At 33.3% G+C, this 144,179-nt stretch overlaps 1 protein-coding gene and 1 non-coding gene across 2 annotated transcripts; both read right to left on the bottom strand.

Annotated features, from left to right (window-relative positions):
* Nucleotides 1-28,821: 28,821 nt before the first annotated feature.
* On the bottom strand, nt 28,822-28,893 carry Trnad-guc (transfer RNA aspartic acid (anticodon GUC)). The gene has a single exon. It is a non-coding gene; the product is annotated as a tRNA-Asp (tRNA).
* A 15,848-nt stretch (nt 28,894-44,741) lies between these two features.
* On the bottom strand, nt 44,742-104,504 carry LOC130663993 (GATA-binding factor 2-like). Its single transcript, XM_057463607.1, has 8 exons — nt 103,953-104,504; nt 97,947-98,507; nt 88,035-89,105; nt 83,725-83,870; nt 60,052-60,186; nt 49,322-49,511; nt 48,877-49,079; nt 44,742-47,653 (listed from the first exon to the last, which is right to left on the bottom strand). The coding sequence occupies exons 2-8, from the start codon at nt 98,122-98,124 to the stop codon at nt 47,627-47,629; spliced, it is 1,950 nt and encodes a 649-aa protein (XP_057319590.1). The 5' UTR covers nt 98,125-98,507; nt 103,953-104,504; the 3' UTR covers nt 44,742-47,626.
* Nucleotides 104,505-144,179: the final 39,675 nt, after the last annotated feature.

Below are 144,179 nucleotides of genomic sequence, written 5' to 3'. Positions count from 1 at the left end.
CACCCTCCGGCTCGGCTGGTATTCTGCTCGTCCCTTGCAGCTCATCCTCATACTCATATATGAGGCTCCAGATTTTTATTACTCATTTTATACACCGAGCATCACCTTTGAGGCTGCTGCTTATCATAAAATATGCTCGCTATGCCACACTTGGCTCAGACAACCTGGGCCCTTATAAACATTAGCTCGATCCACATACTAACAAATTTCACGAGGACTTACACCCCCCGCGGGTGCCACATAACATTATATGCTTCCTGCTCTGTGTCGTAAGCTTCGATACACTGTGCAGAGGAACAAGAAGAGCGATATATAGAACGACCTCCTTCTGCCTTGGATTTTTTAGCTCAACTTCTTAACTCTTGTTTCCTCTTTGTCCGACACCTTTTCTGTCTTACTTCGCCCGGCATTGCGATGAGACGGTTCGGTGCCTAAGGCCAATTGGAAATTGTCCTTAATAACAGGGAAGATCTCTTAAGAAAAAGAAGGAGAGAGAGAGGGAGAAAGAGAGTAAGTCCACTCCTATCCTCAATTGCAGTTCACTCCCGGGGCATTTTACTGGACGCATTCCCGCCACGGATTTCTCATATCGCCTCTATCCCGTCTCTGCGTATTATGACGACGAGCTTAACAAAATTACGTCTATGATATGCAAGCATGCAAACATCCACGGGATCTCCATCACTATCTATCCTGAGGATCGATCAGTCCACATCGTTCACCAATCGCCTCCATCATCAACAAATAACATTTTTTTTGCTCATTAATATTATTAAATTTTATATTTTTAATTTTATTATTTAAATTACTTTCATAACCTGACGCGAAGCACTTGGGACTCTTGTGAAAAGACGTGACAAAAAAATAACTACCCTGTTAATGTATTCACGGAAGTAGACCGAGGGGTGGTGACCACTGGCCACTACGACCACGCCAACAGTTTCTCTGTATTTGTATATGTAGAACACATTTATATACACATGTTGTGTGTTGTACAAATATATATATATATATGCATACATAAGTACGTTACTAATTAATGTACACGAGAGAACGACGCACTCACGGAATACCGTTATAATCGTAAACTCAGTAGTTTATGTCCATACATTGACTTTGAAAGTGAGTAAGAAAGAAAAAAAATAATGATAATTATCGAGGGTAATCACAGGCATTAAATTTTATCTCTTCACTTACATTTTTTCCTCAATTGATTAATCATTACACACCATCTAAGTGTAATAATTATAACACTTTAGCATAAAATAAAATAATATTTACATTAAATATCCAATGTAATAAATACTTGCTGAATAATTTAATTAATTATAATAGTAATTATTATTATTAATCATTATATTTTTTTATTATTTTACTGAGGGAGGGAAGTGAGTGGATGTAAATTTGAAATAAACGGAAATGTATTCAATAGAGAGGAGAAGTCCGGGTCTGGAGTGCATGAGGGTGCCACTTATGACTTTTACTGAATAGTAGATTTCACGTAATAATAAAATATGTGGTATATATATAAGAATAGAAACAGAAAGAGAAAAATGAAACACTTCTTCGTCGGCTCCCCACTGGCTTTAGTTGGTCGTGCGGCCAGTCTAACGTCCACGGGACACAGCCACGCGTGCACGAGTGCGTGATATCGCGACGCATCTCAGATCCCAGTCGCGATATCGGGCACGCATATTACGCGCAAGAGACAGAGACAAAGAATTAAATAAAATAATGGGCGAGAGAGAGAGTTTGTAAGAGAGACGCCGAAAGAGCAGATGCTAACGTTCGGTTGAAGCCGCGGGCTCAAGTCTCGCTCCGTCGCTCTCTCAAGAGTTCGTCTACACTCCAGCTATTATAAATATACATATATTTTATATTCATCTAGAAATTTTGTTTGACTTGACAATAGCTTGCACATTTTTATAGTCATATTTTTGGCGCGAAGTTTTGAAAAAACGGTAACTGCGCACCTCAATTGCGAAGCATTGGAATATTTTTTACTGCAATTGTTTTTGTCTCAAGTTTTCATAGTTTACAAAGTATGAGGAATTAATATACAAGTCTGAGGAAATATTTGAGTCAATTTCAAGAGAGCTCGGGGTAAAATGAGACAAATATTGTCAAATTATCCCGAGTCGAAATTTAGAGCCCATTTAGAGCCTTCTAAAGTCGGGCTTGGAGGCTCTAAATAGAGTCTGTTTCCATGTAAAATTAGATCCGATTTTGGTCCCCGAGGTGCTACAAATTTCCGTTTTCGGCACTTGCGGGCTCAATCTAGGACCTGATGAAAATTAAAATTAGGTCCGATTTAGGGCCTATTATTATTACGGGACTAATATTGTCGGACTTGAAGGCTCAAAATCGGACCTCTCAGTGAATGTTAGGTCTTCCGGGTTCAAAATCGGAGCTACAGGACTACAGGGCTCTAAATCGGATCTATTTAGGGCTAGAGGGACCTATATAGGCTCTAAATTTCGACTCGGGATTTTTTTTTTGTTAAAAAATGCATAATTAAAGTACGTAGAAAATAATGGAGTAATTAGTATGCAAAGACATTTTTTGTCTGCAATCGGACTCATTTATCCGGTCATTTTTTTCTAGTCCTCAATAAAATTCAGAGAACGAATTATTAAAAAAAATTTTTTTTACTAAAAATTTGAAATTGGACCCACTGGCTGATCAACTTACCCCTGCCTCTACTAAACTGAAATTAAGAGAAAAAAAAACTATCTTAAAAACGGTGTCTCATTTTAACTCAGGTTCCAAAATCTATTTTTATAATAAAAGTCTCAATATACTTTTGAGGTGGGATCCAAATTACCCTGTAATAATAAATTATTTTTCAGTCACAAAATTTTTCGTGTCAATTGCGTGACAAGAATTACAGTTAGTATCCACCTGCTCTGTGTCTAACGTATTTCATCAAACCCGCGTTGAAAAAAAATAAATTAAAAAAAAAATCTCATTACGCTTTTGAAATCCAAAGAATTTACTTTCTTAAATTTTAAAAGTTGGCAATAAAATGTCTTAGTATTTTTTAAAAGCACATAACATTTACCGTTTTTATATTGACTGAATTCCAGCGAGCCAAATGTCTGGCTCATATACTACATCACTGAATTTTTGTGCTCAAAAAATTAACCACCGAATATATAAAGACATTTTGGAATTGTTCTTCCTAAACTGCCAAATAAATAAATAAATAAATAAATAAGTAAGCAAACAAACAAGCGAGTAAATAAGTAAGTAAGTAACTCAAAGTGTTTATGGATAGCGAGAGTTCGGAATAAAAAAAAATTGTGATGACCATATAAGAGACTATACTTTAGTTATTCAGATATTTTTGCTAACCTTTATCTCATTCTGTGGCTTGTAACCAGTGTGTCTTGGTATTTGCGGAATGAAGGCGTCTACAGACTTAAATCCCTTTCACGTGGGGATAAAAAGTGGTCGAAACAGTGGTAACTCACCAGAGATATACTAAAAGACCCGTACCAGAGAAGGTGTACAGAAGTGAGACAGTATCCCTGAGTAGTAAACTCGAGTGTTTACTTCTTCTTCGTCTTTAGTGTGGCATCGCGTTCTGTCAGCCCGAGTGCGAAAATAATCGTTAGCTTTGTTCCTAACCGCTTTGCCGGAACGTCAACCACCTCCTTCTCCTTCTCCTCCTCTTCCTTTTCTACCAGGACCTCCACCTCCACCTCCACCTTCACCGTCTCCTCCTACTACTTCTCTTATTATTCTTCTTCTTCTTCATCGCGGCCTTACCCATTCTTTAGTTGATTCTTCATTGTCTTTTTTTATCCACGACCGAACGATTTGTCGGTGCCAATGAGGAATTTCGTCGACACTATACTTTTGCCTCCGTACCTCGTAACTCTTTTCGTCCTTTTACGACATTTTATATCCACATCCTTTTGTTAATTCAATAGACCATGACCTGTTAATCAACAATGTAAATAAACACCTTGCTAACAATAAACGACAATAAATTATTCCTGTGACCCGATCAACAATTAATTGAATGCGTAATTAATTTTTTTTCGCTCTGCTGAGATGATGATTATTTTAAAAATTTTTTTATTGTTTCAATGCTAAATTTACCAGCATGCAATGCTGAAAAATTTAATGCCGTCAGGACAATAGGCCGTCACAGGAAGACAACCGAGTAAAAATAAACAAAGAATGAACCGTCTTATTGCTGAAAAAAAAATTACTGGAGGCGAGTAGAAGGAAAAAGACTATTATAGGTTGGCACAAAGACGTTCTAGGCTACGCCTAGAATTGATTACAAGGCTAATTACAGAACATGATTAACATTAATTAGCATTTGGCGCAAGTCAAACTCTGAAGAACAAAGAAACGGCGAAAAATAACGGGGCTAACATTTAAATATTTTAAATAGAAAAGAAACAAAGCTTTGAATTTTTTATCTGTTGTAAGGTTGGAACACGGAAAAAAATTAATCGTGAATGCAACATGATGCAGTCTTGGTAAATAAACATGATGAAATCATGTTGCATTTACATGATTTGTCATGTTTCGGTTACATGAGAAAATCATGTTGCATTCACATGATTTGTCATGTTTCGGCTACATGAAAATCATGTTGCTGCCACATATTGTCATGTAGCCGAAACATAACAAATCATGTTGCTGCCACATGATTTTTCTCATGTTACCGCAACATGATTATCATGTAGCCGAAACATGAAAAATCCTGTGAATGCAACATGATTTTCTCATGTTACCGCAACATGATTATCATGTAGCCGAAACATGACAAATCATGTGAATGCAACATGATTTCATCATGTTTATTTACCAAGACTGCATCATGTTGCATTCACGATTAATTTTTTTCCGTGAAATTTAAAGTTGGCGGTTAAATATATGAGATACTTTGAGATATTAATTTATGAGTGTTTTTCTTGGGCACACAGTTGGAGTATTTGCTGGACGCTCGGGTGCTGGACACGCGGGAATAGCATGAAATTATCAGTCGCGTGTGATCACGCGTTGAGAGATCCCAGGAGAGGTAGTATATAGGCAAGAGAGTAGTTTAGTATACAGTAATGCTGAATAAGGATGCGCGGGTGTGCAGTGTGTGCCGCGGCGACCGACAAAGAGGCCGGGCATCCATAATTCAAGCAATCCAGTCGCTGTGTGTCCTGTAAAACGAGGCGCCGATTGGCGGTGCATATCGCGTCGGGGCGCCTCCAGGCTTTTATTTAGCGCCCCCGCTATATATACATAACACACGACACTTTACACAAAACAAGTATTACCGAGGTTTGTTTCTTGTTCGTCTGTTTGCTTACTTTTACTCACACACAGATACACACATGTCCGCTGATCTATGTACTATACTCCTTACAACTTAATTCATTTGATTTACACTCAGTGTCTGATTTGCTGCTGGTGATGCTGCAATCCGGGACTTATATTTATCACATTGGCCTCTATCACCCCAACACGATCAGTATTTTATTTTATGTCTGCACAAAAAGTTGTTTGTTCACTTTTAAATTTAATTGATAACCAAATTTACAACAAACTTTAAAGAAGTCAATTTATATTTAGCCAGAGGAATGGGTGATATATATGTATATGAGTATATATTTATACAAAATTCCGGAGCAATTTGCCTCGGGATCTTGATTAAGATTGAGCAATTATCTTCGAATGGATTAGCGTTTCCGAGAATTGCAACTGGCGAATGCATTGCGCACGATAGGCGCGACTGCACGCACATTACAAACCTCGTCCGTTTCCTCGGTTTCGCTTGAGTGTAGGCATGCAATAAACCCCTGGCGAACTATCACATACTACTCCTATATTTCTTTTTCATTCTTACTATTTGTTACTTGTCTATGTACGTACGTTACATATATATGTAGATACAAATATATGTGTGTAGCAATAATTCAACTCATGTTCATCATGCAATTCCACCCTGGAAATAAGTCCAAGGCTCATCCTCTTTCTTAATGTACATTATATTTAAACTCCTTATCCATTTTCATTTGATCTTAACTTTAAAGTTTATTTCATTTACGTCACTTCAAAGACTATTACATACATTTTGTTTTGTAAAAATATATTTTGAAATGAGGGAGGTCAGCACAAGAAAGCCTGCATAAAAAAAATTTTTTCTGTTACAGAGTAATTTTTTTCTAGTTCCTATGGAACAAAAAAAATTTTCTATATGACATATATTATTTTGTGTCATATAGAAAAATAGGATTTCTTGGCACAAGACATATTTTGCATTCAGTGGTGGATTTACACTAGGGGCAATCGGGGCAAGTGCCCAGGGCGGCAAAATTTTGAAAAATTAAATATATGAACTATAAGTTTAAGTAAAATTCCAGTATTGGGGCGGATTTTTTTCCGGTGCTCAGGGGCGGCATTCAGTGTAAATCCTAGGCGCGTAATTCAAAAAATTTAAAATTATGTTTACATTACATACATATATATGTTTTATATTTGCGTCTAATCCCGATAGAATCAGAAGATAGAAGAACATAAATTTTTGATGCTACATAAAAAAAACAAAATTTCTACTCGCCCCAAGAAAATTTTGACGTCCCAAGAAATTTTTTGCATTATTAATTGAAAACAAAATTTTTTCTAAGACTAGAAAAAATTTCTTGGCGCAAGAAAATTATTTTTCACCCTAAGAAAATTTTTGTTTTTAATTTATAGTGCAAAAAATTTCTTAGGACGTCAAAATTTTCTTGGGGCGAGTAGAAATTTTGTTTTTTTTATGTAGCATCAAAAATTTATGTTCTTCTATCTTCTGATTCTGTCGGGATTAGACGCAAATATAAAACATATATATGTATGCAATTTAAACATAATTTAAAATTTTTTGAATTACGCGCCTAGGAATTTTGAAAGAATATTTATAATTTCAAAAAAAATACTCAAGTATATCTGTATTCAAAGTGGATATATTTTGTATATTTAAAATTTCTAAAAATTAAAATTCAACTAATTTGAATAAAAACCTCGAATACTTTTTAGACTCATTTCCAAACCATATAATTTTTTGGATTATTATATTTTAGTAAAATGTATCCATTTAAAATAATTTGATTTCTATTACCAGTGTACATAACACAGCCCAGGCTTTAAATCACCAAAATATCTAAAACCGCACTACTGTTGACTCGTCTCACCACAGCACACATCTGTGGTTTTGTTATATTGCGCGATTTCTCACCGCAATTTGCTGCTCAACGGTCCAATCACAAATGCAAATTACAATCTAACACATGCATACATACTTACATCCATATATAAGCAATAACCATAAATATATTATTTACATTTCATAATCCAATTTTGCCTTATAAATTTTTTTTACACTCGAGCGATTTTAAAAGTTGTGATTAAATGCTCATCAACAAGCTTCTTAATAACCACTTGTCATATATATCTTACTCAGCAGGTGTAACGATCATTCTTCTCAACAATACAAAGCCTCAGTAATTAAAAAATACATACCAATAAATAACAATCATTAACTTTATCATTAATTTGCGTTAAAAAAAAAATTACCACATAAATATATATATTTTTAAAACATAAACGTAACATTTAAAAATCTAATATTCAAATCTGGGTATCCATATCATGTTATATATTTATCCTTGAGTACATGGTCTTTGTTGCTCTGAAATTAACGTAGTAATTAATCAAAAGCACATACATATACATATATATATATCTAAATATACTTAAATCAGATCAGGAGGTAGGAAGTAACGTCAAGGCGTTTTCCAGCGTCATGGCGAGTTTGAAAAATGCCCGTGAGCTAAGGAAAGCTAATCGGGTAGCGCACATGTACACGAATATATATATATATATATATATATATATATATATACATATATATAGAGTAAGGTATAAGGACTACATGAAGGGTAGTTTGCTCAGGTTACATAGTCTGATGTAAAGTGCACAGGCAGAGATGATGAATACGATTTAGCAAATGTGCAAGAGAGAAAGTATTAAACGCTTGTAAATAATAAGTAGATGAGGGTGATGGAGGAGCACAGAGAGGAAGCACTGAAACACCAGGTTTGTGGCCTACATAGTCGTTGGATGTGTTACCGTGTGCGCTGTGCGCTGGAGGGTGTGCGGGGGTACAGTAGAAGTCTACGGTAGAACTAAAGAACACGCGATCTGATAAAACCAGAGCTAGGCAAGCCGTCTCGTGCCAAAATAAACCGTCGCACTTTACATAATGCGCGAGCCGAGCCAACCGTTTTTGCGAGCTGAGGGCTAAACGCGTTAACAACATACTGAGATATACCGACGTACACTAAAATATTTTTTTACGTGTATATTAAGACAACATAACTTTTTCACTGGATAACTATACTCAGATAAAAACATAACAATGATAATAAAAATATTTACAAAAAAGAACAAGTAATAAAGCTCGTACTTTTTTTATTTTTATTTTGTTTATAAACTCGTATACGATAAGCTGCTGCTGGTACTTGAAAGTAAAAAAAGTTTCCGAAGCTCACACGTTCGTTTAATTTCCTCGTTAAAAAGGATCTATAACACGACAACCTGATTATTCATTTGCTTCGGTTTTTATTATTCTTTGGTATAAAAATAAATAAAATTTAGTCAGTAATAATTATTTAAATGTAATGAGACTTTGACGTTTTAATTTAAGCGGATAAATAAATAAATTTGAAAATTTGACGTAAATGAATTTGTTGGAATTTTTTTTTTTAAAAGATGAGTGATTGCTAATTGGAATAATAGCGGCGATAAAAGTGTAAAATGAGAAAGTTTAATGGGATTCATTGAATTAAATTTAATAACTGGATATTCCTCGAATTCCCAAAGCCATAACAGATAGAGAGAATAATTTAGCAATAAGTTATTTTGAGTTATCGCCTTTGTTGCAAAGGAAACGTGCGTTCATACGATGTATTTCCACGGAGTTACAGGCACCGAGACGTGAAAACGGAAGATCCGAGGGAAGGTATATAGATAGATATAAACCAGGCGGAGTATATATATATATTACATATATATACACATATATATACAGAAGTAGGAGTAGGAGTTGAGGCCGAAGAGTCAGGATGGCGCGATGGAACTAGCCAGCCGAGACCGTCGGTCACGCGAACTCTACGTATTCCTGTGCTTGCACACCTCCTGCCTCTGACCCTTTATCATTCTCCAACATACGTTTACATACATCCACCAGTGTACTTTCGTACACATGAGCAACTATTGTTGGTGTGTCAAGCAATGGAGGCCACTAAAACTCAGATATAATATGCCGGAGCGCAATAATCGAGGACTGCGAACACGAAAAATTAGCGTAATTTTTTCATTTATTCAAAAATATCTCCGTCTTAATTCATGATATATATGTATATATATTTGCAAACGAGCGAAGAGGACCTCGAAACAAATTTAATGTCGATGGACACGCCAAACGCCATTTGTGAAAACACTCAAACAACAATAAATTTAATCTTTATTGTACATATTTTTTATCTTTTTTCATTCACATATTTTTAACTCGCATCTCTCTCAAGTTTATTGTTATTATTAATAACAGGATATGACTCGTGTGTTTATTACATCGGCAGTACAGTGTAAAATGCAAAACTCTTAACAATAAAGTATATTAATTAACACTTTTACTACTCTCAAGTTATACTTTATAAATATTCAATTACTAAAGTGGCTTTTGATAAATCATAATTCATAACTCAACTTTGTTTTATCCTTTCAAAACATCTTAAGATTAAATGTATATATATTATTAATACATATTCATAATTCCCGTTAAAATAATTTTTATTATCGTCTATGCTAATTATCAAAATTGTTTTACATTTAAATAAAATTATTTAATCAACTAATATACTTATATATACATCCATAAATATAATAGTATTCCTGATGCACAGAAAAAAATTTTTACTCGCCTCAAAAAAATTTTTTCCTGCCCTAAGAAATTTTTTCTAGTCCTAGAAAAATTTTCGTCTTCATTTCATAATAAAAAATTCTTCTTGCACCAAGAAATATTTTTTTTTTCTGTATGCAGTTTATTCGAAACAACAATTTAAATAAACTAACCCTCAGCAATTTGTGATATTTACAGCTATCGTGTGAGTCAACGCTTATTTCAAGATTACTTTATACAAAAGATGTAATTTAGCGGTCGCGTGGTTGCCCGGGGCTGTGGATTCATTACCAAAAAACCGCTGGTTTTTTCTTTAGCACCAAACCATCAGCAGCCTAAACACAACCATTTCCAATTAAGTATATGGTGCAGTCATATATAAGTTGCAGCAGCTGATGACCGGAAGACTTACCACCACATATCTTAACTTGTAACAAGCATGCTAATAAACTCTACTTTTCTTACCCCCCTTTTGGCCAACGCACACTCGAATTAGCTGATTGACGTCTGTGAATTACATTCACGATCAATTTGCCAAATTTAGCGAAACCTTTTTTTCTCATAAACTAAAAAAAAATGTTTTAGGACCTGCGTGCTGCCTCGCGTAGATTATCACCTGCGCACGCTTATATATGTATACATTTTTATTATTATCTTTTTGATCCCCAAGTTATTTTTCCCACTTGGATTAAACAAGTCTCCTATAGGCACAACTCACTTCCTACTGGCTGATTAAGTAGTAATCGAGAGTTAAATTTTTTTTACAACCCGACATTAATGGAAGCTCTATATTACGTTTGTTAAATTTTTTCTTTATTCAAACTGTATACGTATGTAACGGAGTTGACACACCTGCTTTTATTTTTTATAATAACGTTATAATTTATATATAGAGCTAGAGTACATGGATCTAGATAAAATCTCACGGCTAATTGTTTGGTTCCCTGACAGCTCGGTTCCCTTTTTTACCCGAGTCAAAAAACAAATTCGGATTTGAGTCTCAAAGTTCTCAATGAGGTTTTTCAGGATAAATTTAGAATTTGGAGACTGACAACAGTATAGAAAGTTATCCTTGTTTAGTCCTCAAAGTAGTAGTTACGACCTATTTTACCACTTTGAGGACTAAACTGGATTAACATTATCTGGATTAGAGCCTCAAAATACTCAAAACATACAGGAATAATTTCATCCACATTTGAACCTCAAAAGTCTCATTCGACATATTTTCTCTCCTTCCTTTTCTATCGAAAATTTCTCAAAGTCCAAATTATAATTTTTCATTCGTTGAGGATTTTGAGGTCTTACTTATAATTTAAAATCGATAAATTATTCGCATTTAGACCTCATAGTTCTCATTGAGGATTTTGAGTACTAAAGTAGAGCTACTTTCTGTACGGCATATAAAACATCAAAAAAATGGAGGCTTTTGAGGACTAAAATAGAATTTGTTCTTTGACTCGGGAGTATAGAAAGTTATCCTAGTTTAGTCCTCAAAGTAGTAGTTAAGTCCAATTTTACCACTTTGAGGACTAAACTGGAATAATATAATCTGGATTAGAGACTCAAAATACTCAAAACATACAGGAATAATTTTATCCGCATTTGAACCTCAAAAGTCTCATTCGACGTTTCCTATCTAAAATTTTTCAAAGTCCGAACTATAATTTAAGCCTGAACTTTTCATTCGTTGAGGTTTTTGAGGTCTGACTTATATTTTAAAATTGATAAATTATTCGCATTTAGACCTCATAGTTCTCATTGAAGATTTTGAGTACTAAAGTAGAGTTACTTTCTGTACGGCAAATAAAAGATCAAAAAGATTTAGGCTTCTGAGAACTAAAATAGAATTTGTTCGTTGACTAGGGTAAAGATATTTACATACAAATTATCGCAATTATTATTTTTTCTGTGTATATATTTCCCCATCTATTGAAATTCAAATGCTAATAAAAATCAATGAACCGAATCAATGGATGCATTAACTCCTTATTAGTATCGCGTCTTGTTAGTTGTTAAAAAAATCCATAAATAGACAAAACATTAATAGGATTGCGAATAAAATGACGTTATCATTTATTTATTGTTTTAAAAAAATGATAAATCTGAAAAGGTTTTGCATATATGCAGTGAAAGCTATCTTGCATATAAAAAATCCGAGTTTACATTAATAGGCAGGATAAAAAATGAACGTGTGCGTGTTGCATAAATGCTTTTAAATTCCGAGTGTAAATCCACATGAAGATGCAAAGTTTATAACGAGAGGCATGCGTTGTATGGATATGAATGTGCATAATACAGCAGAGCTTTTCATGGAGATATTATATGAAGTGATGGATTTTAGCTCTGCAGATGAACAAGGGATGTTTGTTAATAATTATGTCAAAGTGTTTGAATTATCAACAGCAACTCATGTTTTTGCTTGATGCTCAATGCCATTGAATCATTATTATTTTTATCCAACAGTCGACTGATCGGCTGTCTATAATATACACATACATTTGTGAATAACATCCTCTGTCCTTGTTCAATGATTGTGTGACGTGTTGATAATTTTAAAACAAAAGACCCGCGGGTAACTATTGTGCAAAAATCACAAAATAGTCAAACGTCGTATCCGGGTACGCTGTATCATTATATACTTTATATATATGTGTATATGTGTATATATGGAACAACTGGTTTAAGGTAATACAGAGACAATGAGATATGTCATATGTGTAGATAAATGTAAATATATATGTATATGTATATGTATAAAATAAATGAAAAGGGGATGAACATGTTATCGAAAATAATTTTTGTCATGAATGCGATATTTATTTGAAAGTTATGGCAAAAAAAAAGTGTTCCTTTGAAATATGATGAAAAGTCGGTGCATATGAGCGGACATCCTGCGGGGCAAATAATAGCTGATATCCCTGACAATGTATGTATATATTTATATACATATAGAGAGAGACGCATGTACATGTGTGTGTGTGTGTGTTGTACAGTAGGTTTTATAGAGTAGTGCGACAATAAACGGGAGTTTTGATATTGGATAGTGTGTAGGTGAGTAAAAGGTACATACGTGCGTCCGCTTTTTGTGTCAGACATCGTCAGAGAGAGTAGTGTACCTCTGTAGAGAGTGTGTGGGACACTGAGAGTGCGTTCTGCAACGAACGAAAGAGCGCAAATCACAGTGCAGGTATATACACCGATGCATGTCATAATGAACGTCGGGCAACTTTTTGTTTTAATTCCTTCGAGCGGAAATATCGGCCATTTTGAATTTTCAATTTTCAACGCTCTAGTAAGCCCTCCGCGCCCACCCGCCGCTCCTGATGGTACCCTTCCTCACCCTATAACTGGTATATGTATATATATACTGACACCGTAATATACACTTCTGTCCCTCTCATTGTTCGGCCTGTTTTTACTATAACCCTCTGATAAAAAAATAAAACTGCGCGGGTAATTAAAAGAAAATATTTTTACATTTTTTAGCGATTGACTATGAGTGAAATAAATGAAATTATTTGTTGCCTTTTAATGCATGAAAGTGAGATCTAAGATGGGGTAAAGGTGTGAAAAAATAATAATAATAAATGTGTGCTGTATAAATGAATTAATTAGTGTGAGTTGAGTATTAACGATCCTAGACGATTTAATAGCCGGTGAGTTGATTTCATGTCAAGATGGATAACTTGTTATGTTATGCATCTTGATTGAAAGATCACTCGATATGCAGCTATTTTTATCTAGACGCCACTTATTTTATTCTTACCCGCATTCCTTTTATGTATTATTTTAATACTTTATCTTGATCTTTTAACACCGTGATTACATACGAATTATTATTCAGAATTTCATTCAACATTTTTTTAATTTGATTTGAAAATAAACAAATTTGAGATTTAAATCAAAAGGTGAAAAATAATGCAGTCAGTCCCTTTTCGACTGTAAAGCAGAACCACGAGTTCCTGTTGAATTAATGGAATTTCATCAGAGCTTTTCTATTCAACCGAGTACACGAGAGAGATTTAAGATACTTTTGAACGCGTTTCGAGTCTGTACTATTTTCTCAGTGTTGTTACGCTGCGAGCTACACAAAAACGTACTGAGAAAAAGGGGTTGCAGTTAAAGTTGAAGTAGAAGTTGAATAACCAACAGCATGAGGATGTTTGAAAAGAGCCGACGACAGTGCCACCGACATCCATGTCAATTAACAGAGACACCAACTGGTAATCTTTCCAGTATCCATTACCGATGTACCAACGTGAGCCCATGCGAAATCAAGTGCTATCGAGATGCTTCCATCCCATACACGTTCATCTGTACCAGTATAATATATAGTACGTAGAATATACAGAACTCCATGGATATTTTTCTATACTCCCTTTTCACTGATCTCCCTATCTCTTGTCACTGCTTTTACATTTTAAAACTTTTAAAGTAACTCTCTCTCTCTCTTTTTTCCCTCTCGCCCTCTATTACAGACTCCAGGATTTGTCCATTGGTCCGAATAAAATTGCACGTCACTGAACGTTACGAACAATAGTCTAGTTTTACAGATAATTCAGTGGGCTCAGTAACAATGGCCATCATGACTCGTTGAAAAAAAAAATATATAAAAAATTCGCTCAGCATCCCAACCAGCTATCGTTCTCCGATTTATACATCCAGCTCTGATGAAATCTCCAAAGCGCTTTTTGTCTCCCTCACTCTTTACAGTGTTCCCTGTTGTTGACATTATCGTTTTATTTTTTTTGTCCCCCATTTACTCCGGTCTATATTCGATTACAGATTGTCGCGTTTGCATTTACAGCACCAGCGAAATAAAAAAATATCCTGTATTTTGCTATCTGCGGCCTTTGATGTTCCACTTAACTTAATATTTCGTTTGACCTCGTCTAAAAATACAAATCAAATACAACTGCACGCACCACGATGATTATCACCACATTATAAATTTTAATAATTTATTTAAATATGAAAATAATTAAAATTAATTTTTTTTTTTCATTCGTCACAAAATCAATTGATTTTGGGACTTGAAATTAAAGATCACACCTCCTCTATAAATATATATCTATGTACCCACACACATATATATATTTATATGGATATGGCCTCGAGATAGCCAGCAGATAAATGTATTACAGCTAGACGAAGGATCGCGTGAGGGTTTCGCGCCGTACGGTTAGTTATCTAGATTATTATCTCACCGGTTTATCGGTAATATATCGAGGGCAAGCATTAGTTTTTGCTTGGCGGATGGCACACGCCATTCTACTCTGCGGCCTCGCGCTTGGCTTTAAATTATTCATTATACACTACTACTGATCGAGCAATTCTCCTGGTAATATATATATACACATATATATAGAGCGAGAAGTAATTTAAGGATAATATGAGGGATCAATTCGGGACATTGTGTCCAGTCATTTTAATTCAATGTTACACACAATACACATTATTAATTATTATTATGATAATTATTATTATTAATAAGCCAAGATGATTGAACGACTAAGTATTCTATTAAGGCTGATTTTAAAAAGGAATTACTTTTTTATGTTGATTAAAATATATGATAACAAAATGTGTAATCGTCGCGTGATGACGAGGCGTGGGCAAGTTTTATCCCCCAGTCTACCCCTTTGCGCTTTATATACATTATACATTTTACATTAAACATTGAACATTGTATGTTGTGTGTCCAGTATATGCACTGCCTTAATATTAAAACTCACTCATTTATTATTATGATTAGAAGCCTGTGGCCATACCGCGCATGAATACTCGCGTGGTAACGCAGAAGTTGAAATAGAAAAAAATATTAATGAAAGAGAAGGAAAAAATTGAATACTGTTCTATTAAATAATTATCGCTTGATGTATAGTATTTAAAAATGTACATCACGCTATTAAATAATTTATTTTTAAATGCAGGGAAAGGTTACGCAAAACTGGAGGCGAGAGAAAGTAGTGGGCGAGCTCTCAAAGGGGCTAAATTACTTTATTTAAATTTATTTTACGAATGTAGAGGAAAATTGGACATGTACTGAGGTACAATAGGTCGGTTGTAATATTCCACGGTAGCTATTGACTTCTGTTAATGATTTATAAATTAGATCTGCACTAAAAGTATCAGACATTTTTAAATTTAGAAGCTTCTCTAAATTTTTTGACACTTTTTATCTTTGACGGAGCTGAAGAAAATTAAGAAAAGTCTATATAGGTGTCGTTTAAGAATAAAAAAAACTAAAGAAAAAGATCTGAGGAAAAAAGGCCGTCGATTAGTCTCATTGTCTGGTGGAATCGGCGCCGGTGTCCTGCAAAGTGGTACTCACTTTTTTGCCACGTATCGTAGACGAGAAAAACCTTGCGTTTAAAAAAAACTAACGACCGAGCAGGTTCTTATGTAACAGCACGAGACTGGAGACGACCGAGTCTAGTGTACTATTATATAGAAAGATATAGATACATGTAGAAAAACACAGGCGGGGGAGGGGGGCCTTGATTTAAGGCCTAACCCTAAAAGTATCCCTTCTAGATTTCCTTTTTCTTGTTTCGTGTCTTTTAAGTTAGAGCCGGTTTTTTGTTTATTGCGCCCTTAAACATTATCCGGAACAATGCTCCGTTATCTGTATCTAGTCTAGAGGTGTCATTGTCTTCTGAGGTTGTAAAGTTACGGATACTTTATGACCTTACGGTATAACGTTAAAAAAAAAAATTACTCGTGTAATTTTAAAAAATTTTGGCAGGAGGAAAATAATTTTAATAGTATCGGTCTCTATTTTATTTTTTACATCAACCAAATTCTCGCATGAAACAAATTAGGCTACGAAATTCATAATCGTCGCAGTAAAAATAACCATTCGTATTTGAAATTTTGATTTACCAGTAGACAGTAAAAATTTTTAGCTGACTGATATTGATAATGAAAATTTAACAATTACTGAGAATTACAATGCGAATTAATTAAAATAATTATGAGAGTAAGGTACTGCCTACACTCAGAAAATAAAATGATAGGAATTATCATCTAGTGATGGTAAAATTTTTACTATCAATCCGATAGTAGTGAATATTATCTAGATGATTGTATAAATCATCTAGATCGTAATAATATTAATTACAATCTCTGAAAGTAACTGATATCATTCTGATGGTAATTTTTACCATCCTGATATTATTATCTCTATTAAAAAAAATTATAACTCTAACTATCTTTGCATTTAAAAACTTTCGAATTATTCTAGATGATTGAAATTCAAAATTTAGGATAATAAACGCAATTACTCAATTTTCTGAGTCTACAGTTCGGTAATTTTTACTATTCATATAAACTAAAGCAGTAAATATGTTCAAAAAAAATTTTTCTGTAGATAATAAAAAAGTAGCCAAGAGTACGAATGTAAAATAAAGCAAAAAGAAAAATAAAAGTCAATGATTTAAACCGCGAGTAACTATATTCGCGGTGAGCTTTAACGCGCACCGACAATAACACAACCGACATACAACTTACCCAGTATAGTCTACAACGTACAGCGATCACGCCAACCCCTCGTTAAGTCATAACTTACCCCCCGGACGCGCGTAAGCTAAATTCCCGCCCCGGATGGTTGAACTTTCTCTCTAACCTCCACTCTCTCCCGCTGTCTCTCCTCTCCCTCTTTATCCTTCAAAACCCCTTCTACCTTAATTTACCCAGTGTCCAGTGAGTCCTCCTCCACAAATTACGAAATATGCTCGTTAAAAAACTACCCTTCATTGTCTTGATTCACTGGGACCCCGTTACCTTCAATTGCGAACCATAAATTCCTCAGATTTATAATCTCATTAAAATTATCTTTTCATATTTAATGTCGAATGATATAAATAAAATAATTTACCACATTTTAATTGAGATATGGTAATTTTTAAAAAGAGAAATCTTTATTATTTATTTTTTTAAAGTCCGTTATATTCACGGTACTAAATACGAGTTGCCCGTCCGCGCGTTATATATTTCCGGCGTAATTATAGAGGCATGTCTGCAGTATAATATTATGGGATTGTGTTAAAAGACGATCAGGTATTCACAAGAATATTTTTAAGTTAAGTAGTCGAGTCAATGCTTTGTAGAATAAATATATGAGTTAATAAAAAATTCAAGAAAGACGATTTAGTAGCCTTTTAATAACTTATTTTTTTTATCTTACTTTTTTTAGCATTTAAATGTGAATTACATAATTATCCAAGCATTGTGCGGTTTTCATCATGGCTTATATACATATATATATATTTGTATTATGTATACACATAAATATCAAGGCATATATCTATTTCACGCATTGCAAACGTTCAGCTGTGCTTATGTAAATGAATCGTATGTACTAAAGTATTCATTAGTACATATAAATATATATATTTTTTTTAAATTTACGACTTCTAGAGCAAATTATGTGCTGGAAGTTGGGACGAGCCAACCGAGAAGACGGATTTATTTGTCATCATTTTCAATGTCTCTGTACACATATGTACATATGGAGGGGTGGGGGGTAAATGGAGGACTTAAGAAAGTACTCAGTTTTTGGGGACTCAAATACGTTAAATATTTTTTTTTGATATTCAAAGTATATAGAAAATATTTTCTGTTGCTGTTAAAAAACAAAATCATTTTTTGTGGACAAAATGGGAACCCCCTTAAAGGTCCCGAGTCAAAAAATAAATTCGGATTTAAGTCTCAAAGTTCTCAATGAGGTTTTTGGGGGTCAATTTAGAATTTGAAGACTGACGACAGTATAAAAAGTTATCCTTTCGCTCTTGAGGCGAGCAATAATTTTATCCGCATTTGTTCATCAAAAGTCTCATTCGAAGTATTCTCTCCCTCCCTTTTCTATCTAAAATTTTTAAAAGTCCGAAATATAACTTTCCATTCGTTGAGGATTTTGAGGTCTTAATTATAATTTCAAATCGATAAATTATTCGCATTTAGACCTCATAGTTCTCATTGAGGATTTTGAGTGCTAAAGTAGAGTTACTTTTTGGGCGGCAAATAAAACATCAAAGGAATTGAGGTTTTTGAGAATTAAACTAGAACTTTTTTTTTTACTCGGGGTGACAAAAAAAATTTTGGAAATTGAATAAATTTGATTAAATTAAATTTTCTTATAAGTAATTTACATAAACATTTTTTGACTGGCACTTTTGAATTTTAAAAATGTTTAACAAAAAAAATTCAAACAATGCTCATTTATATCTACAAAAGTAATTTTGGAATGTTTCAAAAGTATTTAAAAAACAAACTTTTTTATAAAATTTTGCGAGTACCCCATTTTGCTCCCATCTCTATATATATGTACTAAGTAAAAATATTAACAATTGTATATAAATTTCATGTTACTTTTAATAGCTTTTAACGTTATCTCATTACAAACAATAGCCTTTTTTTTACGGACTATATATTTTTTATTATCATTATCTTGTACTTTAGTACCAACTGAGAATTCTTGGCAAACGTTTGAATATAATAGATAAGGATGGGAAAAAAAATTGCTTAAATTTAGCATATCTGCATACTATCGAACGTCGTAATCATATCACTGAACGTGAGAGCCCTTTTTATTATTTAATTCACTTCTGTAATCTCCATATAAATATATATATATATATATATATATATACCCACGTTACAAATTTCAAACCTTATCGAAGCCATTAATAGTAACAAATAAAAGTGAAACTTTATTTTAAAAAAATTTCCAAGCCAGTAAACATGTAAATAGAAAACGTGCATGTGAGTTTTAAAAAATGTGCAAACAGTCGAGCAGTGTTGCAACAAGATTGATCGTAAAAATTATTAGGTTAAGAATAAAAAATAAAATATATGTATTGAACTCGTGTTATAATTATTGAGTGCTCGCAATGCAACCCCTTGAATATCTCCCGGCATAATAAGACTGCAGTTGGAGTTCTCGCGCCCTCCCACCATTAATCTGATTAGATGGAAATTTTTTTTAAACAGAATGCAGCAGACAGACGGAGATGGAGATCGAGTGAGAGGGGGAGGGAGAAGGAATAAAAATACTTAAGTAAAGAGGAAAGAAGGAGAGAGAGGGAGAGACGTTAAAGGGGATTAGAGTGAGCATAAACATTATGATCGGGTCCAACATAAATATATCTGAAGCAGCTTTGAGGCAGGGAAAGAATGAAACAAAAGTGGGAGATGGATTTTAGTTGTTGTTAAGGCCCCGGTAGGCCGCGATGCCGATGGGAGTCGGGCTCTTGTAGTGGCGTTTTAATATAATATTATTGGCTATTGATAAATTGTCGATAATGATGGGTTAGGGAGTTACTGTGGGAGAGGGAGAACCGGGTCTCTCCCGCGGGACTCTCTCGCACTCTTTCCATCTTCTCCGACGCCGAATATAATGCATCAACATAACACACACCCCAGCTCCCTGCTCATATATATCGATTCACTTTTGCTCCATGCTTATTCACTTCTTCATCCTCAAGGGCTACAGCTAAATTCTTTTTAAATTCTCCCATATCGTGCCCCATCCAGTTTATAAAACAGGACTTTTGCATCCATCTCTTGCCGAGCCGGTGATTCTGTAACAAAAGACCGGTCGATCACCTTTTATTTATATTAATTTTTTTTAAGCGGATTGATATCAGAAGTCGAAGCCGATGCACAAACGGAACAGTGATGTTGTTTATTGAGAAATGATCATCTAACTCAGGATTGGATTTAATGAGAGTCGAGAGCTGAACAGGAATAATAAGAGAGGGAGAGCATAAAAGTATGAGTTAAATAACGTGTATAAACAGAGAGTAAAGAAGCTTTATATCTCGTTGGCTTAATTTACAAGAGCGATCGCGATCTCGGAGATAAAAGGACGTTGGGATATAATTTAGTGGTAGTCCCCAGTCTACGATCTCCAATCAACCACTTAGCCGACGATGTATTTACGAGGTGTTCTGTAATTTTCTCTAATTCGACGCGCGACTCACGCTTCGTCTTTCTCTGTAGCTATACACTAGTTGCAGAGACCGTTTATCCAACGATATGTGTAATATATCATAATATATAATAATCCAGGTGTGCGTGTGTGTGTGAGCCAGTCGTACGCCACCAAAAGATCCAGGCACACTTATGCTAATGTCCTCGTGCCTACGTTTTAATCCTCATTTATCATAAACATAAATATTATAACCGATGTCAATTACATAACTATTTGATAAATAGATTTTTTCAACGGGCCGACGTGCAAGTGAATGAATGCAACTCGTTTAACGTTTATTTTTTAACAAGACGATAAAACAAAACCGCGATATTGTGGATGCCCTTAGTCAGCCCGATCCTGTTTTCGTTTAATACTCATCGTCTCATATCCTCGCGCCTGAGTTTAGTCCAAGAGATTAAAAAGTTAATGGGAGGCGTGCTGTGGGGGCGTGCAAGTGTACGTGGTGCTGGGATTTATGTCTGCACCACTGGAGATATTAGTTTCGGGCGAATGCCAATACTTGATTATTGCACTCTTTTCTTTTTTATTTTTTCTTTTTCTTTTGCATCGAATGCGTTCTCATATAAACTACATATAAATATATTACATTATATCGTGTATAATTATTATTAAATAGATACCCTCATGCCCTTGAAATTTAAAAACAGTTTGGTTATGATGGAATTCAAGTTTTTTTCAGCACAAAACCATGCAGACACTTCCGATCCCTAGACGAGCTGAGCAAAGTCTCATCATCTGGGTAATAAAAATAAGATTGTGTGTGATGGTCCATCATCCACTATATCATCCACGTCTTTTTCTCAAGTGTATATATATATATATATATATACATATAGAAACCTATTAATTCTATGGCATGTCGATTATTCCAGTTTTCTCGTCGATTTTGTTGATTCTTTTTTCTTAATATTTTTTTTTCATAATTTAATTGCCGATAATTTATATGAGAAATATTAGATTCGTGCGAAAGTGTATTAATACGAGAGTAGAGAGAGAGCCGGTCGTCATTCTGGTCCCGTCCCCGACGTAGTCATGTGTAGAGTAAATTTTATGTATAAAAGAGAGAGAGACGGGTATCTCGAGCGATGAGAAGAGTGAAACGTACGGGGGAGGATCGCTCGTAGCTCGATGATCTTGCGGGATGGATCACGGATCGAGGAACCGAGGGCTGTAATTATAGCCAAATATGAAAAGCAAGCGGTAAGATTAATTTTTTTCGCGAGATTGATGCCGGGATCGAAGGGTATCGAGGAATAACGTATGTAGGGATAAACGAACGGAGAAGAAGACGACCGAGAGCATGAAAACCCAATACAAGTATAAGCATAAGCATAAGCAAGACTTTTGTGAGAGAAGATCCGAGTTTGCTGATGGAGAAGAATCGAGGGACGCGGCGGGTACGCGATATCGATTCCGCCTACCTTAACGAGATTCCATCCTTCCGTCACTCAAATTAACAATAATAATATGCCAATAATGCCAAATTACGGTGCAACGCAGACCGCCTTTGGGCATTTCTACCACCACAGCCACCCTTCGCTAAAGCAAAGCAAAAAAAAGTCCCTATTCGCACTTGAAATTTTTGTTTTCAACTTGTTCTCACAATCATAAATATCCGCAAAGTCTTTTTTAATTAGATTTTTTTTTTCCCTAGTGTAAAAAGGTACAAAAACACAGACAAAAAAAAATAAAAATTACTTTGATAATTAAATTCGAGAATCGCTTGCGAAGATCACGATACGATAATGCACATGTTCGTGTTACTTTGTTACAGGTATTATACACATCCAATCCCAATCCAATCGGTGTGTCACAATTCCAAGAAATAAAAGTTCTAACCAATTAAATCGCTTGGACAAAAAAAATAAACTTTGTTGTGTATATATATAAATATTGTGTGTGAGAAGCTGTAGGAGAGTTTGTTCGTCTTTTGGTGTGCAGTCGAGAGAAAAAGAGAGAGCGAGAGAGAAAAGTCTCAGGTGCAAGCACGGATAAATTTCTTTGGATTTTCGAAGAGTGAGTTTGTGGGACTATATCCATACTATTATCAAGAATCTCCGAGCAAGTTCGACGCCGATTTATTTGGCAAAAAGTTCGTGTTCTCTCTCATTCTCTTTTACTCTTCATCTTCTTTGTTGTTATATTCATTCTCGCGATTTTACAGCGTACGGGATTAAATAAAATGGGATAAATGACGAAAATAAAACTAAATAAGCTACAAATAAAGGAAAATAAAAAAAAGAATGATAGGAGGCGCAGCAACTCACCTCTGCGCGCCAATGAGCCAGAGAAACGGACGATCCGCGTGCCGATTTGCCGGGCGATTGCCCGTGTCTTGCCTTTTCTTAATTATTCCTTTTCACTTTTATTTTGTTTTTTTATTTTACCTCATTCCCTCTTACTCCTCAATGTGCTCTCCAGTGTCTTTTTTGTCTCTACTCCGGTAAGTTCTTTTTATTTTCTCGGTACGCTAAAATACTTATTCACTGGCGATGAGACTCCGAGGGCTTATTAGGCGCAGTAATTAACCGCGAGTTCTCCCTATTCTCTCAACGAGTATAATTCCGTACGCGCAACAATTGAAAGACAGAGAAACCAACAGTCAAGATTTGTCGATAGGATTTATTCGACGAATTTGATTTTTAAAATCTGTTAATTAATTACTGAAGACTACAATTTACTCCTCGCTAATTTATTTTATTCCATTCTATTCTATTATTTTTTATTGAGACATTATTTATTCACATTTAATATTTTTATTCCCCTTGAAAAAAAGGTCCCGATAAAAAACTAAGACTCGAGTCAAGTGCCCGAGTGGTTCCACCGGGTATTAAAATTTAAAGGACAAAAAACACTATGGGATATATCACCCGAGGTCAAGTCAGCATATAAAAATCCAGTGTTGGCTTGCTTTCAGTCGTTGAGTTTAAAGGCATGCACGCGCCAAGGGCTATAAATATCGGCTTATTTACGGACACAGCAGACTCCCGAGAGCCACAAGGATAAATTCACCAAAATGCCCATTTAATTAACACCTTATTTATTGAGACGTCGGACTCACCTTTTGCGTTCTCGTTCTCGTTCTCTATCTCTTTCTCCAGAGAGCTGTCGCCCGGTTACAGTTTCTCTACTTTACACTCTAAGCTAAACAACTCGTCTGAAAAACAGCACAGATATACACCAGCATATCATCACATGTGGGTGGGATATCCTGCCAACTAGAGCACCCGTCCTCTCTTTACCTACAAATCAATTAAATCTCCCGTAGCATCAACGTTATTTATAAGTAACGACCATCGACTTTATCATTTTTTACGCTCCCTTCTCAGACAGTTATTTAGTTCCCGGTCATTTCAGTAAATTCCACAAAAATTTTTTCCATCCCAAAATCCAAAGCCTCGGTAATAATTTAAAATTTCTACCTGCCTGTAAAAAAAAAAATGTGTTTTTATTTTTTCCTTCGATTCACCTTGTGGTCGGTGATGATAGACGATCAATAATTCACATGTATAACATTGTTGATCGTGCAAAACTCAGGTGCCACTTTCGTCCCACAAGGAAAGAGGATTCAGCTGCCGTTCACCGTCTTCGTTCACCGGCGTCCTATATCAATCCGCGTAAACCAGCAACCAACAACCAACGAAAACGAAAGAACGAACGAACGGACGGACGGATGAACGGTTGTCGTCCAAGACACGAATAACAGATACAACCAAAGCTGTATAAGAAGGACTAACGGGTGGTGGTATTATACGCCAGACAAGACCACAAGTCTCTGATCTTTCTACATATCCTTTTGTCTCATTCCAACTGATGTATATGTACACATTAAATGAGAGCGATCCCTTACACCTGCTTTACCAGCTACCTTACACGCGTCCAAACACTCCCTCAACTCTATCTCTCTTTGCCTTTTGTTTATAATATCCATCTACTCTTTCCCTAAACGTCCGTACAATGATTCCAAGCCCAAGCCCAAGTCTGAGTCCAGGAATAAATATATGAGTGTATGTAAGAATATGTTACCGATTCTTCTATACTTGTTGAATATGTATCGCGTTTAGTACCACTCAGCCCAGTTTGTTCAGGAAATTGCATTTTCAGTCTGTACGAGTAATAAAAAATAACTACCGACGATTCGTTTTATTGTTGTGTTAATTTTCATATATATATTATTACCAGATGTGTTGTGCGATAATTTTATTCAATTTAAATTACATATTTATGACATTTTATTTTACCTCACTCTTGTTTTAACATCAATTTAATTTAATTTTACCAACACAAGTGAGCCGGGGTTTTAAATTTTAACAATCAGGATTTTTGTTGTTTGTTTTCTTTGGACTCAAGCAAGCCGGGATAAAAGGAGCTTGAGGTGTTCAAGAGCCCTTGAGCACACAAAAGGTATAGTGGTCATCGAGAAATAGCACAATGGAGTCACAATATTTATTTAATAAGTAAAATTGTGTGCTTACGATGACTTTAAATATTTATTTACACATTGTCTAGACATATTTTTAGGCTGAAGGGGTTTTTAATGACAGTGTGTATACATCAGGAGCTATCGGTTGATCCGAGAGTGAGTAAGAAGAAGTAGTGGAAGAAATTGTAGAAGAAGAGTAAGAAGAAGAAGAAGAAAAGAGATCGTCCAGCGCACGTACAAACGTCGACAAAACCTCGTGAATTACACCTGCACAGCTGCCCGAAACGCCCGGCAGGTGAATCTTGATTCGCTCACCTGAACCACTCGTGTCTTTCTCTCTCGTTTTCATCATCAGCAGCCGTGTCTTTTTCTCACCAGGGAAAAGTGTCTTCCCCCAAGCAGGTGATATCAATCGTGAATATTAACCCCTAGAACTTTATACTCTAGTCACTTTTTTAAAATACATTCCTGTTTAATATTTATAAACAATAATGATATTAATAAATATACTAGGTCAAAAAAATAATTGGTTAATTTTAATCAATGAACAAATTGGTTTATAAGTTATAAATAAAATAACAAGTACAAGATCGTGTTAGCATCTCGATCGGTAAATAAAAAATGTAATCGATCCAATCAGGAAACCGGATAGTAGTTAATCGGGGATATCGGTTCCCGTCTTTGTCTCTCTTACGAAGAAACCTTTAACGCGGATAGCGGGCCAATCTTTGTAATTATAGACTCGGCGCGCGTCCCATTAGGTTCTTCACTCTGTGAAACCCATGAGAACGAGCTATTTACGTCCACAAGAGATATGACTTGATGGATAAACCGACACAACATTTAACCGGGCTTCAGAGCACTACTGCTCTTATATATCCTCGCGTATGCTACCAACCATTCTCTCGATCGCTCTGATGACCACCAGCGAGACTACTCGATGATCACCTTCTTTTCATCACTTCATTATCGAACAAAACTTAACCCCGATAGCATCCGGCCACCATTAAATTTTATCCATCTTACGGCAAACTTACATTTTTTTATTGATTCATAAATATATATGTCGATAACGTAGCGGTATTTTATATAGAGGAGGGGGGACGGGTTTATTTTGTAATTATTAATTTTTTTTTTAAATATCCCGCGCTTTTGTATTAGATGTCGCTCTTTGTTTGAATCCAACCGTTACGCTAGTGCTGCTGATAGAAGTTGGTGGAGAAAAAAGAAAATAAGTGCATATGCATAAATAACACCAGTAAGAAAAATGGCAGCTAAAGTTTCCGTGAATGACAAGTTTTTAAGTTCTAATTAATTACAATTAAATCAAGAAGAGTTGGATAGTGATTAACGAAATTGTTCTTGTAGTTAGCAAAGTAACGCAAACAAAAAATTAGGCCCGTAAGTCGTTTTATTCGGGAGTTATCGTGATCACAAGAAATTATTAAATTAATTGGCAACAGGGCTCCCCTCAACTAAATTATTTATCTCAAAAATAACGATAAGATATCGATACTGCCACTCTAATATGTCGTATCCCACATTTGGGAAATTTTTCAGGAGACGATAAAGACGTTTCACGGTCGCAAAACATTATGTTTGCATTGGTATAACCTACAAATTTATTTTCATGTTTTTCATAAAATCCCTGGTTAAAAATACTGATTGAAAAGAATTGAGAAGCGGCCACTCCATGCAAACTGTATATCTATATAAACAAACAAAAAAATTGAAATTATTGAAAAGAATTCAGATTTCATCATTTTTAAATCTTTTAAATCAATATTTTGAACCAGGGATATAGGCATTTGTAGTAAATAAATAATTTTGAATTATATGCTATAAGAAAAGTAAAAAATGATGCAGAATTACTTTCTTACTCATATCGATAATTGCTTCCTTAAAATTAAAAATATTAAGCGTGACCTATACGAATGTGGGATACGACGTATTATAATGGTAGTGTCGATATGGAGGAATCAACCTTACATTGTATGTATTATAATTATTCTTTAATAAATTCTCTATATGATGATATAAGTATCAAAACCTCTTCTAATATATTTTAAGAAGTGTAGAGATGATTGAAACTGAGTGAGGTACTCGATTTTTGAAAAAGTTTAACAAAAAGAATTTTTGTTTATAAAATTTAAGGGGTAGCCCGTTTTACCCCCCGTCCCCTATATTTATAAGTGATTAATATTTAATTCGTAAGGAGGACAAAAATGAACGTTGGCGTTGTATATTTATATTTATTTGTTAATCGTTTTTTTCTGCTAACAAGGACAACGTTCTCATGCACATGATGCTCGTTACTTTTGATCTACTTTGTGAAGAAGCTCGAGAGAACAGGAAGTCACTTGTAAATTGTCGAGTCGCGACGGCGTTTTATCGCGCGAACAAGTGTGTGGGCAGAACGAAACGGAAGGTGAATACTGTGGCGTTGCATGAAACGAGACGATCCTTTTTCCATGTGCAGGAAGAGCTGTCATGTACTTACCTGCTTGCTTACATATATATAGATTTTTACATGTGCGTATATATACATATCATCAGACGCGTGAATGAAAAACTTTAAAGGCTCATATGCATGCTACGGGATATGCCCAACACACGTCTCTGCTAATCTAATTTACTTCAAACGAGATAAAGGACTCGTTCACCGTGACCGTTCAGTGTATCTGCATGTTAATGCTATTTTTAATTTTCAGGGTGTGGGAAGGGAAAAAAATCTATAATGTTACTTAAAAAAACAAGTTATGTTTATTAACGGCTCTTAGAGGTACTTAACTTGTTGGCACAAATATAACAGGAATTAAAAAGCGAAAAAAAATTAATTTATATGAAACTATTTGGCAAAGTATTATTACGTTTGATTAATGATTAAATATTAAAGTTAATTTTTTCGACGTTACAAATGAAACTTTAAAAAAAATAATGATCATCGGCTGAGGTTCTAAATGACGTACAGAAAACGAGTGAGGAAATTAATAGCTTTTTTTCTTTAATGTGTTGATATAATAAATGAGCATGCAAAGAATATATCAATCAAAATAATCGAGTGCCGCCTATTCACAATTATCAGGTAGTTGCGTGGCTCATATATGTAATCAAATGACGTCATCCAGATAGAAAGTATCTTGAACTTGTCCGAATACTTATTATTTGTATATGTATATATAGAGTTGTAAGACAACTATTATATATTTGGATAATATTGCCGTACGTTAATGATTAGACATACTTTAAAGTTTTAATTTTTTTGAGCTTTGAACATCGATTTCATCAAGTGGAAAATCTGGAAAACGGTTAATACTGCGGGCTGACACCATATTTACCGTTATTTTCAATTTCAAGGAGCTCGAATACAGTCTTGTAACATCTATAAATTGAATTTCTTAATTATTGATATTTCTTGTTTGAAAAAAGAGAAAAAAATGAAATCTCCCCGGCGGGGAATCGAACCCCGGTCTCCCGCGTGACAGGCGGGGATAATGTCCATTATACGACCGAGGACTGCATTTGCCGAAAATGGCATTGTTTATAAAATTAGGAAAAACTAAACAAATAGGCGAATCTCATAAACGAAAACCAAAAAAAAAATAGCTTTGCCGAAACTAGCACTTCTAGTGTTTGGTAGCATGTATTGGAATAGCTGTTCAAACGATTGTATAATACAATGTGAACTCTATTAATAGAGATTATCATTGTTTTTAGCTTTTCGCTATGAAAACTGAAATTTAAAACACTACTAAGTTATTGATTTCTGTGGGATTTTAGGAAGTTGATTTTACAGTAGGTTTCAATGCTTTAAGATACTACACTGAAAAAAATAATCGCTAGCTGTTAGTGATTTTTTTCTTTAGCAGCTAGCGATTTTTTCGCTAGCTGCTAACGATTTTTTCGCTAGTAGCTCGGACAGTGTACTTTTAACTCGGTGTGAGTGTTACCTTACACACCGTTCGGTGTTATTAGCTATATATATGGAGAGTGGGGCAAAATGGGTCACTTAAGAAAACAAGGCTTATATGTAATGTGAATGCTTATATATATATATAGCGAAAAAATCGTTAGCAGCTAGCGAAAAAATTGCTTCCAGCAAGCGATTTTTAATCGCTGCCTGTTAGCGAAAAAAACGCTAGCGGCTAGCGAAAAAAATCGTTTGCAGCTAACGATTAAAAATCGCTAGCTGCTAAAGAAAAAATCACTAGCAGCCAGCGATTATTTTTGTCAGTGTACTCTATAAATTTGAAACAGTGATTCTTCACCGTTTTATAAGTATACTAAGCGGTATACTTACAGCTGTGAATTTTTCAGAGGTTTTCACTGTTTCAGATTTTAGAAGCTATTCTGACTGTATTTTCAGAATAATACCTCTTTTCAATGTCGTAATTCACACGGACAAAAAAACTACAAGAAATATTAAAGTTTCGTATAGTAACGCGGCGGTTTACATTGAAAACTGGAAATATTTGACACAATTCTGTAAGAATTACACTTTCAATATTACAGTTTTATTAAATATAACTTTCAGGACAAAACAATATAAAAACCCCGGGCAAACCTATCTAATTAACTTTAACGAGGAGCAAGTAGGTCACATTTCTTGCTAGAAAATGATATCCTGATTTCCTCCATGACAAGCTAATCAGTACTGAAAACCTTTAATTTAATCATTACAAAAACTATCGAGGGTAAGAATAATTTCTGTGAAAAGGCAGGTGACAAGATATTTTGTCCCTGTGGCTTGGCTTGATTAGGATGTATATAAATGCGGATGTAAAAAAAAAAGAAAAAAAATAGTTTAGTAGCAGGTGAGTTAAGTGAATTGTCCGTTAAACGACTCATTGATAAATTTTGAATTTTTTACTATCCTCATTCTTTCTTAATATATTCTGATACTTAACAAGGTAACAGCGAGCGGTTGAAGGTTTTAAAAAGTATCCGAAGCTTTTCCTCAATTCGGAAAATTACATTTATAAAGACAAGACTAACGAGTGGCGGAAGCAGATGTTATTTTTTTTTTTACCTCATAACTTGTTTTGTTGGATGTTTTAATTTTTTTTCAATCGCTGAAAAATCATGATTAACAAAATTTATTAATAAAAGATGATAAACTTGCAGTTCTTAACTCACTTTTCTCAATAAAATATAGTATTTTGTCGGAATTGCACAAAGAGTTGATGAAAAAAAGGTCTTGGATGTACTCGAGTGAAGTGTGTATGTACTTTTAAAGCCTTTTATTGACTCCCGTGTCATTATAATAAATTCACCCTTGAGTAAAATATATAAGAGGATCAACTTGAATTGGAGAATAAGAACCAAGTACACGCATTATCGGCGTATTTGTACCAAGTCTGACGAGTGACGACGTGCACCTTAAGTATATTACTTATACCATTATAAAGTTTGCTGTTGAGTTCCGAGGGACTCTCGAGCGATTGGTAGCCCGAGAGGCAAGAGAGGTAAATGCAGGTGCTATGGCACGCGTCTTTATACTTTTGCTGACTCGCGTTCGTCTTTGCTGCACCTGAACTAATTACCAAACATGTAATGCAACGTATTCTATGCTTGTTTTTTTCCACCCTCTCACACTCAAGACCACCAAAAATTATTCTTCTTGCATGTAATGCGTGCTAAATTTTTTCCAATTTACAATTATCCACAACGAGAACGCAACCAACCGGACCGAGTACTCGACCATTGAATATTTTAATCAAAAATTTTATAATTTACAATTTATACTAATGAATATCATTTACATTTGAATCAAAATAGTATTGCTGCCCGCCTGCAATGTCTTGAATTAAAAGGCGAAAAAAAATCAGCACACATCTGCCTTCGAAAATCTGTAGCTGCAACCAATGGTCAAAATTATTATCCTTTCATCATAATTTCGACGGTGGTTCACCCAATTTTTTGTTTCGTCCATTTAAAAAGCGCCTATATATACACATATACTTTGTTAGCCTGTTGATCGCGTGTTGCACATATATATATCTCGGTTTTTCGGCAGGTGCTGCCGAATGCCGATATATAAGTGTACAGCAGCACATATCTAAAAAGAGAAAAAGCCTAAAAAATAAAGACCAAGAAAGAGAGTTAACTTGTCTTGATGTGGCACCATGTACCGTGTTGAACCACCAAATTCCAGCTCGTGCTACAACGTCAGCGCATCACCACCTTGCCTCCTTCCATATCCTCAATTCACGAAACAACTCGACGTTTGTACCACTAAATGTTTTGTTTAATTTTGCTTTCACGCAAAACGTTTTATTCACAACTGCGTCTTCTACACTCTTATTATTATTATATGAATAATAATTTTGTAATATTTCCTAAAACGCGGGCTTATTATTTATATTTTTTTTTCATACAGACAATAGAGGAAGTCTGGCATCATCGATGACACCGATAAACTTGGCAATAAAACTTTTTTTTCCTCATGCATGCATTTAGTAGAGTATATATTGGGTATAAACAAAGTCTCGACTCGTGTCTTAGGTTTAACGATTATTGTGCAGTAAATATCCATGATCCACCTGTGCCTCCTCTCTATACAATCTACTCTCTTCTTTTATCCTCTCCCAAAGAGAAACATATTCGAAGCAACTCTTCTGTTTACATATATATACATACATATACACATATATATATACTAAAGAGATACATCGTGGCATCGTTTTCCTCTTGCACGCGAGCGTAACTGTTTCGGTTAAACTTACAGAACGCCCCATTGTCTTACAACGACCATAAATGTTGTCGAATAAAATTTATTACGAGATGCTCAAGTATACTGAATTTTTTTTCAGCCTTATTTTTTTATACTTCCAAATTGTCTGACCTGTGTATGGATATATAGATATATATTTTATAAGTACTGTGGCTTTAACACGAATCGAACTTTTTATTTTAGGATACACAGCTTGCGATACATAATCAAAATAATGATAACAGTAAATTCACCCATTACATTAAAACTTATTAAAAATTATTAATGTAGAAAAAAAAAGTAAGGGTATCAATATATTTTAGCTGCGGATGGATGGATAAAAAAATAAAAAACTTTTATTGGAGATTTAGAATCAATGCGATAGATAGGATAAATCCTGTAAAACGGATGAGTGGATTCTCTGCTTAACTTATTTTTTATTATTTGAAAGTTTCCATCGGGTATATTGGCTGGGATACACAGTAGACACTTTCCATGACAATTTTCCAGCCGTTGCTCTCGTAGTGTCAGCATCGCAGCGTCGGGATCAATGAATCGGACAGCACTTGACCCTTGATCCGGGCGACGTAATTCCTTTTTTTCCCTTTCACCTTCTCCGACAAAACCATCACCGCCTCTGTCTACTTTTTCTTTTCCTTAAATCTATAATAATAGTGGCAGTAGATTGGACATGAGGGACTTTGCCGCGAATGCTTTACAAACACTGATGTATATTACTGATCATAATCGACGAAATTAGGTCACTTATTTATTTTTTCCCTCTATGTCCCCCTTTAAAAGACACACTCACACACTAAAGCCCAGATCATCTATTTTCAATTGGACAATTTAATGTATTACCAGCAGTCTATTGTTTTTAACGGCAGTCAACTGTAAACGTGAGTCGCACCAATTTCTCAAGACGCGAGGGAAATTTGTAGAAAGGAGGAAGTGCTCGTACTAGATTGGATCTCGTAATCGACGACAATCGATCTGCACAGCGAGGGAAATCACGAAATCCCTGCAGTTCTGGATCCCGTCGGGTACTAAATCCACCAGCACCAATACTACTACTACTACTATTACTACGAAGACTACGGACATAGGGGTAGTGAAAAAGATCGAAGACAGCATGTGTATTCCACCCTTGTGCATGTGGTTGTCTAAGCTCTTGGTCACCAGTTCCTGGACGTGTCGTGCTGGACAAATGCCCGGATACTAGAGGTGGAAGTAATGCGTCTTAGCTAAGATTCACAGGCGCAGTCTTATATATTTATCAGCCGGCTTTAATCTTTATCAGGGGGTCGCTTTTAATGTTCTATTAAACTGCCTACCCTACAATAACACCAACAATTATTACTGTTATTTCACAACAGAGACAATAAATTATAAAATTATGAAAGATTTTATTGAGCAAAGTTGATTTAGTTTTATCAGGACGCGGTTATGAAACGAGTTTCTAAAAACTGTATTGGAGGCTTGTTTGGACAGGATCAATGAGGTCACGAAAAATTACAGAGGCTAATAATAATAAGTGAGTGTGCAATTAAGCAAACTACTTATTAAAAACGTGTGATTGGACGGTTAAAGTAAAGAGAAGATTTAAGAAATGAACGCCATGGGTGGCACGGTTAGCAGCCCATCCATTTTTCTGACTGCTCGTTGTTTCGCGCCAGGGGTCTACGCTTCAAGAGAACAGCTCTCTAAAGATTTGCTCTCCTCTCTTTAATTTCATCGCTAAAATATTCCCATTCAAAAATTAATTTTTAAAAAACTCTTCAATAATGATGATAATATTTTCAAAAAAATACTTTGAACGATTGACTAGATTGTTTGAACTGACGTATTTGGCTCATTAGCCAGACGAGAAAGTCAAAATTAAGTTGACTGGTCATTTGAGTACCAGTTTCAAAAATTTTACTAATCATTACTACAAGTAAGTTGCCAAGGATTTATAATTATCCATAAAACATCCGATGTTACGCTCATCCGTTTCGGCTCCTAGGGTTTTTTTGGTTTAATAATCAAAGTCAACATTATTATATTGATTCTCTGTATTAAATATATGACAATACACATTCAGTCTATACATATATATTGTGAGTTTAAATTAAAGTACTTTCTCATCAATATCGATACACATACGCAGATACGTATACATATAAGTCATAGGTTTTGTTGTATAAAATAAAAAAAACAAGAAATTATATATAATACGATTCCTTCTGGCGTTGGACTGTGAGTGTGTGCCAGTCACGCTGTCCTCATCAATCTTATTCGATTATTCCATGATGGGCGAAAAAAAGGCCTGGCAAAACAAAAAAAAAAAAAAAACAAAAGCTCGATACAGAAGAGTGGAAAAAAAACATATTAATATTTCTTAAAAAATCAAACAATTTAAAGTACAATAGAAAATTATAAATTAATTATTTAGACATTCCTGCATCGAAAAACTTCACTACTCATTTATTATCAGACTGAATGGTTTCCCATTGGAAGCTATTTCCCGTAATTTCTGGGTGAGCATGTGAGAATAGTTTTTTTAAAATGAATAAGGAACTGAATACTGTGTATATAAAAAATAATTTATTTAGGAGAGATGGTTACGGTAATAAGTTTCATTTGACGTCTCAATAAACAATATTTGCCGAGTGAGCGAATACCCTTTGGAAGATGACATGAGGAGTGACGCCCTCCGTCGTAAATGTTTTGTTACGTGTGCTGTGTGCAGTTAATAATGAAGCAAGAGATAAAATAAAGCGGTAAGCATCGGAGCATAGATGGGAGCATAGAAAAAGGTGTGTGAGGGCAGAGGAAGAAAGAAAGTATTCTAGTGAGAGAGATTATGCTGAGGGCGTTGACGGGAGGTGGACCATTGCAAACACTCCCAGGTAAACCAGACATGAACAACTTGACTGAGGAATAACCCTTTGGATAATTTACGCCGAGGCATTTACGAGACTCTAACTAGCGGGTAGTCCAGCGAATCGGTACCAATATCCATGCTCAGAACATCCTTATCAACGCCTACATATGCACGCATGTCTTCTTTTAAAACAACGTCTTTATATTTTGTATATTCTATTCCAGCTTTTGAATTATTTTCTGTAAGAAATTTACGGAGTGATTCTGAAGCGGATAGTCATCTATCTGTTTATTTATTTAATTTGCTCGGAGTTAAGAAAATTCCGATCACTCCGAAATCACTCCGCTGCCCATACGAAAAAAATATATATCCGGGCAAATCTGCATATATGTGACATATTCCAGATTTGCCCGGATATATCCGGATATATATTTTTTTCGTATGGGTAAAAAACAAACTTCGAATTTACTCCGTACGCGGGATGACATTTTTCAAATCTCTGGAACTCTCAATTCTTTACAGTGTATTGAAAATTTCAAATTTCAACCGAAATCAAATTTTTCATATTACCCGCAAAAATACGAGTTTCAATGCCTACACTGTAAAAAGAGCGGTGTTAAAAATGGACTCGTTTTAACTCCGCCTGGTGTAAAAATTAAATTACACCGGTGTTAAAAATACACACCGCTTTCGGAGGTAAATTTAACACCGATAATTTTAATACCTACACCGCTTGAACTTACCCCGGTGATTTTTTACAGTGTATTTAGTACTAAATAACGCTTCTTTAACAGTCGATATACGGTTATTTGTCGGTACCGTGAATTTACGGTCATTCGACCGTCGTTTTACGATGATTTTACAGTGATCACGAATCCGCCAGGGGTCCAATCCAATGTGAATTTGCGGATTGAAACTGATGAGTTTCTATCCTAGGTCGAAAATTGACCTTTGACTCCCATTTCAGTCTTGAGAGAATCACTTTCGTTAACTATAAACTTCAAAATACCCATAAGTTATTTGAACCAATCAAGTTAACGGTTAAATAGATACATGCCCCATTAATTTCAAATTTGACTGCAGCAAAATATTCAAACTCATTTTCAATCCCGATAATGAAAAATAAAATAACATGAATTGAAACTTAGTTTGAAACGTCATAACCTCATCCTCTTCTGAAATCGTCTTGCGTCACCCCTTGTCACACAAAACACTCTACCAAAGCATTAAATTATTTTCTAAACCAGCCCACAAATTTTTATTTGCAACTACATGAGTACCTAAAAAAAATAATGTTACATAAAAAGCAAATAGATTCCACTATTCAATAGGTCAAACCGTCGATGACAATGTATTCGAAAACGGTTTGTTAAAAAGCGATTTCCTGCATGGATTGACTCGATCCGAGACTCAAGAGCTTCCTGTTTGCCTACAGATTTTCAGCACCTATAATTTCCTCAATCTCTTTCATCATTCTCGATCCTGTTATAAAAGTGAATGCCACCCCGAGATTGCTCTCCACCGCTACGTAATCTTTCCATTGTCAATTGTCAATTTTGGGACAGTTTTTTTTCCATTCAACAGCAGTCTTTTTATACATCTGTCTTCTTGTCCTCAAACATTCTGTGCTTGAACTTGTTAGCCTCTGGAGTCTCTTATTTGGGCTTCTGTGCCGAATTAGCTCAGAATGTTCTCATTTCTCAAGTGTGTTTAGGCACGAGTTCCTATCCAAATATCTGACAATTCCATTCCCATGATACGATCATGGTAATGATTATTATTATTGGCTACCAGGACTAGCTAATAGATGTCTAGGTTTACAATGGGGTCCATTATCGGCTAATCAATGAAAATGTTAAACATCCCGAACAATAGTAATACGAAAACAACTGGCATGAGCATATCGATGGACGATTAGCTAATTTGTTATAAGTTATAACTTATACTTATGAGCATCAAAGCCCCCGTAGACGAAGACGGTACCTAAAAAGATGAGATCAAACGAGGAATAAACTGTCTAGTCATGCTGGCTCTCTAAAATCTAAAGTGCCAGTCGATTTGCTGGTGTCTTATATTGATATACAAAAATAAAATTATTCAGACGCACGTCAGTATACACCGGCAATCATTCGCGGTCTAACTTGTAGCAGGTTAAAAGGCATTAAGAGAATCCATAAAAATTTTTTTTATCTGAAACTCTTACCGGTGGATAATGAAAAAATATAAGTTATAAAATATCTGAAGATTGTTGCCAGCTGGATGATACTGAAGCTCCTCAATCTACTGTTAGCTCATATCTACGATAGAAAATGAGCAACAAAAATCGGAGATGAAAAAGGTTAAGCTAAAGCTAAAGGTAAGGAAGAATATGAACAAGTAGAAGAAATAGAATAAGAATCCCTTCTCACCAAGGCTCGATCATATCCAATGTATTAACGCTTTAGCACCCGAGGCGGGCGCCCTGCCGAGCCCTTTCTCTTCTTCCTTCTCTTATTAATCTCGAAGCTCAATATCTCACACTCGCTCGCTCTCTTGTACACTACAGTCAATATATGAGAGCTGGAATTGGATTAGTCTCAGACGATCCGATCAACCGGTGATGTGATTAATCCCATCGGTCGATTGCATCGACCAAACTGTAGATACTTAAATCTAATATCTATACCGCATATAGACTTTTTTTCATCATATCTACTCTGCCTCATACCATCTTATTATACAGTATATATACTTGATATATAACGGAACATACATTCACTGTAAAAAGAGCGGTGTTAAAAATCAACTCTATTTAACACCACGTGGTATTAAAAATAAATACCACAAGTGTACATTTTAAAAAGAGCGGTATTAAAAATGGACTCATTTTAATTCCGCCCGGTGTTAAAATGAAATTACACCGGTGTAGGAGGCGTAATTAGTATACACTGTAAAAAATCACCGGGGTAAGTCCAAGCGGTGTAGGTGTTAAAATTGGCGGTGTTAAATTTGAACACCGAAAGCGGTGTAAAAATAACGCCGCCGCCGGTGTAAATATTCTGGACTGGTGTTAAAAAAAATTCTCCGGTGTTAAAATAACACCGCTGCCGGTGTAAATATTTTACTTTGTGAATATTTTTACTTACTTGTTAATTAATGATATTCTTGATTAATTTTCATAAAAAACTGACATTTTTTGTGTTTTATAATCTTTAAAGTTAATACTCCACGCGGACGCAGTTTATCCTGCCTTTACACCAGTATTACTCCGCTTTTACACCGGTTACCACGCTTTTACACCGATTTTACTCCGCTTTTACTCCGGTTACCCTGATTTAACACCGGTGAATTACTCCTCCTACACCGGTGTAATTTTATTTTAACATCGGGCGGAGTTAAAATGAGTCCATTTTTAACACCGATCTTTTTACAGTGTAGTGATCGAGTAAGTAAAAATATTCACAAAGTAAAATATTTTAACACCGGTCTAGAACATTTACACCGGCGATGGCGTTATTTTAACACCGGGGAATTTTTTTCAACACTGGTACAGAATATTAACACCAGTGGCGGCGTTATTTTCACACCGCTTCCGGTGTTGAAATTTAACACCGCCGATTTTAACACCTACACCGCTTGGACTTACCCCGGTGATTTTTTACAGGGTAGGAGGTGTCAAAAGCGATGTTAAATCGGTGTAAAAAAAATTCCACGTACAGAAATTAGAAAAAAAAGTGTATTACATATAAAAAAATATATAAATTTAATGAAACTGAAAATATAATAAATTTTAAAGAATACTTTTAATTTAATGTCAGTCGTTGGTAAAAAATATTGCCAACACGCCCATGGGGGCATGAAAAAATCCTCGTCTCCGAGTACTTGAGACATCATCGTCCGTACACCAGTCAATTGTTCAAGTCACGATTGCTGCGCTCAAGTTATGTACTTCTTTTTAAACTTCTTCATAGAACTTTTTTTATTTTTATGAAACTTACTGACAGTGCAATTGTATCTTCAGCAATTGACAAGCATGTCTGAGGTTATTTGTCAGATAACTCATCTCTGAACACTAACATATGTTATTGCTTAATATAAACATTTAATTATTTTTTCATTAGCCATCGGCCATCAGTTTCGCAAATCTGCTGGCGAGTAGGCCATGGCTAATTACATGTTTTAAATATGTGGAATTGACCAAGAGGTGAATAATTTTAAAAATCTTCATTGTTTCTGTGGGAGGATTTCGTGTGATGTTTTGTGTGGACGATGCAGGTGTGAAAAATATATTTGGTATGGATATTTATAGATTATATCATGAATATATTTAACACGGGAGAGTGAGAGAGAAGAAAGACAGTGGAAATATAATATAGAAAGAAGACCTGTTAAACATTTAAAAGTTTTGCCAAGTAATCGTGGCCATTAATAATGTAGATGATCTGTTCTATGAGACCAGACACTTAAACTTATTTTTCCATTCTTTTTTCTTTATATATATACATTTATACATAAATGCATATATGTGTGAGCGAAAGGCGGGCAAAATGGAACCCCTAAAGAAATAATGGATTTTTGTGCATTTGAATACGCCGTTTTCTCTTTTTGACTTTTATTTGAAGCAATTAAACCAAATTTACAGTCACAGTATAGAAATTTTTATTTTACCGGGCATGCAAAACGGACTATCCCCAAAAAAAAGTAACAAAATTTTGGAGGCTTCGGGGATATCAGGCAAGTCTTCTGGAAGAACGTTCTTTTTACACAACACCGAGCCCTGGGTCTAGATTTTCAATGTATTTTCACCCGCCCTTTCCCTTCATATTTTTTAGTTGCCTATTTCTTGAAGTCAAAGATTTCAAATATTTAAAATAGTTGAATAAACAACGGAAAATAAATTATTATCGATAGATAAATTTGAATTCAACGTTGAGATGGAAAGCTAGCCATCGATCAATTTCATTATTCTTTTGGCGCCTTTCGCATATCACGTTTACGCAGATATTTGTATCGATAGAACTGCTACAGATTACAGCGATGGCCAATAGCCAAGAGAAAGTTGATATATACATTTTCACACGTCATATAAGTGCTGTTATCATATATATCATCTTCGGAGTGAATCATCCGATCAATTTCAAAATTTGATCAGCTCTAGAATTCAAGGGAACGCGCCGATTGTCACCTCAAACGTCAAAATCGGTTGATTAGTTCAAGATATCGGCGCTGAAAAGTTAAAAAAAATAACATAAAATGTTATTCTTTCCGGATAAATCAAAATATAATGTGCTAGAATGTGTCTGGAATAATTTCTTTCTCTTTATAGTCTCTTTTGATCATCATAAAATGTCATCGAACTTTTTCGTGAGTTTCAATCATATATTGTCTGCAAAAAATTGAAAAAACCCAGTTTGTAATATTTTTCTCAGATACTTCATATATTATTGCTCTGACCTTGGTCAGAACTCATTCAAATCGTGATTCTGATCACTGACATTGATTTCTGCGTCAATACACTTATTTCATAGAACATAATCGAGAATAAAAATTCCAAAGCCGCTTCTTCATTAAAGATTTTCGACTCTTAATTTTTCGAACTCTAGCATAAAACGTGTTAGAGCTTAAAAAGCTCATAAAAATATAACTGCATGTAATAGCATTTTATATCGAGTATTCACAGTGATATATTCAAGCTCCTTGAGCTCGAAAACAGCGGAAAGTTTTGGGGCTGTCCTGCAGGGCCAACCGATGCCCAGATTTTTTTTTCCATTTTGCCTTCTGATTATCATCCGACATCATTTCTGAGGCCCTTTCGATGTAAAATAATAGAAATTACTGGAGGAAATAAATTATTAGAGTCCTAAAAATGTCTCAGACCCATGTGTATGGGCATCTGTATGAGTTCGAAAACAGCGGGAAGTTCTAGGGCTGGCCCGCAGGGTCAACCGATAGACAGATTTTTTATTTAAATTATGATCTTAGATTGAAGAATCTCGCTCGCTGATTAAAGTGACCTGAATCACGAGTAATAAGCAATAATTAAAATTATTGGCGTAATTAGTAAGTAAATAAAATACAGCGACAGTATACAAGAGGCATGAGATCGTGAGCCGTAAAAGTCAGACAAATATGAGAAATAATGCCGAGAATAGATCGTAAGTTGTCGGCTGAATCTTGAGATTATATAAACAAACAGTTAAATTTGCAGTGCGTGTCACTCTCAATAAAATTGCGTGTTGCATTTAATAATACAGTGAATATAAGAATCAGTACACTTGTTAATTGTTACTTGTTCACTAATAGATTTAATAGAACTCAATAGAATCCGAGCTATGATTTTTTATTTAAACTCTTGTAGTGATTGATCCTCGTCACTAAATTTATCCGAGTCATTTTCAGCGGAAAATCTTTGGAATGTTAATCCGCGTGGAATGATGACGCTATTGGATATTTTATATACGTCCATATATATAATAGTTTCTCAATACAGTTTCTATCTCTTGCTTTCTTTCCTGATCTCCTTTATCTAAAAGTCATTGGACTCGGTTTTTAAATCCAACCATCAATTGTTGATTTATTCCCTGGGGCCACAACAAACCATAGGCTACAGACCCATAGAAAAATAATAAAAATTCAATGCTATCACATCCAAAGCCCCGTTTTCACACTCGACATGACACTGACCCTACGAAGGATGACCCCAGCGATGTCTCGTGAGTCTTGGGTGGGTCACCTCCATGATTCATGTCAAAAAAATCTTATCAATGATAGGATTAAGCTACGGACTTAATAAAATTTTCTAGTCTGTACATAACACTATCAAGTTTATTTATTTTTTAACTAAAACTGCCAGTATACTGTCCGTAGTTTGTCAGGAGCTTTAACATACTGATTTTTTTCGGGATCCCTAAACAGGATTTGCGTAATCCCGGTCAATTTTATAGGAAGCTGAAGAGATGTACCAGTTTCTTTTTTACGTTTTTTGTGTATGGCTCCAAAGAGTCTAAGCAGTCCCATCTCCAGCGAAACTTGGCCTGATATTATATATATACTTTTTTTTATTATTATTTTCGTAGTCTACATGAGCTAGATCGCGCAAAGGGTCACCCCCGACTTACGACAGCTGCCCGGGACTTAACTTGGCATCGGAATTAAATTCACCGTGAAATGAAACCGACTTGTGCTACAAATGACAAAAGTCTCGCGGAGATTTTTGTGGACGGATTTCGGGGGATTTTCTGTTGAGTTAATGTGAGATGCCGGTGAATTTAACCTCAAGTAGTGGTCCTGGAAGGATATATATTCTATACATACTGAGAAAGATCATATGATTTTTTATGTGAAGAAAATCTGTCTTTTAATTCAACTGATAAAATCGAGGTCCGTTACACCGGCAATGATTTTAAAATTCGCTATAAAATAAATTAATGATTCAATTGGTCGATTAAATTAATGAGATTACTATTTTTATGTCGTACATGTTTTTTTACGCGTTCATCAAATAGGCAAATTAATTGTAAGCAATATATTTTTATTTGTAAATTAATTAATTAATTAATTAATTAACTGATTAGTTTGTTTTGATAGTGATATTATTGGCTGATAATCTTATTTGTTAAATTACTTTATCATTTGAATGAACATAAATTTTAATAATTATGAGATTTAGTCGAGACGATCAGCTACTTGAAATTATTTAATTACTGCTATTTAATGAGTCATATATTTAATGACAGTTTAAGATCCCGTACGGCAAAAGTATATATCCGTATATATTCAGCAAATCTGAATATATGCCGTATGTATGAGACACATTAAATTTTGCCCGTGTATATCCCAGATATATATATTTTTTTTTCGTACGGGACGTCTGATTTATTAAAATCAGTAACGAAAAATATATGACTTAAATATAACTAACGAATTTAACAAAATTTGAGTAAAAAAAAATGGATAAATTTTTCAAATTAAAATTTCAAACTCAAACTAAAAAATCGTAATAAATTGGATTGAAATAATTCAAAAATAAAATAAGTATTCACCGAAAAAAATAATTTCTTAACGCAAAATATTTTAACTCTCCTCAAAAAAATTTTTCGTTGCCTCAAGAAATTTTTAAAATTATTAATTGAAAAAAATATAAAATTTCTTGCGGCGAGAAAAAATTTCTCGCGCCAAGAAATTTTTTTTTTCTGCGTAAATATTTTAAAATATGTAAATTAAAATGAAATATAAAATTACTGGGTAAGTTAATAAAATAACAAACATATTTAGCGATCGGATGCAATATATATATATATATATATAGATATTTAGTGTAGAAGCATATAGGATGATTATCATATCAGTTATTTTATTTGTAACGGCACATCATAACTACACAGTGTAACCGTTATCGCGTACCGGGCGCTTTTGATTTGCATGTAAACACTTTCGTATATCGAGTAGTCCGATAAGGCTTTAATTAAGTTACTACGGCTAATTAATATACTGCACAACGATCGATACGATCGCTGCCCACTTTGTTTTCGCACATCGTCCATCAACGGGTCCAACTACTCCTATATATACATATATATATACATTTATACATACATATATTTAAAGAAGAGCACTAAAATCAGAGATACAGATAAAGATACACATATATATACATATATGCACATATACTTATATATTTATACATAAAATTTAAATTCTACAGAAAAAAAAAGTGAAAAATATATAAATAAATCAAGGTGTCATAAAAAGAGTGAAAAAAAAGAAAAATGTAAAGGGAAAGTCCGTTTGATTTATGATCGTGTAGAGTTGAAAAGCTGGATCTGTCTCAGGTTTGATAATTTATGATTAATTTATAAAATAAATAACTAACAGTGAGACGGAATCAATTTAAAGATAATTAAAATGACTCTATAATCTTTTAATGTCTTAATGATCACAACACGACAGATGTCACTTGATGATATGATTTAATGATACATAAATATTTTTATAAAAAATATATTAATGAAGTGTGTAAATAAAATATTTGAATTATTATTTATCATTTAATTTATTTTAAGTTAAAACTTTTTTTACAATAATATCTTACATTCATTTTTACACATTTATCAGTAGTACGTAAGAATATCGTACTTCTGGTCTTAGATTTTTTTTTTAATAATTAATATTAATTATTTATTTATTTATTTAATTAATTATAGTTTTGTTTTCCCATTCGGCGAGAAAAATTATTAATTATTATAATCAATTAATTATTTATTTAAAAATTATATTTTACAGGCTACATCTACGTCCCTAATAATACTCTATAATTTATATATATATGTATATATATATACATATATAAATATATATATGTATATATATATAGATGAATTTATTTAAACTATGTATAGTCATCATTTATATTTATATGTACGTGTAATTAAAAAAAGGAACAAAAAAAATTCATTACTGGTAATAAATTTAATTTGCTAAATCACAAAACTAATTAATTATTCGCTCGCAATTTAGTCAATTAAAAGGATAATAAATTTTTTAGCAATTATTGCTGAGAGATGACTCCTCTGGCCCAAATTGCCGAACTTCAAATATATTAATTAATCAATTAATATTAATAATCAGTTAATAAGCTGATTAATAATAAAATAATGTCTATAATCAAAAATCACAATGTGGTCTCGTAATTCTCTCTCTCCCTCTCTTCATTAATTAACTATAGATAATAATTAATAATTTTAGACATTTAAGTTCGTAGAAACGAGTAATTAAACGTTTGTTTAGTTTATTTTATTTATTTATTTATTTATTTATTATTAAAACTTATCGATTATCTCTCATTCTTTTATTTTAATACTTTGACTATCTAACTTTATATATCTGATTACTAGTAATTATACACAATCACTTACTCTCAGTGGTTTATTAACCATATACTATAGTTTACAATATATATTTATGTCTCCATATATTTATTTGTAATTATAATTATATTAATAATAGTAATTAAATTAATAATCTTTCCAACTTCCGCTAAGAAAATTGAAAATTCAAAAAAATAAAAATTATTTTTTTTTTTCTAATTAACGGCATTAATTAAAAATTTCAAATTAAAATTTTCATCTATTGTGTGCTTTATTTTTTTCCGTCTGAAGTTTATTTAAGTTTTGAAAAAATAAAATAATTAAATTTCTTAGTGATCGCGGATTTAATCGGAGTAAATGCGGATCAGGTGACTATTTTTATTTGATGCTCTCGAAGTTAGAATGAATGCGGATTTAAATGAAATCTGTAATCACTTCGAACTCACTCCCGTTTTTTTTTACACGGAAAAAAAATTAGTAAATATTACTGAGATTCTCGTCAACAGCGCGCCTAGACCGAATCTCAGTAAATATTATGGAGTAAAACGTAAGAAATTAATAACAGATGCATTTTTTTGACAAGTGTCTTGTAGTTTTTTAAGGTTTAACTAGTAATTTTAAATAGTCAAGCAGTATATTTCAACGATTAACTGTTAATTATAGCAGTTTAAACATTAAAATCATAATTTTACTAACTGAAACGACATTAGTTATTGAACATAACATAAATAATTAGAAGTTGAACTACAATTATTGTCAATCATTTTTTTCCGTGTAGTGTTAGATTTGACACCCATTTATATTTATCAGTAATTCAATCCGTCAAGACATATATATACCGTAAAAAATTAACGGAGTGAACGCAGAGTAAATCCGGAGTAAATGGAGAATAGATGACTGTCTATTTTTTTTAATTCCCGCGGAGTGAAATTCACTCCGAAGGCGGGTTTATTTAAATATTTAAATTCCGGTTCTGAGTGAAATTCACTCCTACACTGTAAAAAATCACCGGGGTAAGTCCAAAGGGTGTAGGTGTTAAAATTATCGGTGTTAAATTTACCCCTGAAAGCGGTGTTAAAATAACGCCGCCACCGGTGTAAATATTCTAGACCGGTGTTAAAATATTTTACTTTGTGAATTACTCGATCACTATACTTGTTAATAAATGATTTTTTTTATTAATTTTCATAAAGAACTGACATTTTTTGTGTTTTATAATCTTTAAAGTTAATAATCCAAGCGGACGCAGTTTACCCGGCTTTTACACCGGTTACCCCGATTTAACACCGGTGTAATTTTATTTTAACACCGGGCGGAGTTAAAATGAGTCCATTTTTAACACCGCTCTTTTTACAGTGTAGAAGAAAAAACTCCGAATCGGAGTGAATGCAAATTTAAATAAACTCCATATTACTCCATTAAAAAAAAAAAACTCCTTATTTACTCCATATGCGGAGTAATTTTTTTTTAAACCCCGAGACTCCGAGTGAAGTTGGGTTCAAACAAATTCCGTAATCACTTCAAATTCACTCCTAATTTTTTACAGTATATATATATATATGACTTATGGGCCCACGATCACTAAGAAAAATAAATCGACGCATTAAATAACAAATTAAATTAATTAAAAAAAAAAGAAATCGAAACAGAAAATAAAAATCACGTACGACTGTCCCATGTATTAATTATTTTATTTTTATCACACACATTTAAATTTAATCAATCAATAATAAATATAAATCACACAAATTACTTTATCTATTGAAAATTCATTAATTTCTTTATAATAATAATAATAATAATATATTTAATGTTAACTGTCAGCGCAGTAAATATTAATGATGACAAATATAATATTATAATAAATGAGAAAAAGGTCAGCTGAGGGAAGCAGTCGTCGTGTTTTGCCGATAAAAATCTTCACTCGTTACCTTAAATTGCACGATAATGACCGATAGAGATAATTCATTTTTATACAATTTATATATATTTCCCAGGGTGTAGTGTCGGCTGTGTATCGTATCACGTTAGCTCGTAATCTAACGCCCACACACGGGTAGTATCAGTGTGTAGATACAATTAAAATGATCTTTAATATATAATATTTATAATAATAGAAATAATATTTATATTTATAATTTTAGTCGATATATCTAAGGTGTGACTGAGGTGAAAATAAAAACCGATTAGTTGATTAACGTTGATTGCGATGGCTTCATACCGTCGTGATTTAAGATAAATACGAACGTGTAATCAAATGAATAGTACACCATTATTACTATTTATATAAATTCAAATACTCATAATTAATTTATGAGTTCATTAATAAGTATATTATTATAATAATTATGTTTTTTTTTATTTACATTTAAATTTATTATATAACGACTCGATTAAACGACAGCTGACTTTGTACTTGGGACCGGGGGGTTAATAAACCCTACGGTATACTTTACATATTTACAAAAAAATAATTCCAACGCGTGAGCATTGATTCCATTATTTGCTGCTGATAAATTTATATTTATATAACAAGTTGAAGATTTTTAAACCTTCGATTTAAAAATAATAAAAGTAAAAAAATAAAATAAAAAAGAAATAATAATTTTTAAAATAAAAAGACGATGGGTATCATCTTTTAACATACGTGTTAACGCTTACGAGGTTTTTCCATATATGTATAAATATATGTGAGCACACGGATACCAATAGCGCGAGAGTTTATCGAAAAAAGCTTATGACAGAATGGTGGGTTGCGTCCTGAGCTGCTGGTGTTGGTACTGATGCTGCTGCTGCTGATGCTGTTTACTGGTCATAAGTACTCATTCATGTGTACTCGGACCTCCAACCGGTCTGCAACAGAGAAAAAAAATTATTGCAGTTACTGGCAATGAGATTCTTCGGGATCAAATAAATTTCTTATTGACTCGGTGTCCAGTTAAGACTCTGATGGTTTTAAATGGACATATTGCGTCAATCGAGAGAAGTCTTATTTTATTTATTTACTCGCGTTTTTTTTTATAAATTGGTTTTGATGTGAGAGGAAATTGGTTTAGAAAAAAATGAAAAATTTCTAGGACTAAAATTCATAGATTTATTTTAATGAGATGATTATTTTGTGATTTTATTTTTAAGAAAGACTCAAAATTTATCTAATTAGATCTACTCAGATTTTTTTTAATTTTTTGTATGGATCGAAATCTTTTTTGAATTCGGTTTTATAATTTTGTTGCAGCTTTGATCTGTATAGATCTCTACAGATTTATATAGATCTTAATAGTAGAAAAATAAAATCTACGTAAATTCAAATAGAACACAAGATTAAGATCGTAGATCTAAAAATAACTTTTTATCAAACAATTATCCTATGACTTGAAATTACATGTAGCTGAAGATTGGAACGTTTTTCGCAGACCGAAAATAAAAAAACGAAATAAAAAGTAAAACATCTACTGGACCGAGATTTCCAAAATGTTTCGCATAGATGCTTGTATATCAACCGAAAATTGCAGGCACCCCTAATTATCCATGTACCTGAAGATCGGAACGTTTTACGCAAAACAAAAATGAAAAAATTTTTGTAATTTGGCTGCTTAAAAGTGACTTGAGGGGTAATTGGGGTCGGCTGCAATTTTTGGCTGACACACTAACACTTATGCGAAAGATTTTCAAAATCTAGATCTAGTAGATTTTTTACTTTTCATTTTGTTTTTTTATTTTCGTTCCACGAAAAACGTTCCGATTTTTAGGCACATAATTATCCCTTAAATCACCTCAAGCAGTCGAATTACATGAATTTTTTTTATTTTTGTTGCGCGAAAAACGTTCCGATCTTCAGGTACATGAAATTACAGGATAATTTTTACTAAAAAAATTTTTTTATTTACATAAATAATTCTGGATAAACGTAAACGATTTTTTAAAAAGTATTTTTTCAATTTTTGAAATAAAAATAAAAATATCCGGAATTCGGGACTAGATTCAAAAATTTGAATTTTTTTTCTCTACAGGATAATTTAAAAAAAAAATTTGACGGTAAATTTAATAGTAAATTACAGAAAAATGATAATTCTTACCATAGCATTCGTCGTAGCTGCCAACTGAAGACCCTGCAAACTCGTCATGTGATGGGAGTGGGAGTGTGGATGAGAGTGCGGGTGAATTGGCGGTGGCGCGGGTGGCGCGAATCCCTGATGAAGACCTCCGGCCATTCCGACTCCCGAGTGATACATGTAATGTTGCACTGCTGGATGCATCGAGTGATGATGTTGGGCCGTTCCTATTAACACAAAATAAATAAAACGATAATTAATTAGCTATTTATATTGCCTTCATTGTGAAAACACACTTGAATAATTAATTTATTACAAATTATTTTAAACACTGATTATAATTACAAATTCATCATTTGAATATTTAAACAAGAATTAATCACTTGCTAATGTAAGTAAGAGACATTCAATAAATATAATGTATTATTGTGTTCAATCAATAAATAAGACATTTAATAAAAAAATTTACCCATAGGTGAACCAAATCCAGTGTGGAATGACTTGTTATCAAGATCCAAGTGTCCGCTTGCCTTGATCATGTCACCCATGACGCCGCTCAAACCGAGACAGTTTCCCTGTTTCTTCTTTTTACTTTTTGAGGATAATTTTCTATTCCTCGTCTGTATACCCTCCTTTTTCATCGTCAACGGTCGGTTAACCTGTAACATTTGGAGATAAAAATTCGTTGAGTTAACTTACACGATAACAATTTTTTTAAAATAATAAAATAAAATTCAAAAAAGGCCATTTGGCAGTCAAAATGAAGTAGATTTCATAATATATATACAAATATATATGTAACAATTGTATAGTCACAATCAAAGGCATTGGGAAAGCATCAAAAAATTTTTTTTTGAATATCAGAAACGAATGCAGGCAAAATTTCATTTAATGAGTGATAAGATAAGGAATTTTTTTGGACTAGGCATGAAAATTAAAGTTTATTCAAAGAGCTTTCAGACGCATTTCATAAAAATTCGATCGTTGCATTCAAAAGTTATTGAAGAAAGAATCAGTAAAAATATGAATTTTTGACATTTTGAAATGCTGTAACTTCTTAACTAATTGATCGATTTCGCTCATCTTTAAACTCGATCTCGAAAATCACCTACAGAAAATTTATGTTGAGTTTCATTGAGATCCGTAAAGAATTTTGGACAATATAGTTATGACAAATCGCGTTCTATCGTAGGAATATATACTTTTGAACCATATGTATTTCCTGACTCAGCTCGTCGAGCGAGATAGCGAAATTTTTCGAAAATTCCGCCATGAGGACAAATGCAAGTTAGATTTCTGTGAAATCTACTGATAATTTTTTTTTTCAAATGAATAAATGAGTAATAAAAAATAGCCGAGTTGGATTAACCATCATGAAACAATGAGCAAGAGCTGAGCTAAAGATTCTGATGTAACAAACATGCACCCGCGCCCGTCACGGACATTATTTACCGGGAGGGCAAACATGCGGACTCAGCACCACGTCCATGGTTAAATATATGCACTCGTACATATTATATAGCATCAGGCTATAAATCGATCCTACAGTACCAATCGATTTAACTTTTATTTTATACATACATACAAATATATTTATATATATACGACTGTCCCGATACAACGACTCCGACTCTGTATTAATCGGTTGTTTTTTTTTCGATTAGCATGTCGTGATTAAACACGTGACAACGAATCAACGCCGAGTAATTTTTAATCCATTCTAATATAAGTATACAAGTAAATATGGATGATTATATATATATATATATATATTGAGTACATCTATATAAATTCAAGGATAAAGCACTGGCGGAATAAAATAAATGTTTGAGAAATAAAACTACAGAGACAATTAATAAATAAAAATCCGTCAGATTCTTGGTAATGCTGCGTGTAGTTGACGTATGTATATGTATATGTATATTGCAATTAATGTATGTATATATATATATATAGACATGGGTTTAAATCGACAGCCCTCGCGCAATATTCGCCGTCGTCGAGATTATACCGGCGACAAAGTCACTAATGCAATGTAACTACGCGCATTCTTACACGCCTCTTAGTTCGCTGCAAGTTTCTTATTCAGCAAAAAAAAAACGAGCCCTTTTCGTCGGCGCCGCCGGCACTTTCCTCTTGTGTGTGCACCACCAGCCAGTCTTGTATTATTATATATCACCAAGAGGAAGTGCAATTTGTACAATTAATTCAGGGACTTTAAATTGCCTAAAATTTTTATGGCGGTGACCCATCGACCATCAAATATTCTTTTTTTAAATAAGACTACATACTAATAGTAGTGCATTTATGGAGTATTTATTTACTCTGCAACTATTATTATAATTTTTTATGGAAAATTTTTGGGTCAAAGTTCTCTGACTGCGAAATTTTTCATATTTCTGTGATTATTTGACACCTTCGTAATTTTTTTCGTTCACGCAGAAAAATTTTTAGTAAAAATTACCAAAAAAGTTTGATACTGTGAGGACATGGAATAAATATATAAATCTCTCCCATGCACATTGTAAAATATATATAAAATATACATAAGCTACTCGATGGCATGTACATGAAGTGCAATTTCTACACGGAGAAAAATGTCAAGTAAATATTCCTATGCAGCATAGTAATGGTTACATTACTCTATAGCTTGTGTCATGTGACTGCATGTACAGAGTAATTTAATCATTACTATGCTGCATAGGAATATTTACGTGACATTTTTCTCCATGCATTAACAACACACACAGTAAAAAACGAATCGTCAAAGTGTAAAAAAACGTGTGTTAAAATTCTGAGTATTGAATTTTGTGGGTCAATTTAACACACAGTATTTATCTAGTTTGAACTGTCGCAATCGATTGATTTTTTAACACATAAAAATGTCATTTTATTCGAAATTAACACTTTTTATATTACTGTCAAATCGACATACAAAATATGTTAAAAATAATGTCGACCATCACACAATAATTCTTAGAAAATTTTTACTTTTAACATATACGTGTGTAACTTTTTTTAACACTCACAACATGTTAAAATAACATATAAATAAGTGTAAAACGTTCGTTTTACACACGATATGGGTTGAGTTTGACGAATCCTTTTTTACTGTGCAGTAAAAATTTAGTTACTGGCTAGATGTCCTTACAGTACCAAACTTTGTGGGTAATTTTTACTCAAAAATTATCTACGTGTGTTAAAATAATTTTATGAACTTGGGTAATTTAGAAAAAAAAAAAAATGAAATTTAATAGTAAGTGATTTCATTTTTTGATTTAATTGTGTGAACTAGTTTAGAACAATTCAAGTCAACGAAATAGATATGCAAGTAAATTTATAGTACTTATTGTATAGAGTGAAAAGAAGGGAGAGAAAAAGAGAGAGAGAGAGAGAGAAAAGTATGTAAAGGGATAGTTGGTGTATCGTCCCGGCGGGACTTTGTAGTCGCCGCGACGTGACGCAACTGCCAAGATGGGGAAAAGGTTCCCGGTATTATAAAGAGACAAGGACCGACCGACAACGAGGACATAACAAGTAATAAGAGGATATACGTATGTTTGTCTCTTTACACACAAAACTTAAACTTCATCTCTTAATATCTTTCTCTTTTTGCTAAATTCCATTTTTTTACTTTTTGTTTCATTATTATCCTTATTCTTATTCTCCTTGAGTTCTTACATATTTTATATATATATGTATACACCACTACTGAAACTCTGTCGCCTAAAATTTATATTTTCTTCATATTACAAGTTTGCGACTGTCAGTTTCTCGCACTTGCGATTCGCATTTTATTCTCTCCTCTTATTCACCGGAATTTTTATTTTTTCTCGCTTCAATCCTTTAGCTACTGCAGTTTATATCATAAATTATTCCAGTCGCGGTCAACGACTCTTTTTAGAATTATGCAATTGTCCAAATTTGTCGAATTAGGCGGCACATATTAGACCCATAAAATAAAATATGTGCATTTATATTTTATAAACTTGTGCATTATAATTAACTACATCCTACACATATCTTTCTTTAAACTCAATTAAGTATGTCTTAAAATATACATTCAACTACTACATACATATACATATACTTCACTGGTATACTTTGGCATCTATATGACACATTCATCATACATGTTCTCAAATTTGACGTATATTTTCCCTGAATTTTGAGCTCACCGATTTTTCCGATCGATTGTAAATTTTTTATTTGATAAATTAATCACTTCTTATATTTTTTTGAAATTGTGTTAAAATTATTTATTATTTTTTGTTCAATTCAAATATATATTATCAGGTAAGAGACCCAGTATCCAATCGCTCATATATTTGTATATCTATATTTATTGAATTTTACTAAATATAGATATAAAAATATATGAAGTGGGAGTACTAGTTCCCTGATCGGGCACTGAGTCTTTTACTTTATATGTAATGTGATAATTTTTGATTGGACCCGGGTCAAAAATAACTTAATTTTGACTTTTTGCTCCACTTATTTTTTTTAACTTCAATATGACTTTTTAACTTAAAAATTTGAGTCAAGTTTGACTTTAGTTAGAGACCAAGTGTGGTTTCATATCTTAAAATATGTTTTTCATTTATCAAAATATAATTTAAACTTGACTTGCTTTCGTCCTGCCGGACTTGCGTTATTTTAAATTTTAAAAATTCCGCCAAAATCAAATTATTTTTTTGAATTTGACCCGGGATGTTTGATTGAAGCCTTTCCCACGACTAAAAAAATAAGAGTACTAAGTTTGAATTATTTGTGATTGTGAATGACAAAGATACACGAGGATAATTGTTATTCGTTAGTTCTCTTTTATTTTAAATAAATATATATATATATATATATAGGATAATACATCAGTGATACTTGATGACGATGGGCGTCTCTTTGGGAACTTTTGTCTGGCATAGTGGAGGATTTAACTAATTTGAATACAATGCGATATTTTAATGGGAACGGGGGCGCATACGATCAAATCCGCGGGTGTCCAAAATCTCCGAGGTGCAAACGAAAGAGACAGCAAGTGGACGAGTAAGTTGGATGCACACTTAAATATATGTATATATATATAACGCGATACAGAAAACGGACAAGTGAAATAAAAGACAGTGAGGGCTTTAAGAAAAAGAGAAAGAGACAGAGACAGAAAATAAAAATCAGGAGATAAAATATTCAAGAGCCAGCGATTGATGTGGTCACACACGATGCAACCGCACGCCGTTCGAATACTATTATTATATATGCTACACTACTGGGATTCTCGATGCCGTAAGTCCTTTGATATTGACGATGCACATCTGTGCACTCTCTTGCATCGATAATAGTAAACTTCAATGATAATCGATGGCTCGAAAAATGCATTATTTCTATCTTGTTTGCTAAGCAATTTTTTTTTTTTTACTTCGCGGAAACACTTTTACGACACCTTCACTTTTATAACCTGACTTAGCAATTGAATAAAATATATTATTTATAAAAATTCTTCAGCTTCTGATGTTCGACGCGCGAGGAATCCCGATACTGCAGTATTGAATTGACAACCGGGTATGAGGAATACAAATTAAACTTTTAACGTTTCTTCGGCGTATTGCCGGCTATCGCTTCCTCTAATTGATCCATTCACCTCTCAACGCACACATGTATGTCTACACATGTAACTGTAGATGCTTATTAATTTAATAAAATAATTTAATTTACTCACATGTGCAATTAATTTTCGACTTAAAAATATATGGATTATTTTATTTAAATATTTAATTGCCGAGTTTTATTTATTTTGAACTCGTAGGTCATGCAAAGTGACTCGGATCATGAAGTTGAACGGTAGCAGAGCCGGCTGGTTGTCTGATCTACACGTCGAGATCTCCAAAGTGCAGAAAGTCCTAAAATTATGCGTCTTATCGGACAATCAGAGTGCAATATATACCGTAAACTATATATGTATATAGATATATGTATGTATACATGAGTTTCTCAGTAGCAGCTATATTTATCGTCTCATACGCGCGAGCTAAAGATCAAGACAGGAAGCATCGCGATTGAGATGATATCGAAGGACAAGATGGTTCTCTGTTCCATCGTAATGTTCCGTACGAAACCTACTGATTTTTTTTTCTATATCATATTTTGCACTCGTACTTTCACTTATCTGATATTTATATATTTATTGTGTATTATAGATATACACTGTAAAAAATTCGCGGAGTGAATGCGGATTAGATCCGGAGTGAATGCGGAGTGAATGAATTTTTAATTATTCACTCCCCTCGGAGTGAAATTCACTCCGCAGGGGAGTTTTCGCGGAGTAGATAATTTTTTATTAATTTAATCCCTCCGGAGTGAAATTCACTTCGGAGCGGAGTTTTGAAAATATTATTAATAAAATATAACTCCACATAATAAAATCGAAGTAAAAATTCGCGCACACATACATACATGCATATTTAGGCACACACGCGCACTCGCACACACGCACGCACACATTTTCACACACGCACACATTCGAACACATGTACACATTTGTACACACGCACAAATTTTCACACATGCACACATTTGCACACACGCACCCAAACACCTGCACACACCCAAACACAGACATGCACGCAAACACACACTCGCACACACACACACACACACACACACACATTGTTTAGCAGTTTCATATAAATTTATTTAAGTATTAAAACTCCGGACCGGAGTGAAATAAAATCCGCGTCACTCCGCTAAAAAAATCTCCCAATTCACTCCGGATGCGGAGTGATTTTTTTAAAACTCCGGAACTCCGAGTGGCGGAGTGAATTCGGATTTTATTTCACTCCCAATTCACTCCGGATTTTTTACAGTGTATTTATACCCATCGAGGAGAAATCAAAAGTAGTTTTTTATATAAAATGATCGGCTATGGGCCACAAGTGACCTTGATTCGGCACAAGAGTAGATCGGAAGAAGAGACAGCGGTCGTTTTTTAATTTCCAAGAAATCTATGGGTCACACGATCACGGTCGAGGGAACAAGAGTTACAGTATAGAGCATAGGTAACACTAGACCAGACCGAAAACCCTTTGGAGTTAGTTTTTGGTTTGTGTTAGTTTTTTAAAATAAAAATATAAAATATAATAAAGTTTTATTCAGCCACGAAAATCAGAGACCAGGACAAGACACTTCTTAGAATAACTTGAATAATTATTTAAACCTTTCTACATTTCTCTCCATATTTATTACTTGTTTGTGATACTTAATTTGTCACGTATCTTTTAATTATTTATAACTCCACCATATATATTTTTTTACATATTTTTTAAATAAACAAATAAAGGAGTGATCCTGAAGTTAGCTGACAGTTAACAATTTCTAGATTTTTTTTTCAACGAATCAATTACAGAAAAAAAAAAAAAAAATATGCACGTGTAGGAAATTAAAAAAACTATGGGTGCAATTTGGTAAAAAATTTTTTTTTATAATTTATCGGTTTCAAAATAAATTATAAAATTATTAGACGTCTGCTAACTTCAGTATCATATAAAGGAACGCAGCCAATTTTTAATTTTCAGTAAAACTTTTTTTTTGTATCCTTTGTTAGAATTGTTTTATTGAAAACTGGTAAAAAAACTGTCTGGGAGGTAAAATGGGCCGTGATTGTAAAAAAAAAAAAATTTTAATTGGCTGCACAGTCTTGGCTACTAGACTTTTACTCCATTTTTTTTTTAACCCTAAAGAAGAATTAAAAAAATTTTTTTCCAGAAAAAGCGGCGTCTCATTTTACCCCGAGTTCACATATATATTTATATTGTTTAAATAAAAGAACATAATATACATCTGTAGTGTAATCGGTGTCTAGACTTGGATTTCGATGTGTGTAACTTTTGGTTTGGCCTCACTCTCTGTTATCGGGCTTTTCTATCTTAACGATCCCAGATCCGTCCTTAAGTTTCTTTCCCCTCACTCTCTTTTATTTCTGATCCTCCTTATTATTTTATTTTTATCTTTTCGTTTATTCTCACTCGCATTCTATCTTTTGCCCAGCGTTCAAACCATCCTCGCAACTTCGCCATCTTCACCAGGAGCACAAACGAGGTATCTAAGATCTCGCGAGTCGTCGCAGTCTCGGTCTCGTCTTCGTCGAAGTAAAGGTCGACATCGCGGGCACAGGGAAGACAACTCAAAAAAAAAAATAAGATGAAAGAAGTTTGTACAACTTACAAGCAACCTTCTTTCTCATACTTTTTGTTATATATACTGTAGTCTTATCTTGGATAATTTGTGTTCAAAAAATAAAAATAATTCCCTCGGTGTCTTTTTTTAAAAGTTAAAATATCGCGTTGACAATGTTACCATTTTTGCAAGTCAAGTGTGTTATGTGTATATTTAACTCTCATTCTCCTACAGTACATTAGTATACATATGTATTCATATGTATACATAGATATAGCAAAGAACCGTCTCCCGTCACGACATATCCGTTTGCCGAGGTCACAAACTCGAATTCAAACTAAACGAGTTATAGATGAAGGAGGTGGCGGTGCCGGCGATGGTGCTGGTGACTTAAAAATTTATAGAATTATTTTTTTAAATAGTCCTTAGGCACGACAACTATTTTTTACGACTTTCAACGACACTTTTCATTAGTAAACAAGCCTCTGAGCAAGTCTGTCCAAGTTGACGAGGGTAAAAAAAAATAACAATGAGAGGTAGAAATAAAAAGAGACCGATTTAATTTATTGAGGTGAGACATAAGGGTAAAAAAAAGAACAAGGTACTTCCGTAGGGTTTCTGGATTTTTGCAAATCAAATGCTGGACTGTGTCACATAACACGAGACTCTAGACTCCACTCTTGGGTCTTGGGTCATTTTAATCCATATCAGTGGTCTCTATTCTTTTGTACACATACATTATTTTTTTTTATTACGTTCGTTACAAGCTGGAAATCATGGCTCGGACAATTTATTCCTCGTCGGCTTGTCTCCGTGTCGCGAGTATTTAGCAACGGGGGCCCGCGCTCTCGCTTAATTAATGATTACCGGGAAACGTGTCTGGGTTGGCCTTTGCTTGCAACCTCCATATACTTTGTTTTATTTATTTTATATATATATATATTTTTTTTTATTCTCCAGTTATTTTATTTTTATATATACCTCAATTCCACGTTTAATTGTCACGTATAAGCTGGATAATTTATGTAAAGAATTTTCGTCAAACTACGAGTGGGACCGCGACCACGACCGCGACCATCACGATGACCGATGACGAGATGTTTAAGTTATAAATATAAATATAAAAATAAAACAAAACAAAATTTAAGTATAAATATTCTCGTGTGTTATCTTGATGAATAAAATGTATAAATAAAATCAATGTGGTAGAGATAAAAATGAAGATAACGAGATGAGATGGGATGAAGAGTTGAATGATGATAAATTTGGACGAGCGATTTACGACCTCGATTAGAACGCCATGCAAGTGAAAATAAACACAGAGACTGACTGTTTTGCTACTGCTCTACTGATTGTCGTCTTTGTATAATATGTTACGCGTTTAATCTTAAGTTAACTCACATTAACTCAGTCTCGGTGTAGCTCCCTGATATGTACCAGCAGTTACTGTTGCAAAACGACTATGCGCACTCTGTAATACTGATGCGAATAACACAGACTCTGCAATGAGAGATGAAGCTAAAGAAGACACGTGTATCCAAGTAAAAGAACAAGATGAAGAAGACGAAGAAGAAGAAGAAGAAGGAGAACTTGACGAATGCGTTCCGCGTCGAGGCGCGTCGCTCGAGAAGTCCGAGCCAATTAGCGATCCCCGATAATTAATCCTCGACTACCGTGCGCACGCGCTTTAGTCTTCACATACTAATAAAAAATAATAATAATAAATGTATTAACATTTATAGCGAGTATAAGAAAATGGTAAATGGATACTGTATTTTTTAGACTGTATAAAAAAATCATTTGTTACAAATCGCGGTACAGTCGGTACGCGGTTATTTATTTCTAAGCGGTTTTTTTGTCATGAAAAAGTAATCATGAAATTATTCGAGCGACTTCCTGGGTAGGGCGCCCTTTTGGCTTGGCAAGCAAGCGTAATGGATAGGCACCGCCCAGGGGTAGTTAGTGCTGTATTATACAGAGTATAAAATAGAAAATTTTTTTTTTTACTATTATATGGAGAAAAGAAAATAAAGAGACCGGTCATTAGCCGATACAAGTAAAAATTTAGGCGGCAGCTTTGCTAAGACACATGCATGGATACATAGATATATGTTATTTATATATAAATGTATATATGTATATGTATAGATGGAAGAGGTCGAGAGGTCTAGTTCGGTAACTAAATATCGGGTTGCTATTGTCACAGCCGTATTGTCGCCGGTAGTAAAGCTGATGGGAACACTGGAGGACATATTCCGATCTTATGCTTCCAATAAGCTACCAGAGTAATATACTGGCAATATAGTTATAGTAGATGTTGATGTTGTTGTTGTAGAGCAGGGTGACATCAAGAGGATACGGGAATTTCCTTTAGACGGAAATCGAACCATGGTGTAACTGTTTCCAGAGCACCGCGAGGATACAAAGACACATGACAATGGATTAAAAAAAAATTACTACACGAGAATCCTTGTTGTAATATTTATGTATGTATGTATGGTATAGAGAGAGTGTGGGTGTATTGGCTCTCGACAAGGCTTTGGACCTCACTTCCGGCGCTTCCTGTGTCACACGCCGTTGAGCACGCTCTTGTCCACCGTCAGCGGATTCCTCCCTACGATACTCGGGGTCGCAGACGCGACTTAATTGTTGATACAACAAGGAAACTCTTGAGAGATTGAGAGAGCTCATACAACCCTCGCTACAAAATAATTCTCTTGGTTTATACTCTACACTGTACTCTTATTATTGCTTATGTGCCGGTGCACTCACTGGCTGCCTACTGCTTTTCCGATAGTACAATGCGGGGGTCGTCGGTCGTGTCCTCCCGGGCAATCAGTGTCGAACAAAGCGATTTTATCTCCGACTATAAACGCACGTTTTTATTTACTTTTTTTCTGTTTTACTTTGCTTTATTTTTTTTGTCTTAGTTTGAGTGTATGCTGGTTAGTCGGCTATTAATTGTCGAGTGGATTGTAGACGAGTGTTTATGTATGTACATATATATATATATGTGTAATATGGGGTACTTACGTTGTGAAGTTTGTAGTAGAGGCCGCACGCGTTACACACCGGCTCGCCAGCTTGATTCCTTCGCCAAAGGGTCGTTGTTGCGGTTTTGCAGTTTGCACAACTCGTGCCTGCTCTTCTCGCGGCACTCTGCAACGACTGTAACAACAACAATAAAAAAATTTTTAATTAGAATTTTTATATCAAATTTAAAATAAATAAATAAATATATAAGTATTTAATTCAATTTATTAAAGTCTTTGTGTTTCAATCTTGTCTCTCTGACATTCTTGAGATGTTTTAAATTTACTAAAAAAAAAAAAGAGTAACAAACAACATATATAATAAGATGGATTATCGATAGAAAATAAAGGAGAGAGGATACACGATCGGTCAAACTCAGACAGGGAAGTTGAAGCGACGTATCAGGGCCTCGGTGCCTCGCAGTCTCTTAATCCTTTCATTCCACATGTGTTCCACCAATACCACTGCGTTTTATCCACGACGAGTCTCTACCGAGAGGATGAATAAAATAAATAAAATAAAGGACGACTGAGAAACAAAGACGACGGTTACGAACAAGACAGAGGGAATAAAAGAGAACGCTGAGGATAGACGGTTACGGTTACGGTCGTGTTTCAATGCTTCGAAAAATCATCCCGACACCTGTGCCTCCGATCATCCCGAGTGGCAAACACTTAACTAAAAAGGTCTATTATCCCTCTTGAGGCAACTATAGCTTATTATTTACCTTTTCCCATCATATACCAACACATGTAATTCATCATATATATATCTATATATATATACACATATGAATAAAATTTTTTAAGACCAGCAGTAGGGCATAAGACGGGCGCGTGCATACCTGGCCACTTTTCCTCCTGCCAAATCCCCGGACCACTTAACCCCCAAGATGACATGCTACATTTTGTATCTACCCAAAGACATTCCGGCGATCGGGCTCGATCACAAGTAAAGATGAAGAGAATAAAAGTAAAAGAAGGTGGCAGTGGTGGTGGGAGAGGAAAGGAGGAGAGATTAAAAAAAAAAATAACCACTTGGGATTGTGTACGCATGTCTTCTTATATGTCACTGATGTATATTTCTCTTTTCTATAAGCACATTCTCTGTATATGTCTACCTGCCATTGTAGACAACCTTCGTCGGTCTGTTGAACACTCGCGAGAGTTATTGGTATTTTATTGAGTGGCTCGCACAGTGCATCAAAACGTGATCGCTCGTAAATCCCCGGTACAATGGATAGAATAATAAAGAAAATATCATTTGACTGATTGAGAGTACAGTAAAAGGTGTAGGTGTAGGTGTATTATATATATATGTATGTATATTTAGTGGATTAAATAAGAATAAAATATATTAAGTAAAGATCGATGGTTTTAAGAGTTCTTTTGTCGGATTTTTTTCCGACTTACCCACTTGACGGGAGGTGACGCAAAGGGTACCGGTCTTGACGCTTTGGTCTCATCAAAAAATACAGTATATACAAAGACTGGTAGTGTTGGTCTAGTGCCGGGGGTGGAAACGTCGTCGTAATCATGTCCTATCGCTGGGATCTTATCACCGGGGCTTAGGTTGCCTGCGGGCCAAAGGGCGCTTCACTCGAGCCGGTCGAAGGCTACCAGGCTATTGGTGATATGTCGATGGCGGTTGCGGTGCTGCGAGTATTGGTTTTCTGAGTACGATGTGGGGGTGAAGTGTAGGGTAGAGTGTAGGGTGGAGAGTCTCTGTAGTCCAAAAGCTCACGAATCAATACGCGAACCTCATCAATATACTCCTCCACTAGGTTTGTTATCGTGCTCTAGATCTTTGACACCCTGAAAATCATTGGGCGACCCCTGCAAGCTACTCTGCCGTACCTACTGGCTAATGGTTATTAAATCTGCTCGATCGGTGGTGAAAAGGATTTTTTTATTTATTCTAAAAGCTACATTTTTCAATTTACTTTTAATGTATAAACTATTTTTTGCAGGGTTAGAATATTTTGTTGTCTGATAAATATTTTAATTGATCTTGTTATTGGAGCATTGATGTGTACGTAATTAATTAATAAGATGACTAGGTATTCTATCGGTTGATGTTATTGTATTTATATATTGTTCAAAAGTGAAGAAGAAAGAGAATGTTGGGCAGAGAGCTAATCAGACACGAGTCAACGATCAACTAGGACATTGTACACGCATTGCTTAGCGATTATTCTCTCCATTTCCTTCACCTTTTACTATCTCCCGAAGATAAATAATTACAGGGAAACTAAACTTGCTCTTAGTCTACTTAAAAATAATTTAGTATTTGACATCGTCGGGTGCTATAAAAATTATGTCAAGTTCTGGTAAATTCATATGTAGACACTTGGGTAATTTTTACATTTTGTCAATACTGTAAGTAGTACAAAGTGAAATGTAAATATATGACGATTGCAATGCGAAATTTACTTTTTATATTAAAGTCAATCGTAATTTTTTTGTTTAAATTAAAAAAAAATTTTGAAATCAATTTCAAGGACCATCATTATAATGTATAAAAAATTTTTTTATGCCAAGTCGGTCAAAAGTAATATATATTAAATTCAATAATATGAATAGAACTACACCTCGTCTCGATAAAATACATATATGTAATTATTCCCGTTAACAGACAATCAAAAATTTTCGGATTTTTTTTCCAACAAATCGGTTCAAAAAAAAATCAAACTAAAAATTTGCACACACAGAAAATTAAAAAAACTGTAGGGGCAAATTTTTAAAAATATTCTTTTTTTATAAATTATCGTTTAAAAAAAAAATTCAAAAATTATTAAACGTCGGTTGACTTCAGTATCATATATAATTCTATTCATATTATTGAATTTAGTACATATACAATATTGCTTGTGTCCAACTTGGCATTAAAAAATTTTCTATACAATATAAATTTTCCAAACTTCCCATGCAGGAGCTGCCAGAGTTGAACGACGGGCCCCTACTTGGCCCAGCACTGGGGAACCTAGCTTTGGTACACCTATATTGGCCCATGCTTGGCTCAAGATTGGGTACTCAGTCCTGTCCATTACAATGATTACCCGGACTTGGGCCAAGGCTGGATTCCCCTGTCTTGGTCATCCAATGGCAAGCCATACTTGGGCCAAGGCTGGGTAACCTAGCCTAGTGGTACTTTCCTCTCTGAGTTTCTCCAATGAATTTAAAAAAAAAAATTTCCCGTGGATATTAAAAGTAATTAATTCGAATTGAAATGAATAATTATAAAAATATTGTCAAATGATTAAGCAGACAACGATTTATTATGCAGATGGAAAGCTATTTGCTGGGTACATTGTAGGGACCGATCGGGCGCAATCAGGAGGCTGGTAATTGCTCCAGTATACTGATGCCGAGCTTATGTAGATACTCTGTATACATATACATATAGATTGTATAGGTAGACGATGTGTATTTGCACGATACGATGACGATGACGATGAGGAAACCGGTTGGCCACGAGGGAGGCCGGCCTCCCAGACCCGGAGATACACCAACTCCAGTATTATATGACATTTGTGACGTTTATCGCAACATTCTCTTCACTCTCTTTATTCTTACGCTTAATCCTTAGCTCTTTATGTGCATGACCATTTTATTTTATTAATTTCTGTGACGTTAGTCCGATTAAAATCTAAATATATATATATAACATCTGTGTATATTTAATTATTTATTTTAATCGATGATTTTACGTTCAAATAAAATTTATTATTTCGTCATATTTTAGTCAGAGACTTAAACGTCTCTGAATATTCAGCATATCAGCGAATAAATTAATAAAAAAATTTTAAAAAAAGTAATTAGTGGATAGAAAGTGCGAAAAAATTTAATAAAATTAATTACATATTTTTTATTGGTAATTAATTACGGAATTTTTTGATTAATGGACTGACCAGTAAGGAAATTAAAAAGTTTTAAAGACCTTTAATTATTCATGAGTAATTGGAGTTTAAAAAATAAATATGTATATTTAAGTTGATAAAAATAATTTAAAGACTTTTATCAAAGATAAGAAATGATGAAATTGTTCATTTATTGTATGCGCAATTTGATTACGACTTAATAAAAATAATTGTTTATTATCAAGGACTGAATTTATCGGAGCTCGGGTACAGGAAAGATGAACTTGCTTATCCCTATCAGCCAATCGAATCGAAGATCACGATTATTAATTACCCGCAATGACTCTTAATATAAAGGCAAAGTCTCAACGAATATTACGCATTATTTAAATATATACATATATATGTATATGTATACATTACAAAGGTTTAAATTAATTGAACGTAATTCTATAAATAGGCAATTTTATTATTATATCTGGACTAATTCCCAGGAATAATTTAACCAGCTACCGAGAATTCATTGAAACAAGAGCCCCATTGGATGCTCGGTCGTTCCTTATTCGCTCGCTCAGTTGCAATAAAATAAATAAACACAAAGTAAGAAAACCACTCGTGGGAGTAGTTGATAATCCAGTGGTATTAAAAAAGACGGTACAAATAATTAGTCGGTATATCTTTGGTTGGATTTCTCGGCTTAAATATGCATTAGGAGTGTAATAGAGTATTAGATGAGTTTAATCAGAACAAGTAGCAGCAGCAGCAGCAGCATCCAGGACTACTATCCCCAGTATACGCGTCGCGATAGTTTATAATAGTGAGCGAGGCCGCGAGTAAAAGAAAGATACGTATCTCTATCCTTGACTAAATCGTGACTAGAAGCCCTAGCTCAGCACAGGAACGCGTATGTGTCCAATTGGCGATAGTGGGGACTGTGTGCATTATCGCGGATACAGTGGGCAACAATGTTACTATCAGGATATACAAATTGCTCGCTGTGAGAGTCGAGAGTCTGTCTCGATCGTTTGCCCAACGGTTATTTATTAACAGCCTCAATGAGCTTGAAGACCATTTGATACTCCTATAATATAATAATAAATATCTCCATGCATATGTATGCGTATATGTACAGTCAATCTTTGGTCCTTTGGTCTTTGTGTTCATCACTTTTAAATCCTTCGCCCTCTCCAGTCTTCTTATTATTATTATTGTTTATATTTATGTACAACTAATACTCTCTTGACCAAATAATATCGCATATCGTGTTTCGAAAGTCTGTAACATCAAATGCCAAGGGGGATATCGCATCACACCACGACAATCAAGGTGAAGATGGAAATAATTGTGTCAGTTTATATTTATGAGAGGATGTGTGTACCCAACTCCTAGATTATATTGTAGGCATGATTATTGTTAGTTTGTGTTGGTAATAAGCTTCAGAGTATTCCAGCGTGCTCATGATTTCATTATACACATGTATGATACTGGATGCTGGATGCTGGATATTGGACATAGACTACACTTATATATATATATATAATGAGAGTTGTGTATTGGTGTGCACGACTGTGACAAGCAGTGGTACCACATTCCTAACACTAGCTGTTGGCTGTACGGGTGAGTTGGTGCACAGTACAGCAGCCAGATCTTTATTTCTCTGTCCTTTGCTTTACTCTTCGCCTCATGTTATCCATACAGGATTTGATGTAGCCAAGGATAAGAACCCTGACCGAGCACATATTCAAAAGTAAGTGATCGTCTTTTGACATATTTTAAATGCTCATCGTGTCATGGTCTTTGGTTACTTTTTGTGCCGGGAAAAAAATTTTTTTATTTCGTTGGCTGATTATTTTTTACATCTTTTTTATCAGGAATATTAATACTGTAATTTTATTTTAGTGATGAAAGTTTAGATAATTAATTTTATTTATATTGAGATTGAATTTAGTCATGCTGTTGATTCATGGCATTGAGGGCGTAACGCTGGTTTGTTACATATTTATATTATGGATATATATATATATGTATGTATAATATATTTAATGTATTAAATATATGATATACAAAGAAGAGAAACGATATTGCTGGGCATCAGCGTGAGCTACCGGGTTACCAACGGCCAATCTATATGATAAACAGTCTTGTTACATATATATATATGAATATATATGTATATGTATGGAGTCTACACTGGATCATCCGTCGAATCCGTGTCACTTAACCGTTAAGGAACACACTCGTGACTACGGATTTTAAACTTTTACAAGACATTAATTTTGTTATTTTTAAAAATTTAAATTAACTCACTTATTTTTATTCAATTTCCTGAGCTCCATAAATTTAAGTGTCACTTGACATTGAAAATTTTTTCGATAACAATATATTTAAAAAAAAAAAAAAGTACTAAGGAACAAGTTGATGAACAATATAGTAACGGTATATATTTATCTTACACAACGTCGTTGTAATATTTTTTTTTTATGGTGCTTATATTCTATTAAAAAAAAAAAATTTAATTGAAGCTTTTTACTCGAAGCTACATTTCCCGCTTACGCGAGAATAAGAAGAGAAGGAACTCGCGTAGGTAGTAAATTACAAGGTGCACCCCCCGGGCGTTTTGTAAAAGGAACGAGAAGAAGGCGAATCGCTTTCGCTCCTCGTTTCAATGGAATATAAATAAAATTTATTCCAGGATCGGGCTACCGAAACCCACTGTCTTCTCATGCCTGCACACACTTCAACCCTTTTTCTCTCTATCATTTATTTTTGTTTTTTTTTACTCACTCTCTGACATTGTCGTTTTCACCAGCTACCGACACGACTTTTTATCCTGTTCGACTAGTGTCATTTTATCTAAACATTTTTTTTAACCGAAAAATTCAGCCGCGTCCACCTCAGCAGTTTGTAAGCTCATATAATTTTTCCCATGCGTCAAAAAGTGACATATCAATTTTTGCGACCCCCAGAAAAGTTGAATTTAAAACCCTCGCTCTTAATTACTTATATTTAATTAACTCGTCATTTAATTAACCGCAAAAATGTGGTTTGTATAAAAGTGAGGTTAGAATTTTTGACGCCCTTGGATACCCGTAAGTCTAATTCAATACCAAAGTGTTTAATGACTGAGTCATTCTCAAGGATAATTTAGTAAATGGAATAGAAAAAAATTATAATGAATGATATTGTAGCAAGAGAAGGATTAATGGACGGCAGTGACATTAGCGTATGTAATTCTCGTCTCTCCTCGTGATTTTCACGATTTATAATGTCTCTAGTACAAAGCAAGTGAGATAGAAATATATATATACATATAAACATAACATTTAGTTGTATATTGTGTGTATATATATTTATAGAGAAACGACGCACCCACTTGAGAGTTACATGACGACTAGGCAACTTCATTTTCCCTATAGTATTGTTATTTCGCGTGCACATATGCACTTCTCCTTTTTATTTATTTATAATTTACCGTCATCCTCGTAGTTTGTAGCCGTCGTGACAATATATAAACACGATAGAAACCAGTCACTTTTCAGTGTGTGCATATTTAATATCGATTTATAATTCAAAAGCCTCACCAGACAAACGACATGATCTAAATCATCAGGCTTTTATGTACATTACTTTTTAAACACCTCAATGTCTATAATGTGTCGTGTATATATTTCATTTGTTATTTCTACTCCTATTTCTACTTCTACTTCTACTTGTTTTTTTTTTTTATTTTTTTTATGTTGCAAGAGATTTGACTTTCGAGAGGAATCAAGGATAGAGTGACGTGGCGGAGAAATAAAGTAAAAAAAAGAAATAATATAGAGGAGCAGTGGAATTTGAATAGAAACCGTTTCGGTTTTAGAACGGGGATTACAATATTGAGATTGGCCGCGGTCGAGTGACTGTACGAATAGCGATTATAAAGTGAAATGACCGCAGATCACTGTCCTCGCTCACTCCCAATGGGCTACTGCTTGGCCCCATCAACCCGTGGATAAAAACGACACATGAGCAACAACTAAAAAATTTGAAAAAAAATTCTACGCGTAAATCTATAATTTTTGAGTCCAAATAACTTGTCATATATTTTACGCATTACACAGTAAAAAATATTGTGTATCTGTATTAAAAACGGTCTGTGTTAAATTTTTTGTGTTGATTATTTTGTGTCAAATCAACACAATTCTCTGTGTTACTTTAAAATTTTTAATCGATTTACTCTTCAACTCTTTAAAAGTGTTACTTAGTACACTGTAAAAAATCAACGGGGTAAGTCCAAGCGGTGTAGGTGTTAAAATCGGCGATGTTAAATTTTAACACCGAAAGCGGTGTGAAAATAACACCGCCGCCGGTGTAAATATTCTGTACCGGTGTTAAATAAAATTCTCCGGTGTTAAAATAGCACCGCTGCCGGTGTAAATATTCTAGACTGGTGTTAAAATATTTAACTTTGTGAATATTTTTACTTACTCGATCACTATACTTGTTAATAAATGATATTTTTTATTAATTTTCATAAAGAACTGACATTTTTTGTGTTTTATAATCTTTAAAGTTAATACTCCAAGCGGGCGCAGTTTACCCCGCTTTTACACCGATATTACTCCGTTTTTACACCGGTTACACCACTTTCACACCGATTTTACTCCGCTTTTACACCTGTTACCCCGATTTAACACCGGTATTTTTAACACCGGTGAATTACTCCTCCTACACCGGTGTAATTTTATTTTAACACCGGGCGGAGTTAAAATAAGTCCATTTTTAACACCGCTCTTTTTACAGTGTATAAAAATCGATATTATCAACATTTATTAAGCGTTACTTTAAAATCAACACAAAAAAGTGTTGAAATTTTAACACAAATTTTGTGTTGAAATTTAACACAAATAGTCTGTGTTGAAAAATAACACAAATATTGTGTGGACCGTTTCTAACACACAGAATGTGTTGATTTTAACACAATATTTTTTACTGTGTATTATTATTATGATATATTATAATTAGTAAAAATAAATGCTTCCATTTAATCACAAGAAATTTCTTGAGTAATTTGTTTCCAATCATTGCTATGACGTAAATTACAAAACATTATTTTTACTTAATCTTATCTATAGATTTGTTATTTATAATGAATACGTTTTTTTAAATTTAAAAATAAGATAGTGAACAATTATTGGAGTTTCTAAGTGTTTTTTGATAAAATTTTTATCGGTGTATTATTACGAAGATTATGATTATCGTCATGTAAATATAGTTATTATCGACTATTAAAAAAAATTTACAATCTATTTGAATATTAAATAATTGAGTATTAAATGTACAGTATTGTCGATGAGTAATTGCATTAAAACACATGTATTATCGATTTAGCTGCAGGAGATTACATATATATGTAAGTATATAAAAGTAATAAGATTTCTCTTATTGCACTTAATGTAAGCTTGAGAATATCTGTTATTACTTGACGGGTTTTAGCATCTCGCTATCGTTGTCTTAACGAGTGGGAGGTAACGTTCTATAAATAATATATAAAATATATACATATATCTAATCCATACATCCATAGATACTTATCTGTAGATATCTTTGAAAAAATTTATTCTGATCGATTTTCCGAGACTTTAAAATAGGAATAACTAGAAAACAGTGCGGAATTTCGAAAAACTTTATCAAAGATAATTTGTGAGGAATAAAATTGTCTACAAAAAAGATTCTGTGGCATTTTGTCGTAAGTCTGATAGTTTCGCTGGAAAAGTAAAAAGATCTCGAAACACTACAAATTTGACTTTAAGCTCCAATATAATTTGAGAGTAGATAAATTTATCAAAAAATTATGAGACTTTTTTTCCAGAACGTTTAGTTCCCTACGAAATTATATCCTGAGTTTATCCATCCAATGAGTTATTGCCGAGGCATAAAATTCCAAATTAAAAATTTTTTTCCATGTTATTTAAATGGGAAATAGAAAATTGCGACGAGCGACCTCTAGATCTGAATATTAAGAGCTCATCTTTTATTTTAGTCGATTTTTTTTAATCAGCCTAATATATATAAATATATGTACCTGAAGATCGGAATGTTTTTCGCGTAGAATATAAAAAATCTACTGGATCTAGATTTTTGAAATGTTTCGCACGTGGGCTAGAATATCAGCCAAAAATTGCAGCCACCCCATTACTCCCTAGTCAACTTTAAGCTGTCAAATTCCATAAATTTTTTTAATTTTCACTGCGATCTTCAAGTATATATAAATAAATATATTACAAGTGATAATACAAGTCTTGGAACAAACGATAATCAGATGTAGTAAGAAACCAATATGTGTTAAGACGCAAAAGACTGAGCATGTTAATTATCGGAAAATAGTTGAGCTCATTGAAAAGCGTTAAATTACCACATCATTACCAGAGTCAAGTGATGCGTTCAAACGTATAATTGCACTTTATAATACGCAACCGTCTTGCCGTCTTTCAGATGAATCACTTCGCCAGCATTTCAAATCTATTACGTATTAAAATAATTATTTTATTATCATTGTTGCTATTACAATTAATTTATGAGTTTATTGATATTTATAATTGTGAAATAAACGATGAGACGACTAATCTATTAAAGGTAATAAATTAACGGTGTAATTAAAATAAATCTATTTATTTTAATTTATTACTTCAAGAGAGAAAGAATTATCTGGTGCTCTAGTGAACTTTTAGTCACGGCCACACCCTACTAGTCGATCTACGAAGGCTGTGGACCTCTTACGCACACCCACACCTTATCGTTGGACACCTAGGTTACTGGTGTGCATTTATGTTAAGGCCTATATGTGTATATTTATATATTTATATAGAATACGCTCTCAATTTCATTCCCAATTGAATTAATTTAACTCAGACGGCTGACTGTTTGCCTGTCACTCTATTAATTTAACTCAGGTGCTTGTCAAAAAATTCATTTATTAAATAAGTTTAAATGATTTCCTATACATTTATTACCCTAGTTAATTATTTTATGTAATTTATTATTTAAAATAATTTAAAAAAATTTTTTTTATAAATAAACTCCTCTAAAGAATACTGAGAGTGAATATTATTAAGTTGAGTTGTGCAATTAAATTCCGTACTTGACTAGATATTTAATACAATATAATATAAATTTTTTTTTATTATATGCATCAACGCATTGACGTAAGCAAATAAATAATAATTTTTAATAGAATAAATTAATTTTTAATTAAAATGAATAATGAGTTTATTAAAAAAAGTAAATAAAAGTATGAAGTTGATGGTAATTTTGATATAGATATTTGTAGCTGGAAATCCAGAGAGTAGATACATACTACAGTTATTCAGGATGTGTATTTTAGAGTTTATATACACCGGCGATCGTACTAATGGCAATAGCTCACCTGGCGATAGTGTAATTCATGTTAATGCCGGCAATAACTCGCGGGCGTATAAATTATCGTTCGCCCGTGGAGGCGAGTAAGCGAGTGAGAGAGTTCGAGAGAGTTGTGCATGGGTATGATGGAAAAGGATGAAAATAAAGAAATGAGAGAGAGAAAGTTTTTGTTCATCGGGAGTAGTCGCGTGGCTGTCGAGTGTGCGATCGATCGTAACGCACTTTTTTTGTCATCCAGACTGAATCATTAAAAAAAAATCAACGAGTAATTAATATTTATAATACTCGATAAATTGTATTATGTGTTCACTAAAAAAAAATTATACATCATTCTTTAATTATTTATTTTTAACTAAAATATTTAATTGACGAAACGTCAGCATGGAAAAATAAAAATGAGGGGAATTTATTTTCTGGTGAAGTCTGTGGTGAAACTATGGGGTTTAGAAAAAAATGTTTGAAACAAAAGTTGTAGGAAATTAAATTTTCTACAAAAAAGGTCCTTGTGACTATTAATGTATCTCTGATAGTTTCGAAGTTATAGTGGTAATAAATAAGAGGTCGATTGATATGTCATTAAAATATTTAAATTTATTTTCTTACTCCGTTGCAATTACGTCGAAATTATGAGACGTACGAAAAAATGTCATGAGACCTTTTTTGTAGAGAATTTAATTAGCTACAAAATTTGTCATATACATTTTTGTGATATTTCTACTAAATCAGCCAGAATTTTAATTTCCGTAGAAAAACTTGAAATTTGAAAGTTTGCAAAAGAAAAAAAAATCGGAGTACTTCTAGCAATCGAAATAAAATTCAAACAGTAAAATATGAATATTAAAATAAATCTCTCAGTGTGTTATTAGCATATTATTAAGCACATATAATATCTAAACTATCAATTTAATGCATAACGCCACGATTCCTAATACACTCTGGCATTATTGTTTATTTATAGCGTCATTATGTTGTCGCCATTGTTGCAAAGGTACCGTATAATACTAATGTACATATATATCTATATACATCGTAATGTACACACATTACTCTACTCTCTAGTCCTTTTCTAAGTTTACAGCTTGGCTCTGTAGCCTTTCCCGCGGACCACCGAGACAACAAAACAGTTTTACTTATTATATATTTCACTACATTACTATCCGTCTCGGACAACCGATTCGCAGTATAAAAATCTATAATTGCACGTACGTTTAATCGTAAACTTGTAATTTGTTTTTGCTCCATTTTATCTGTCATTTCTCGTATCATTAATTCGACATAAATTACAGCAAAAAAAAGATTTCAAAAATCTGTACCTTTGACATATTTAAAAAAATATACATATATATCCTCCATAATAAATACTATCTTATGTACCTACTGTACATCGTTGATATGTATTTAAAATAAATGACAGTAGTTAAACTGACAAACATAAATTTATTATTCTGGTTTAATATATGTGTTAAATACGATATTTTTCCTGGCAAATTACTTGTTCGCGGTGTTACGTATGCTCGGGATGATTGGAATGAGAGTAAAAAAATCCTTTACATATTTATATATACATGCGCACATATATTTCATATCTATATAGACTTGCTGGGGACTTATAAACATACGGGAGTAAAAGCTACTCGATAATCAGTAGACGTGCAAGAACAGCAGGAGCGACCCAAACAAATCGTTCCGAGGCAAAGACCACCCCGCCTTCTAATATTCACGCTCGGGTGTTTCGAGATTTATGCCGTTCCACCGAAGCGCCTCATCCACTACTCGTTTGAATCTTAATCGAGCCGCGTGCTGAGCCTGAGCTGTTAGTTGAGTAGTTTTGCCATTCGTACCACAGCCGAGATGGAGTTTATTCTTTTAATATACTCCTCTTTATCTTAACTACTACTCTGGACTTGAAACAGGAGTCAGTAGTTCCAGGTTTCAAGTCTCAAGTCTCGTCTCAAGTCTACGGCTTGTGGAATGTCATCCTCCATCCGCCCCCCACTTCACCCGACCCACAGTACCCACCTCGTACCAGAACTTCTTTACTTCTATTAAAACTTGTACGTGAACGCAATGCAATCACAATTGTCAGCATAAAATCACCTACTTGTCAACTTATTGTATTTTATATAACGACTTTTAAATATATATATATATTATACTGATACTCGTTAGACTTGTAACTAATTAACGATTAATTCATTGCACAACATTTCACGTAGGTAATTATTTTAAATTATAAAAAATATATTTTTAGTTTATTATCATTATATTTATATACATATGGAAATTTTTTTTTTTTTGGCAACTGATTTATTTAATGGGGTAACGAGGTTTAAAATGCTTCGAGTTTATTTCAAGTCTCATAAATACTAAGAGGGCAAATGAAATGTCCAATTTATTGTACAGTTTAAATTACTATTGGTGTATTATACACATATGTATATGTATATATATGTATATATACATCTATGTATGTAAATGAATGTGAGTTTGTTGATTATATTGTGTGTTAAAAGTTAAAGGTAGAAGTTGGAGGTGTTTGAGATAAGAAATTAGATCACGATTCAAATGAACAGGAATTGTGACACCGAGCATTTTGTCAGGTCAAGAGTAATCGTTAATGTGCAACAACAGCTTTGCTATATAGTGAACGTGGGTGTTTGGTAAGTGACACGCAAAATTGCACCTTCGGTTCACTAACCACGTCCACCACGACAATGTGGGTGAGGACTTGAGACTCAGTACCGACCAATAAATAACTCGCTTCTGGCAGCCATTACTTGTCATTCACCCCTATCGTGTCTCTCAGAACAAAAGAAAAAAAAAATGAAGAGTTGGAAATTCAAATAAATCAACGGGTTTATAAATTTTTTTCCCTTCTTCAAGTGAATTCAAAATTAAATCTAATGCCAGTGAATGCCAGTGATTCAATTTAATAATTAATGAGGAAGAATGTAGCGTTTATTTATCTTTAGTTTTTTTGCATTCAATCTAGATGGAATTTTAATATTTAATCAGAGGTGAACAACCGCGCCTGCGTTTTTACCGTACGTAAATTCGCACAAGATGAGCGCGCAGTTCTCTAGTATCGTGTTAATGTATATATATATATTGAGAATGACATGCGCGGAACTTGGACGTAACATTGGCTGAGTTCCGCGGCTGCGCGAGCGTATTGACTTTACTCTGCTCTCATCCCAGTGTCTGCTAGTAGACAACCAGCAAAAGAAATAAAAAAAAAGTATGTAGTGAGACGCATTTTCATTGTGAATCCAGGGAAAAAAATAAAATAATGGCAGAAAAAGCGAGTAGGAAAAAAAATAAACACGTTAATGAAGTCGTGGAAAAATTTAGAGATAAAAAAGCAACACTGAACGAGAAAGTAAAGGGATGAAAAGCAACCGGGAAGACAAAGTAGTAAAAAAAATACCAACTTTAAGCGTGCAATTGATTTTCACACGGCACTTTGATTTATTCGTTCACGCATTTCTTTTTTTTTTATTTACTTCTCTTCCTTTCCTCTACTGTTTCTCAACTTTTTCTCCAGCTTCTCTGCCTCCCCCGCAAACCTTCTCAGCGAGCTGAGATTTATGGACTCTCCCATAGACACTGTAAGTTGCTTGTTTTTTACCTCCTTTCTTTCATTTACCCAAGATCTTTTTTCATTTTTCGATAAAGAAAAAACCCTAATTTATCCACGCCAACGATACTTTCATCTCTATTTTTTGAGCTAAAACTGATCAATATGAGCTACCGGGTTGTCGGCCGGGGCTTTGCTGTAAAAAAAGGAGAGAAGAAAGGAAAGAACCAAACGTAGGTACTTAATGCTGATGTTTGAATTGTCAAAAACACCCCGATGTGTGCGTTTTTTTTTTTATCACCCTACCCTTCCAGCAAGCCGTATAGGATTGGTCCTCGTGATTGCTGAGGGAGGGTGTTGTTTCCCAATGCTGGGTATGGGATTGCGAGAGATCGCAGCCAATGATAGTGAGGCGCAGCTGCCCCTCGACAGCCGTTGCTTAAACCATCTTCGCTCCCTACAGTAGTTCCCTTGTATTCTCAGCTCTTCCCAAGGGGTAGCCAACCCCGAATAGTCCCGAGTCTCCAGGCATACGCGATCCCATGTGTAACATTAGGAACCATCCATAACACACATGCTCAATAATAATAATAATAATGATAACAATAACAATAATTATATATATGAGGGTCCAACAAGCTCAGCAAAACCATCATCGTAAGTCGTATTAAAATCAATGTCCTTTACGCGGCTGAGATAAACCCAGAAATTCAAATCTGGCTTCCATCAACGTCATCATCATCATAATCACCGCCACTGGCACAGAGACGCTGCCACTGAATATATTTATTTGCAGTTTTATTTATTATCCAACACTCCACATAATGGCTGATGGCCATTCTCCCCATTGGTGGCAGAATAAGAAGGAGAATACGGATTTAAGTGAATGGACACAGCACACAACGAAAAGCGAGTATGTAGTGGTAGGGGTACCGGAAGAAGGGTTGGATTTTCAATCTTGCTTGCGTGTTTGTCCAGAGACTGGTGTATTGTCTGTATGTGTACTGAGTCGATCCCCTAGTAAATTCTGCACTACTCTAGTTCACTCTCTTCATAAAGCACTCGGGCCGTAGGTTAGTTGTCTGGAATAATTGTCATGGAGGAATGCGCTGGTGAATGACATCGTGGAACGTTCAATTAGATTTTTTATACCGACTTCAGACGATTACATACTTTTATTTTAGATGTAATTCCTTAGATTGTATCACGAATTCGCGGGTAATTTATGACAGAAATCTATCAGCAATTTGTCTTACTGATATTTGAATTTTAAATTACGAAAATTCGGATAAAAAATTCGTTGATTGATGATCTGATGACGAGTCACATGTCGATATTATTTTCAGTGCTGACGTTTGGTTTATTTATTTATCATTTTTTTTTTTTTTTTGAATGACAACGAGAAGTTGGAAAAATATGTTTGCATGAATATCGAATGCGATTCAATATAGATTTAATTTAAACGGGAAATTTCGAATACATGCAGATACAAACGTTTTATTTGTCAAATTTATGCGCCGGTCGTATCGCCCACAGTCGGAAGCAATTTACAAGTTAATAGGTTACCATGATTCGTTCGCTGAATCTCTCACACTTGTCTTATATTTTCTCTCTTGTATATATATTACTTTTTATTTTATCTCTAACAAAACGTATTTCTCGACTACCGTCAGCCTGAGATACTGACTGCAGAGATACTAACAGAGAAGACTAAGAACTAAAAGACAAGTATGAATTTATTTCGGTCAAGCTTCTTCCTCGTGCACCGCCCATGTAATTGGCTTGCGCGCCACTTCTCGCCTCCGTTTAAGATCAATCCGTCATTACCCAGCAACCAAGATCATCATCAGGATTTTAAATAAAAATTCATTTTTTAAATTCTCACTGACTTTTGTAACCGTTGTTCTGTTGCAGTACTTCATTTATTGCACCGATGATATTTTATTAATTCCAAGAAAATTATTTTAAGTCGACTAATTATTTTCAATTGATTTAAATTTCCCATACGACTTTTGATGCCTTTGAAATTTATACCTGACCCAATTACTTTTATTTTATAAAATAATAGTCTAGATTTATCATTTTTATTTTTTTAAAAATCGGGAGTGAATTCGAATTGAAGGAAAATCTGAATTCACTCAAACACTCGGAGTTCCGGAGTTTAAAAAAATCACTCCACATACTGAGTAAATGAGTTTATTTTTTTCAGCGGAATGACTCCGGAGTAAACTGGATTTTATTCAAATCCGCAGTCACTCCGAATTTAATCCGCGTTCACTCCGCAAAATTTTTACACTGCGTTTACTCAAAAAATTTAGCGAAAGAAAAAAATGAACTGAGGGATCTTTGGTTCTTTAGTTATTGAAAGTATTGATAATAACAATAATATATATATGTTACACAGAAAAAAAGAATTTCTTGGCGCAAGAAATATTTTGTATTATGAATTGAAGACAAAAATTTTTTTTGGCTCAAGAATTTTTTTCTCGCCTAAAAAATTTTTTTCTTGTTCCAGAAAATTTTATCTTACCCCAAGAAAAGTTTTGTTTTCACTTTATAATACAAAAAATTTCTTGGGTCAAGTAAAAATTTTCTTAGAACAAGAAAAAATTTTTTGCGCCAAGAAATCCTTTTTTTCTGTGTATGTATAAATAAAAATAATACGATGTATGTTTTTTGTCCTCCCTCAATATGTAGTACTACAAAGTATTGTGTAGAACTGTTCGAGTTGGAATAAAATAAAGTAAAAAAGTTTTATAGAATAAATTTATCCGAGTAGCGGCTGCAGCCAGGATTTGAGTGGCTGAAGTTGCATAACAACTATTTTGCATCCGCATTTAATTTTCAGCCGTGCCTCTTATTTATAATGTACAAGAATCTAACGTGAAAGCCGTGAATTCGTGAAAGCACCAGAAAGTACCGCAACGAGAATAATATATATACATGTGTAAATATACAGGTATATTATTTATTGTAGTGAAATAAGAGAGTGTGAGTTTGTCTTGGGGCTTCAGAATCGAGTTTTAGCCGATCGAGGGAGGGTACCAGAGGGTAGGCGTTCACCGGTCTCGCTTCTCCGGGAAGAATCGATTATCAATTTCGTGGCCGAGGAACGCGACGTATCCACAGGATCTGGTGGTAATGTTCGGGCTTGTCTGTGTGTAGTTACTGTTGTTTCTCTTGTTTTAAGAGCGAGAGCACATGTACAAAAGTATGAGAATATATACGAGGATAATAATGTATATCTATAGATATAGAATCTATAAACATACATATATATAAAGAGGTGATGGTGTAAATGTGGTGATAGTGAGTGTAAGAAGGTGAGAAGTCTTCTCTCGGAATGCCGAAGCCTTGAGCCAAACAATCGTTTATATTACAACCGATCTAAGCATTAGAGGAAAAAATAATATTGCGTACTTGCGAGAGTATTAATCGAAAGTGAAAACTAACTGCCGCGGGCTGTATCTAATTTTTTAATTTTTTTTCTTGATAACAATAAATGGGTATGAGAGTGTATATTATAAAATAACAATAATAATAATCTGTTATAAGGTTTGGCATGTATATGAAGCCTTTAGCGCCTCAGACAATGCCGTGGCCCCGTGTGAGCTGGACAATGCGAACGGGGTAGCAACTATTCATTTTCCGGAGCAGCCGCGATGCTTCAGATAAACTCTCCAGTGATTTTATCCTCTCGCTCTTTCTCACCCGGCAGCTACCTGAACCTACTCGGCCCCCATGATAATATCTGCTCTCGCGCCTCTTACTCTCCGTTCGACAGCCTTATTTTATTTTTTAAATTTATTTGTTGGTTAACTTTAGCCTCTGCAAAAAATAAATATCTCTTATTCGGAATCCTGATGTACACAGAAAAAAAAGTTATCTTGAGTCAAGAAAATATTTTTCAAGACAAACGTTTTCGGGAACCAAGTCAAGATTTTCTTGAGCCAAGAGAATTCGTCTTGGTCGGAAAAGATTTCTACTTTATCTGAGAAAATTTAGGTCTCCAAAAAAATTTTATTGAATCAAGAATTTTTTTTTTCTGTGTATGTGAATACAAGTCTCAGTCTATTGCGGTAAGTGTGGAGTGAATATTAGAGAGTAACAAATGTTTGCTAAAATTTTGTGATCCTGAAGTTAGCATACAATTAAAAATTTTTGGGTTTTATTTTAACGATTAAATTTGAAAAAAAAAAAAAAAAATATGCACATGTAGAAAATTTAAAAAACTACAGGAGCAATTTTTTCAATTTTTTTTTTTTTCTTATAATTTACCTCCTAAAATAAAATCCAAAAATTATTAGACGTCGGCTAACTTCAGTATCATAAAATTTTCACATATTTTTTTATAGCGAAATAGACATTTGAACCTTTCTCTTGTACCGCGAGTCGCTTTGGGTAAAAATAAATAGAAAAATCCATGATACGCAAGTGGTTATGGCTGTGAGAATTTTATAAAATTTCGGTGTTTAGCTCGCGCTTTAACGTATCACTTTAATGTTTCGTCGTGTTTGAATATTTCAGTTCACGTTTCTCATGGACGTGTGTTATAAATTTAAACGCGATTCGCGAAATACCCAGACGACAACGATGCCACGTGAAATTGTATACACTAATATAAGAGTAGTGTTCTATACATATATATTTATATATATTTATACATATTTACAAGAGAACCATAGGTGTATCTACTCTCGCTCGACCTCGTTGGTAGCGGCAGATACAGAGTACAGTACACCACACATGTGTATGCCTCATATGTATATACATATATATAACCGTATTTGGTAAATATATATTTTATAGCTCATGCGCATGTTATTTATATAACGCGTTTGTCTATATATTTTCGTATATGTAAAGACTTGGTCTCGCACGCGCGGTTGCTGCTCTCGCTCTCTCAATCTTACTTTTGCATCACACACGCAAGTCAACATACAATATGTCACGGTCGAGACCTTTCTTTCGTACGCTCCGAGACCTCGGATACACGAGAAAAAGGTACAGGACTCGATATTATTGTTGCGTATATTTATATATATCTACCTACTTTCCTCTTTATACTCTCTACTATCATACAATTGCAGCAACTTAATATTAAGTAGACAAAAAAAAAATTCAATGATAAGGTGAATTAGTTTTTAAAATGTATAGAATTATAAAATTAATTTTAATTTTTAATTTAATAGTATACTATTATAGATGTAAAAAAAGATAATATATATATATTGTAATAATAAATTAATCGTAATTCAGGGTGTGTTCACTAACGATGGTAAAATTTATAAATTTTCTCTCTAAAACTAAATAAGTGAAAATTTCACTAATTGAAATAGTGATCTTAAAATTCACTACAAAATTAGTGATTTTGAATTAGATTCACTAATTCATTAGTGATTCCCCGGATTCTACAATGATTACTAGTGGCGCCTCGCTTAAGGACTTTTTATTCTATCGTTGAATTATCAAATTCAGGGCAAAATTAATTACGATAATTTTTAAATACAACTGAACAGTATTAATTAAAGTAAGTTAATTAAATAAAACCTAATTTAGTTGCTAAATAATACATCTTGTTATTTTTTAATAGCTTTATATTTTTACTCCAACTTTTTTTACCGAACCTGAATCAAAACCATCATTGACAATAGATTCAGGTTATGAGTTATAATTATGATATAAATATTTACCGTATGAAAGTAATTTTAATTGTTAATTTAGTCGATCAAGTTGCTAAAAAAATTTTATAATCAATTACAAATAATAATCATAATAATAATAATATTTTGATACAATATTATTAGCAACGATACAATATTTTTCCAAATAAATCCTCATCAACAAGTGAATTAGTACATTTTTGACTAATTCAATCAGTGAAATTTTCACTAATTCTATATGTTGTTTTTTTTACTAATTCAAAAAGTGAATAGTCACTAATTCATAGTCGTATACTTTGGACAATTTAGATTAGTGAATATTCACAAGTAATTAGTGGTTTTTCACTAATTTAGTTTTAGAGAGTATGTAATGTGTACTGTGTGTTGGGTTTTAGGATCGTTTTAAAATAACGTAAGGCTGTATTATATCCAGGGTGGCGAACGCGAGTCGAGAGTAGCATCCTATCCCGTATAATCGAGCAAGTATAATGTAACGGTGCTATGCTGCATGGTATGGAGAAGAACGGTGGATAGGAATGCCCAGTGTGTTGGTAGGACCGTAACTTGTATCGCGGGAGTATCGATAAGAATCGCGCAAGGGCAAGGAGAGGAGAAAGTTATAAGATTAGTGGCAAGAATCCCATGCGTGGACCCAATGAGTTGACGAAAAAAAATATTAAATGAGATAAAAAAAAAACGGGTTAAAAATTAACGAGACTTACAGTAGGTCGTTAGCGAAATCATCCGACTTTACTGAGGTTATCTGCGATACTAGAGAGTTAAGACTAGATTGTTGCTTCATTGTGGAATCTTTTAAACGGTTATTTATATTTTTATTTTTATCTAGTATGTATTGAAAATTATTTTTAACTGACGCCATTTTACGGTGAGAAAGGAGGAGTATAACGGTTCTGCCTACAAATATATACAAAAGCATCGACTACCCCCTAATGTTTATAAAGAAGCAAAATAAAAAAAACATTTTGATATTAATGTTGTGTGTGCGTGTGTTTGTGTGCAGTGAATAAAAGAGATGGATAAATTCCCAGCTGTTGATCGCTATCTCTGCACTGAATCGAACATGGCGAGCGCACACACACACCAGGGCAGCGAGGGTTGCGTTTCAACCCTTGCTATCTTTGGCATCGAGGGGTGGATACCTCGTCCGCCATACAGGTAAAAAAAAAATGTTACTAAATAAATAAAATTTTTTTTCAAGTGAAAACTCAGCATGAGACCGAGACGTCTATTATGACGTTTACTTTTTTTGTTATAAATATATGTATTATAGAGTCGAGTCCATGTGCACCGAAACGTGCATTAAAAAGTGAGATTTTGTTCTCACTGATTTTACTTTTTTTTTTTTTTCATTTAGATTTTTTTTATTAATTACACGCAACAGTACAATGTAAGATGGAGTTAATCATCATCCACGGATTTTACTTTCAGCCACTGGAGCAAGAGCACACGCGATTATTTCGCGGATGAATAAATTAATGAAAGTGTGTAAGCAAAAGTTTGTGCATCTTCTCAGATGTTTTTTCATCTAGAGCTTCTGCTTTTTAAAAAAAACTCCCGGACAAAGTGGGGTGTAAATAGATCGGGGATTTAATGCTAGTACATTATACATGAGTTATTGCAACGGGTGGTCGCTTTACTTTTCTAGATCGTCGATAAAAATTTTTTTCAGTCCCATATGTGACAGGGGGTCGTTACTTTAATGCGATACTCAAAAATATGACAAATTAAATTTTTACTGTTATAAAAAAATGAAAATTCTAATTTTCTACTCTAATTAATGTAATTAAAAATTCATTTCATAAAATAATTTACATTGAAAAGAATATCAAAGTCACTATTCGGAATATGAAAGATCAAATTTACATAAAAATTAATAAACATTTAATATTTTTATGTAAACTTCTTTATGCATTTTGACAACCGGTAATTTTAAAGACGTCGTGCTCTTTCACGCGTAAAGTATATTAATGTTATATATTTTTACTTATCAAATAATACCGAACAAAAAGAAAAAGATTAAATATATGATTATCATAAAAAAACCAGACTAAATTATGATCGATAAAAAAAAAAATGATTGTCATGAAATAAATTATTAAAATGTTTTACACCCTAGGTAACAACGTGTGACAAATCCGATATACCCGAAAAAAATAAATATATAAAAGTTGATGAGGTAAACACGTGCGCGTCAAATAATAAAATCGTGGATTTAACGTCAGTATATATAAAATTCACAGGGTAATGATTAAAATTATAGCCTGTACATACGCGTGACGTGTTTGAACGCGCGACAACCGGCACTTTAAACCGATCCATATTTTATTAGCCGCGGTAACGCACTCACGTGCATCAGTTACTCAAATATAAAATACTGAGGATTCGTAAAACCAACATTTTAAAAATACTATTGAGGGAATAAATATTTTATTAAGGCGTTGATATATCTGCGAGCCCTTGGTTTGCCCAAATGACGGATGGATGGGCGTGCCCAGGTCTCACCGTCCTGTCAAAATATTTGAGCTTCGATCCTCACTAACTTTAACTTATTTACAAAAACACGATCCCTAGACTACAGAACTGATATTAATTATCTTACAACCACTTTCATTCATTTATTATGCAATCCAGTTAAAATTTATCGAGTCTAATTAATTAAAAATTAATTATTCGGAGTAATATACTTCTAATTGATATATTTATCAATAAAATTTAAATTGAGACATTAAATTTTAGTATTTAATTATTCCAACACTAATTCGACGGATAAGAACTTCACTAGCGATGAATATAAATGTCATATATATATATATATATTATGTATGTAAAGAGAGAATTGTTGATCTGAACGAGCAGTTAACGCGAAAGTTATCTTAAGGAAACATTTAAAATGATAATAAAACAGGGATATTTAGTTACGATCAAAGCTAGTGGCTGTCATCAAATTAATTTATCTGTCTTATAACTCTCGAAAGATCAAATATTATAAATATATATATAGATGTGTATATATTATAGATTATATTGACTGTTAGTTTTGCTTGAAAGCACTTGACGAGATCGAGTTGATTAATTAATCAGCATGTATTATTATTATTATAAATATATGTGTATATTTATAATATACAAGTATGTTTAGTAAATTGAGTACTCACCAGACGTCTCTTGGGTTTGATTAACGGTCGATTTTGTCCATTCATTTTGTAATAGAGCCCACAGGCATTGCAGAGATAATGTCCAGTACCGTCTCGTCTCCAGAGTGGCGTCGAAGTTGCTCCGCAGTTGACACACTCGCGACCCTCTACGAATATTTATACCCCAATCATATTAATTATTGCTATTGTTTTTTAATTTTATTATCCAATTATTTATAAGAAATATTTTTATATCATAATTATATAATTTTATTTTACGAGGAGATTATTTGAGATTAAAAATTACTACTGTTAGTAAATCTGCATAATAAATTACGATTAAAATTTTTTTTTTTAATTGCTGACAAAATACTTTTTTCTTAAAGTTTTTTCTTAAAATTAGAAACGGATTTACTTATTTGCAGACTAATTTACGAATGTCAGAAATAACTTGAAATTTAAAAAAAATATTGTACTGTTTTGAAAAAATTTTGAATTTAAATCTAATTAATTATTTTGATGGTACATAAATTTTTAATTAATTATGCTGTATTTTAATTGACTAGGCTTGAATTTTTTTAATTGAATGAAAAATAATATGATCCTGAAGTTAACAGACAATTAGGAATTTTCGGATTTTTTTTTACCGATTCAATTTCAAAAAATAAAAAATGCACATGTAGAAAATAAAAAAAATTACAGGTGCAATTTTTTCAAATATTTTTTTTTCATAATTTAGTGTTTAAAAAAGAACCCAAAAATTATTGGACGTCGGCTAACTTCAGTATCACAAAATAATATGCAGTTAGCAGACAATTAACAATTTTCGGATTTTTTTTTCAACAAACGGATTAAAAAAAAAATAAACTAAAAAAATGCACATGTAGAAAATTAAAAAATCTATAGGTGCAAATTTAAAAATTTTCTTTTTTTCCATAATTTATAATTTAAAAAAAAATTCAAAAAGTATTAGACCTCGGCTGACTGTAGTATCATGAAAAATATCCATGTAAAGTTATGATACTGTTAGCAGACGTCTTATAATTTTTGAATTTTTTTTTAGACGATAAAACATAAAAAAAATATTTGAAAAAATTGCACCTGAAGTTTTTTAAATTTTCTACATGTGAATATTTTTGTTTTATTTTTTCGCTATTGATTTGTTGAAATACGAAAATTAAAAAATTTTTAAATGCCTGCTAACTTCAGGATCATGTAAAGTTTATAAAATTATCTTTAAAAAAAAGAGAAAATTCACCAGAGTATTTTTTATCAAAGAATCAAAAATTGAAACAAAAAACTGTTCCAATACGTTTCAGATATTGGAGTGTAATTTGCATAAAAAAATAATCTCTGCGTATAAATAATTATGATTAAATCTAATTGTAATAATAAAATAAAAATTTCAATTAGATTTCCATTTGTTAAAGCTTTAGGACAATGAAAAATATTTTTTTTTATCTATGTATTATTTTTCTTTGTCTTACAAACATTAATAACTCGCATGCATTGCCGACATACCAATAAGCGATTACCAGAGCAAAAGCAGAACCTTAGGATTGTTAAGACATTATTTTTAATTGCTGTTGCAATTTATTATTTTATTTAAGATAAAAACGGGATGTAGGATTTTTATATTAATTTTTTTTTAGTGAGGACAAATGGGGTAACGGTGTATTGAAGATATAATTAAAAGAAGAAAAGGAAAAGCAACAGGATTATATATTTGGATTAATATCGATTGTAAAAAAAAAAAGTATGTAAATATTAACTTTTTTTTCCTCATTGATGATTAATATTAATCTTTAGCCAAACCGTGAAGCTGCTTCTCTTCATCCTGAGGTGTGTCCAGCAGTTAATATTTGCAGCGTCATTAAAAAAATAATAATAATAAACTAATGATAATGACTTGATTGTTGTATAAAAAAAAAATTCATTTTTTAACTCCGTATTTATTTTTAATTTAAATATTTAAATGTCAAGATTAGATTTATTATCAATGAAAATAATTCGAATAATTCAATGGATTATTTTTAAGCCGACAGTTATTATTATAATTTGAGTATCGAACTTAAGATGTAATGTATCGTGGGAAGATTTAATTATTTTGTAATCAACAGTATGACTTTTCTCTGCTTTTATTTCCTCGGCCACGAATAACCGGCGACTTTTGTATGCGCAGTAAAACTCTCACGCATTTAATATCTAATGAGTCAAAAGTCGTTTTTTTTTTATAATTTGAATTTAACTATTTTAGAATAAAGTTCTTTTGTTCTCAATCTAAAGTTTTTACGCATTACTTTTAAAAGTTATTCGTCTTCGTTTTAATTTTCTATTTATATTTTTTTTGCTACGGCAGACTGAACGCGGTAAGAGTCTGTCGCAAGAGTTTAATTAGCGCGCTACCGCAATCGTTAGTCTATTGTTCGCGAAATTAGGGATGTTTTTTTTTTAAACCCAACGGAACTGACCTACTCGTATAATTGCAAGACTGAGGCAATCGCACGTCTCTGCCTTTTATTTAATAATTTTATTTACTATTATTATTCATATGTATTATTATTATATTTAATTAAGGAAGACTCTATCAGTCTGTGAAGAAAAAAAAAAACAGTCGAGTATGGTGGAGACAGAGTTGCTTGTGAATTTTAGCCACACCACATCGAAAAACAATAAATAAATAATTATAAAAAAATAAACGTGCTCGTGTTGTGATTGCCGGGATTCATTTACCTGAAGATCGGAACGTTTTTTTTGCAAACGAAAGAGAAAAAAATTTTTGTAATTCAACTTAAGGGAGTTTCGGAAGTTAGGGTGGCCTGTTTCGGCTGGAATACCAGCATCTGTAAGCGAAATATTTAAGAAATCTAGTCATCTAGTACGTGGAAAAAAAATAGTAGTGGGTACTCTCTGGAATAGTACTGAGTACTTTCTGTAAAAAAGAAATTTTAGACAGTACTCTATGCTATCTAGACTGTATCCACTACTATCTAGACTATATCCACTACTGTCCGGGATAGTACACGGAAAAAAGAGCAGTTAAAAATTACAGTTTCTACGGTAAAGAAGGCTTGGGGCAAAAATCTTTAAACATTGAGCTTAAACTGTAATTTTAGAAATTTGTTATAGTAATAAAATTAATACAATTTTAAGCAGAAAATTTTACAGTTTAAATCGACAGTATCGAGTTTGAAACTGTAATATTTTTTATTTCTGGATAAAAAATGTAATTTTTACAGTTTCAGACTCGGAGCGCTTTACTACTATACGAAACTGTAATTTTTCAACTGCTCTTTTTTCCGCGTACTCAGTACTGTCTAAAATTTTTTTTTTACAGAAAGTACTCAGTACTATCCCAGAGAGTAGCCACGACTATTTTTTTCCGTGTGGATTCTTTACTTTAAAATTTTCATTTTTTTTCTTTGCGCGAAAAACGTTTCGATTTTCAGGATCATTGGGATTCTACGGTTTCCTTGGCGACGCTAAAAGACCGCAAATTCTTGTAGAACTCGACGAAATGAAACTTTTTTCAAGAATAAAATTTTTTGATACCTCTCTTAGTTCTTGAGAAAAATGGATTTTGAGAAAAATGCGATTTTTTCAAAAAGTGAAAAATTTCATAGATTTTAATATCTTCAATTTTTTTTGTATTTTTTTCTGGGAAGTTCATTGAAAAAGGAAAATTTTGAAAAAAAAAACGTCTGTGTCAGTAAATTTTTGAAGAAGCTATAGCTATTTGAAAAAAAGTCTTATTTCGTCGAGTTCTACAAGAATTCGCGGTAATTTGGCGGCGCCACGGAAACCGTAGACTTCCCTGATTGCCTGTAGATGCTTCCTAGGCCATTAGTTAATGAGGATTTGAAATTCCTTTGATATAATTATTATTATTTTAATTTATTTAATATCATATATCACGTATATAATAATAATAATCGTGGGTGCGCGCGGTTTTGTGGTGGGTGCCACTCAAAAACAGGTCATAACGTGAGCCAAAAATACATTAATAATCGTGGTGTTGTCCAATAACGTCCATTTTCTCAAAATAAAATAATTAAATGAATTAAAAAAAAAAATTAACAATAAAAGAAAAGATTGTAAAATTTAAAATAAATAATTTAAATTAAAAAAATAAACGAAACCATCGCTGGCCATTAAAATAAAGAAGAGAACAACTAAATTGTGACAACCTAGTATGTTAGATAAAAGTAAATTAGAAGCAAACCAATAAAATAAATGAAATCATAAACCAAGCCTTGTGTTAATGAAAATGAATAAATAAAATGATAAAGTAAATAAATGATAAAAAAATAATAAAAGAAAATGCCGCTTACCGGCGGACGTTCTGGACTTGTTCCTCGGCTTTTGCTGCTGCTGTTGTTGGGAACCGGGTGAGTTTGGGGTGTTGCCGTGCGAGGAGCCAAGAAGTTTTGCGTCAGGACTGACAACACCGGGTACACCGGTTGTTGCGTGATGGGATCCAGAAAACAACGAGGATCCGTTGTGTGGATTGTGGGCGTGATGGGTAGGATACTGTAGGTGCGAATACATGTTGTAAGCGCTCGCAGTAGGATCATACTGGGAAGTTGAGGTCGCGTGATGATGATGGTGGTGATGGGAGGCAGGATGATAGGAGTCCCTGCACGATGGTGAAGTAGCACCGCCAGGATTCTGGTAATCCTGTTGTTGCTGCTGTGCATTCGCTTGTTGATTTGCCGTTTGCTGCTGCTGTTGTTGTTGCTGCTGCTGTTGGCCATTAACAGCCGAATTCGTACCACCACCGGCACCATTATTCGTGGATTGGCTATTACCTTCACGTTGTTTGACCTGGCCACCGCCTCCGCCGTTATTGCCCCCGTTGTGCTGATGTGGCGGTGAAGGTGCACCGTGATGATGACCCAGCATCACCGATGGTTTAACGTCACACGAGCCACCCGATGTTGCTCCCAGTGCGTCTTGGTGATGCATAAATGCCCCCATCACAGCCGCATGTGCCACTGCCGCTTGGTATTCGCTGTTCCCACCACCCAGACCCAGTGTATTGCTTCCATTATTTGTACTATTGTTATTGCTCACAGAATTATTGTTGTTATTTGTTGTGGAACTCGTGCTGGTGGTTATGCTGTCAGGGGTGGCGTCTTTAGGCGGCGTGGGTGGAAATGAAAACAGGTTGTGTCCTCCATTGACACCGTGGCTTGACAAACTCACGGAGGTAGGTGGTAACGACGAGCCCAAAGGACTCTGAGGTTTATCTTCCGCAGCCCCACCCGTCGACGCCGTTGTCGCTGGAAATGCCCAGGGTTTAGCGTCTCCAGTACTGGATAACCAGGGATGGATACCGTGAAAATGTGGACGGCAGACCTGACTCACTGGTCCACCAGATACGCCGCTTCCTGTCATTCTACCTGTTAACAAAAATATACTAATTAGCGGCGTAATTTAAATGTCTTCGAACAGCATCAGCATCAACATCAACATCAACTAAAAAATTCAAACTCTTGTAGCATAATTATAAAGAAGGATGATTAGGAGTTGAATGTAATAAGTCTGGGCGTCATGTGACTTGATGTACGTGCTGCGTGTTTGGAATAATTGGCTTTTTGCAAGTGACTTTTGCCCAGGGGAAAAGCTAATTGCGACGGCTTAATTAACCGGACCGGCCAAGAGGAACGTGGATTACCGATTCCTTGTCGCAAATTATATACGAGCCAACCTCATACACTGGATATCAATCTCCACACTTACATATACATGTATATATATATATATATATATAAACACTTTATTTATTTCCGTGTGGATGTGTTCATATACATTATTGTACATATATATATGTGTAGGTTCAACATCGGACCCAACAGTTAATACTCTTAGAAGAGAACATACATGAGATTCCTTAGATTTCCATATAAGTATTAACGCGCGTTCTCGCGAGTTACGTGAGCTCACTCGGATAATTAACCGTTGGTTGGTGCACATGTACTTGTGAATTTCATCACCCTCGTGACGTCTTATTTTTATTGTAATGACGTATATTATTTATGATAACTGATAACATCCATAATTTGTGAACGTCTTCCGACATGTCGGTACTTTTTGCGTAAGCAAATAAAAAGAGATCGATAGTAGAACTCAAGCTCTTGAAATTTTTAAAAAATAGGTGAAGCGAATTCTTCAAAAGCGATTATCGTGACGGCTATGCGCAAGAAGGCGTCGCGACGCCGAGTCTATTCGATGATCGCGTGACCGCTGAACCCCAAGGCCCGAGAGGTTTTCTTTTCGTTCGTGTTAGGGCTATTTTCTTTTCTTTCATTATTATTTTTTTTTTTTGCTCAAACTCATACATAGAACTCAGTCCACCCACTTGCTTTCTTTTTCCCGAGAGAAGCATTCAAATGGAAAGGATTCTTTCTCGATCGGCGTCGACTCGGCACGCGGCTCTTATTACCTGAGCTTACCTGGCACGGAGGCGCGAGCGTGGAGGATCGATATATCGAGCGTTTCTTGCCGGGTCGAGCCTGCCACCTTCAAATGCGCGATGCAACTCTCTCTTTATCTTTTTACACTACATATTAATTTTTAATAAAAATTTACTCCAACTATTGGATTATTTATTTTAAATAAACCCAAGTCTCGTGTAAATTATTTTACACTCATACATACATACATTTAACTGCGTGAATTATTTCAATGAGTTTTCACACTTTCGTGCAGTGAGAGTACACTTTTATTAACGTAAATACTGCGTATTAATTTTTTGTTTGCTTTTATAATTCAGTATAATTCATCATGCGAGTTTTTGTAGAAAGAGAGACTAAAAAAAAATTTCTGACTAAGTAACGAGTGTCAGATTATAGAGAGTAAAAAATAAGAGTTGAATAGTCGCCGCTTTAAAACTTTATTCCGACCTTTTTTTACCCATCGGAATTTTTTTATTTTTGGTCTACTTAAGAGTATAATATATAAGTTGTTATTTAAATGTATGAATGTTATATTTTATATTGGTATTGTGTAACCTTAAATGGTAGCAGGTAAAAAGATCTCGGTTGTTTTTAGCAATAACTGAGTGGATGAGTTTGCCTGCACGTGACTCCTCGGGAAACGAGTAGGCGAGCCATCGATAGGCCGACATGCACGCGCAGTTGGATTGTAGCGTCTCGTTGCAGTGACAAATGTCGCGGGATTCCGCTGAGAATTTTATTCTCTAGTAGATATATAGCAGAGCACTGAGAAAGAAGCTGCTGCTACTGCTGGTAATTTTGCTTCTACTTCTACTTCTACTTCTACTTCTGCTTATACTCTTTACTCTTAACTCTTAACTCCTTACTCCGATTGCTCTGCTCTGGTGAGATCTTCAAGAGGAATAAAGACAGAGTTTAAAGAAAGAGATAAAGATGAGACGAGAGCTGATCTCGTTTGCAGAACCACTGTAGTGTAAAAAAGCAAAGTGGTTAGAGAGAGAATTCTCGAGGCACGCCATATTAGAAACAACTTGGCATCCTATACGGCGCCGCTTTTCCTTGATAGTTCTCCTATATATACCATCAGCAAAGAGTTTGCTACTTCTTATTTTTATTTATTCTTATTCTACCCGTTTTACGTTTTTTTTATTCCCGTGATATGTTACACATCTTTTACCAGTCTCAGGGGACAGAGACGGCAACCGGGATGCTGGTCCATGAAATTCAGACCACGAACACACTTTAAAATCATTGAGACAAAAATTACTTTGCTCAATATTATACATTTTAATATATAAATATAAATAAATCTCCCATTGAAATAAAATTTTTAAAATCAAACTCCGAAATTCGTGGAAGTTTTCAGCCGAGGTCCAGAATCAAAAAATTTTAGCCGCATTTAAATTTAATTACAAGGAATTTTTTCATTGATTCTGATGATGAGAATAAATTAATTGGAATATTAAGCAATCGATTTTTAAATAATTATACATATATTTTCCTTGTGATGATGATGATGATGATTATGATTATGGTGATGAAGACTGCGGACAGTATATCAGCGAATAAATTTCACAACAGTGATAATTAGTATTATGGCTGTCGAGCTCCTAGATAATTGTCGAGTCGAATGTATACATCCATACATTCATATATTCGTGTAACGCTTGCGGCTGCGGTACAGCAGATCGTGCAGACAAACCACACACACACATGTTACAAGACTAAGAGAGAGACAGAGTGCCGATGAATATTCATTAAAAATGTAGATGGTGGCCATTATATCACGAACGAGGAGATCAAGATGGCGGTGGATAGCGCATCCGGTTCCCTTGCCAGACTCACATGGATTTTCATGCAAGCAAATTCTACATATAATACATACTGGTCTATAAGCTCGACCATCTCTCCCTTCCTCATCCCATCTCCATCATGACAACGATCATTATGATCATCATGTCCCTGCTCTGGACAATCAATTAAATAAAAGTTTTGCATGTTTTCCTCAATTGGTTTTCTACAAATCACTTGACCTTCCTTTGAATTATTTTATACGGGCACTCGAAATTTGTATATATGTATATTTGTATATATTTTATAGCAAACGTCCATCAGAGAATGAAGTTGTCCTTACACGTGTATTATTCGAGGAGCGTGGACATAAAATGCCCGGCGATTACATCGATTCGTTGCTGTATGAGAACTGCGAGAGAGAAAGAGAGAGGGAGCAGTATTATAAGGGGTCCAGTTCGGGGACAATTTCGTATGCTAATCGACCGGTGTGTCTAGTCTTTTATTTACAAGTTTAAATACACAGTTCCAGTTTATACAAGACCAAAAAAATTTATCCCTCTTATTCAGGGTCAAGGTAGATAAATATTTTCACTTTTTTAAAAATATTAATTACTAGACCTCATTACCACTTTTATTAAATTTATGTATATATATGTATGATGATAATAATAATTTAATGAGTAATAGAAAACATGAAACTGTAACTCTCTCCAGCAATTTTCCAGTTCAAGTGTCAGTGGTACCGAACATCAGTTTACTTAATAAAATAAATCGGCGGGCGGCATATCACCAGCCATAAAAAATAGACGAGGATACGAGGAGACTAGTACAGAGGCACGCCTGCTGCTGGATATAATATCAAGTGTACACGCGAACGCACACGAGAGAGCAGTAAAACTAACGAGAGTAAAGGGGTCTGCATTCCATGGCGTCACCGATCCTTCAGGTGAATATAATCCTGATGGATGAAGAGCGAAAGGAGCAAGCGAATATTAAACAGCTCCAGAGAAATAAATAATAATCATGATAAAAGTGTGCAAGGATCAAGAAAAGATAAATAACTTGACTTGAGTACACATCATAGCAATCACACACATGGACTCTCCATGTCTTTATATATATATATATATATATATACATAAATGTACTTTCCATATATACATGTGTGATGCTTAGAATTAATTTGGATGCGTTTGACGTCGTGCATCAGCAAAGACGTCGTTTTGTGTTTACTCTTTGCCGACACTCACATCTAGCGACTCTAGACTCTTTTATAGAACTCTCATGATCGGTGAATCGATCACGTAGTACAGACGTGCGATTTCCGTGCCGCTTCTGCGACACCTCCGGGATTTAATCAATCCGAGATAAATAGAAAAATAAAAACCCTTGTATATATAAAATATATATATCTAAGTGTGTATATGAATAAAGTAGTTTGTGTATCGATACTTTATACTGTAATGCTGACATCCAAGTGGAATCGTGATAAATAGATCGGCGGATCATGATAAAAATCAAACTACCAAAAGAAATCATGATGCAATATTGATCGATCAATTTTTATATGAAGATAAAACATATATAAATGTATTCTAACATATGAAAAATATGTATGCAATGATATTTGTTTAAAAAAAAAATTTATTTTTATTATGCTCACTTTTGATAAATTGTATGCAAAGTGTTTTCTTTTTATATATATATTATTATTATTATTATTATTATAAAATAATTTTGTATATGAGAGTATAGATCTGGTGAATTGAATCAACGCGCTCTTACTTTCTGTACTTTTCTCTTTCTATCTCTAGTGTATGTATTTTATATATATATAATATATAATGCATCTTAACGCGCGAGGAATAACAAACTGCAATTACTCACGTCGTTGAGCGCACATGAGTATATAGGTAGATATTGCGATTATTAATTTCTTCGAATCGTTTTACTCAAACTCAAAATACACCAATCATTAACTCATTGCGTTAAATTATTTATAAATTTATGATTTTATAATTTTCACAATACTTTTAATTACTCCAATTAACGAACAATAAAAATTAACTACAAAGTAAAAATAATAATAATTAAATTAAATTAAATATATAGCTAACACTTGATACTATAACGAAATATATATTTTTAGATATAAAAAAATACTCATTATGAACTTCCTTGAACTCACGCTTCTACTACTACTCATATACCAGTATATATATTTATATATATTGAACAATAAAAAAACCGCGAAATTTACGTGATGCGAAAAAAATTTAAAGAAAATAACATCTCATAATATCAAGTGCCCCCAGCAGCGTAAAATATTTTTTTTTTAAACTTTATCCTCATTCTCCCTCATTCCTCTACTCCTGCTCTTGATCGATGTAATAACATACAATTTTCACCGTGAAATTGACCCTGCACCACTTTGCAGTTTTTTGATACTCTAATTTTAAAATTCTTCATCAACATCATTACCAACAATGCAATTGAAATAAAATTTATTTAATTGCATTAAAAAAAATCATTAACACAAATTTACATGCCCAATTAATTTAACGATTTTTATAAATTTTAAATGAGACGGCTAAAATATTTCCTTTTTTTTTTATTTTCTCTGAGAACCACAAATATGATAAATATTATAATTCGCGAATTGGTGGATGTAACCGCGAGATGACCCGTTCGCGAGTCTTCTCTTGGCTCCGCCTTCGGTTGCCGTGTACATTTGCACAAGATGGCGTCCAAGAGCCGCGAGCCACCGTGTATTCTCGCGTTCTCAACACACACCATATAATACACCTCAGCAACACATACACTCTCACATATGTATTATACATGACATATATAAAATAAACACACATATTGTTAAGTGTTATAATATATATATATATTAGGGTGCTCCGTTTGAAACGAAGATTTTTTTTTTTTCGTTCCCCATCAAAAATCTTGTTCTACATGTAAAAATAAAAATTCAGTGAAATTTTGAGCTCTTAATAACAATTTTAAGAACTGGAACAACGTCGTTGAAGTTTTCCCATGCTAAAAGCATGTAAATTTTGATTCTTTTCTTTTTATCGAATAAAACTCAGCCCCATATTGACGTATCTTATCGGTTCAAAGTTTTCTTGGAAAAGAATTGTATGCTCTTTGAAAAAGCCTGTATGAGCTTAGCATTACCTTCAACTACAGCCCTCGTGGAAGCCTTGAAAGTCTAATTTCCTACGAAATTAGTGGTTTTTTGTTGTTAACTTGTAAACGGTTGACTTTTGGGAAAAAAAGTACATGACATTTTTTGTAGGAAATTTAGTCTTCTACAAAAAAGTTCTCATAAGTCAAATCTCTAAAATCAATATTTAAAAAGATATATGAACTTTAACTCAGTAAAATTCGAAATTTTAGCTAAATGTCAATGTTCAATACTATACAATATATTCAGTTATTAACTTATGGTAAGTATCAATTAATATATATTTATATAAATTATAAAATGCCCGTAATTATTCATCGAAATTGTTATTAAGTACCAACCTCATTTGCAATTCTTTTCAAAAATTGAATGATTAAAACACAGGTTTGAAGAATCTCGTTCGAATTTTCGATGTCCTTGGGACCTAACAGATGGATTATGTTCAAAAAAATATGTTTTATATAATGATTTTGAATTATAAAACCGTTAATCTTGACATTTAGCTAAAATTTCGAATTTTACTGAGTTAAAGTTCATATATCTTTTTAAATATTGATTTTAGAGATTTGACTTATGAGAACTTTTTTGTAGAAGACTAAATTTCCTACAAAAAATGTCATGTACTTTTTTTCCCAAAAGTCAACCGTTTACAAGTTAACAACAAAAAACCACTAATTTCGTAGGAAATGAGACTTTCAAGGCTTCCACGAGGGCTGTAGTTGAAGGTAATGCTAAGCTCATACAGGCTTTTTCAAAGAGCATACAATTCTCTTCCAAGAAAACTTTGAACCGATAAGATACGTCAATATGGGGCTGAGTTTTATTCAATAAAAAGAAAAGAATCAAAATTTACATGCTTTTAGCATGGGAAAACTTCAACGACGTTGTTCCAGTTCTTAAAATTGTTATTAAGAGCTCAAAATTTCACTGAATTTTTATTTTTACATGTAGAACAAGATTTTTGATGGGGAACGAAAAAAAAAAAATCTTCGTTTCAAACGGAGCACCCTAATATATATATAATGCTTCCGCTTTAGTCTGTAAAATACAATTGGAGAAAAAACCTGATTTGACCCCCACGACAAACCATCATCATCATCATTGCGATCCCCATACATAAATTCAACGGCTTTAAATATTTAATTTTTTTATTTATTCTCGTGTGGACAAAAAACCGAGAGCCCCAGTGTCAATGGATCAATGATCGATCAAACGTGACAGTCGATCTGATAAACACTGGGAGCAGGAAGAAAATATGAGGTATGTTCTTGTACATCCCCAGTTTTATATAGACAACAATATAAATATATGTACATATATATATGTACATAAATGTAACCTATAAAACGAAGAGTTGAGGCATCAGCGCGCGCCTCCCTGTGGCCTGCAATTACGTATGCACCTCTCTCAGACCCCGTGGCTTTACGGTTGGCTGCGCTTCCTTCCTGTCTGCCGCAACCACTGCGCCGTGCTCTTACGCCTTCTTCTTCTTCTTCTTCGTCTTCTTTACTCCCTCTTTGATAACTTTACAAGTCCATAAGACAACATGATCTCCCTCGTTTTTGCACCACGTCCTTTTCCTTATCATACACTACGTAGTACAGTAGTAACTGGTGCTGATAAAAAATATACAGACTGCACTAAACCCTGGACACAAACTTTTGAATCCACTCCGTTAAACCCATGGGTAAACCCAAGATCTGTCTATGCTCCATTATTGTCCTAGTCATCAGTCTGGTGTTTGTCCTTCTGTTGGTCTGCTATACAAGTAGATGATGTGCAACAGAGCTCAAGACTGGGACAGTTGATGTCCATGGACATAAATTGGATCTCATACATTTTTATTGTGTCCAAAAATAGAGGGAAACAAAAAGTTTAAGACAGTAGCAAATAAAAGTTGGTAAAGAGATATTCGAGGTCAAATCTTCTTGAGTATATATATATGTTATACCAAAAAACATGAGATTGTAAAAGTAGAGTAGAGAGAACGAATGGAAGTAAAAGGGAGTTGGGCGACGACGCCACGAGCTATGATGGGTATGATCCATGTCGGCTAAAATCAGGGATATCGCGTTCCAAGGGCCTTACATATATAGAGTTTCGAATTACATACGTCTCTTTTTATATACATACACACAACTACACACATATTACACTATATGTATATAATTTATGTCTTGGTTTGTTTATACCCCCTACCCATGAGCTTGATGATCCAAGCCGCCGGTTGATGGTCACCGTTTCCACGAATCGAATCGGCATAAGAGCGCAAATTGAATCACGCTCCCTCGGTAATATTTTACAGGCCGTGTTGAGTACAAAGGACGATATATAGACGAAATGAGAAAAATTTATAAGCAGTTGCAAAAATGAGAAGAGACGAAAGAGTTGGATGTAAAGTCGCGATAACATTGACGCTGTTCTCGTTACGACCAAGCGTGTTAAATACTTGGCACATGCCAACGAGGATCTAAAGAAATCGAGAGGGTGATCGACCCGGCAATCTTTTCCCATCTCACTTATTAACAAAAAGATTAAAAGAAGCTGCTCATATACAGAAACGTATTTATGTATGCGATGTTTACTAGAGAGTCTAGTCATGAACGAGACGATTCGGGGGTTGAAAAGCCATCGCCGTCAGACATGAATCCCAAGTTTAGTGGACGACTTTTTATTAAAACTCTTCATTTTTGATAAAAAGATGGTTTTTTTTAGTTTGTTTGACGGCGCGAAATTCAAGTTGAGATTTTTTTTGAATGACTAAATAATAATAATGATAATTAATAGTGTGTACTCACTGTGAGCGTAGTGGGCGGCTGCTGCGGGATGATGAGGCGTCGGCGCTGCATGAGGGTAGTAAGTTCTATAGTCAGAGTTGACACCGGGCACACCCGCGCCCCCAGCACCCGCGGACTCGAGACTCGTCCTCGGCGGCTCATACCAACGCGCCGCGCTCGATTCGCTGCTCATGTCCATTATGTCCAGAATTTTTGTAGCTTTACTTCGTGCGCTTCGAAGCGCCCCGTCCGGTTTGAGAGAAAAAATTTATTTTTTATTTTATTCTTCTGTCCCACGACTAGAGAACCAGAGTGGGGATTTATACTGCGTGTGCGTATCACACGCACACGTAACGCGGACAAGAGCAAATTAATTGATATTGAGTTATGAAGAAGTAGATGAAAATTCTAGTCAATTAGATATTAGAATAAGTGAATGAAATGAGAAAAAAGATTCAGGAGATTTAAGTCCCGGAGGATCGGACCCTCGTAGTGATCTCGTTGCTGATATTTCATAAGGTTTCTCTTTGTCCGGTCCAAGTCTTGAATTATTTGGTTTAACTGTAATACCTCGAGGACAATCTGAAATCAAATTTAATTAAATGTTAATTCAAACTGATATTAAGTACTGATTGATTTTTTTTAAGAATTATAATTATTATAGAGTACGGTAGTGATTGTGAGAAAAATCTTACGATCAACGGCGCTGAGAATGGACGGTGGGCGATTGTATCGAAGTCTTGGCCAAATGTTTAATGTAATCAGCGATTTGATAACATAGATATAGATATACACACCTATACATATGTATGTATGTATACATATATAAATATAGATTTGTAATTGGGCGGTTGAGGTTCAGTGGGGGCTTTAAGCAGCTACTTTCTGTGTGATAACACAAATAATTGCATATCAATCCTTTTTTTTGTTCTTCGCTATCAGAAGTAATTGGAAATGACCGCTAGTTATTTTGAATCAACTATTTTTTCGCCCGCCATTAATTTTAAAATTTAAAAAAAGACAATTGAGTATTGATTGATAATAAATATATATACTGTACAAAATTTGCGGGTTAAATCCGGAGTGGATGAGGAGGGAAAAATATTAAATCCCCTCGGAGTGAAATTCACTTCAAATTGAAGTTTATTTCAACATTGAAACTCTGAATCAGAGGGAATGCGGATTTAAATAAAATCCAGTTCACTCCGAAATCACTCATTTGAAAAAATTAATTTTATATTTACTCCGAATGTGGAATGATTTTTTTTTAAACTTCGAAACTGTGACGGAGAAAATTCGGATTTAAATAAAATCCGTAATCACTCGGAATTGACTCCCGATTTTTACGGTGTGGTAAAAAAAAATATTTAATAATATCAATTATAAAAATAAATGTCCAGTAAAACGGGATACGTGAGTATTGTTAAAAATATATATAGAGTATTCGAAAACAACTTGATCGATAAGATATCCGAAAAAAAATTTTTTGTGATAAGATAATATTTAAGAAGACTATAAACTAAAATATAAATTATTTTTTACAAATTAAATATTTAAAGGTTCGAAAAATAATTAATGACGTACATGAACTAATGAGATTATTATCAAGATAATTTATTTAAAGTGTTAGGTAATGATTTAATAATTTTTAGTTATTTTAAAATTTAAATTTTGTTTCCCTGTATAAGTAACCTGTGTACTTTTAAGTAACTGTCTAGTTGTATCTGATAAATGTTATCGATAAAGCAAAAGTCGTGTATCGATTATATTATTTGACGTTAGAAATAAATAAAAAAAAATTTTGATAAATTTAAGATCTTGACTTTTCGATTAGAGAAAAAAATAAAATTTTATACCCGAGCAATACTTTAATAATTTACAGTAATTGAAATTAAATGCAATTAGGAGTGATAAATTACAATGCGATTAATAGACTAATTATTAAGGCCATAAAATATATATGAAGATAATTTTTTAATTAAAATTTCATGACCATCACAATGTTTTTTACTTTGTCTTTTATATATTCCACCAGAAAAAATTTTTTTTTCTAATTGAAAAACGAATTAGTGTTGGATATTTAGTAAATGTCGTCATATATTGCCATCGGGGTATTTAAAAAAATTCCAACATTATATTGCGTCCGATATTTTATCAAACAAAAGATATAAATTTGGAACTTGGACTTGAAAACAAAGTTGATAAAAAAAAAATTACTTTTTTATTGTAACATAAAAATAAAATAATTTTTAAAAAATAGAAAAAAAAACCCACTTTTAAAAATAAGGACTGATTAACAAGAACTAAAAATACACATGTACTGTAGTGTATAAATAAAATATACAGGATAATAATTTCTAAATCAAAGACCGACAATTATTGGTAATTATGACTGATAATAAAAGTAGAATTATAATTCTAAGGTGTAATAATTTTAATTAATTATAACTCTCTCTTTATTATTAGTCATACAAATTATTAATAATAGATGAATAAAAGATTTAGAAAAATGAGCAGAATAAAATTTTTTTATGTATTAATTTAAGTAAATAAAAATTTAAAAAACGATAACGATCGATTGATCTTTTCCCCAACGCAATCTTATCTAATTTCGGTAATCAGACTTTAGTAACTAAAGTTAAAAAAAAAATTTCGAAATTATTTTCAATAGATAACACATTTTTTAATCAGCATAGAAACAAAAAAAATTATTGAATTTTTATCTGTACACAGAAACAAATTTATCTGGAGTCAAAAAATATTTTTAAAGCCAAAAGTTTTCGAGAATCAAGTCAAGAAAATGCGTCCTTGTCAGAGATTTTTACTTTACCCGCGAAAATTCAAATTTTCAAAAAAAAATTTTCTTAGAATAAGAATTTTTTAACTTTTAATCGAGAATATTTTTTTCTGTGTAAAGTAAGAGACCTAGTACATGATCACTCATGTATTTGTATATCTATATATACTAAATATAAAATATTAAATATATCTAGAATTATATCCATAATTTATAACTTCAAATTACTAGAGTATGTATAAATATAATTACAAGTCAATTGAAGTAAAAAGAAATGATAATTTTAAGATAATATAAAATGTGAATAAGTATTACATATATATAAATATACATATATAAAATTATGAATTTATTATTAATAAAATAATAAAATAAGTGAGTAAAATCTACTTTCCAGTTGCTCTCTGTACGTGAAAGTGGACTTGTACCACTCTCTTATATATTTGTATGTATAATACATATATATGTGTTCTTTAACTTTAACAATAAAAAACCATCATATAAATGTCAGATAAAAAAATAATTCTTTTAATTTAAACATATATTAGCAGTCTCTGTCCATCTTCACGACTAAAATATAAAACCCCCCAACCGAAATATAAAAACCGCAGCCTTGTCATTTTGGTCCACCTCAAAATGTTTCACATGCATTTATAATAAAAAAAAAATTTTAACAGACAAAAACAAAAAGGAAAAAAAATAGCAATCAAGTCACTCTAGAATTTCTTTTTGAATTTTTATTGGCAGTGAAACATTCACGGCAGACACGTCCTTGCATATATTTCTGATACATTTACAAAACAATTATTAGTCTGGTTGAAAAAATTTTGGAGTAAATATTAAGACTAATTTATATCCATGCCGTGTTTCCCACACTAGCGACAAGAACCAGGACATATATTATTTTTAATTTTATTTAGAGTGAAAGGATGAGATAAAAAATGAACCGCCGATTCTTTATATAAAATACAATCGCCGTCCGACGGTGAATTGGGTGAGTGGTTTAAAAACTTATACATTTAATATTTGTTGCGACGCTTAAAAATTTTATTTGTCAAGACTCGAGGTACCGAACAAAATATGAGACCTAAGGACTAGTCGTTTTGGTAACTCAATATCAAAAAAAATATTTAAAATATATACAATTCTTGAGGTCGATGTAGGACGTTCTATACAAAAATAGTATATATATATATATCTATACATATATAGATATCTTTAGTGTATACTGCCCGAAGTAAATCTTCAAAGGAATATTTGAAACGGTTTTGTTGGCCGTCGCACGCGCCCTGCTGAGCCGACGATGGCAAGTGTAACTCGATCAAGTGGATATGTCGCAAGTGAGATACTTTCAAGACTTTTTTACTCAACTAATAATCAAGTCTTTCATAATTCAAACCTTTTTAGCCTAAACCATCCACTTAATTCTATTCAAAATAAAAATAAACAAAATTTCAAAAATTACTGACCCACAGAAATATAATTTTTTGGCGCTAAAAATTTTCACTTGCACCAAGAAATTTTTTGAATTTTAAACTGAAGACGAAAATATTTTTGGGACAAGAAAAAATTTTCTTGAGGATAAGTGTCAGTGTAGACATGAGGCAAATGATAAATTTGAAGTAAATAAATAAATAAATTCAAATTTTTAAAAATGCGCGGGCAGATTTTGCATTTATCTAAACATGGATTTTTTTTATTTTTACTCCACTTACATTTTATTCATTTATTATAAAATTAAAAAATTTTTAAATTGTCTGCTACACTCACATGCACTCATTTTTAAGGCAGGAATAAATTTTTTGACACAAAAAAATTTTTTCCAGTCCCAAATAAATTTCTTTTGAATTTATAATGAAAAATTTTTCTTGCGCTAAATCCTTTTTTTCTGCGCAGGTTTGATAACATTACGGTAAACAACAAAATAAATTTAATAGACAATTACTTTGTACTGATATCAAAATTAGTACTCAGTAATTAAATTATTTGAGAGCAATGAAAATCTAGTAATCAACTCTTTTATAATAAAAGTAATTATTTTAAATTTAATCGGCTGTATGTTGCAATAAAAAATATTTATTAAAGAAACTTTGCGGAAGTTAATAAAGTTAATTGCATAGACTATTGTCTCATTGCAATTACACTGAGTTAGTATGTATGAAAAAAATTTTATATTAAAGACATCTGTCTAAGCCACTTATTGGCAAACTAAATAAATATCAACTCACTTATTTAAATAGTCTACTAAATAAACGCTATTTAAATTTCGCGGGTAATAAAATTAAAACTCAAGTCGCGGATATCATGCTTGCTAATTACTAATTACTAATTACTAATTATAATTATAATTATAATTACATATTAAGTCTGGTGTAAAGACGTTTGTGTGAGGGTTCGTTATTTTTTCTCCACATCCAATTTAAAACTCATTTACTTTACTCCGATATATATTCATTTCATTTATAATATTTATGTTCATGAGTGTGTTTTTTTTATGGTTTATAAACTAATATATCTTAATACTCTAAACAAAGTGGGAAAAGTTGATAGAGTCGTTTATTGTTCTCTATTATAAACTCGAGATGTAAGACAGACTGTTCCGTTTCAACTTGACGGCTTTTGTTTACATCAAAGATATGTGAGAAATAATAAACTAATTAAATTTTGTTTATAAAAAAATATATGAGTATACTTTTTTTATACTAAATATGTTGATATTATATATAAAAAATATTAAATTAAGTTATTTAAATTGTTTAGTAAATAATGAAATTTGAATTTGAATTTTTACGCGCCGACGGCTAAACCACAGTACCAGTGCCAAAGTCTAGGCGCGGTAATTTATTTAATGTATGAAAATCTCCACATATTTATTTATAATCGACACTTGGTTAATTATATTTACAATAATTTTTTACTGTACTTTAATTTAATCACCCAGTAATTTGTACACTTAAATATTTGAATAAAAAATGCAAGTGAAGTAAATGAGAGTCAAAAAAATTTATATTTGAATATTTATGACGGAATATATTTAGGAGTATTAGTGAATTGTAAATATAATTCGTAAATGAATAAAAAAATTTCAACACTCGCGACACTGCTGCCCCCGGTGGTTAAAATAAAATTAAAAAATTTATCATTCAAAACTGGCACCAATATAACAAAAAAAAAATAATGAAACGAATGGAGTAATTAAAATTACAAGATAAAAGGTATTTATCCCTTACCTTATCTATAAGTGATCTATCCAGTGATAAGAGTTTTAGTATTCATATATAAACTGATCAACAATTTGTTATTATCATAAAATTCTCATTTACAATCACTATGTTATCACCAAAACACTGCACTGTACACAAACACGGCACATGGCTGTTTATTTATTTAAATATATATACAAATATATTCCCTAAGCTCTAATCTCTTGGTGCTCAAGGTTCACTTATCCGTCAATAGATAAACAGGACAAGAAAATAAAATACAATAAAGATGAACAAAAGAAATAATAAAATAAAAAAAAATAATCCAATTTATATTCACTGACACACACGATCGTGTTTACCGAACTCGATTTTCAGTTAACGTTAATCGTTTCTTTGATTATTGTGGTAAATAATAATCGAGTTTGTGCACTTACGTTCGATAATAAAATAAACCGCGTGTATAATAAATTTATTTTCAACTGGTGATTTAATATTAGTAATATAGTATTTAATGTCTTCTATAGTGACATAAAATTCAAACGCACGCGCGCACGGCTCGTCGATGCAACTGTCGTGGCACCCGGCGCGGAACTAAAGCGCATGAAAACACGACAACCCGAGTCCCCCACATTCGTGTTTACTCGGAGATGCTCGTGGGCTCTCGGGAAACTTCGGGTCGCTGTGGCAACGCCTACGATTTCAGTCCCACCCCCTCCGCGGGCGGTAACTTGACTTACCCCCCACTTACATCCCCTACTCGCGTACATAAGTTACTCTCCTCTTGTGCTTCCGTTTTCTTATACTCGACTCTCGTCAATATTTTTTTTTTTTTTTTTGTTTACCTCAACCCGAAAGTTTGCGTCAGTGATTTTGAATTTCGACTTGTAAATTATGTATTTTTTAAAATTAATATTCTGGTTAAATTTTTTATTGGTGATTTTTTTTAAATGATAGAGTTGTTGAAAAAAATTTATATATATATGGATAAAATAATGCAAAGATTGTATGTCGTTAAACGGATCTGGCATACGCTACTCGTTTATCACTGGGTACTGTGGGGCGTAAACACTCTTTTGCGTCTCGCAACTTCACGCTCATAATTTACGTAATAAATACTCGCTGAGGCTTACATATATATATAGTCATGGATACATAGATATATGTATATGATATAAATATAATACGTATACATAAATTTATATACAGCAATGAATATTTTAAAAAGGTAAATTCATTGTAGAAAAATTTATTGCTTTTAATATGCAGTAAGTATTTTTCTTAACATAATTAAAATTTCAAATTTTTTTTTTTTCTTAACCTAACGTTTGATTTATTTTGATAATTTACATCATTTTTCAAAAATTTAATTTTTATAAATTTCATCGTTTCATAAAATTTGAAAATTTATTTATTTATTTATTACCAGCTTATAATATATATACATACATAAAATATACACATATACCTATAGAGATGCTTAGGCATCTGTGCAAAGACCTGGTTCAAATGAAATTTGAATTTTTTGGAGTTTTTTTAATTTTAAAAATTTAATGAATTTTTGAATTTAATGTCTACTTTTTTATTTTATGTAAAATGTTTTGACAGAAATTTAACAACCGTCAAAATTTTTAAATGGCAAGATTTGAATTGGAGTAAATGATAAATTTTAAACATCACTTGTCACTTTGAGTAATTAGTAATTATATAAACACGGTTTTATATTATGTAGAGTTTAAGTTAAGTCAGATATCGGGAGATAGGAATTAGCTGGTATTTTAAGTGAGTAGTAGTATTATAGTCGAACCCCGAAATTTAGATCATCAGAGATCGGATCAGATCGAAAAGAGGACGATCGTGGCACGTGGCCCGCGATCAACTCGGTGCGATATATAATGTGTGTATAAACGGCGCGAGAAGTTAATCTTGATAATTTTTAGTTACTCTATATATATATATATATATATATATGTATACATATATATATCTAGATGAGATACGGTTAGCCAGATACGCCCTATGCGTAATTTACAAATCTCAAGGCGGAAATCTAAAACTCGCACGGATAGATGTGACCGCGGAAATACGGTATTGAGTTACAAGTTCACCTAGGTCATGGTCTTGTGCACAATATAATCTCTCTGTATTCTCATTCTCATTCTCATTCAAATAAAAAACATAAATATACTACGTGTGATCTATATCTCAATCTAATATTTATTAACTTATTTTTAATTTACTGCCGCGTCATCCTTTCACAATTCAAATTTTAAAAAACTCTTTACCTCTCAAGGACCGAGTTATTTTGAATATTTTTAGTATAACAATAAACCGTTATAAATAAATTATTATAATATCTTCAGTAATTTTTTTTTGTCATAAAAATGCAAAGCAGATGTCAAATAAAAAAAAAGTATGATCAAGAAAAAAAGAAATTTTCGTAAGTACAAAAGCATAAGTTCCAAATACGAGCCCGTGAGGATATATAATAAAAGGATTGCGAGTGTGTAATACACCGTGCAGTTGTGTTGTCGAGTAGCAAAGAAGGGGTGGGATAGAGTACAGTCTATATATATATATATATGTATATAGATTCAACCGCGAGTTTTCGCGAGGGGAATGAGTAGTCCCGGAGGGAAAGCAGTAGCAGTAGCAGCAGCGTGGCCGGGTGGCTGGAGAAAATACAGAACTGGCGGAGACAACCGAACAATCTGTAGAAGCTTGTCCAGGACGAGAGAAGTCCGTAGATCAGCCAATCAGATAGGTATACCCCCTCTCGTTCATTGTCACAAAATGGCGGCTCTAAATCAGACTGACTCCGCCTATTGCTCGCCCCCCACCCTCGACATTTCTCCGCGGCGCGTTACGAAAAACTCCGCCTATCGATTCATTTTTACAGCTCTTGTTTGCTCCCTTTGTACATCGCTCTCACCCTTATCCTCAACTCCTCTCTACAGTCCACCCTCGCATTAGCAAAAAAATTAAAATAAAAAAAATAGCCAATAATAATAAAATACAATAATGTAAAAATAAAAAAAAACAAAGAACTTGTTCTGTCTTGGTTATATAGTCCAAAGGATATCTGGTTTGCTGGCCCGGCAATCTATCCCCATGCACGTGCACTCGATTCTCGATTCTCGTTGGTTGTGTGTTAGTTACTTGGTTGGTTGTCTCTTGCACGGTGTTCGATTCTTCTATTTTTCTTTACTGTGGTAACTCTGTGTCGTTGTTAGTTGTACTCGTTCCTCTGCTGCATTTGGGCATCAGGATCCTCGGGTATGTACACTTTGTATAGACTACTACTCCTATATCCATGTATATATGTACTTATGTATATCCTCTGCAGATAGCCCGCAGGGACACTGGAATACCCTTGTCCGGGTACTCGTAACGACCGTGATTTTGAATCTGTTCCAGGTAAAGCGCTCTCAGTAGCTTAATCTCGGATAATTCTCAGCGTAATTTAGCCCACTGTCGTTAATACGTTCTCTCTGACGACAGAATCAACAGATATACACGCGCGTTCTCAAGCACTTTTACTTATAAGATTAAGAAAAAAAAAAAAAAAAGGAAAAATTTTAAGGTAAATAAATTCTGTGGAAATAATATTCTCCTAAAAATTTATGTGAGAAGTACCTAATTCTGTTTACAGTTGAATTATAAATCAATAAAAAATGTAACCTTCCGTTGTATAATTTTCAGAGATTTATTTTCCTTCCTTTTTTCCAAAGCCTAGAGCAGACAATTTAAAGAAACACCTTTGCTTTGTCCGTAAATTACTTCGGAGCTTAAGTTGAATTTTAAAATAATCTTCTTTGCATTTTTAATGTTTCTGTAATTATATTTCTATAACTGTATTTCCGGACACTTCAAGACGACCTTAATGATTATTAGATCTAAAAATAACGTGAACATGGCACAGAATGAGGAAATGACCAACCAAATTCAACCTATTCTGTATGCCTTCAGATTATTTGATAATTTTATGACCTATTGGCGCCAGGTTATTAGCGAAACTATAGAGCAGTTCCGAAAAAAAAAGAAAAATATCTATACATATTTTCAACAATATCTGCGATGACGTCAATATTGACGTACACAGAAAAAAATAATACCTAGGCTTAAGGGGATACGGTACCGGACCTCTTTCTCACACTCAGAAAAATAAACGGGACTATCTTTGTTGCACTCGTAGAGTAAATGAGAATTTTAAAACAATTTTTCTCGGAGACGAATTAGAATTTTTGAAAATACAAAATTTCTAGCTCTTTGTTAAGGCTTTAAAAAACGCTAAAGACTCTCTATTTTAGGTTTCTAATGTTTGTCCGTAAATTAAATTGAATTGAAAATCGGTTACCGTTACCCCTTAAGAAATACTTTTTTTTAAATTTTTTTTTAACGAAGAATTTATTTTTTCTTGAACTAAAAAAATTTCGGCCTTTCCTTGAATTGCAAAAAATTTTTTTTGCGAAGGTATCACTTTTTTTGTGAAGGTCAATAAAAAAAAATTAATTACATATCGGCAATTTTCGGTCAATTGAAATTTAGCGGGAAAAAAAATTTTTTCAAATAATTGTTCAGTAAAATAAAGTAAAATTTTCATTGATGATCGGAATTGGATCCGGATAGCAGACATCAGTTGAATAATAAATCTTTTGGACGTGTGAAAATTTTGTATTTACGATTTTAAGAGGCGGTTACGGCTCATTCAAAACATTCGAGTTACGGCGATGAGTAATCAACAACAAAATGACACGTGATTTACGTGAAAATATTGACGAGTCAAGTGAAGTTCGAATGTGCCTACTTTTTCCAATGAAACAAATGCGTCACTTTGTAATTAACGCTAATTACTTACGCATGTCTACAAAAATATTGAGTGATAGCGCTTAAAAAATAATATTTAACTAATTAGTGTATTTGTCATTATGTCGGAGAAAACGAGAAGCTATTAATCATGATAGAAAATAAATTATGTTTTTTTTCAAGTGCCTTTTTTTTAGTAATTTTTTTTCTTTTTTTTGTAATAAATTTATTTTCGTATCTACCTATGCAGAAAAATTATTATCCTAGGATGCCGAGTTTCTCGAGAAAAAGTTTTTCTAGATTTTCCGTCACTTAGATTTATTATCTCGCGCAACAATAAATCCTTCAGGCGATTAGAATTAATGCCGGATTAATTCCAACGGCCTTGATATAAATTCTTATCTTTTTTATATTACCCAAGGGCCTAGACTCTCATTTAATATATATCTAACCTTATTAAAATAATTTCTTTTATTTCATAGTTTAAAAAAAAAAAGACATTCTTTTAAGTATGGAAATTTTTAATTACTGAATTGTTCACTTTTTAGTTTTTATGTGAGTATAAAAATACAATCTCAAGACTATTAAGGTTACAATACACCTTGAGATTATTTCAAAAAGCACAATAGAATTTTAAAAAAACCACACTGAGAGAACAAGTTTTTAGTTGAGCCAAATGAGATTTGTTTCAGGCAAATAAATCCCATATTTGAATGGACCCAATCAGTATCGTTTTGAGACAAAGGTATGGTTCATTTGAATGAAATAATGATTTGTTTATAGTTAACAAATCTGTATTTGGATGGTAGCACTGTAGCGCCACCAACCGTACACTGTTAGAAGTATTTATTTGAGCCAAAAAAGATTTATTAATAGTTAATAAATGATTTATTAAATGAGATTTATTTGAGCCAAATAAGCCATTTCTTAATAGTTAATAAATGGCTTATTTGAATAGAAAGAAATGACACATGAAGTTCAGGTTATAATTTTGAATGGAATGAGTGTGATTGTTAGTAAAAATTTATTATAAAATTTCATTTTTTTATATCTTTTGTATAATAATTTTTATCTTCAATTAACATTAATTGTGTGTATTATTTTCTTTAAAAAAATAAAATTAAACAGTCCTATAAAATATTTGTCATAACCTTACTTAATTAACATCACGTGTCATTTCTTTCTATTCAAATAAGCCATTTATTAACTATTAAGAAATGGCTTATTTGGCCCAAATAAATCTCATTTAATAAATCATTTATTAACTATTAATAAATATTTATTTGGCTCAAATAAATACTTCTAACAGTGTAGTGGTTTTTATTCAACCAAGATATTATATTTGAATGAAATAAATGATTTTGTTCAGTCAAATAAATCTATTTAGTTGGCTCAAATAAATTGTTCTCTCAGTGCATTGAAATCCAAAGTTTTATACACTCAAAGAAATTTTCGTTAAAAATTACCGTTAAATTTTCAAATTAAAAATTACGGAAAAATGTATTTATTTTGCGGTTAGACTTCATAAAATTTACCGAAAACCGAATAAAATTTACAGTAGACTACGGTAAAACTTGTTAAAAAAAAATTAAAAATTATCTCACTTACTGACAAATGATTCGGTTATGCCATTCGTCCCACGATTACAGTGAATTAAACGGTAATTTTTAAAGAAAATTTCTTTCCGTGTACTGCGTTAAATTCGATAGTTCACAATTTGTGAGTAAACTATGATCTAAAAGCTTGAGACAAATCGCACGAGTGCATGTAGTGACATGAGCACTTGAATAAGCAGAGAGGAAATAAGTTAGTAAAAAAAAAAAGGAAGAAATGCGTCAAATCAGCGAGAAAGACGAGAGGGTGAAAGCATCATCCCCGAAGTGCGCACAATAGCTATACGAGAATATAGTAGAGGTCTTACCGAGAGTTATCTTGATGAACCCAAAAGTACTCTATGAAAGTCCGAGTGGAACTGGGGATACTGGGAGTTTTTTTTTTTAGTCGTATATGTATATAAAAAATCGAAAAATAAAAGAGTTGTTACAAAACTTCAAACTTTTTTTGGTTCAAAAATTTGTTCAATTTTGAATTATTTGAAAACTGTCATTAGATTCGCTTTTCATTTTCATAAAGACGTAAATATTTATATATTATGTATTTATTTTTTTAAGTATGGGTATAGAAATTGTTGTTGGACAGAAAGAAAGGCAAATGTTTGGTGCGATGACAAAAAGCTATACAATTGGCAATGATGGTGGCAGATAAAAACGATTTAGTTTTGTAAAAGATGAGGGAAATACTCATCTAGATATGGACCAGGCTCGAATAACTATACAAGTGTAGGGAAAGATGTAAATTGTAGAGAAAGAATAAAAGAAAAGCCTCCAAGTGAAAGAAAATATTGAGAAAAAATAATAAAGACACAAAAATATCCACAGGTCAGAAAATGTGTAAACTGTTGTGTACAGTATGATTATTGTCTACGGCTGTGTTTCGAATAGTCGTTACTATAGTGGTGAAAAGAAAAAAACTTTATATGGATTCAAAAATCTTCCGGGACTTAATTATCATAAGGAAAAGTTTGGAAGAAAATCTCGGACTTGAAGATACGATTTTTAGAAAATTTCCAACGAGACAGCTGGTAAATACACGTGACTAATCTTTTATTGTACATAGTAATTTTCGGCGCCTACGCGTGACTAAAGATTATTTTAGATAAGATTCAAACCTTGTCATAGTTATTTTAAGAGTTTCAAAAGGGTTAAACTTCTTAGTAAATAATGTTAAATCAAAAGTAAAATTTTTACTCTCTGGCGCCTTAGTACTTTAGCTCAAACTATTTAAATACATAAGTTTCTAATTTTCTCATTACTACGCAGAAAAAAAAGAATTTCTTGGCACAAAAAATTTTTACTCGTCCCAAGAAAATTTTTACTTGCACTAATAAATTTTTTGCATTATGAATTGAAAACGAACTCTCTTACACAGAAAAAAAATATTTCTTGCGCTATAACAAGTTTTTTCTTGGCTCAAGGAATTTTCTTTTCGTCCCAAGAATATTTGCGTTTTCGAATAAAAATTTTCTTGGGCCGAGTAAAAATTTTTTGCACTAAGAAAATATTTTTTTCCACTGTGAAAAATTCCCAACAAATTTTACTATGGGCGCATAGTAACACCGGACTATAAGAAAACTGGTACAAAATTTACCACTGGCCACAATCGTGTAGTCTGCGCATACGTTTACTATGGGACACTTGTAAATTTTGTACCAGTTTTCTTATAGTCCGGTGTTACTATGCACCCATAGTAAAATTTGTTCGGAATTTTTCACAGTATCGGTGTAAAATTTTTGTTTTATGTGTAGGAAAAATCTTCGAATCTATTTACAATTTAATTGTATTTTAGTATTTTGATTTCCGACAACTAATTTCAGGTCCTAATAAGGATTTTTAATTGGCAACTGAAATAATATAATATACTCAGCTAAATAATTAAATTCCGTTAAAATTAATGTCCTGTTGAAATTGTCGGACACATGTTGTAATGAACGAACATCACTACTTTATCCAACGCTCTGTTTATACTCTGCGCATTCGATAAAAACACAGGGAGAAACGTCAACTATAATCAAAGTCTTTGTCTCAAGATGCCGACATTAAGGAGATTAGATTTGTCCATAGAAATTACATGAAATTTTCAAATTAAATTTAAATAATTACTATATTGAAGCCTGTACTTGAATTGTAATTACCTATTTTCTTTAATAATATGTGGGTATATTTAACAAAATTAAAATTTTAATTCATTTCCTGTAAAGAGGGTTCGAGGAATACGCTTCGCGACAAGTTAAAGATAATTTGTGACTCAATTAATTAAATGCTAAGGTGTCTTGGCGAATATATCGCGTGCTCGTACATCTTCCACCCAGAGACAAGACGCGAGTGAATAAAATAACAAGTACGAGGTGTAAATAACCAGCATATTGAGAACGAGTGACAAACAATCTTTTTTCTACATCTCAGTTACAGTAAATTAAAATACCAAATTAAAAAAAAAAATTTTTTTCTTAATGTCCAAGACCTAAATGGACGTTAAAATTTATTTTGTCTTAGTCTTCGGCGACGTCACGCATTACAAATTAAGATCTAGACTAGATATATTTGTAAAATAAAATGCTCTCATTATTTTTAAACTATTGCAATTAAATGTCTAATGAAATATGACTGCAAAAAAAATATCTAACAGAAATAAATATAAATCAGAAAGAAAATGAACTGGAATCAAGACTTATTTTTCTCGAATTTGAATTCCCGTTTTGAGTCATTCTGTTTCTTCAATTTGAGAAAATGTCAGCTTGAATAAAAAATAAGAAAATTCTTCATGTATTTAAATTTTAGATCAAGAAATTCTAGTCTTTTTTTAAAACTTATAATATTTTGAACGAAATTATTTAGTTCTTTAACTAATAGCACAATATTTTGATCTCAAGTATATTATTCTCTTGATTTGTGACCCTGGCGACCGGATTTCAAAACACTGACTGTGGACAGAATTGAATCGCAAGTGGGGGCATTTAGAACTAGTAAACTGATATTTTTGGACTGAATTCTTATCAGTCTTATTATACAAGTCACACTAAGAGAAGAATTTATTTGAGCCAACTAAATAGATTTATTTGCCTGAACAAAATCATTCATTTCATTCAAATATAAATTTGTTTATAGTTAACAAATCTTGGTTGAAAAAAATTCCACTACGGCTGGTGGCGCTACAGTGCTACCATCCAAATACAGGTTTGTTAACTATAAAAAAATTATTATTTCATTCAAATGAACCATATTTTTGTCTCAAACAGATACTAATTGGGCCCATTCAAATAAGGGATTTATTTGCCTGAAACAATTTTCATTTGGCTCAAATAAATTGTTCTCTCAGTGCAGTAATACAGTTGGAATAAGAATTTGAGGTTTTCTCTGAACAAAAAAATTTTTTTCAATTTATCAAAACTATACTTCGGTCAAGAATTCAAATTTATCAATCGAAGAAGTATTTTCTTGAATCAGGAATATGAATTTTGGTAAAAAATATTCTTGAACCAAAAAAATTTCATTCTTCACAGTGATTTTCTTGACACAAGTAAATTTTTTTTCTGTGTATAAATAAGTTGTCGTTATCGATAATAAAAGTAGTTACATGTAACGGTATATAAACTGATTTAGTTTAAATCACTTGCTTGCGGTAAAATGTAAAATATAACAACGATATACTGATAGATATATATGTCTACGTATGTGTATGCAGTGAGTGGTAGTACACAGTATAGAGCAAGCAGATATATCAAACTATCAGTAAAAGATCATCTAAACGGTCACTTATCTACTCGTATTCACTGCCGGTGTGCCGACACGATACGACCAAAGAGTAGCACTGAACACTGAACGGGATGAGAATAAGAGTAGGATGGAAGTTTAAGATACGCGTGGATCTACACGATGTCGTGGGTGTGTCAAAGATAACGACCATGAGTCTACATGCTTTTCTTACCTGTTGAAAATCTATATTGTTGCTTTTACTCCTGCTTACTTGGACCGTCTCGGATGACCCATCTATCTCTCTTATCTTTTTTACCAACAAGTTAACTTGATAATAAAATCACGCCAATCCATCTTACAATCGTTTTATTGACATTTCGTTGTTTGGGTCCTGTAAATAAATGATTAATTAGTTAATTAGTACACGGGGTGGATTATCTAATGAATTTCACACAGAAAAAAAAAATTCTCGACTGAAGGTTAATATTCTTGATTCAAGAAATCTTTTTTGGAGACCTAAATTTTTTCAGATGAAGTAGAAATCTTCTCCGACCAAGACGAATTTTTTTTAAACCAAGACAAATTTTCTTGGCTCAAGAAAATCTTGACTTGGTTCCCGAAAACGTTTCTCTTCAAAAATATTTTCTTGACTCAAGATAATTTTTTTTTCTGTGCACTTGTTAATTGTGAGTAAAACTGAGCCTAGATGAGTAATTACTCTTCCGTTTCTAGATAGTGTTCATTTATCAAGTAAAAGACCTAATTTCGACAGTGTAATTTTTAAATAAAAAAAGGAATCAGTTTTTGTTTTTTACATTTATTTCGTTTTTGGCCCTGGTTCACTCAAAATTTTATCAAAAATTCTCTCGGTGATAAATAATTAAAAAAATTATTTTTTTAAACATAAAAAAAAATGAGCACGCTTAACGCCTAAAAATATAATGAGCTTTGAGGCTCCACTGTGTCGTACCTAGACTACCTGCGAGGACCCTTTTCAAGAACATGAAAATATATATAGGTATCTGAGGATTTTAGAATTTAAACCTTAGACACAAACGACACGGACAAGCATCGTGTCTCGACTTATTGTCATCTCTAGGCGCCAGTTTTCGTAACCTCTGACTGTGTCATGTCTCATTCTTCGTGTTCATGACGCCAGATCTTTAAGAAAAAAAGGTACGGAAAAGAAATAAATATAAAAATAAAAATAAAATATATAATAAATAAGGAAAGGTATTTACTGCGGATATTTATTACATAAGAAGCAATTTTGTGCTCAAGACTTTTTTTATTAAGCGTGTGAAAAACGTTGATAGTTGGGTAATAGATAATAATATAATAATAATACATAATAAGAAATAAAAAAAGGGTAAATAAAAAATAAGTATAAATAAAATAGTGTAAGTGCGCTATAAAAAATAATGATTGAGGAAATGGAGAAAGGAACCTTGACTTTTGAGTTAGAAAAATGGGCTACAGTAACATACACACACCACGGGAGGTGAAAAGAGCAATGTTTTGTTCGCTTGAAGAATGACCTAGTTTTAGATAAGAATTTTTTTGAAAACCCGTGACCTTTCAACCAAGGACGATTAATGATACAACCGTTCGAGAGTACGATTTATCGTTCATTGCAATTAGCCAGAGAAAATTATATAAATTTACTCTATAAATATATTTTAGAGTAAATATAAGATGCACCTGTTTGGCCAAAAAAATCCGTCAATCCGTTTTCTGAAGCAGGTGATACCTAATCTGGGTCTACAATGAGTTTGAGGTTCTCCCTGGACTTATAGTTTTGCTCTGCAGTGTCGTAATGTTCGTAGTAGGTCTAGTTGAAACTGTGTTAAGAACTCAGCCGTGAAGAAATACATAAGAGGGGTGAGGGTTAGAAGGTAGAGGGGAGAAAAAGATGCCCCCCTGCCAGGATTTTCTACTTCTATTTCTACTCCTACACAATAAGAGGAAAGAGGAAAAAGACACAGAGGTACATAAGTAATGTAAGAGGGGTGAGGAAGGTGCGCGCGCCAGCATCAAGGATTTTTCTTCTTACTCTCGCACGTTCGCTTCACTAAATTCTACTCGGTTACTTTTCTCATCCTCTTGTCCTCTCATCGTCTTACCTCGTGCAAGCAAGCAAGCGCCATGGTTTCATTTTATGGTTCTTTTACTTATTCTTGGGGTCTGATTTATGGACGGTGAAACACCGTGAAATGTTGTAAAAAGTCTTAGAGAAGATGTGTAGCTGAGAAGTGAGGATGAAACGCGCGCGCCACTAAAATTCTTCTGTCGTTAAATTTTCCTTATATTATTTCTGATTGGACGTTTAATTCAACTGATGGTAGACAGTATAATTGGCCAGCTGAAGAATATTAATGATTTTTTAAATATCCCAGCAGAATTATTTTTTTCGATTCAAATGAAAAAAAAAATTAATGTTTTATTTTGTGATTTTTATTAGTTTTTTTTTTTTTTTAAGTTATAAAAACACGATGAAAAGTGAGAGAATTTATTGGAGAATAAATCATTTTTCTTGCAGCCGATAGAGAATGTAAATCAGGATCTACGAAAGAGTTACACACCCTGATAAGAAGCTCTAATGTAAAAAGTACTTGGCACATTGTGTGTTTTAATAAAAATTACAGTCATAAAATTTTGAATAAGAAAAATAAAAAAATATTTATGGAGAAAGAGAAATGAAAAGAAAAAGAGAAGGACTGAAACTAATAAATAATGAAATAAAAGAATTTAAGGAAAAATGGTTTTTCCATCGACAAGACCACAAATACACACCTCTCTCTTGAGTGCAGTATTTTCATGATCGACTTTTCGACCTGGGCTATCGATTTCAGTCCTCGTAAATAATGATTCTATCCTGACAGCTCCAACCGCGCGTCCTTCGTGGCTTTACGATTTCACTATGGGCAGTTAAAACCTCCACAGAGGGCGAGCCCTTGGTTACACGAAATTTTCTTTCTTTACATTTGAACTTTTTTTTCTTTGCGCCGCTCTTATTGTGCGACACTTCCAAAGTATTTTCAAGACTGCGCCTTGTTATGATTTTCTATATATCCAATTTTAAATATGTAATAATTTTAAATTTTAAAAATCGTTAGCGGTTGAAAATTTTTAAAAAATCTCAAGAATGATTTCCTGTTTTTTTTTCGTATCCTCTGGCATGATTTGCAGATTCTTGAGTGCTGTAAAATTGACGATGAGGTATAAGGCAGCGAGGTTTACTCAATAGAGTGTAACTAAAATAATTTTTACGGTCTTTAGAGACAAAAAAAAAAAGACAAGAGCTGCTGAGAATTTAACGCAGTTCCGTAGGTTTTAAAATGAGAAGGGCACGCCTTCCTCGTTATTATCGAGAGCAAAAGTACCCACCACAACATTTAAACTAAAAACAGCTTCCGAGTTTTTAATGAAGAACCGTCGCATCATCTTTTTTTTAGCTCTGCTGTGCCCACAAGTCCAGCTGTTTCATTTGCAAGATTTTCCCACACGAGCAGTAAAAAATGACGACTCAACACCTCTTAGGACCATCATCCTCAAGTGCGATCTCAAAAAATTTGATATATTGAAATATTACACACCTATAAGTGTAACAATGGCGTGAAAAATATTCTGGAGAATCAAGTAAAGATTTTTAGTCGAAAATCCTTCTTGACATTCATGAGATGACGATAGAACAGATCTAGCAGCCTCTTGATACAGTTTTTTTCATCACAAGAGTGATTATTATAGACAAGACTGTATGAAGAACGTCAGAGATTTTGAGGAGACGGCTCTTCATCACTTGTTCTCCTCTTCAATTCATTTTTAAGTGAAGGTACTTTTCCTCTTCCAATTATTCTTTTTTCTTTCTTTACAGACAATGACTTTTACCATCTTCTTATTGTCATGTCACGCAAAAATATTCGATTATTACTTGATGCAAAATAAAAAATTACTCAAAAAAAATCAAGTAAGAAAATAAATTAAATTTATTTAAATCATGTATTTTTTCCGAAACTCTATTTCATCCCAATCTTCTCATACAAAAAAAAGAATCGGCTCATTACTGGGTCGTGAATGGCTGCCAATTTTCAAGCATCGGCGGAAAATCGGCTAAATATCGTATGATAACGGTATACCAAGCATTGGCCAATCGTGGCAATCAATCACCGGCCAAAGCACTCGATCAAACCGTTGGCCAACAAACGGCGGTTAATTGTGCGCCGTTTTTATAAGCCGACGTCTAATAATTTTTGGATTTTTTTTGAAGCAATAAATTATAAAAAAAAAAATATTTGAAAAATTTGCACCTGTAGTTTTTAAAATTTTCTACATCTGTATATTTTTAGTTTTTGTATTTTTTGTAATTGATTTGTTGAAAAAAAAATCCGAAAATTAATAATTGTCTGCTAACTTCAGGATCATAAAAAGACGGCTGCCAATGATTCACCATGCACGGGCCAGTATAGTTAGCCATTTATTGGCCAATCATTGCAAACCAGGCATCGGCCGATCTATGGGAAAATTTCGAAGCTCGCGGACTTTGCATAGATTATTATCACATATTTTAATAATCATATTGAAGTAATACATCATAAGATACGTAGATATATTATTTAATAAACTCTGATACTACATAATTTATTATCAGATTTATATACATCCGTTATGCCGTGATCACTTAAGGTCAATAGTTTCTCGATTCTCGATGTACGAACGAAGGCAGTATATATATTAGTATAGTAGAGATATACGTAGTTCAAATGGGGGTTGAGAGAGAGTAAAATTAATTCGCGGCTGACATACACGAGAGGGGGCATCGTAATATCGTCTCATAACTCTCTGGCTGGCAATCGGTACGGCTTATCTCGCGGACGGTGGCGTTTCAATTAGCCTTCACTGTGCGAGAGACGGCCATTATTGTATATATATATATATATAACATATATAAATGCACATGCACTCACACTCATCCGCAACTAGTTAACCCTCTCTCTCTCCCTCAACTGAGGAAAAGTCTTATCCAACTGCATTTGCGACGTGCGAGTAACATAAATACCGTGCAATTAATTCGCCGACGCCGACGATCGGATGCTAACGGTGTGATATCGTAGGATGTTGGGATACTATTCCTCTTGACTGGTACCAGCCGCAGCAGTTTCATATATATATACATATGTTTATGTGCGTCAGCTCCCATACCTGCATGTATGCATATATATATGCATATTCTACTAGCTTCCAAAGATTGTCCTGTTGATAACATTATTCACTGGACATACTACTACAGTATGCGCCACTCTACAGCAATACTACTAGACAAACGTACCGAGTTGCATTGCATCACTGCTGATTCACGAGTTTATCTCATCTACTGAGTAATGACGTCATATCAATCATCATTCAATCAATTCCAATCACTTCACATGCCTCCCAATTAATTCACTTGAATATTTTATTGTTTATTTATCATGTAATCAATTATTTATACCAAACAGTTACGCAATTTCTTTTAAAAACTCCCAATTAAAAATTATATAACATTATATTTTAATTATTTTCTAATCCAATCCAATAATTCATTACGCGTCTGCGCGCGCGGTTTGAATTTTATTGTGCGTAAAAAAATGAGTGAAAGGTTTATAAGATGAATGCATATAATTCATATATGTATTAGGGTGGCGCAAAAAAACCGACTATTTTTTTTTTCCATCTCGCATGAAAATTTGTTGGTTTACGATGTTTTAAGAAGCCTCTCCACAAATCAGCTCGATAAAAAATTTTTAAGAGGTCGCTCACGAATTTTGAAAATATCAAAAATGATCGAAATTCGGATTTTTGTTAAAAAATTTTTTTTTTTCTCGTGGCAGCAATAGTTTGCATTTGTAAAATCATGACTATGCTGAAAATTTCAGCCCAAAATTTAAATATTTAAACGGCGCTCAAGAATTTCGAATATTAACTGATAATATGTAACTAATAGTTTGATTTAGTTTTTATAACTCAATTATTGTCATTTTACTCAAATATAACTTTTGCATAACCAAAAATATACAGGACAGTCTTAAACAATAAAATTTTGTAAGTTTTGAATAAGCGAAAAAACCTACAAATTGGATTAAAAAATAAAAAAGTATGTAAATAACTTATTATTTCTATTTCTCGGGTTATATTTTCATTCATTGTCATGCAAATTGATGGTGAAAAAATCGAGAAGCTTTATTATTAATATTTAAGGGTCGCTCAAAAACGTCCAAGAGACTGCGCTCGGAAACATTCAAAATTCTTGAGCGCCGTTTAAATATTTAAATTTTGGGCTGAAATTTTCAGCATAGTCGTGATTTTACAAATATAAACTATTGCTGCCACGAGAAAAAAAAAATTTTTAAATAAAAATCCGAATTTCGATCATTTTTGACATTTTCAAAATTCGTGAGCGACCTCTTAAAAAATTTTTATCGAGCTGATTTGTGGAGAGGCTTCTCAAAACATCGTAAACCAACAAATTTTCATGCGAGATGGAAAAAAAAAAAATAGTCGGTTTTTTTGCGCCACCCTAATATGTATACTTTTTATATAAATTATCCGAGTGATTATATATGCATAGAGTAATTTCTGCAGCATCTCATTTCTCATCTACGGTACAATTTGCAGTTTCATATATATATATATACTAAATAAACGGTAAACATGTGGATAATTTGTGGTCGCAGGAAATCACACGTTAGCATTAATGTGACAGGAAAATTCGGGCCATATCCATAGATATTATGAGAGTAAAGGGTATAGATATATATAGATGCCGTAATAGCAGATGATGCTGATGATATTGACAGAGTCTAGGTGTCGTTAAAGCAGTGTCGTATATGGACCGGGTATTAGAGTGGGTAATTAAAGCTGATTTGTCGCTTTATTATATCTTAGTTTAGCGGATCCTGCGCGAGATCATGATGTCGGTCGGCTGCTCGGCAGCATCAGTTTGTCCTCTGGTGGAGTTGCCAGAGAACTGACTGGCGAATAATTCTGTAGAGTAAAGTGTGTCTATACTCTGTTGTGTAACATCACATAACCGATATGGACACACTGATGGTGTGCAATTTGCGTAAATTAGACGATTCTAGTGGCAGGACGTACTGTAATCACCGATAATTTCGGTATCCACGCACTTACGATCATATCGAGATCCTCGTTCTCAGGTTAATTGCCCTTCACACAGCTTCATCTACTAACGATCAACCCTTTCTTGGTCTACTGATTACTCTGCTAGATACTTCGTGTTCTTATCAGCGAATTATCGTTAATTATTATTTTGTCTAAGACTTCCGAGTATGTAATTGTCGGCTTTATTTAGACAATTAACATTTTATTTATCTAGTTAAATATTTGCCAGGATGAGGGTATGAGACATTTTATTTTGCTGCAATGGTAGTTGGAGTTTTTAACGGGGGTCGTTGACTACCCGCTGTGGCCAATTGGCCAAATCAAATGTCTATTTCTATTCTGGCCATCTGTTGAATAAAATGTCACACAATAATACAAGTGCACATCCGGCTGTGCGCTATATAGTCGATATAAACTTGTAATCATTTCTTATTTCTTGTTCACGCTCAGTCTATTGCCTATTATATTGTCACTTTTATTAGATAATAAAAATATCTGTTTATTTATGTGTAGATACACATATATTTAAAAATGTGTATTATGACATGAGTATTGAATATAATTATATACTTAGATGAAATAAATATATTGGTTATTTATTTAAAGGAGATAATTTATATTTGTTTTGGATAAAAAAAATAGTTATTCTAAATGTGAAAAAGATAGATGAAGAGAATCGAATTGGATAGAATAGAAGAGGGATAAAAAATGTTAGGATTAACTGACGGATGAATAAATTGGCAAGATATATAAACGAGAGTATGGCCATGAAGGAAATAAAATGTCGCGATCGCGGTAGCTGATGTGGAGAAATGAAAAGAGAGAGAAGAATAGAGTGTTGGTAGCATAGAAAAGAGGATGAGAGGAAACGTGACAGCAGTAAATCAGAGAGACGAAAATATAGGAAAGGTCCCGTTGAATACAAAACAGAGAAATGGAAGAATCGCCGCAGTTTCGCGGAAGATTCAACCGAACGTTGCGTATCCCTCGACTATTTTCCAATAATTTATCCCGGTTGGGTTCGCTATGTATATACATATGTATATGTATATATGTATTTTTCTATATATAGATATAGGTAGTGTAGTGGTGCCGCGAATAGACGCGAGGGAAGGACAAAGAAGGGCGCGATGGTGGGTAGAGGACGTGTCGGGGGTTGCTACCGCGCACACGACTGACACTATCAAGCCCATAAATACTCCAAGCCTCTGACGTCACTTCGCCCAGGGCCCGATATTATACTTTATCTCGAAACTAATTCCCGCGAGCAGATTTATTGCAAGAAAGGGTGAAAAAAAATTTCCGTATCCACGTTGCTCCTTTTGCCTCTCCCCCGACTAAACTCCTACATCCCCCGGACTGAAACCCGCGACCACCCGATCCTTATACTAGTGCGATGCGGATGTGAAGAGTGTACTTGCCAAGCTCTTCCTCTTGTAATTCTCATCGTCGCACGCTTCTTTCACCCCCTTCCCCCGCCCTTTTTTATGCCAACGACTTATCTCGCTAATGTAAAAGTGCCAGCAAAGAGAACAAGCTAGATTATTTTTTTAGTTTATTTTCTTATTTTTATTCTTCACCACACGAAAAAACCAACCCCGCCAACTTTTAACCCCGATAACAAAAAAATCTCATTCGCACGTTCTTAACATCAAAACTTTAGCATTTATTCTTTTTTTATTACGTGTTCCTCAGTATATCTAAACACGTGTTCAGCATTAAAGAAATTTTACAAAATTTTTATTTTTGGTTGGAATAAAAAAAAAAAATTTCTTTTTGGACATTGGTTCAATTTATCATGTAAATATAATACAAAAGTATACTTTATATTTTTAATTTAATTTTTATTTTTTTTTTAGTACCCTCACTATTACCCCTTGTGAGGTGTACACGCGCGGTGTTACGGAGTTCTCTCGTGCCGGTGTACAGTGTATAGAACAGCGTAATATATCAGAGATATCGCTGTTATCTCTGCTAGATATATACCAACGCCGCCGTTACTTTTATACCAAGGTATACACTGTAGTGTACACACGCACGGCAGCTACACACGCTCAAGCGCGGAAAAGGTCATTTTTATGAGATACGTGGCCGCAGGCAACATCACACACGCTACATTTACTATTTTTTTATTTCATCCTTTTTTTACGCTCGCTAAAAAAAAATTTACAGTAACCTCTTTTTCGTAAAAAAAATTATTAAAATTTTTTTTAAACTTCTACCTTAAATTTATAATTTATATAAATGGGAAAAAATTGTATATACATATATGTACGTACATATTCGCGAACCCGGAAAAAATGAGACCATGGAGAAAAATAAATTTATATTTTATACTCAGAACCTATTATTTACTAAGCCGATAAAGTAAGAGGGGCAAATCAGACAGAATTACTCCGAAATTTCGACCCAAAATTTTTTATTGTCATTCACCCATACGAAAAAAATATATATCCGGACTAATCTGCATCTATGAGACATATTTTTATATATATGTTGCATATATGCGACATATTTCAGATTTGCCCGGATATATATTTTTTTCGTATGGGCACGTTTCCTACACAGAAAAAAAGAATATCTTGGCGCAAGAAATATTTTGTATTATGAATTGAAGACAAAAATTTTTCTTGGCTCAAGAATTTTTTTCTCGCCTAAAAAATTTTTTTCTCGTTCCGAGAAAATTTTTTCTTACCCCAAGAAAAGTTTTGTTTTCACTTTATAATACAGAAAAATTTCTTGGGTCAAGTAGAAATTTTTTGCGCCAAGAAATCCTTTTTTTCTGTGTACTAAAAAATTTTGGCTCCATTGCCTGAGAGTCCAATTTACCCGATCATTTTTTTTTATTTAAAAACAAAAATTTCTTTTAAAATTTGAGCCGAGTTTCTCACATATGTCGATATATATAAAAAATACAATGGAAAAGTAGTAGATATTGGCATTATAGACAAACGGAAGTATAAATGTCATTAAATATTTTTAGATGTAGAAATCTCAATAAATGCAGATACATATTGATGTAAAAAAAAAAAGTTGTGTGTAGAATGCAGATAGATGTGTAGGTATGCAAAAGATACAATAATTTCCCCTCATTCTCGATTTGCAATACAGCAGAAAAGCATTCAGAGAAAATAAAGTCGGGGATGAGAACGAGATAAAACGTGGGAGCGAGATGAAACGAGGAAGCAAGTGAGGGACATGAAAACCAGCTATAAAAAAAAAAAAATAAATGAAAAGAGTGAGACGGGCAGCTCACATTGGAAACATTCCCACAGAATTGTTTTTTAAAATTTCTTTTTTTTCAACCCTCGCTGGTCATCCCTTCCGAATGAGTCTCCGGTCGACTGGCATATCTCGACAAGAAATAAAACACGATCACGCGTATGGCTAAAACTGACTATTTCATATATGTATATCTATAAAAATGTATATCGTCTGCACTGGATGTTGGCATACTGAAAATGTGAATGCACCTGCACTACCTTATATATCGACTTTGAACACTAACTGGCGGCTTAATTTAAAAAATAATTAAACCACGAAATTAAACGAGACATTTTTACTTGTCGACGTGTGTATTATAGCTTCTTTTTTTTTCGAATGTATGAAAGCTTTTTGGGCTTGATTGTCGCGAGTTTGCAATTTCTCCAGTTCGTTTTAAATTTTTTCACGTAAAATACTCGATGAATTTTTTTTTTATTTTAAAAATTGACCAATCGCATTTATATTTATCGGATTTAAAATAAAACTGTAAATATTGAGTATGTAGTTTTTTTTTCTAAATAAATAGGATAACAAAAAGTAATTCTTTGAATTGACATGAATGAAGAAAAAAATAAAATAAAGATGTTTGTGCTTGAGTGAGTGAAGTAGGTCGGCTTAAACTTGTCATAGATTTGCTCTACATAAGAGCGTTATCCTCGAAGGAAATCTCCTCGCGAGATCCTCGACAGTGGAATCTCTTGCGATCTCAAAAAATCTCTCAAGCACCCAAACACCTTCCGAAGGAATAACATATATATACCCCAGCTATATACGGACTCTCTCTTAAATTTCTTCAGCACATACCAACAAAACTACCCACCAACAAATGGATTTTTAGGATGAAAATAAAAAGTAAAACGACAGAGTAACGGAGAAATCCGAGGCCACATTGTCTCAAGACATTGTCCCCAAAGTAGAGAGAATTTTTTCCTGTTTTCAAGAGTCTACTCTCAGTAGCTCTGAAACTAAAGAAAAACTATAAAGAATTCTCTACTAGTAGTTCTGCCCTCAGTAAAACGTAGTCAAGCCAGAGGGTAAAGCCTTCCCCCTCCCCAAATCTAACGTGAGAGAGGTCCTGGATGCCCGCTGGTTTAAGGATCAGCTTAATCCCTCCAAACAAAAAGAGTTGGCGCCGAAATAATGAGAGCGTCTTCGTAATAAGAGCATCACTGAGTATTGTCCCCTGAATATGTATAACAATGGCTTCTCTAGTTAATCCCTGTAAATATGGATGCCTCTTGCATGCTGGAGTATAGACTCCTGTATACATTTTTTATCTAAACGGACGTGAGATTTCATCTTAACATGACGAGACATGAAATACTTTCCTAATCTTGTATTCAACTAATGTAAATTTTTTCTCACCAGATGTCCATTGAAATATTTCTACTACTCCGTAGTTCATTTTTTATGTTTTGCTCCAGTATGGAAATTTAAGCAGCTCAATAAGGACACTATTGTTGATCCTCGAAAAATCCATCAGGTGTCTCTTTAAAACGGCAAAGCCACGCGTATAAGAAGCACCTGCATGCCGATTATCACAGCAAACTTTATATCGACACGTCGCATTTATAAGCTCTTTTATTTTTTTACCATTGCACCTTGCAATTTATATACGTTAGATCCCTCTTATTATGTGCCACCGCGATAATTTCAATCTCATAAATTTATATCAACCTTGTGCACTTGTTATACATGTATATTTCCTTTTAATATTTTTTCTTGTTTCACTTTTTTTATCTTTTTTCCCTGAGTTATTTTCCAAAAATTACGAACGACACATCGGGATCGGGGGACCCGTGGAATCGCAAAATGCTCGGGAGTGCAAGGTGTGCTCCTCATATATATATAAGATATGTTTATATCTTATAATACGATCGTTTACACGATAGCCCGAATAAAATTCTCATTAAAATAAATTCAATAATAATAAATTAACGATACTGCATTAAAAAAATTGTTTAATGTAAATTTTTTCGATGGATCATTTTTTAAAAATTTTTATTACAAAATCGCTTTGTGGCTCAGCGATGTTTGGAGAAATAAAATAAAAAATCCGAATTAAAATAAAATATATATAAAAAAAAATCTGAATAAAACAAGACAAGAGTGGATCTCGCGGATGAATCTGCGGGTTTACGGAGCGTGGACTTGAGAAGAGTGCAGAGAGCCGCGTCTATAATTATTCTCGGTATGGAATATATACACACATATCTTTATAAGGAAGGGTTCACCATCAGCGTGCACGACGACGTATCCACAACGGTATCTTTATGGCTTATTGCTGCACCGCTTTGGGCAATTTCGTGATCGGTCTCTTCTCTTCCCCAAGACATCCACATAAGAAGAGACTCATCTTCGAGCACATCCACACATTACACAGTACACATACTCATATATCTATACGTTTACCATACGGATAAGAATAACATACTTGCGTTCATTTTTCAGTTCACGGATCACTGAAATTACGTTAAGTTGTCGTTTGATTTTTTAAAAATTTAAAAATCCCGCCCTGCATTCCCCATTGTGACAAATTTATTTGTGATATGGTAAAATTTATTTTGACAAAACCCCATGGGTAAATAATTTATGTGGGTTGTATATTAAGAGACTCGTGTGCCTGGTTATGAAGTTGATGTTGATGTTGATGTTGATGATGATGATGAAGAAGCAGAACTTTGAATCAACAATATACTCATTTTGAAAATCCTTCATGCGCGGCTATTATTAAATTGAAGAGAGGAGAACTATGGCAAAAGGGTAAGCTATGAATGTTATCTACATTATCCTTAGGCTTGATCGCAGCTCGCTGGCTGGCTGGTTGGCTGTTTAGCGTAGATTTAAAGATCAAAATCTATTCGTATCTGCGTGTCGCCGAAAAGCAAAGTATTCTCTTACTCGCTCACACGTTTTGATCTTTCTCTTTTCATATGTTATGTGTAAATGTATATGTAGATGTGAATGTAAATAGAGATGTGTGTATGTACGAGGTACTCAGATGTACTGACGTATATATTGTAGATTGTAGAGTGTAAAGCTTCCTCGTTTTTCTTTCTGGTCTCTATACTTGCAGCAGCAGTGCAAAGGGCAAGATGAGTGCGAGATATGATTGTGCGAGAGCATGTCGCTTCCAAATCTAATGTGACGTCTGTGTCACGTACTCACGTACTTTTATTTTTATATTTATTTTTTATTTTTACTCTTTCTCACCCTTTCTACCTTCGTCATTGAGTTTCTTCACATTTACAACCGAACAAAGTAAGAAAAAATTATTTATTCTGTTTACTAAATTTAATTAATTCATATTTGTACACAGAAGAAATAGAATTTCTTCACGGAAAAATAAACTTCAAAAATTATTATTTGAAATTATAACCCGGAACCCGGTTATCAATATGGGGAATTTTAACATTCAAATAGTAAATTTTATAATACGAGTCGTCTATTTTCTAAGGATCAGTTACGATTTTTAAAGTTCAAATAGTAATTTTTCTTACATAAACAATAAATTTTCATACTTATTCTGTAATTGTTCACGGTTTGATCGTAAATGAAAAAATTACTGTTTAGAATGATGGTATTTACTGATCACTTTATCATTATATTACTTGTTATTCTCAATTTATATAGTTCATTTTTTTTCCGTTTTGGCTCAAAAAATTTTTACTTGCCCCAAGAAATTTTTTGTCCTCAATTCCTAATGCGAAATATTTGTTGCGCCAAGAAATTCTTTTTTTCTGTGCAGACTTTTTTCCCTTGGAGCTCTAAATATATACTCGGAAAAAATTTTCTTTTTTTGAATGCTATGGTGTCATAGTAAAGCCGGACCATGTTGGCCATCTAACGGAAATTGAAATAAACACATGGAAAAATTACTATGGCCATACCAAGATCGACAAGTTGCAGTAATTTTTAATGTAATCGTTGTCAATTTGTATGGCCACAGTAATTTTCGCATGAGTTTATTTCGATTTCTGCAGGTGGCCAACATGATCCGGGTCTAGTATGACACCATAGCATTTAAAAGAAAAATAATTTCGTGCAGAAAATAGAGAGTTTTAAATAAAATGTTATGATGCAAGTAAGTAAAAAAAATGTATAGAAAGTTGAGTGGAATTTAGCTCGACAACGTAATTCTCTGAAATTCGGATAATCTTCGAAGCGCCCATTGCAAGAGTCCTAATCTCTCTATTGTTTCCACTCCCGGTGATTTTCTCTTGCGAGTCTCTGGACTCTCGTGGCTTTCTCTTGCTCCTGCACTAAGACCAACCGAGGTAATTAGCTGTCGGGGGTTAAGTAGGGCCTTGGGTGCAGTTTACAGTGTGCACGGTAACTTCGTAGGTATAACTGACTGTGTGGTAGAGAGTGAACGGATAGCCGCTTCACGGACAATTCTCCGGTGAAATATTAGCTGGGGCTGCTTTTAATCCAGTGATGAAGTACTAGTGTCGTTACTCCAAAGTAGAGCAGGATTTAGATCCTCGCACAAAATCGGAAATCAGGCGAGACAAATATCTCCAGATTTATTTTTCCATTTATTTTCTTTGCTAAATTTTGCTTACTCAAGTGACAATAATTATCAGTAACAGAATGTCATTAACGTTCACTGTCTCGTCATGTTTTACTAAAACGCACTTAAAATTTTTTACTTTCACCGAGATGTGATTTACGAAACGTAAAAAAATAAAATATAATCTTCTAAATTTTATAAATTATTCATGTTTCTAATTATTTATTTTTTAACCAGCAATTAAAATAAAAAATATTTCATTAGATTAATTTCTGGTCTACTGCATATTAGTCAATAAAAGTTATAAAAAAATATATGTTATAATTAAGAAGCAGAGTGAAGTCTGGAAGTCATTTTAAGTAATTTCACGGTGAAGTTAATCGGTATCTTAAGAGTAACTCTTTTCTATATAAATTAATACTAAGACTTTAATAGTCTCGTCAGTAAGACGCCAACGACCCCGACGACGGGCGCCAAATCTCTTGGTCAATACCACATGAAACACCATTGGCTATTATGTACTTACATGGAATCATATCTAAAAACAGTCTCCTGATTCAAATAAAACCGTTGCCAGCCATGAGCTAAACTAAAATTTTTTTATATATTTATTGGTTGTCTTTTGCACACAAAAAAAAAAGATTTCTTGCCTCAAATAATTTTTCTCGCTGCCCAAAGAAAATTTTCGCTTTCAATTTATAATGCAGAAAATTTCTTGGGGCAACGAAAAATTTCCTGCGCCAAGAAATAATTTTTTCTACGTATGTAGGGAAAGGGGGGGTAGGGTAGGCAAAACGGGGTACCATCAAAATTTGATAAAAAAAAATTCTATATTTTAAATGGTTTTTAAACATTCCAAAATCACTTCTGTAAATATAATTAAGCGTTACTTTGAATTTTTTTTGATAAACTTTTTTAAAAATCAATTGTCAGTTGAAAAATATTAATGACGTTTGTTTTATGATAAAAACTGTTAAAAATTTTTTTTCTTCTTTTGTATCCAATAAACATGTAAAATATAATTTTTTATATTTTATATATATATATTTTATATATACAACTCAATCAAATTCGTTTAAAATCCAGAAATTTTTTTTTTTTTACCTTTTTTCGAGGGTACCCCACTTTGCCCGCAAAAATGAAAAGTTTTTTTTTTCAACGGTAACTGAAAATTTCTTCTATTTACTTTGAATATCATTAAAAAAAAAAAGATTTAGCGTATTTGAGTCCTCAAAAACTTGGTATTTCCTTAAGTACTCCCTTTTGCCCCTCCCTCCCCTATATGACTTTTGTATACATATATGTATATATATAACGTATTATAACAATTAATTGTTATTTACGCGATTATCTAAATTACATCGGGTGCTCTCATGAGGTTAAACAGCAGCGTACACACTGTCCACATGAGGTAAGGATATAATAGAATAGGGTTTTGGGTATAAGGTTTATACGACGGGCTGGAGGGTGAAAGACTATATATATATATTCATATATATGTGAGGTAAGAGGAGAGACAGAAGAAGTGGGATGCAGATGAGATTGTATCGTAGCTAGCGTAATCGTCTGATCTCGAGGCAGGACAATACCGGGTGTTCTTCTCTGTTCGTGAACACTCAAACATCGTTTTACAATAGAGTCGAATGGCGACAGCTGCCTAACGCTCGCGCCCTCGCGTATTATAATCGTTTAGCTAAAAAAATCGTTGGATTGAGTCGTCATTATGAGAGCTTGTTGTATACATACATATATGTGTATACGTATACTGAGAATCTACCCGCGTACACGCATGGGAATTTTCCGGGACGCGAAACTCATGATGGCATCGAGAATTCCAAGTATATGCGTTCAAGTTCGAGTAAATCTTTTTTAAAGAATGTTCGGATGCTGATGAGGAAAAAAGAATTTAAAAATGGTCTTTAATGCCAGCAAAGCTTTTTAGATCGCTACTGATAAATATGAGACGAGTCCATCAAATGGCTACATATTTTTATATTTCCTATGTATGGATTTTAAGAAAGTGTGAAATTTCAAAAAATTCTTTTTTTAATTTTTATATTTTTAAAATGAAATTTTTAAGTCCGGTTTTTTTATTATCGTGAATTATGGGTAAGATTTTAAGTAAAAAATTTTAATTTATTTAAAAGGTGATATAAATATGAATTGTTATCAGATGACTCAATTATGTCAAGTGTAAGATTTATACAAAAATTTTCTCGAAAATTTTAATTATATACTTTTATTACTCGTTATTTATGTTTTAAAAAATTTATTTACTACTTAATTTTACTAATTTATGTAAGAGACGAAGCAAAGATTATTTTGATAAGTTGTTTTAAAAATAATTAATTCATTTCCATACATTAAACTTTAATGATTTTTTCAGGCGTAAAACGAAATAATTATTTTTTAATTAACTTTACACGCGAAAAAATCAGTAGTGCCAATTTGTAAATTATAGTTGCCAATTATTTGTTTTTCTGTGTTCAAAATAAATGATTTTATCACTAGAATTTTTAATATTTATAATTTCACCGGCTTACGACTGAAATTAAATAAAAGTGGAGTCATTTAATCATCAGATTACCTAAAAACACAAATTTACCGGATCTAAACAGTGATTACTATCTCATTATGTAAAATTAGTGTCCAACATAAAATCCTAAACGTTTTTCAAAGAAATAATCATATCAGTAGATTTTAAGTCATCTGACAATTGATTTTAGGTTTTATTCAAAAGATATCTCTGGTGATATGATGATTGAGAGTTACGTTAAAACGCATAATCTGAGATCAGCCACGTGCCCTAGATCGTTTCGATTACCGACTACACCATAAAAAGTACCTTTTTTTTTTAATTTTATTTTTTCTCAAATTCATTTAGTAGTTTGGTACCTGGTATCAAGACATCGCGTACCAAAGTTAGAACGACAGTGACGACGATCGCACGTGCATCCAGTGTCTTGTATGTCCAGCCCACACGCCGTACGATGAGACAAATCGCATTGGGTCTAGTCCAAACCCAATCTACACCAAAAAAAACTTAAAAAATGGAAGAAAAAAAGTCCACACTAGGGAGTATCCCCCATAAAACATTTAAAATCCGCAGATCGGGGATGGTTGATAGCTCAAAATACAGCTGCCCCGCAGTTTGTGGTCACCAAAATGTCGAGAGCTGCTGCCTGCATCATATCTATGTGCCGTATACTATCCGACATCAGCTCTCTCTTAGGTTCTATGCTCTCTACCATAACCTCCATATACTTCAATATAATTCTAGATGGTAAAAGTGATTACGATTCTAGCCGGGACCATAGGACATATTTTGACTGAGACATCCGTAATTTGGTGGGCATTGTAAGGACCCATTGTTACAACAATACCAGTAAAATGTGCAGCACTCGAGTGACGACACAAGCCTCTTTATATTTTTTTTTATTCTCTCGCTTTTTTTCCTCCTCCCTATTATTTATATTTTTTTATCCCAGTTTTATTTTAAAATCGACACAGTTGTATGAAAACCTAACTGCCCACAGTCATTGTTAAATTGTGATCTCTTTCAAAATATTGTCAGGACATTCGTCATTGCCATGTCAATTTGTCCTCGATTGTTTGCACTTTATATATATACTAATAAATATATAAAGGAAAAAGTATAAAAATGTAAATAAATAAAATCTTTTGATAGATTTTAAGAACTCGCAGAAGTGATACAAATTATTTTTTTTTTATTACGCGTAAGCGTTTTATGTGCCCAGGATGTAAGTCATATATTATGTTTATATATTTATAAGAGGAAGCAAGAAGCTCATCTATAAAGTATAAAATATTCATTTTGTAAACGGATACAGAGCTCTGTTGGATCACCGACGGCAGGAGGTCTTCCTATTCCTACATCTCATCTCACCAGACCAATTGTTCAATAGATAACGATCCTTATTATACACGCTACCATCTGGTTGATACTTAAATTTTATTATTATATGGAGTCCAAAGACTTTATTCACTCTTGGACTATTACCAAAAAAGTTTAAAAAACATCATCAACTGTTTTTGATACTTTTCAATTTATTCTTTTGACAAAACTCTCGATTATTCTTTTATATATATGTTTATAAATATTTAAATATACATGTCGTATTTTTTGACGTTGAGCTATTGAATTAATAACATGTATATATTTATGTCTATAATCAGATTATTGGAAAGAGGGCATTCAATGCAGCTAAAGATCATTACAAATGAAATTTCCTTATAAATGCTACACACTATAACTGAGAAGAAAATAACTTTTGAAAACGTAATTTATAAGAATGTTCCTGTATTACTATCAAAAAAGAGTTAGCGTCACTTTGCTAATTTATAGCGGGTAACCCGTCACATAAATGCTTTAAATTGGCAATATAATAACTCTGAAATAAGTTTCTTACTAGGAACACTACAAACTGTGGGCGTGATCTAGTGGCGAGCACCAAACTACTCCCTTTTCTGCTGCCTAGCATCATAACTTCCTCTCCACCATATTTATCTTTTGTTCCAAAAAACTTTTCTCTTAGTTTAAGTCTTGATAAAGGCAAAAGCAGCGGGAGTAGTTCGGTGCTCGCCACTAGATCGCGCCCACAGCTTGTAGTGTCCCTGGTAAGAAACTTATTCCAGAGTTTTTATATTCCCAAATAATAGCACTCTGCTATTTATTTTAATAAAATCAATTTCTCATTTTTTATATCAATAACCATTAGATTTAAATATACATTTATTAACCTGGAACAAATATATATTTATTCTATATGAATTTATTTTTCTGTGTCTAAGTAATATTTATTAGAGTTAATATGATAATATTTTGCTTTAATATTTGAGTTTGTTGGCACTATAAAATAATATTTATATATAATGGACTTTGAGGTTGTGGTTTGTACAACGCGATCTTTTTTTTTAGCTGCTTCAGAAATGAATATTTTTCAGGATATGTGACTTATTGTTATTGACTTATTAACTAGCCAGAATAAAGCAATGACAATGATTAAATTATTAATATTTAGCTATTAATTCATTAAAGTAAGTTATAAAATTTACATTTTACTTTCATAAAATTAACCAATTTCATAACGTAGAACTTGGATTTGTATCCATAGCTTTCCTTTCGGAATTTCCCACTCAGAGGACATATTGGGATCAAAAACTTGAGCTCCAAGAACAAGTCGTCGAATCAAATTTCCTTCGATTTTCTCTGATTATTTCGACGGCTAATTTGTATTACCTTTATAAACGTTTATTAATATCTTCGACTTGGTAAATCATTCGAGAACTATTAGACCGTTTTAACACAGTTACAGATAATGAATCATCATTCGTATTTACTAATTCATCTTTATTGAATTTAGCGAATTCTCGACTCGGTAAAAAATTAAGTGTTCTAACAACTTGCAAATCTCGACGTATTGAATAATTCTTGACACTTATATTATTTAAACGTAAATTCAAGTTCACTAAGCCACAACCAAGTCAAATTTCACTTTTTGGACAAATGAATACTCAGTAGGTTAAATTAGCCAAAAGGAAGCCAAAATCAAACGTTTTTTCATCAAATTTTGCTTTGCTTTTGGCAAACTTGATCTACTAAGTATTCATTTAAGTCAAAAAAATCAAATTTGAGTTATTTTTATTTGACCCAGGTAATATAATTATTGATTTTATTTAAGCTAAAATTTTCAAACTCAAAATAAGTCATGTCATGAACTTATTTTGATGGGAAGCCATAAATTTCTTTGAGATTTTCTATCATTTGGATGTGATTTCATTATTTTTTTATCAGATTGTCTAGCATAATTTGTCAACAATTTTTTGAATAATCATCTTTGAAGAATTCGAATCGATAATCAAAATAATTTTTTTTTAAATTGATTTAATATATGATTTAAAAGTGATAAAAATAATATGAACTATTTATTTTGTCATTTTATCAAAGTATTATTACAATTTTCCAAAAATTTTCTATTGACGTCTAAAAAATTCTACCGGTAAATAATTTTATTGAGTTACAAGAAAAATTAAAAATCACGAGCACCAAATTTTCCTTGATAATTTTTTAAACTCTGTAGTAAATTTAGTAATTTAATTTTTTCTCCAAATTTAATTAATTTTGAGTAATTTTATTATTCCAATTGATGATAAACTATCAATTTTAATTATAAAGTAAATAACGTAAGTTTATAAATTATTTTTATTTACAACAGACCCTTTTAAAATCGGGAATCTTAGTTTCAATATTTATATATTTATAAATAGATTACTAGACATTATAATTATCAAAATGGATTATATTTAAGAAAAAGACGTCCAAAGATAAAATTTAAAGAATTTTTATTCTTTAATTATTTCGAAGGTAAAAGTGAGTGTGTCAGTTAATGATAAACGATTGAGTTTTGGGCCCGGTCTCACATATATTTTTACAATAAGTTAGAAAAAAAACAAGATGCGAGATGATGAGTTACGCATGAATGACCGCGGACTATTTTAACGATGGAATATCTTAACTGTGGACGACGCTAAAAATTTTTCCTTTCATTCTAAAATTCTTAACGATCCATTCAAGACATCAGCAAGTATACAGACGCCAGCTAAAACCCTAACCGATCTCCCGGTAGAAATCTCTTAGCAATATATTACACTAGACCACAGTAGGTTAATGGTTTTCAAAGCATGTTCTGAGTTGAATTCTTGACCAAAATTCTGACAATTTAAATTTTTATCCCGGTCCCAAGTGATTTGTTTCTCGATCGCCAAGAAAATTCATTATTTAGACCTACACTGCTAGTGGGTCTCAGTAAACGATGGTTGAATTGATTAATCTGGTAGTATCTTATAGCCGCAGTCGAGCAGACCGAGAAGAAAAGAAAGAGAGAGAGAAATAAAAATGATTATTCCGAATGATCTAGACCCCTCGGGGACACGGATCCGGAAAAAGGGTGTGGCAGTAGCCAAGTAGACTAAAAAACGAAGATTAACTTTAAAGTAAGTTGGTTTTTTGTCCTCAAGAGATAAATGTCATCTTCCAACTCGCTTTTTATTTATTGTTATATAACTTTAAAGCATGACCGGGTGTTTCCTCGGAATATAACAGGATGTCTGATTGCTGTCTTGTCTTGTAGATTATCGCTCTCACAAAAAATAATAATCTCAACTCCTGTACCCAATATACTCAAACACAGTTTCTATTTACATTTCTCTTTATATTCTCTTGTCATTTAACTTATTTTATTTATTATCCACACACCCAAGTAGAATTCAATTTAAATTAAAATGTCAAAGTGACGATAAAAAAAGCAAAAGCAAATCATCAGCTAAATTGAATCACAAATTCAAAAAAGTTGTCCAAAAAAGCTGCTTTGTATATCTATGGACCACTTTGACGAGTCTCTTTTAAGCGGTGGACCAACTGCTGATGAGAGAGAAGCTGCTCTTTGATCATATCCAAGTCTATGTATCTTGGGTTATAAAAGTTTTTCCTTTTTCCATGTGCATCATTTTCTCTACTCTCTCTCTCTCGCTATATATAATATCAAGAAATGAAGAAGACGCCGGAGAAATACCAACACTACCAGCGGCAGCAACCAAGAAAGTATAAAGGGGGAGATTGGCAATAGAAAAGAGGTTGGATTAACGTTAAAGAGAAGCGACGGAAGACGAGAGTACCTTATAGTCTATGGAGATACGTCGAGAGATACGCTTCAATCTCGAGTCTTGCTCCCGCAGATAGACCTGATATTATTCATCAAGCTTTCTCACTAATTCCATTCATTCCCCGTCCCTCCTCACCTCATCATCATCATCATCCTCTTCTTCCTCGTCGTTCGTTGCCCCAGCTACATTATATATAATAGTAAACTCCAATCTCTTATACTCTGTACGTTTTTTTATTTTAACCACTTCCTCGAGGAATATATCCACGATCAAGTTCCTGCGTTGACACCTTCCGGCTAAATGATAAAAAAAATTTCTCCTTTATTTTTTTGGTCAAATGAACAATGGAAAAAAAAGGATGACATCCCCAATGACTCTATCAACATTTGTAGACAAAAACTCACTAGGAAATTACACACATCTGTCTCGACTAGGTCAAAAAGAGCAATCAAAACAACCCTCTGTCGTCACCACAACGTGTTTAATGACGACTCACCCTCGACGTAATTGAGATAACCACCTGCTGCAAATGTGTCGCGATTACTCAATAAATACAAAATACAGACATTTATTTATCCATCAGTGTGATAAATTAATAAATTAAATTTGTGTAATTACCATAAATAATTATACAGACTGATTAAATTATAATTATTTCATTATTGATAACGGATAAGCAAATCTAATTGCTCAAGTTATCGAACAAGTCGGACGACCACCAAGTAAATCCAAAACATATTTGCCGGTTTAACCGAGCGTGAGGTATATATTTGGACGATTTAGCATCACACAGTTACCCCAGGACCAAAAGTCTCCTCGGGAAGGGAGAAAAGACCGTGTGCGAACGATCCCTACACATTCTACACCCCAATTACGACTTTACTTCGATAAATGTGACATATATACATATAAATATGTGTGTGTGAGTTGTGTGCTGGATGGATGAATCTTATAGACGAGAAGCGCACCCTCACCGAGCCGTAACCAACCCTTAAGTTTAGTCACACCGAGTGCTAACAGTTATTTATACGCACCAGTCACCCCCTGAAATTGACCGAGGGGTAAAACGCAAACGGATTCTAGACTTTTCAATATTTAAATATCATTACTGGTTTTTTAATTCAGTAATCTTCATTAGCTCCATCTAGAGCCCTCATAAATGAATATATGATAAAATACATGTATATAATTTTATCTACGGGCAAAAATATATAATTCATATAATAAATACCATATATAAAGATATTTTTCTGGGTAATATGTATATATTTTTTCGTGATTTTTTTAACTGGATAAAAAGCAGAAGCTAAAAAAGCTTGAGACTCCCCCTGAAGTAAATCCAGTAAGAATGCTGCTTGCCAGAGATAAGAGTTATCTGTCGAGTTCCGATACGATAGAATCCCAAGGGTGTACAACATATATACCGGGGGGTAGTTTTTATCCGGGAACAGTTTGTGTATATATGTATGTATATGTGTATACATTTATAGAGGAAAGGCCTCGGCGCAATTCTTTAGCCGTGGGTACCAACACCAATACAACGCAGCCACTGCCGAGGGTGGTTTTTCTTTCTCCACGGACGTTTTATATGAACCATTGTACGGGCATGATGCATCGTGTCGTAAATACTCTATCAAACCGGACGGTGTAAACCTCATTTTTTTCGTATCAAACCTTAATACTGCGCCGTCTTTTTATTTCTTTCAGATAACAAAACTATGTACGATTTCTGGCGAACGTAAATATATTTTCGTTCTTTAAAAATGAATAAAAAAATTTGAAAAAAAGTAAAAAAAATGCCCTTTACTTATTATATAAAAAAAGTTTTATATAAATATAAATAAATAAAAATCTTTAGCCAAGTTCTTGAGGCGCAAATCTTGTCCGATACTATCGCGTATGTTTGAAGTATAATTATATGAAATTCACCTGGAGCCACTGCGTATATTATGTATATATGTATACACATTGATTTGTATGTATATATATAAAAGGATGAATGTAAACAGCAGCTTACTGTGTGCGTTTTCATTTTTCACGTTGGGACACACAATGCCGTAACAGAGAAAACAAGAGCGCGAGTGAGATGAGATTAAATGAAAATAAGGAATGTTAAGGTGAGTGCAACAAAGAAGATGAAGTAAAAAGAAAAGAATAAGAAAGAGCTGCGAGGGAGCGAATTTATATACATATGATATCCTTGCTTGGTATTCGTACAATGAGCGCCTGAGGACGGGGGTGGAGTCGAACGAGAGAACGTGAGAGTACGGGAGGCACTCTTATTTGCATACGCGTAACCACCCTGTGTACATCAGGGTTTATGTTCAATTTTTTTAATATTTTTTTTTTTATTAAAATTTACCCAGCGATAGCGAGCGAGCCTTACAAAGAATTTTAAAATTCGTTAATAAATTGCAGGAAATGAAAAAAAAATTTTAATGGACGAATATATTGAAGTCTTCTATAGAAAATCTACAGCTCGAAGACTCCGTTTTTCCAAAATTTTACGGAGGATTAAAAAAAAATCATCAAATAATTTCTTCGATTTGGAAAAATATTGAGGAGGAAAAATATATGAATGTTTTTATTGAAAATCAAATTTCCTCCAATAATGGGCAAAGAAAAAATTTTTTGATTTGGTGACAATAGAGCACGCTTCGCGTTCGAAGTGTGCAAAAAATTCTTATTTTTTCAAAGTATTGATTATTTTGGATTTTTGGTATTTAAGAGATTTTTTGTGACTGTTTCTATGACTTGAAAGTTCAAACTTCAAAATAAATGCTCCCGAAATTTAAACAGTGATTGTTAAAATGAATATTAGTTGGAAATATAAAACAAAATATTTTTTCAAAATTATGGACTTGGGAGGTTTTATACTGAGAATATTTTTGCGGAGTCGACGCGGATTGAATCCGGAGTACATTTGGAGTAGATGACTCTTTACTTAATTCCCTCGGAGTGAAATTCACTCAGAAGGGGAATTTATTTTCACACTAAAATTCTGAACCGAAGTGAATGTGGATTCAAAGTCCAGATCACTCCGAAATCACTTTTCTAAAAAAAAACTCCGTATGCGAAGTGATTTTTTTTAAACTTCGGAACTCCGAGCGACGGAGTGAATTTGGATAGAAATAAAATCCATATTCACTCGCGATTTTTCGCAGTATGTCATAATATTTATAATAATTATGCTGACATAGATTGAGTAATAAAACATTTAAAGTAATAAAATAAAATTGAAATTTATGTTGCCCTGAATGTATTATGTACAGGCAACAGTAATTTAAGAACATAAATAAAACTCGCGAATGATGATTGAATCGATTACTACCCACCGTTTGGAAGGACCGAGTTGTATAACATTTTAACGTTGGTTAAATAACTACATATGTACATATATATATTTATGTGTATGTACCAAACGGTGAATAGAGATGTAAAATAGCAATGCCAAACGTTATATTTTAAAGTTTATTGCTGTTGTTTATGTACGACGACTAACAGATCGTAATGTAGAGTCGCTTACAATCAATTTAGTTTGATTACCAGCAAAACTGTTTCCACGATTTATATTCCAGAATCTGTGCTGTTATAGGAGAGTAGAGAGGGCGCACGAGAAATGGGAAAAGAGAATCCATTGTTGGCTACGTCTGGAAACATTAATTCTCAGTTTTATTTTATTTTATTTTTTATTACATACATCTGTATATATTTAAATATACATGTATGAGTGTATGCATAGATATGTGTGTCGATACAAGAAAAAAAACTAAAGACGAAAAGAAGTAGACGAAGAAAAAAAAAGATAAGAAACTGGTGTTCGGTTACATTTAGATCTCAACAAATCTTTTGGACCGATTCGTCTGGTTTTAGCTGGCGTTTTGACGTTTTCTCGACATATTTTGATGCTTTCACTCGACACAACCTTATTCTCATCCATATATTTTCCATGCATTATCTTTCTTTCTTTTTTTAAGTCCCAGAAAATAAAAAAAAGAAAAAACCTTCTAACCCTCTTCTACTATCAAACTCTGACAGTTTCTGCTCGTTGACGCATAAAGAATGCACCAGAAACATTGGACATTTTTTTTTTTTGAAGAATTATGTTTCATTGTTACTCGCATAAAATTAAGATTAAAATATGACCAGTCATCATTGATCTAAGATAGCCACTAATGCAGCCATTAGTTCACTCGAGCATATTCAATACATTTAAATTCATAACTCAACGATAATCCGATTATATTGAAATTGTTTTAGAAACAAGCTGACTTTCAAAAAGTTTATTATTCAAATTCCCTGGGATTTAGTTTTAAATGAATTGAATATTAAATTTTTTGAAAGAAGTGAATCTCTCGTGGTTTAGCTTTTGTTGCCTCGATCGTTCTGACGCGTCGGCATCAGAATTCACTTTTCGACTTGTTTGGGGTTGCTAACAATGTAAAGTGTCCAAAAATTCAAATCCATGATAAAAGACATCAAGATCACCCAAGTAACCAAAATTCACTTTTGCTAATCGAATTTTAAAAGATTGAAAGGAAGAATATTTCAATCGAAATTTATTATTTAATTTTGACAGTCACCGATGTCACCCGAATCCCTTTTAACCTTTTAAATGTCCTCTATATATCAAATATCTCTAGTGACTTCAATTTCACAGGCGATCCTTTCAATTTCACCTGACTGAGCAATATATACCTCAAATGTATATATACCTCTCCACCAAAACATCATACTCACTCCTATATTCTATTATATAACGCAAAAGGAGGTAAAAAATGTTGAAACAGATTTTGTTTTGTTATGAGGAAAACAACTCCACCCCTGCGGTCTCCAAAGTGGTTTATTCTGAGGTGTGTATGGGTCAGATTTGTACCGAAAGTCCCAAAAATCTATACGGACCCACACCCCTGTGAGTAAATCAGACGCGTGTTTCTCTCAAGGGTACATTTTTCCGATGAACGCTGGGGCGTGGGCATCACATATTATTTTCTTTATTCTCATTTATTCCGATTCATCTTTCATCCACACCAGCGTGCTTTATATTTATATACACGAGATTTATATACAACTTTAGAGCAACAAAATATCCGTGACGACAGTGGGTTATCGTGTTTTGTACACAGATTTGATACGGCCAATATAATGGCTATTAGACAGACCGTTCAATAACTTTTAATGTCACATTCGTACTAATAAAATTATCCAAGGTATGACATTACGATACGAGTCACAACATTATGACATAGTTTATCAACATCCCTGACGTTGAGTCTATTGTACATCTAGATAAAATAGTCGAGAAATGGCCGATTTCAATTAACCGCGCTGTCGATATTAAATTTTTCTCATGTTATTATTATATTTAATTTTTATGTACATACACGTACATCCACCCGTCGCTTTTGTATTTTGTGCATCGCATATTCTTCGGTCCTCGACAAAATGATTCATCGCAATAATAAAATTTCGACTGAAGGCAAGTATCTAATAAGAACCGTGTGAATTTTGTTTATTCTCATCGTTAAAAATATTTTACGATTTTATTCATCATAAAATATGTATAAATCTTATATATATATTCCATAATAAATGCTGATGAGTCTTTTATTCCAGAAATTCACAATTGATTAAATGAAATTTCCCGAATACGGTTTTTTTTTTTCTACCTGAATATTAAAATATAAAAATCGAATAAATGATTTTAGAAAGAGTGTGGGATTTAAATTCGACCTTTTTCGGAAACAAAGATGAGTTAACGACAGAGAGCGTCAAGTGGTATCGCTTACAAAAAGGCCGGTAACAATTTTAGTTTAAAAGAAAAATAAATTGAAAGGGCTCACGTTAAATATATACGTTTGTGCAAGTCTGCGGGATTTCTTGCTGCGTCAACAAAGCGAGTAATCTATAGTTTAGTCAACAATGCATCGAAAAGTGAAGAATTATATGTACACATATATATAAACGTAAATGAAAAAGGAATAGTCTGAAAAGTTGAGAGGAGGCGTAAGTTCTTAGTCTGAAACTCAGCAGAGTCGAGAGCAAAAGGCATGATGCAGAATACACTAGTGTGGATTTCGGATACATAGTTATTTTCCTTTCTTCAAGGCATCCCGCTGTCACGAGTTCGAAGGACTCAATTCATTTTGTTGGCAAGTGTCGTCCTTAAGAATATTTGTAAGCAGATGAGAGTAACAGAGATTTAGACTTTTAACGTATGGTAGTCGCGCGATAGTCGCCTGTGTGCCGAACCATGGGTGGGCCAACCTGTCCACCCATGGGAACCTGCAGAGCCTATGGTCTCTTAGTTGCATTTTGACTATTTAACTATTTTATTTATTTTTCTCAACTCGAGGCTGGACTTACCTCATATTATTCAAGGCTCTTCAATCCCGTATTTATTTTTCGCGACGCCATCCCTTTGATTGATTTCACAGCTTCTCGGAACTCCGAATCCTCACGCTCTTGGGATATCTAGAAAAAAATAATTTATAATAAATTATTTATTTCACAATCCACAATCTCGGCTGCCCAATTTCAAAACACAGTAACTGACAATAATAAAACTTTTGAAATATTAATTGAATCATGTCCACACACAGTAAAAAATATTGTGTTAAAATCAACACAATCTGTGTGTTAGAAACGGTCCACACAATATTTGTGTTATTTTTCAACACAGACTATTTGTGTTGAATTTCAACACAAAATTTGTGTTAAAATTTCAACACTTTCTTTGTGTTGATTTTAAAGTAACACTTAATAAATGTTGATAATATCGATTTTTATACTAAGTAACACTTTTAAAGTGTTGAAGAGTAAATCGATTAAAAATTTTAAAGTAACACAAAGAATTGTGTTGATTTGACACAAAATAATCAACACAAATATTTTAACACGGACCGTTTTTAACACAGATACACAATATTTTTTACTGTGCAAGACGTCACAGGAACTAAAAATACTAAAAAATCGATTTTCAAAAATTTGTCCCTTACTGCGTTTTGAAATTAGGCAGCCGATCTATTGGCTTATTTTATTTAGTCGCTACAAAATTTATAAATTACTTTTCATCCAAAAACATTTGAAAAAAAGATGCAGACCGATTAATGATCCAGTCCCTTAATCCGACTATTTGGCTCGACGAATGACTTTTCATCCCCTTTTGTATAATTTTATTAGCATCTTTGTCTGGTCTACTGTACTGACAACAGTAAAGCTTATATAGCTTCTGATTCCCTGGAGCAGGAACCGAGGGTGTTACGACGCCCCACGAGAGCATTTTAACCCCGTGGTTGTTCGTTCTAACTCAGACTATATACAACTACTCAGAATACTAGTGATCGTCCTCGACGAAAATGTCCTACTTCCCCCGTGTCTCAAAAGCCACCCTTCTCTCCTATTACCTCAAGCATCCCCTTCGCGGTACCAAAGGCATCAGCCACTTATCTGGCACGCGCATCGGATTGCGTCCCTTATCGCGAAACTGCACTACTTTTACCACCAAATGTCTCTCCC

Source organism: Microplitis mediator, chromosome 2 (assembly GCF_029852145.1).
Source record: "Microplitis mediator isolate UGA2020A chromosome 2, iyMicMedi2.1, whole genome shotgun sequence".
Taxonomy (NCBI): Eukaryota; Metazoa; Arthropoda; class Insecta; order Hymenoptera; family Braconidae; genus Microplitis; species Microplitis mediator.
Note: the sequence above shows the minus strand (reverse complement) of the source record. Positions and strands in the feature narration are given on the sequence as shown.

Bases quoted from the DNA above. Each gene is read 5' to 3' on its own strand.
- LOC130663993 (XM_057463607.1), bottom strand. From the start codon at position 98,124: ATGGACATGAGCAGCGAATCGAGCGCGGCGCGTTGGTATGAGCCGCCG. The intron at 83,871-88,034 runs GTAAGCGGCATT...AAATATTCGTAG, and splicing joins CAAGTCCAGAACGTCCGCCG to AGGGTCGCGAGTGTGTCAAC. The intron at 49,512-60,051 runs GTAAGTACCCCA...CAAATGTTACAG, and splicing joins TCTACTACAAACTTCACAAC to GTTAACCGACCGTTGACGAT.